The sequence below is a fragment of the Rhamphochromis sp. 'chilingali' genome (genome assembly GCF_963969265.1).
Source record: "Rhamphochromis sp. 'chilingali' genome assembly, chromosome: 2".
Classification (NCBI taxonomy): domain Eukaryota; kingdom Metazoa; phylum Chordata; class Actinopteri; order Cichliformes; family Cichlidae; genus Rhamphochromis; species Rhamphochromis sp. 'chilingali'.
The window spans coordinates 55,378,415-55,493,656 of record NC_137930.1 but is presented as its reverse complement, the minus strand read 5'-3'; the positions used below and the strand labels follow the sequence as shown (position 1 = coordinate 55,493,656).

The following is a 115,242-nucleotide window of genomic DNA, read 5'->3' as shown; positions in this document are numbered from 1 at the left end:
ATGTAACACCTTAGAACTGAAACAGGGTATTTCTTTTTCACTTCACTATATGGTTGGATAGTCAGTTTGTTTTTTCTTGTAATTTAGGTATTTGTTTTTCAAAGTGAAAGGTAAGAGTGAAGCTTTATGTACTTATGACTCTGTGGATGTGGGCTGGGAGACATTATGTCCTGGTGAATGTGAATAAGACTGTGAATAAGACTAGAGATAGAGAAAGAACAGCTTTATGCCAGGATGTTGATGTGACCTGGATGTCCACATTGACTAAATGTTATTGTTATTATAATTATTTCATTATGATTTCAACTGCTGTAACAAAAAAAAAAAAAAAATCCCAAATATGGGATAAAGCATTTCTCACCATCACCTGGTTTTGAGGTCTGCAGACTGGATTAAAGCCACCTTTGTGTTTGGAGCTTTCTGGATTTGTCTATCTGGCACAGATTCACAAGGGAAAAATACAGTAACAAGGATCGATAGCACAATAAATGAAACCTTAAAAACAAACAATGAAAGCATTAAGAGCTTTGATGCAGATGGCTTTTATTCACATTATTTTACTCAGTTAGTTTGGTCAGTTTATTTTTGCCAAAGCAGAAAAATGTATTGATTCATTTGGTCGCATGAAACATGCAAAAAGCAGTAACCAGAACTACTAATTAAAAAAAACTCACACATTGCAGGCACACACGCGTGAGTATTCACAGAAATTTGCAAGTACACACAATGAAGACACATAATACTGTTTTCACTCTGAGATAAATAACTTCATCTAAACTCGGGGACTTTGACAGATATCACAGTGAATAAATTAAGTCACAGTTTTAACAGCAGTTAGTGGGAAGACTTGTAAGTGTTAGCTGTATGTTGTTTGGTTTCAGATCTGGAGTCAGGCGTGCTGAGACCACAAGAACCGATCGCACCGCTCGAGCATCGTCTGGATCATGGCCCTGAAAAATAAAATACTTTTTAATAGTTTTTTTCATGACAAAGAAATCTTTAACCTGAGCTGACTTTTAAAAAGCAAAGCCTGTATTTTAATCCAGTGGACAGAGCAATGTGAACGTGTGTCAATGTGCATCACAGCTTAAAAATAGGATGGGAGACATTTCAGTCTCCTTCATTTACCCAACTTACAGTTTGCTCAGACGAAATCTGATCAATGTTAATAAATATAAAATATAAAAATATAAATATAAAATGTATATTTTATAAACGTATCTGATTTCTGCTGCATTACAAACGTCTTATAGAACATGTAAAAAGAACAAAATGATATATGCAAAATATAATAATGTTCCATTAAAAGTAAACAGCCCAGCGAGTGAGCTGTCTTGATGGAGGATTGTGCTCTCAGAGTGCCTCTGGTTTAATGACCGTACAAACAAATTTGACATGAAATGTAGTCAGTATAGGGTCAGTTTGTTTGCAGCCTCCTGTTGAGCTGTGAACTACATTTAGTCCCATTTGGGAATCTTAGTCACACAAGATTCTGCTTTGTGTTAAGTACAAAAAAATAACAAACTAACAACTAACTTAAGTTCAGTGCGTGTAAAAGTGCAAACTACAACAATTACCACTACTAATTCGCTCGACTACGTGTTTTAATGAACAAGGAAATAAATCAGTGTCAGCAGTTTGTTATGCAAACATCCAAACATGTTGCAGGTTTGTTTCTGTGAACGTTACTTCCTCACATCAGCCAGGAACTGCAGGAGATCTAACAATACATGAATAGTCTATCCTGTTGTTTTGAGATTCTAAACATTTGATAGCCTGACCCACCTTTGCCTCTTCTCAGCGACTCTCAGCACCTCACAGACCAGTTTGGAGTGGGGTGAAAGGACCAGTTGAACACCACAGTCCTCCAGGATGGTCAGAGCTTGGTCAGGCCCAACAGTCCTAGCCAGCATGAGAGTCAGGCTCTCCGGGCTGATCTTTCCTCTGCAGTCTGCTGAGCCATTGGACCAGTCGCTCCCGTTCGCACCTGCGACCTGCTCAGAGTTGACCGTGCTGCTGCACTGCTGAGACAGCTGGATCAAGAGCTTCCACTCGTCCACGGTCTGGGGCCTAACACCTGGCAAATAAAGAAGAGAAGGAACACACGTTAGTGCTTTTTTAGGTTTACAAACGTGGCCATTTTAAGGTCTCAATAATAACTAAATGAACCAGCCAAGTAACAGGATACAGTTCCAAGGAATTGGTCCGCGCAAGTGTTAAAGGCATTCCTGAATTTCTTCATTCAGACAACCTGTGAAGTCAAACATTTCCAAGGCTGCCCTCTGTCCTCCACCACAGCATTAAATAAAAGGAGAATGCTGCAGCGAGGGAGCTGACAGGGAATAGAAGGAGAGAACATATTTCTCCCGCATTGGCTTATCTTTATTGGCTCCCTGTTAAACTCTAAATCAAATTAAAAATTCTTCTCCTCACATCCAAGCTCTGAATAATCAGGCACTATCTTATCTTAAAGACCTTATAGTACCGCATAACCCCAACAGAGTACTTTGCTCTCAGACTACGGGCTTACTTCTGGCTCTCAGGATATTTAACAGTAGAATGGGAGTGCTTGCTCATAGGGGGTTGTTTTCTCTCTATTATCGTAGGGTCTTTACCTTACATTATAAATCTCTTGAGGTCAACGTTGTGGTGATTTGAAACCAAGTGAAATGAATCGACTTGAGTTACTCAGTTTAAATGAGTCGGTCAGTAAAGTCTGTATTTCATAACTCCTGCTCCACAGTTGGAGTTTAAGAAGATTATCGAGACCATCTTTATTACATGGTAATGATTAATTTAGATGTATTACCTGCTCATTGCACAAGAACAGCTGATCACAGGTTTTGCATTTACTTTAACTGTCCTCACTCTTACTTACTTATTAATGGATAGTTAGACGTACTGTATCTTTGTATTTCTTGTAATGAGTTTAAAGATGCAGCACTGTTCTTGTATTAAAAAAAGCAACCCCTGACGTGTTTACTGTAATTAAATCTCATCATCCAGTGAAGATTTCCCAAATTTAATTGTTCTTATCTGAGAGACGGTGGTTTAAAGACTTCGTCTTACCATCAGATTCATCCAGCAGGGTGATGTCATCCAGCTGACAGATGGCGATGAAAGCCTCTGTGCGAAGTTGGAGCTCATTGCAGAGGTAGAGGTAGCCCGTCCAGTACCTTCACACACACGTTACACAAAGGGTTATACCACATACATCCTGTTTTTTTTTTTTTTAAGGTAGGCAACTAATTACTAATTATACCCGTGACTTCGACAAGTCTGTAACATCTTCTGCTTTGAGGAAAAGTCTGCAGGAATGTGAATCAGCAGCGACAGAAGGCGTCCATAGCCCCAAGCGAAACAATGTGAATGCCACCTGCAGCAGGAAACACATGAAGTTAGTGATATTTATTATTGTTCCTCGTTCTCACTTCAGTATCTTACTTAAATAGATTCCAGTAGAAACGGCTATGTTTGGATCTATCCAGCTATGGTTCGTTTTCATCATGTTCAGCTAATCTACTGGGCCTTACAGGTTAAATAATAGCACTTATAAAAAAAAACAAACAAACATATTATCTGCTTTAGTGACTAAAATTAGTCTGAAAGTTTTTAGTCACTTTAGTCACGTCTACACTGTTACCTTTATTAGTGAGACACATTCTAAAATGTTCTCCTGTAATTTTTTGTTTGTTTTCTATCATTTTTATGGAGTCTTAAAGAAACGTAATTTCTTAATTTCTTTAAGATGTCGTGAGGAGTAGCTCTCCAGGTTTCGTCATACATTAAAAACTCCACTTTGGATGTTGGCTGCCTTTTGTTCTGTTCTCTATGAAGAGGACCGCACACTGCTTGAGTAATGTTGAGATCTGGGGAGGCCAATCCATAACTGATAGTGTAAATTTGTGTGTTTTCTATCCAGGTGCTTTTATTGCATTAACCGTGTGTTTGAAAAATGAAACTGTGGCCAATAAGACGTTACAGATTTTACAGAAAAAAAATCATATTTCCATCAATCTTGACAAGATCCCTCAACATCTACATCTGAAATGCAGACCCAAATTATGACAAGACCTACAGAAAGCTAAAGAACTATTGTTCAAGAGCATTTAAAAAAAATACAAGAAAGTCTGGCTTTTTGGAAGCAAAATAAAAAGAAATGAGGGGTGGCTCAAGACTTTTGCACAGCATTACAGTATGTTGAACTACTTTAAGATCAAAATACAAATAAACTGGTGACCAACTTAATCAATTTAAAAAAAGCCCATTATTATTACTTTGTATAATATTAGAAATATTTTGAGGGTTTGTGCACAAAATATTTTAGATTACAGAAACAGTAACTGTCAAAATGAGAGAAAACTCACACACAACCTTCCATTATCTTTGTGGCATCATTGAGCCAGTTCCTGTATCATAATGGCACATGGAAATGTAAGGCTGGGCTCATAAACAATCTCACTCTGCCAGTTGAAGGATAAAGACAAAAATGTGCTAACTTACCTTGGCTGTCCATCAGGGGTCAGGGTATCACAGCACTGTGGGGCATCATGGGTAAGTGCCAGCTCCAGCCAATCCTGTCTCAGCGATTCTGGATCAAGGAGGGACTGCAAAAATGACAGCCTCAAAAAAGAAGAAGAAATAAGTGTGAAATTCTGCTTCTACAACATGAGCTTGGTGTTTTATTTAATTGAACAAAAAGGTTCAGCTGAAGACATACCTGTGCTCCTCAGTTTGTGATTGTACCAGATTATCCAGATATGCCAGGAAATGGCTTTTTTTTGCCATGGTCATTACATCAGCAGGAGTTATGGTAGGATAGAACTGGGAAAAGGAGCGTACAGCAGCCTCACCGTGCTTCTCATACAGTCTGGAAAATAACATAGCAAACTTATCTCACAAGGTCTAACACCACTTTTCTATTTCTATAGTTTAAAATCACAAATCAAATCAAAATCAAATCACTTTTACTGTCACATCACACAATACAAGACTTTGCATTTCATTTTGAAGGTCAAACATTAAAGAAGGGACCTTTAAATATGTGATTTATCAAAAAAGGATGCCGACCTGTGAAAGTGAGCGAGGAGATGAGCTGGACTCCAGGGCTGCAGCTCTCTCAGACTTCTCAAAGATTTCTGCAAATCACCTCTCTGAAAAACTTCCACCACCTTGCTAGACTGGGTGAGCTCTACAGATACAAGCATGATATTTGACGAAGATGAAACCACCAAGAATCAATGAGCAATATATGTATATCATTATTTTATCAAAGTTCTGACTAGTTTTTAGTCTTTTGTTATATATAGGATTATTGCAGAGCACATGCATTTAATTTCCTAACCAAAATTAAACATATTCACCTTTATTTTCTGCATATTTTTCTTCTATTTGAATGTTTTAATTTTTAAAATTGTCTGTTTGTCGATTTGTGAACTCTGAAAACACACATACATGTAAGTTTTCAAGGATAATTGTCTGACCTAGCATTGCCTCAGTGAAGGAGCTCATTATCTCGGGCTGCTCCTGATGGCACAGCAGACACATTCTTCTCACGCGCTCTTGGTCCAGCAGAAAAAAGTAGCGCCTCAGGAAAACTGTGCACCCCAGCTCTTGTTCATTCTGGTTTCTGAAGCAGCTCAGTTCTGTGTACAGTGTGGCCAGCTCACAGAGATGAGCCAGCAGATCTGATGGTATGGGTTTAGGGGGCACCACACGGACTGGCTCAGCAGGACTCCCATTTGAAGCACCGTTTTTCGTTGAGTCTAACTTTAGCTGGTCCTCACGCTGTCCCTCTTCTTCCTCAGGCTTAGGCGTTTCGTTCTTCTCTGTTACATCTGTTGGTTCTTCTGATGAAGAGGTAGGATACTCTCGTTGATCTGAGCAGGTGCTTAAATAATCCGTATCCCATCTCTCCTCTCCTGCTCCATCCATAGTGGAATCACCTGCAGCAGCAGACTTGAGCGCCACAGACCCAAGTATTCGCTCCAGAACCGGCAACCACTCCAGCAGAGCTTCTCTCAGGGAGGCTGGGTCTAGTAGCACCAAAGGATCTTGTATCTGGGAGCTGATGTCGGAAATATTTGTAACTGTTTAATAGAAGACATTACTGGATCTTGCATTGGGGAAATTGACAAAATGCAGTACTTACATAGCTTGCTCTGTTGCTGACTGAAGTTCCTGCATTTCAGCCTCAGCGTTAGATATTTCATCACCAACCCTGTGACACGTACATGTCAAAGTAAAAAAGAAAACAGTCTGGATTTATTTCTTTTCTATGGCTACTATTGAAACAACACACATTGCTCTAAGCACTCTAAAACAGGGTCGCAACAGCACTTACTCATTCTCCATTTCCTCGGAGTACAAATTTGTGGTGGCTGATATTTCAGTCGGTCCGCCCTCTCTGAATTCAGGTCTCTGCCAGAGCTCAGAGTTCATCTGGAGAGTGTTGATCTTCTCTGTTGTCTTCTTAACAAAACTAGAAACACTGATGACAAGAAGGTGAACAATAAATACGTTTTGTTGCACCATTTAGCAAAACAACAAGAGGAAGAGAAAGCAGTACAAATACAAAGGTGAAATGACTCAGAAGGATGAAAAATGCGAGACCTTAAAATTAAACACACCACATGTGCCTCAGTATGAATAATAAAACACAGATGTGGGTCTTCAGCGGAAAGGGGAAGTAAGGCATATGAATGCACAGCTGCACTTGAGTGAAAGTTTCAATTCTCAGAAGAAGAAAGTGTTAAAATATAGCTCAAAGCCGCATGAGCTGCAGCGAGAGGCACGTTTGTAGTTAAAGCTTCTTTGTTTCATTCACCTGTCTTTAACGGCCTGCAGCGCGATGCGGGGGGGTTTGGGACGGAACGAGAGCGGGAGGTGAAACTGCAGGCCTTGGTCAGATCGTTCGGCCTCCGTGCGCTCACTGGTCTGCGGATCTGAGTAGAGGTGGGGGCGAGATTCGGAGGAAAAACACAGATGGATGGAGTACCAAAGAGATGAGAGAGACAGTGGACATAATGCAAGCAGATGGAGCAAACGTGGCAGACACTAATGAAGAGAGAACACAAATCAAATGCTGCACGATACAAAAAAAATTAACCCAAAACAGTGATGTATGTGAGTGATACGATGGAAAAAGATAAGAAACTTGGTATTAACAGTGGGACAAAGTGAAGATTAAATTTGTAAAGCAGGTCAATAATCACAGTGATTGCTCAGCACTCACAGCAAATCCAACAATGCAGCAGCAGAGAAATATTTTTTATCAAATGATTTTATTTTATTTTTAAACGCAAGTCAGAAACTGTAATAGAAAAAAAACAGTTGGTTATTAAAAACATGTATGATCATTACAACAGAGAGGCAAAGAGTCAAATTATTAGCAGTTGGGTTACACAGATCCTGTGGAACGCTCCCATATCCAATTAGTTAGGTTATTCACAGGTTTTTTTTCTCCCTCTTTCTTGGTTTTTAGTAGAGTGTTAAACTGAAAATAATTTTACTCTCTCTTAACGCTGAAATTAGAAGGGGTAGAAAATGAATTTGATCCTGAGACATAAATCAAATATATAAAAAAGAGAGAGAAAACACAAAGAGATGGAATCAGGACAAGAGTCAAAGAATGAAAGAAAGAAGAAAAGTAAGTTAGATTTCCGCTTTGCTGTGATCTCAGTTTCAGTATTAGTTTAATCTGTTCTGATCATTTTTAAAAAGAGTTACATCGACTTAAGTCTGCTCTCTACAGAAAAATGCTGTGTCTGCTAATATTTACTAAATTCTGGCTGCGGTTGTCAACTTTTCATCTCTGAGAATTTTCAGTTTTTGCAGATTATACTAAATATGAAGGTTATACAATGGAAAAAGTGTTATTTTATCACCAGTATTAGAAGGCTCTTTGTAACTCTGTATGCATCACTTAAGACTGTCTCTTACCGTGATCGACCTGATCCTCATCCTGCACAAAGCTGAATTCTTTGAGTCGCTCCTCCTCTGACACAGAGTGATTAAGCAGCGAGCTCGTCTCCTCATCTGACTGGCTTCCTCTGCGGCTGATCACTCGATAGATTCCACAGTCCAGGACGTTGAAACTCTCCTTAAAAACCGCGTATCTAATATCACTGCACTTCATTCATTACATAGAATAACTGTGAGCCACTGAAGAACTAAAGAAACACATTAGTTCTTACATGTGAGGAGATACTGCTCCTCCGGCTGCTGGAGGCTGAGTCAAGAGGCTCCAGCTTTGTGATGACCTCTTCCAGCTGCCCGATCAGCTCTAGATGTGTGCTGGAACTGAGCTGAGACTTCAGGTGCTCGAGGCGGTCAATGGGAATTGATTTCCTGGCCTGAATTAAATAAAAAATAATTCCTACTAAGATCTTGATAAACAAAGTAAAAAAAAATGCAAAAACACCATTAACAAGTACTTAAACTTTAATCTGCAGCATACAAACATCTGAAAGTTGTCAAGAAAACTGACTAAAGCATCGTCGCCACTGACATTTTTATTTTAGAGGTGTGGACCAGAAGTCGAACGACTGCCTTTCTAGTTTAAAAGTCTGAATTACATTTCCACACAGTAGTATGTAGTATATATATATATCTAACGTAGAAGGAACATGATGGAAAATAGCATTTGATAAACTTAAAATTCAATTTGATTCAATTAAATAGCACCAAATGACAAAAAGAGTTGTATCAGTGCATCACATGCAGCCCCACAGAAGTCTGAGCCAACAGAAGCACAGCTTAAGGTTTACCTGACCTCCCGGGCTTTAGGACTGTTTGACACAAGTGTAAGCAAAGGCCTATCAAGGCCTCTTCTTGTTGAAGTTGTTGATGGTAAGATGGAAGTGTTGTTATTATTAATAAAGTAATTAATTAAGTTTCTTTTGCTTTTATAGCTGAGAACAGTTTCTTTAAATATCACTGAGCCCTGCTGTGTTTGATGTTGATGATGCAGATTAATCATTACGTTTTCTTATGAAAACTTAACAGTAAACACAAGGACTCTCTCTCCGTTTTTCTCTTCCTTCTATCAATCCCTCCATGTTTGGGTCACGAGGGCAGCAGTCTAAGCAGAAACACCCTGACTTCCCTCTCCCTGCCACCTGCTCCAGGTTGTCCCAAGTAAACCAAATGTCCCTTAACTAACCCTACTTCCAGCTGCTCTTTTTTATTAGCACCTGCTCAACTCGACTGTACCTTTAGAGTATTAGGTGATCGTACTGGTACTAGGGACATTTTTAGCACCTTCTTGGACGGGGTTTCAAGCAAACTGAATCAAGCCAAAAATGTAACACGAACAGAACCCATGCCACTGATTGGCCTGGGACCGACATGAATGAATGAGTCATGAGAGCGACTCCTTCACAAGAATCAAACCTGACATTTTTCAGACGAAGCAAGAGGGAAATGGTAACACAACGCCCACCACGTTCTCTGTGACAACAAATCAGAAACCAAGCAGCAGGTATACCATCACCTCCATCTCCTCGATTGTTGCATTGTGTCACAAACACGATGTCACCCACATTGAGCTGGTACTTCATTGTAATGGAAAATGACTGAAACTGAATAGAATCTAGCCAAGATGAACTTAGTGGAGCCAACGAGACGCTAATACAAAGCAGCTTTAGTATGGGAGTGGTAGCAATCTTACCCTGCTGGTAGTGATTGCGTGTTGGAACATACAGCAGACAGCAGCAGCCAGAGGCCAGGACTCCCTGCGCAGCAGGCGCTCAACACATCGCTCTGCAGATATCAAGGAGAGGTGGGACAGACGCCCGCTTCCATGGAGACAGAAGAGCTCACTGCGATAAACCGCCACGTCAAGCAAATCTACAAAAAACAGACAACAGACAGAATAATTTACACTCGATTATATCAGAGCAACAAAGCTCTGTGTGATCATCGTTAACCTTCATGATTTTTCTCTATCGAGATTAAAAATAAACATGATGTTACTGCAGTAAAATAATAAAATGGTTACATTTTAAGGGAAAATTGTTTGTGTTCATGAAGTAAAAGGTTGGTGGTATTCTGGGAACAAAAGAAGGCAGAAACACACCTTTAACTTCAGTCCACAAAAGTAGCTGTCCATTCTGAGGTGTGAAGATATAAATGGCAGAATCAGTCCAGGTCAGCAGGTTTTGGTCCCTATACACAAAAACAAAGTGTATAGTTAGTCAAGTGACAGGCTGATCTGCATATGGATTTTTTTAAACAATTTGACATGTCAGATAAAATGAAAATATCTCAAATATTGTAACATGACATGAAAAATTATGCTTATTACCCCAAATAAAGCAGCTTAGGGAAGGCGATAGACTGTGGAGTCTTCTGCACTGGATTGTAATTTGGCTCATTTCTGCGTCAGAGGAAGAAAATTTAGATCAGAAGTCTGGCTTTTAAAATAAACAGGGTCCTAAGCAGGAGCACACAATACCTAAAGGTGATGAGAGGCAGTGGAGGACACGCCAGAAGCTGTTTGAACTGATGGGTGCTCAGAACCTCGCCATTAAAACTGGCCTCCCATATTCGAGACCCCGGCCGGGCACAGTACAGCAGTGGGGGCTGACCCATTAATAATCCCCTATTCTGAGGGAAAAAGCAAGCTCCAAACTCCCCGTCACGCTCCTTATTACCAACACGCCAGAACTTCTCCCTGAAGAGACACACAGAAGCCAAAAATCACATAACAACCGTGAAAAGTCCCCCATACACCACGGAATACAGTTTTTATAAACATGAGGAAAAAATAAAATAAATATTGATTTTATAATATACTATACAGGAAGCCCCACGTGGCCAGGCTTTATTTGTGTTGGAGATAACGGGCATTACAACAGGGATCATTGTTTGTTTGTTTGTTAATTTATTTCAATCACGTAAACAATATACAGATACATTTAGCAAAGAAGAGAAGAGAGAAAAAAATACTGTACAAAATAAAGTTAATACATTTCAATACGGCTTCTGTTCTCATTCGGCTTTCTTTGTTATTTCTACTTCAGGCTCTGCGTGCTAACGTGAAATAGTGTTTCGACGCGTTATTTGACTCTTCCTCTGCAGAAATGAACAAACTTGGTGCCGCAAAATGCAGAAGTGATTTTACCAGTAAGCGCACTGTTGGTGCTGCCATTTATTCCTAATGTAACAGCTGCTCATTCAATCACTGAAACAATGTGGGGCACATCACTCACACTGCTGTAACTTTACAGTTGGGCTTCCTTTGGCGCTACAGGTAAACTACCGCTCAGGGTGGCTGTTTAAAGTGTATTCTTTTTGTAGAGTATAACAATTATAGGATCCTGTTAATGATGATACTGAATGATACTGTTAATCAGAATGTGTCACTGATGATTTCAAACTGAAACTCACAGCATAGCACACTGGACATATAAAGTGCTTTGGACCATATTTTCAGCATAAGTTACTATGGCGATCTAGCCAAGTTAAAAGTGAGGCACCTTTGACACTGAAAACTCGCCAACGTATTAATCCTGCTTGTAGCACTGCTTTTGTGCACAGAAGAATCTGTTGTAGTTCATGTTTAATAAAAATACAAACTTAATATTTTAAGAATAAGAGAAGAATCTGTGATAAAAACTAATATGTCCATGATAATGGACCCAACATATTACTACTGGACCATTAATGACAACATTTACCTAAATGGAAGCATGAGTGCGAGCGCTCTGTGAGTTTCTCCCGAAAAAGAGAATATGAAAGACACAAACGGATGGAGCAAAGGTGGTACTCACTTCTCTGTGTCGCAGAGATAGCAGCGGGTGAGGGAAGACACAAGCAGTCGTCCATCTTGGTACCCAAGCTGAACCACTTTAGAGTCCACAGTGGTGACAGTCTGGACAGGGAATATAACAAACGCTGACCCCTAAAGACAAAAAAAAATAAATACATATATCATAGGGAAGGATGAATTTTAAATATAATAATAAATGTAGCATGCAGACGCAGCATTGCTCTTGTCTGCCAGAATAAAAAAAACTGAGAAAGAAAAAAAGTACAGTCAGAAAACTAATCACCATAAGAGCTAGCAGCTCTTATAGTTGCATGTTTAACCACTGAACTAGTACCTACTTTTAATTAGTGCCAAGCTTTCAATGTTAATCAGCAGTCACTACCTTTCCCATTTTGGAGGATCCTGCACGGAGAAAGGACACCTTGCCTCCAGAGTCGCCGACAAAAACTTTCAGCGCGCTTGTATCCCAGCAGAGTGCAGTAACTGTCTGACCTCTGTGCTCCCAGGACACGCTGACTCTCTCTGGACGACCCCGCCGCTCCAACTGCAGCTCCCACACCACCACCAGACCCTGACTGGATGTGTATCACACATAGTGAACAATATGGGAACCACAGCCAAACACAGAGATGAAGCAGGAAAGAAAAAGCCTGCAACTTGTTTAAAAGTACTTTTTGTAGTTACCCACAAAAGAATCTAACTACAACTTTAACCAACAGGGGGCAGCATTCTACAAGTGGGTGTGTTAACACACATTTTAAACCAAGGTGGTACGAAACATTTTATTTACTTTCTTGAATAAACGCTAACCTTGTTGCAACTGCAATAAAGTCTTCATCGTGAGGGCAGCATGCCACCTGAGCGATGGATCCCTCCTGGGAGAAACACGCACATTGAGTGATGGGTCAGTGGACAAATGCAAAGAAAACAAACACCGCATTACTGTTTATGTTTAACTCTATCACTCATTAACAGAAGAGCAGCACAGGCTCACAGTCACTTATTACCTTGTGAGTGAGGATGAGCCGTTGTTTCCAGCCCTCCCTCTGAATCAGGTGCACCCCACCTGCTGATGTTCCTAATGCGAGCCACTTCCTCGACACTGCCAAACAGGTACACTACAGCACAGTGTAACACAGAATTAATGTCAAGCATAATTGTATTCTTGCTTTTCTAATTTTCTTCCACTACAGCTGAAAGAAATTAAATCCATATTGTATATTTTTTAATACGTCCTACTAACTTTAAAGCCAGGATTATCAAAGTGCGGTTCATGTGGCAATGGTGGCGCCCATTAGTAACCCTTTATGTGGCCTGAAGGTAGTTTATTTCAGATCACTAATGGTTAAAATATAAACACCACCAAAACAACAAATACCAAAATAAACAAGATTCTTGACACATTACATCCACTAATTTGTTTTTGTTTCAAGTCCTTCTTTAAAGATATTTAGGAATATGAGGTGCCTACTTGAATATAAATAGAAAACTGGCTAGAATTACTACCTTTAGCCTGCCGGAGTCCAAACGCAGAGCAGAGAGAAGTGGATCGAGGCAGTCGAACTCTGCCAGGACATAATTGTGGTTCTCTGGAACAACTGGTATCGGAGGCATCTTCACTGGTGCTCCAACACAGCTGAAGGACAAAGAGTGAGTCAGATAAGTATGAAAGAAAATAGGAGAGAGTTCATACCATGGCCCTCGGCCGTGTGGCTTCACATGACTTTCAGCAGCGTACCTACCCTCTTTAATTGACCAGTCATGACTCCACTCTACATTACCGCCAGCCTGAAAAGAACCCCCTCTTTAAAACAGTTAGTTTGGTGCACAGAGCACTTTTTAAATGATTTTATTATAATTCAGATAAAATACTGAAGCTTTTAGTTATTACCCAATATATAAGCAAACTTCAACATTAGGGTGTTTTTTGGAGTTAAAAATATGTTTATCTTTAACATTTTTTGTTATTAAAGCCTTTTATTCTGGAGATCTTTTGACAGGACAGCATGAAGGTGAGAAGGGACTGAAGGGACTGAAAATGTAGAACTGGCTACATTATCAGAACTCGGTGCTGCACAGTGATGATTTGCACTTAATTAACTGACGAATTTAAGGATAAAAGCCGTGAGGAGGATGTTGATTTTTTTCTTGCTGGATACATTCAGCCCTAGCTGCTGTTCAAAATGATTCATCTTTCATTTAGTGTTGGATGTTAGCCGTTTCAAAGTGGTGTTAAATTGTGTAGATTCAAGAGTTGAAGTTAGAAGTTAAAGTTTTGCAATAAATACGTTAGCATTAGTTGCAGAAAAATGAGCTGCTACTGTGAATAGTTGACCCAAAGGCTGCAGTCACTGGCTACACCAGACACCAGTTTTCATTACTGCTCTATACTATACTGTAAATCAGAGCAACAGGGCCTCACAATTGATGGCCTCGTATAAAATTTGCAATTAGGCTCTGAGGTCATTAAACACCACTGGTGCTCTGCCTGAAATAATAAATATTACAAACAATAATTAATACATAATAATAATAATTCAGTAATAAAATGTAATCTCTCTGATCCTCATTATTCTTAATGAAAACACTGTGACGCTGAAATCATTTAACTTACACAGTGAGCATTTTTTGGCCACTTTCCTTTCTTGCTAAACTTTATTAATAGCACTGCTCCAGTCTTACTGAACAAATGCTATACTGTCCCTCTCACTTACTGACACTGTGCAGCAGCTGTGCTGCTTTCCGTCTGCATTAAGTGTTTAAGCTCATATTTATGTAATATTATAGCTCCATCTTCCTTTGCCAGTGAAACCATCTTTGTTACCGTTCACACGCTGCCAACACCACCCCTTTCATATTAACGTGCTTGTAACTACATTATATGCCCAGTTTTTTCCCCCATAATTCTGTTTTATAAAAATTTTCAAAGAGAAGGCACAAACTGCTAAACTGGTGAATGCCATTACTGAAGCAATGAGACAAAACCCTACATTTGCACTTGGTTCACTGTATGAAGCAGAATATAAAAAGTAATCCATGTACCAAGTACTCACGTAGTGTCCAAATTTTTCTATATTCACAACCTCCGAGATCAGAACTTTCCACATTTACACAGGGAAATACAATTTTTTTCCATCTCCGACCTAATTCACCATCTATACCAACTTTAAAACACATCAGTGCTATTAAATAAATAAATATATACCATAAAAAAGTAATTATTTTTCCACACCTTTATTGTATGTTAAAATAAACTTGCTTTTATCTTGTGAATAAAATAAATAGGCAAAAATAAGCCCGATTATAGTAAACCAAAAATAAATAGTGATGACATTTTATTTATTCCATAGTTTTTTTGTAAGATGCAAGTACCAAAACACTCTGGGCATGAAACACATTCTCCGTCTGAAATACGTCAGAATCGAGTCAGATTCTGATGCGTCAAAAATTTCTCTGGTTGTAGACTGTCGCATGGGTAGACTAAAACCCAGTTCATGTTGGTGTAGCTGTATCCAACTGTGGGACTGACAAACCTCAAATGTCACCAGAGCAGTAACAATATACAGGAAAAACAGGAACAAAGATAGCGCGTTTATTAACCATTTCAGTATTATGAACAGGCAGTAGTCTCGTCACCTATGTTTGTTCATTGCAGTTGCTGCAGAGGATTCACGCATGTCGCGATCATAATTTAAAATCGAAAGCGTTTTCTCTTTTGGCCCAAAACAATGCGAAACGTGACAACGCGCACAGACACACAATAATATCCACTTAAAGATTAAAATATTCGCAGTGTTTACTTCCTCGTTAGTGGGCAATGGGTCCTGAAAAGCAGCGCCCACCGTCACGAGTTAATCTAACACCAGTTAATCTGAAACACCGGTCCAAAAATCACTGAAGCTAAAATTTGCGTCAAAACACACCGGAACCACGGGGAAATATTTAAAAGTGTAACACTTATTTCAAACATTTCACTGTCACCGTTTATTACAGTTAACACAAATCTAACCAGCCCGCTCCTCCCACTTTATTTTCAATAACAACTTAGCAAGAATGCTAGCTTAAACGCTGTCATGTCCATTCACCTCCAGCTTCATATATTAAACTCACCAGATATACCGAGCAACTCTCCCGGCTGTAACACCACACTTACAAGGCTTTCTTACATCCCAGATTTATTGCGTCTTTGCTCCGCTGTGCTGGAGAAAGTCGGTCAGCAGACCCGTGACAGTCTCACTCACTCAGCTGATGAGGGCACTTCCTGAAAGCAGCGCGTGGGCTTCCTCCGAGTTACAGATCAACTGAAATTGAAAGCGTCTGCATTTATTACCCAAATCAGTTGCGCATTTAGAAAGGCTACACATATACTCTGGATACTGCAGCAAATAATCCCTCTGAGGTAAAGATGAAACAACTCATCACATTATTAGAAAAAAAAAAACAAAGCAAAACAAGCTGCAGTGTGGAGATTTAAATGAAATAACTAAGCCTACACAAGCAGTATGATGAACAAAAGCTTTATGCCTCACTTTATTTCAGAGTTACATTTCTGTCTTCAGTGCAGACGTTACAAATCAGTGACAGTGTGATTTGAGCCACACGTACTAATGCACTCGTGTGTGAAATGTCTTTACAGTATTGCTATATTCACGTCCCCTCTTGATTAAGATTTTCCGGACAACTGTTCCAACAAATCTATCCAGAGTTCAGAAGGGTGTCTTGCACATCAATGCACATTTCGTTCTGTTCTGTGCACTGATGAAACACATTGGCAGTCCTCCACTTGCATCTCACACTGTTGTCCTGAGAGCCGTTTTTGTAGTTTTATTCATTTCCATCTGCATTTTGGTCATGTTAAACCCTTTTAAAAGTCCTGTTTTAACCATTACAGGCACCAATCTCTCAAACACCAGGAAAAGACAAAGAAAAGAGAAAGAAACTAATTACAGTTTTCTGTGACTGAAATGCAGTTAGTCTTTGTTGAACATTTGGGGTTGTAGCAGCATCCCTCTATATCCTCCTCATTAAGCCCTTGTGAACTGTGTTCCATTAGGCTTTAGTCTGTGGTCTGCTCACAGCAGTTCGGAGGACCTTCACAAGTCATTTGTCCGACCACTTTACTGTCTTTCTTGGCTTCTCTTTGAAAAACTGTCAGAGCTCAGGTTTTCCTCATCATCCGACGAGTTTGCCAGACCTGGAACTTGCTATAGGCAGTCTGCAGCATTTCCTCCAAGTGCCCTGTGAGCTGTGGGAACACCAAAGAGACTTTAGCGCTACATCTACGAGGTGAAAGAAAGTCTGTGCAACACTGTCGATGGCTCAAAAACTTACATTTGTACTCAAATACTGACGCTGAATTTTCTCCTTGAAAGGATGAAGCTTAGTCATTTGAAATCTCTCGAGGTTCGACTTCATTTTAATCACCTGCAAGAAAAAATAAAACATGAAACACAGAAATTTAAAAAACAAACAAAGACTAAGTTAATGGTGTGCAGACATGGATAGAAGTCAACTAATTCACATAAGTTTCAGCTTTACGGTGGCAAGCATGTCTACTAGTTTTCATAGCAAATACCTAGTTAAGTATAGTTATTGTTTTACTTAGTTTACCTATGAGTTTGCAGGACATTTCTTAAATGCTGGGATTAGTTACGCTGGTGGGATGAGTCACAGATGTCACAATATTGTCAAAGTGAGAAAAAGGGCCAAGTCAGCAAACTGTTAAAAACAGTTGTCTTTTTTATTTATTTTACCAAGATTTTACATGGGATTTTATAGCTTCAGTTTTAATGTATTAGTGATAATTTCAGTTAAGAGTCAAATTCATTTACACAGGTCTTTTTAACCTGAAATAACAGTGCAATTAGGAAAGCTGCTACTAAGATGTGTCAAAAAACTTAAAGACAAAAGCCTTTCTCTTCCACTTTAATTTCAAAACTCAAGAAAGTCTTGAGCCACCCCTCATTTTGATATATTTTGCTGACCTTTCGGTCTAAGAAGCTTAGACAGAAAGCGAGCAGACTTTTCATTTTGTGAAAATGAAAACTTAAAGAAATCCAGCCACTTTCTTTCCAAGCTCCATAGAGTACCATGACCTGGATGACTGAGAACCTACACAGACATATTACTGACCTACGAAATCAGCAGGCATAAAAAAAGAGCCAATTTTTTTGTAATTTTTCACATTTTGTTACTAGCAGCCTGACACCCCCCCACATGCAAAAACCACACAATTTCTCCTCATTCTTTAGTTCACTCTATGAAAAATGGCAAAGATAACATATTTTAGTATTTTTGCAATACTGTTCGGAAAACATCTGCTTTATTTTACAGCATGATAATGATCCCAAACACAATATCCTTCAAGAAGCCAGAAGAAATATTTCTAAAGGGCTACTTAGAGAAATTACATAAAAGCTTGCCTAAGAGAGTTCAGGCTGCGTTGAAGAATAAAGGTGGTCATACCAAATATAAACTTTCGCTTTTGTTAGAATTGTACAAACAGTTTTTTCCTTATATACTGTACACACAGCACCTATTTCCCATTGTCCTAGAAATAAATTTTATATATATATATATATATATATATATATATATATATATATATATATATATATATATATATATATATATATATATATATATATATATATATATATATATATATATATATATAAAAAGATTGGCACAAGACTTTTGCACAGTACTTATGTTAATGTTCACTCAATATTAATGCTAATTAATTAATTGCTCCCAAAACTACATGGAGGCAGAAATATACATTAAATACAAAGATGATTTTCTTGTGTAGTCAAATATATGGGTCACAGGGATAATGGAAACAAAATGAATGTCAGTCACCTTCTCCTCCAAAAACAGTGTATTTACAGGAAAACAGGACCAGAAGTGTCTCAATAGCTCTCCAGCAGCTACATAAAGATGCTTCAACTCTCCCTGAACCTCGGTCGGTACCATTTCTGGAAGGAAAAAAGACAAACCTTAATTATTCTCAAAGCTGTTAGGTAAAATATGTTTCAATACAAGACAACCGATCGTTTTCGTGGTGGAAATTAAACACATTTAAGGATAGAAAAATACTGGCAGCTGCCAGTGCTACCCCCTCAGCCTCCTAGCAGATACACCTAACATATGAATATCAAAATCCTAGGTGGCTTCCTTTTTGAGTTATCGCATTAACAAGATTTCCAGAAACTTCTACCTGTGACGTTGAGGTCATTGAGATTTAAACTGTCCAAGATTTTTATTAAATGCACCTATGATATGAATTGGAAAATCCTACGTTGCCTTGTTCACAAGTTGTCCACATCGCTCGCCCCGGGTGACAACTCTACTTGATCAGCCCACATCTCAGCTGACATCGTTCATATTGCTCAATCGTTTATAGCTTGCCAACAGTCAGCAACAATGCTTTTACCAAATCTGTAGTACACACTTACGATTTATGGCTTGCTGTGCACCTCCCTGCATGAGGACGCCACCTGGAGAAAGTGCTGCAATGGCAGAAGTAGCTGCTGTGCTGGACAACACCTACAAAAAGCGTGACTGTAGTTAAAATCTGTCATGCTCATAATTTGATAAAGCTGTAACAGTAAGCAGATTAAGTAATTACAGTGATATCAACAGTAAAATTAAATGTAGAGGATCTGAAATTGAATTTTTTTTTAGCTCTGAGAGGTTTGATTATCCATCCATTTTCTTCCGCTTATCCGGGGCTGGGTCACAGGGGCAGTAGCCCAAGCGGAGAAGCCCAGACCTCCCTCTCCCCAGCCACCTCCTCCAGCTTATCCGGGGGAACACCAAGGCGTTCCAGGCCAGCCAAGAGATATAATCTCTCCAGCGTGTCCTGGGTCTGCCCCGGGGCCTACTCCTGGTGGGACATGCCCAGAAAACCTTGCCCAGGAGGGGCCCAGGAGGCATCTTTGTCAGATGCCCGAACCACCTTAACTGGCTCCTTTCGATGTGGAGCAGCAGCGGCTCTACTCTGAGCCCCTCCCGAATGGCAACTTCTCACCCTATCTCTAAGGTAGAGGCCAGCCACCCTTCGGAGGAAGCCAATTTCCACCTATGTTTTCCTGATCTCGCTCTTTCGGTCACTACCTGAATTATTAGATTATTTCTAACAATTTAAATACTCAAGTACGATAATCTAAATCTTTTTTTTTCTACCAAAGAATAAATTAATTCCAAAATTGTCTCATCCGTTAATCAGAATCAGAATACTTCAATAATCCCTAATAAGGAAATGATGTGGATTACAGTTGCTCCAAGACAATAAGATAAGATAAGATAAGATAAGATAAGATAAGATAAGATAAGATAAGATAAGATAAGATAAGATAACCTTTATTAGTCCCACACGTGGGAAATTTGTTTTGTCACAGTAACAGTGGCAGACTGAACTAATTAAATATTGCAATACATTACAAAGTTTACAATATATAAGAAAGCTCTGATAATCACCATTTGAAAGTGAAAATATCAACATCATCTACTTATTGCAGGCTGGGACAATGAAATGTCTCCCAATCCGCTGACAGGGGCAACACTGAATATAAGCTTCAGTATGTGAAATGTCCCATCTCTGAGGGAAGAGTCATAAAAAATGGATGTCTGCCAAGGTTTTCCTAGTAAATGACAGGGCTGCTTTGTGATGGGTTTAAGCACTCAACTTCCTGGCTTATAGTTCCATTTAAATGGACTTGTTTACAACATTAACTATGTGTTTAAAAGCCTTTCTGCCTTGACTTTCTGACACAAAGTACTGGAGGCTTACATTCTAAACATGTGCCTGGAGCGACACTGAATTCTAAGCTGAAAGAACAACAACATCACAGGGATATCAGACTCTTTGTTGGGCACCTCCCTAACACGTGTTCTCCTGAACTTTACCTGAAAATTAGTTGCTAAACTTCACAGCTGTGCACGAATGACTCCAAAGATCAGTTGAATCACAACAGAGGCTCATCAATAGCACGCATGCATCTAATTGTAGTCTGAATGAGTATGTGAATGCAGGTTAAGATCTGATGACATCATCTTTAGCCAAATGCTAAAGTAACAGAAACACAAAGTCTGAGCTCTAACCTGAGTGAGGCTGGGTTTGTAACTAGCCATCTCATGACGGATGTAGTTGACAGAGTTGATGATATCTTGGCTAGTTGTATACTGCTGGGATTGAAGTGGCACAGGTCCATGAGCATACCTTATAAAAAGAGAAGTGAGACACATTGGATAGTCTGACTAAAAACGAGGCAGTTTTGTTAGCCTAAAACATGAATCAGTGCTGCAAAATAGAAGAGCAGCCCCTTGTGCTATAGCAACAGTAAGCTGTAGCAAAAACATTTGACCTTGTATTACATCACATCTATTATGAAACACTGCAAGTGAGAACTTTGTACAAAAGAAGTAAGGATCAGCAACAACAAACCCTCTTCTCAAATTTTGCTTGGCTGATTTTTGTCTGTAGAGTTCTACAAACTATCCCGGCTATACAAACTTTTCTAAACCTGACAGCTAATCAGCACCTAATGCAGTGCTTCTGTGAGCTGCGAGCCAATGCAGGGAAAAACATGGCATGAAACTAAGATTAATAGATATAATTTCTGTTGGGAAAATAAACTAGCATTATATGTGGATGTGATCTTTTTTGGCTTCTGATGTGAAGAGTTTGTGTTCAATTTATTTAACTCATGTAAACAATATACAGAAGTCGCAGGTAAGAACTACTGAGCTAATAATTGTTTAGTCAAAAGATACAGCCAGGCAATGATGCAATCAAAAACCACCGGACTTTCCAAAACTTCCGTCTTTGTTCTGTCAACTTCCTCATCTGCAAAAATCTCTCAATAAACTACATTTCAAAACACAAACACAGCTTACTGAACAATTTCATAAACTGCAAAATTCTTGGAAAATAAAGACAGCTAAATTACATCAGCTGTTTGTATGTTAACCTAGATGTTTTTAAATTTTAGGTAAAAACAAAACAATAAACTAAACGGTAAATGGACTGGTTCTCATATAGCACTTTTCTACTCTACCTGAGGACTCAAAGCACTTTATTCAACCTGCCTCACTCACCCATTCACTTTATTCTTTCATTTATTGCTTTTTCTATGTGCTTTCTATCTAACATTCACACACAACTTGAGAGCAACTTGGGGTTCATATCTTGCCCAAACTAACTCCATCTTGGCTCTTCGTATGGTGTTTTAGTATCTTGGCATGCAGACTTCAGTAGCAAGAGATCAAACCACCAGCCTTCCGATTAGCAGATGAGCTGCTCTATCTCCTGAGCTACAGGCAGCCCATAAGTTGTGTATGTTTTAAATTTATTAACTAACGATAATTTAGAATCACTTTACACTTGTTAACTGATGATATTATTAGATTAAAAAAGCATGGAGTCACCCAGAAAGAATTTAATAATATATGAAAATAAGTGGACATGTGGTACCTGTCAGACTTCTTCAGGTTTAATGGGACTGTTTTTGGTCTGTTTTCCCTTTGCAGATCCTCAAATTCTATGGCTTCCTGTAGTTTAACCTAAGAAAGTTTGTCCACAGAACAGAGTCAGTGAAGCTGCTACACAGAGAGCAATACTGTAAAAAAGCAAAGCCATTGTACCTTCTTAACAGGAGGTTGAAAGAAGTCAGAATCCCTCGAGTTTCCATCTGTACTGCTCGTCTCACTGGCTTGGTCAGACGCCAACTCCCTTCAAAAACAGGAGATTTTCAGGAAAATGATAAAAGATGCTGAAAAGCTTGCACTCAGGTTTAAGTGTGACTTCTTTACCCTCTCCTTGAGCCTGCTGCCAGGACCATGGCACTGTGATGGTTGAACCGCTTTATAATGGCAGAGTTGCTGCTGTCCTTCACCGACTTGTTTGCATTGGAAGTTGAGGGCTGTGTTGTGCAAATTCCATAACCCTGTGTCACAAAAAACAGGTTTTGATAAGTAAAGGAAGGTAAACGATTAAAGAGTTATCACAAATGACTGAGGATGGCTAATCATCTCACCTCATCTAATGTTTTATCCTCCAACGACTGGAGGTCAACCAAAGGATTCTTTACTCCTTGAGTCACGAGAGTCTTTAACCCTGCATGGATTGAATGTTAAAACTTTACATTAATGGCTTCTTACGTGTGGTGGCAGTCCTAGAAAGGAGTCAGATTGCCTACCCTTCTCATCCTGCTTTGCACACTCTGAGAAGATATCCTGTGTCCCTGTGTTGATGCGGTCTCTGTGAAAATAATGGGACTGGAAAAAGCGGGTCCAGAACTCCTTTTCTGTCAGGTTATGAGGCACATTTTCACTATACTTCTGCTTCACTGCAAGTAAAATGCAAAGTCAAAAAATTAATTTCTAAATGTCATGAGGGACACCAGCTGCACATTTAATAGACTGAGGAAAAACATCGAAGCCTCTATGCAGTTTTCTCACTGACTTTGCTTCAGTGAGAAAATTGTAGTTTTGCTTCCTTTCTGATTGATTTCATGCCAGTTATTAAAATCATTAATCTCATATCCCGATACAAGACATTTATCGTCCCAACAACGATATACATCACAAAAACTTTTACATTTTCTGTAAATTCTTTGAATCTCGAGTAACACGAATTGCGTGAAGTATTTCCAGCTGGGCGTCGTGTACCTGGAGTCGAGTGTTTTGACCGACGCATGGTTTATCTTGAGCACTCTCTCCATATTCTTTTATGTGACTCTTAAGTAGGTGGTAAAAGACGTTTGCCGTGTTTGAGTCTGAGGTGGGGACCGGTTTCCTGCATAATTTGCATAGTACAGTCCATGTCAGACTTTTCATAACAATGTCCGTGCTTCAGAGGTAGCCCCTCGTTTAGAAATAAGGTCCTTGATTTGTTTTGACTGGTCTTTCTGTTTGTCATCATTTCAGTTTATTATGAAAAATCACAACAGGATCTTCAGCTTTATTGTGAAAGGTTTATGTGGAAAATAAACAAGCGGACGGCGGAGCCACACGCTGAGTTTACTGTCATTTTTGCTAACGACAACGCGTAAAAACAGTCGCTTGTCCATCCGTAGTGTAGTTATTTTAAATATTAGAGTAAGAGAGAACTTATTAATATAGTCAGTGACCATCAAAACCATGAAAAAAATATTGCCGTAAACTTTTTATTTTGCGACACCATGAAACAAAGAACAGCGTAATATAAAACGATAGACGTTTTCATATCGTCATCTGATAAATATTGTAATATCGAACAGCCCTAAAAATCATTGTTGCAGGCTTTGACTGAAATAAAAACCTGAGCTTGTAATAACCACTTCCTGGGATTTTTAAGGGCTTAAGAGTTGGAGATAACATAATTCTTTACCTGCAGGATATGTTCTGAAGATGGATTCAATAATGTCAGCTGTCAGGTTATATCTCAAGCCATTGCAACCATCAGTTTGAGGTCTAATGTCTGCCTGTGGAGCATAAAAGTGAGGTCTGTTAAACTTTAGCTGTAGGTAAGAGCTTCAGATTAGAAAATGTGACATAATTATGTCAGACTTCATGGACTCACCAAAAAGGCTCCAGATATACCAACTTCCTGTTTGTTGTTATACGGTGAGGGGTCTGTGTTGTTAATGCCTCCTAACCGGTTGGCCCAGAATTCCTCAGCACTGATCACTTGGCTCACCACAAGGTCTTTATATAGCTGGAAAAGCACCGGATCTTCTTGAAGCATCCTGCAGGAGAAAATACAAAAATAAAAGAGTAAAAGTGTGTTGACACATAAAAATGTAAAGGAGCTGGGAGCATCTTTATTTGCTTTACTGTTTCTCAGTCAGCTCATTAACTAAGATAGATACAAATTGACAATTCGATCTTTGACTCAAGAAGTGCCAGATCTGTGTACTATTATGCAGACATTCATTTTGTTAACTTTTATTGGACTACAAAGTCAATTTGGTTTTAGAGTTTTTGTTAATTGTATTTATTTTATTAATTTTAGCCATATCTTGTAAGATCAGATGTAGAATGAAGTGTTTTTAATCACAATATTCCCACACACCATTTAATAATAATAATAATAATAATAATAATAATAATAATAATAATAATAATAATGGATTGGATTTATATAGCGCTTTTCAAGGCACCCAAAGCGCTTTACAATACCACTATTCATTCACTCTCACATTCATACACCGGTGGAGGCAGCTACAGTTGTAGCCACAGCTGCCCTGGGGCAGACTGACAGAAGCGAGGCTTCTATCGCGCCATCGGCCCCTCTGGCCAACACCAGTAGGCAAGTAGGGTAAAGTGTCTTGCCCAAGGACACAACGACCAGGACAGAGAGCCCAGGGATCGAACCGGCGACCTTCCGGTTACAGATGCGATTCCCAACCCCCTGAGCCACGGTTACACTACTCCTGCAGCATTTTAGGATCCTTTAACCTAGAAATGCTGCTGGTCCAGCTTTGGTTGAAAATTGTGTCTCTGTGTTTTAGTCTAGATGGGCAGAAAAGACACTTTTGGAAATGCTGATGCTGGCACCCTCATTTGTTTACTGGTTTAATCTCATCAGCCACAAAATTTAAACAGAAACATAACAGCTTCCTAATCAGCTTAAATGTGTGTGTATGGATAATGCTCCTAGATGCATTTTCCTTTTGTGGCAACTCCTATTCTGTTGTCTACTACCATGACCACTTTATACTCAGTTTGTTCTTTGAGTAACAGTTTCACTTCATCATTGACTCCCCATAGTATTTTTCCACAAAATTGCCCTCTGCTTCCTGTTTACATTAGTTCATGCATGCCCACAGTGCAAATGTAACTGGCCACTCATGTGAAATCTGCCAGCTGATTATATTTTTATTATTGAAAAGAGCAGGTAAATAATGAGATTATCATTATGTTTCCCCTCTCTTGTTTTTACCAGCCTTTATTTATACATATTTATAAATTCCAACTCCACTAAAAATGCATCTCAGACGTAATGTCTCTTATTACTAAAGTCAAATGTAAGTCAAATATAAGACAATGTAAACAAACAAATAAAAAAAAAATCGAATTAAACTGAACTCAGGGCTCTAGACTAACTTCTTGCCATGGGCGCACCGGTGTGCCTAACTCAAATTTTTCAACCGCATCGCTTAACACCGCAGTTTTACATGTGCACTTTTTTGGGGGGGAATTGCAGTCCATACAGACAATATTCATTTCTAAATTATTAACTAACAATCTTGTACTTAAAGTGCTTTGTCAATATTGTAGAAAATGTTAAACTTAATCATCATCTCGGCCTCCTCTGACGACCTGTTTGCTGTTGCATGCTGCTGAAAGGCAGTGGGGAGAGGGGACACTTGGGCAGTGCATTTATTGCAGCATATAATGTGTTTTCTGGATACACTGTGCTTTTTCAGCATTCAAATATTGATGGCACCGTGTCAGAGCACTGGCTATGAATTTCAGATGGATCAGGCCTTAACTTAACAAAAAAGTTATCAATAGTTCTTTTCATCTTTTCTCATTACCCACAGCTACATCCACTTCTGTCGGGCCTAGGCTGCTCACTAGGGCTGGGTATCATCACTGATTTCTATAATTCATTTGATTCAGGTTCTCAAAGTCCTGATTTGATTCAATTTAGCCCCAGACAGTCAGAAATATTACAATTCTGATCATTTATCAGTATTGATACATGTGAGACTTCATCAGAATTTTGAACATCACAGCAGATGCCTTTGTGTGAAAGTAACTGAGAATAAAACACAGAAAAACTTGAAGGAGATTTTTCTGGCCTGGCTTTTTATAGCAGATAACCTTAAAAATATAATTTTTTCATTTAAGTGGAAAAAAGAAAAAGAAAAGAAAAAGACAGTGGCCGACAGCACTGTAAACAACGGTAGACTGGTGGGTAATAAGCGAAAGAATAATGCAGAAAACAGAGATTTGAGAAACTGTTCTTGAAGTACAGAGAGAGAGAGAGAGAGAGAGAGAGAGAGAGAGAGAGAGCTGTGCATGAAGTGTGATTTTTATCGTGGTGGAAGCAAAACAGCAAAAGTCAGAGGGAATTCATGATGACATTGATCAAATGTGAAGCGCAGTTTGCTGCTTCCTTTGCTGCTGGCTCGCTGAATTTTAGTTGGAGAGAGACAAAACCTGCAGCTCAGAATCAGCGCAAAAAGACGTAAACACAGCGCGGACCCGACGCATCAGAATCGCTGAGCTCCGACAGCGTGTCCGTCTGCGGGCTGTCGGGTGAGAAAGCCGAGAAAGACAAAGCTGATTCTGATGCGTCGGGTCCGCTCTGTGTTTACGTCTTTGTGTGGAATCCGTGTACCTGCTCTCATTTGCTGTTTGGTGGTTGTTGAAATAGTTTTGTGAGCTTTAATCTGAGAATCTGTCGTTTCTGGCAAAACACAGTTATATTTAAAAGTCAATTCAGGATTTAATGAATCGATATCGCTTTATTCAAGCTACTCACCTCCCTCTTCCAACTGCACTTTCAACTGCCAATCAGTGACGTCCCGCCCCTGACTATTTCTGATTGCTTTAGTCCACGATAGGGGCATAATGTGTGTCTGTTGTTGGCCACACAGAGAGTTGCAGAGATTTTTTTTTTTTGTTACGCGAACAGTGCGACCAAATTTTTTTTTTTAGTTGCACCACTGAAATATTTGGTTGCATTTGCTACCAAATTGGTCGCACTCTAGAGCCCTGGAACTGATGTCATTCTTTATATACAAATGTGTATATAAATAATAATGAGTATATTTCCACACAGGTCTGCAGGACAAGCATTTGTAATTTGTACTTTATTTGCAGAATATTTGTAAAATGGGAAATCCTGTGGCAGAGCCAAAAGGATTATCATGATACTAAATAAATATTAACAACTTTCAAGCATGCACACAGATGGACTCTGAGAACTCAATAGGAGTTTATAGAGAACTCAAAGATGTGGAAAGCCACACCAATCCGATAAACAGAAGTAAAAGTTTAAAAGAATCTGTACTACCACTGTTATGTATTTTGACTCAGAGAACTGATCAGGCTCTATTTGTGAATATGCAGCAGCAGCAGCAGCAGGCATTGCACTGCATTTCAGGTATTGCTAGTCATGGCTGAATGACTACGTTTCCAGATAACAAACAAAACCAGGTTTTTCCACTTCTACTGGGGGACTGCGGTCCATTCAGGTTTGAAAGCTCTGAGATCCAACTTCTCAGAAAAAACAAATGCAGCTGGGAATCTACACCCCAGTTCACACAATTTGAAAATGAAGGCCCCCATTTAAACATCCAAAAATTGAATTACAAACACGACCACCACATATTACTGCAGGCAGGCTAGTACAGACTGTGATTACTTCTGCTAAAACATTACCCTTGATACATGTATTTACGTTAAAAATGTACCTGTTTTTCTCCTCCAGCTCCTTGTTGGCTTTCTTCTTGAACTTAGGCAGCAGCTGCTGCAGCAGTTCCTTGGCAGCCTCTCGGTCTTTGAGTGCAGTGCTCTCGTTGGCAAAGTGGAATGTGGTGCTCTCGCCAGTGTGAAGGACAAGCTGGAGCTGGACTTTGGCTTTCCCATCAGGGCTGATCTTCTGACCTGTACAGAGCAGAAACAGCAGCTTGAGCAATTTTTGTAGAGATGAGCATTTCTGTGTCTCGATTTGTAGTTTAACGGCATCTAGTACTCACAGCGGATATCTGCATACAAGTGGCTGACTGTGAAGCGGTCTTTGCCTTCTGGACCCCAGGCTATACGTTCAGCCATCAGATAGAGAGTGCCATCCTGCTTCTTCTGGCGGACCTTTTTCACCACCAACAGAACCTCCTCTGATAGCGATGTCATGGCTCAAGCAACTAACTGAGAAAACAGATAAACTGCTGCTGATTATAGTAGTAACTACGCATTAATGTAATCACGCACTATAAAATGGAGAATAGCAACAAATATGGGTTAGTGGGATGAAAAAATAATAACTGTAGCTCAAATAAAAGCGAACAGTTTATTTCTCAGTTTATTCAAGAACCTCAAATAAGCTGCAAGCAATAATAATTTAAACTCCCTCCACTGTAGTGCCATAACTGTAAGTTCTACTTCTTAGGAAGTCTCTCCTATATAACCTTAATGGCACTTAAACATATGCAAAGTCGACGTGGTGTTGACTGTTTTATTATATCTACTCAGCTAAGCTGCCTAACGTTAGCTAACAGTGAAGAAGAAAAAAGCTTCAGGGTGAAGTCGGGAGAAAACTTACTTTACCTCAAAATAAATCAATACTGCAACGAACGCCTTGCTTCCCCTCAACACATAATCTTGACACGCTTTATTCTTCAGTATAAAAACTGCAGAATGAGTTACACTGGCGATTTTTTCACGACTCTGGCAACGAGCGACTCGACTTCAGCGCCGACATGACTGCCGAGCGGTGTGTTACACTATAAAGGTTCCGGTGGGATGAGGCGAAGAAGACCATCGTTCCACCAAAGCCAGAAGTGAAAGGTACGATTTCTATTTAACGTGCATTTTAACCAAATTAACAGATATGTTACCAGTAATTACGATGCTGTTAAGGAGGATATTAAACACGATTAAAACATTCATTTGAGATTTTAGTCAATATTGATCTGACAGCATCGCACACTTGCTGCAGATTTGTTCATCCACTTCCGAAAGGTGCTCTATTGACCTGAGATCTGGTGAGGCCATTGAATACAGTGAACTAATTGTCATGTTCACGAAACCAGTTTGAGATGTTTTGAGATTTGTGGCACACGTATCTTGCTGGAAACAATATTTTTTGAAGATGGGTACACTGTGGTTATAAAGAGATGAACGTGGTCAACAGCAATACTCGGGGAGACTGTGGCAATTAAATGATGCTCATTAGGTACAGGCCCAGAGTTTAACAAGAAAATATACGCACCATCATAGCACCTGCAGCCTGAACTGTCAGTTTCTGTTTCTGACCCTAACATCTGAGTGTTCCAGCAGAAATCAAGGCTCATCAAACCAGGCAATGTTTTTCCATTCCTCTGTTGTCTAGTTTTAGTCAGTCTGCATGAATTGTAGCTGAGTTTCTGAGTGGTACTCATTGTGGTCCTGCTGTAGCTCATTGCGTTCAAAGTTTGATATCTTGTGCATTCAGAGATCCTCTTCTGAATACCTTGGTTGCAGTGTGCGGTTATTTGAGTTAATGGTGCATTCCTATCAGTTGGAAGTAGTCTGGCTAGTCTTTTCTGACTTTACAAGACAATAAGATAAAAGATAAGATAAGATAAGATTTAAGATAAGATAGAACTTTATTAATCCCTCGTGTGGGTTCCTCTGGCAAATTCGGTTTCCAAATAGCACAGCACCAACAGAAGTTACAGAATGTGAGCAGAATACCATATATACACATATATAAATACAGAGACATATATAAATAAAGAGTATACAAAAGGGATAAATAGAATAAATAGGAATAAGAATACAAGGGAATTGCACATTTCAAGTATTGAAGTCTATTGCGCCGTTGGTTATTAACAAAAAGTATTGGACAGTGAAAAGGCACTACAGCTTAGTTGTTCCCCCCTCCTTTGTCCTCCTGCTTCCCCTCCCTTTCCCCTCCAGAGAGGAGTTAAACAGTTTGATGGCGTGTGGGACAAAGGAGTTTTTAAGTCTGTTGGTTCTTGTCTTTGGGAGAAGCAACCTGTCACTGAACAGACTCCTCTGGTTGTTTATGGCCGTGTGCAGAGGATGCCCAGCATTGTCCATAATGTCCAGCAGTTTTTTAGTGTCCTTTTCTCTGCCACTGTCACCATAGTGTCCAGATTCATGCCGACCACAGAGCCAGCCTTCCTGATCAGTTTTTCCAGCCTGGATGAGCCTGGATGAGTCCTTCTCACTATTACCACTCACTGTGGCACCATCCTCTGTAAACTGTAAAGATGGCGGGAAAATCCCAGTAGATCACCAGTTTCTGAAATACTGAGACCAGTCTGGTTGCCATCCATGCCATGTTCAAAGTGACTTAAATCAACTTTCTTCCTCATTCTGGAATTCTGTTGAGTAATGACATTCAGCAGGTCATCTTGGTCATACATCTACATACAGTGAGTTGCTGCCATGACATTTGTGTTATATAGAGTCTAAAAGTGTTAGTATTTTAGAAAAAACCCCCCGAATAAAAACAACCTTTTAATACCTCTTTCTAATTTTCTTAATGCTCATAATATTATAAAAATAGATTCCATGCTCTTACTTTCCTGGCTGTTTCAAATTTTTAAACAAAGTTTGCTTTGGCCAAATAATCTCAGCTGCTTCACTAATAGCTTTACCCTCCTTATTGCTTTATAGGTTATTAACATCACATTTTCATATGTATTACCTATACCCAGTTGCATATATAGCAATTCCAATTTTTCTTTGTTTTATAGTGCCACCATCTCCAAACCATACATCATAGCAAGTCTCACTACAGCTTTGAAACCCTTCCCTTTCAATCGTGCTGCAATCCTTCTGTCACCAATCAAGCCTTAACACTTGTCTCCACCCACGCCACCCTGTCTACCCTCTGTCAGAGTTAATCTGAATCTAATGTGAATTCTGGATGAGGTTTTTATTCTAGCTACTCAAAATCTGTGCTGCAAGTGCATTTGACTCTTTGCCAACAAATTGGCTTATACGTTTGGGTTTATTACAAATGACAATTGCAGAAAGATATTTTAGAGTTGAAAGGTTTTGCACCCAATAGCTGTTTCAAGTAGCATCACATCAAATAATCCAAATTCAATACATGTAATATTAATGATGGTATATTTTCAAATACCATGCAATTATTGCTACAAATGAGGAATGACCACACAGAAAATGGATATAAAACCAAAACAAGAACACATGATCATGATCAAAGCTGAATTTTATTGAAATAGAAAGTAGTTGAAAATATTAGATATTTGACAAAGATATTTTAGACATTCTTTTAACTCTTTTGCTAATAATAAAATTGAATGTTACATAATTGTGTTGTTAGAAATAATGTTCAACTATAATTTAAAATTCAAGTTATTGGTTTTCCCATTCTTATATGGAACTCTTTTCCCAATTCAAAGAACCATGACTGAATTACTGCGATTTCAGTTAAATCTGAATTTCTAAATTTATGTGGAAGCTGAAACGGCACATTATAAAGTTTGTAAGGGAATGACTTCTGGAGAGATGAAAGGACACACCCACCACAGAAATATATCATTTTCTCCCACCTCCAAAAGAGTACATGCAAATGTTTGGAGAGGGACTGTAAGTTAGAAAGAGACAACTTAAGAAGATGCAAGTTTCAGACTAAAACATCTCTGCTGTTTAAGAGGTTTAGCATCGAGTTTTGTTTTTAGTCTTCTGATATTAAGTTTATATTGTTTAGATAGGTTTTAGGAAGAAATAATTGACATATATATTTGTCAGATTTTCTAGTCCAGTTTTCCATCTTTCTTTTCACAATCTTTACAATCATGCTCTTTGCATTCAGCAGCTTTGCAGCCACACTGGTCAACTGAAATGTACTTGTACATTTTTGTGGTGTTATTGGCGCACTTTATCTGCACTTCCTTCTCGCTGGTCTTCATTTCTTGACAGCAGGTGCATGAATGCATCATGCTATTGGCCTTTGCCGAATACCTGTAAATAAAGATAGTTTCAAAAACAAACAACTGTTTAATAAGAAATTATCATAAAAAACAGCACATGCAGTTTAGCATGAATGAGTAAATAGTTTGTTTCTGCATATTTTCATGAATCTCACATTGAGGAGGATGCTCCACAGGATCCCTCACATGATGTGAGTTCCACTTTCTCAACTGATTTGCAGTCATTTATGTACAGATAGGTGGTGTTGGTGTGGATTTTACAGGGGGAAGGAGGCAGACCTGTGAATGACAGAAAATCACTTGAATGACCGGATTGGTAATTATCATGTTCTGTTTGTTGTTCATGTTTAATAATTTGATCGTCACCTAAAAAAGCTCTTAAGTCTAGAAGCCTTTGTGAATGAAAACATGCTGCTGAAATGATTTGTTTGTGGTTTGCCTGACAGGAAATTTATAAGCATTGGCTTTCTTTCTTGGGGTACCAGAAGAAAATATTTGAGATTTAACAGTTATAAATGATTTATGAAGGCATATATTAATATGAAATTACATTTTCAAAAATATATAGTAATACTGTGTAATGTGATTTTTTTTTTAATACTTACAAATTTTGCAGCAACCACTTGCATCTGTTTGCTCAGTTCCCTGCAAAACAGGGAGTTTGTACTGTAAACATTAGCAATTTACACAACTTACTTGTATAAAAAACTGTTGGAAGACCCAATAGCAGGTTGATTCTGTTTAATTAAAAAATTTGGCTTTGCAGTTATTTTAATTTAATGATGCATATTTTTATTTGGATGTAGTTTACATTGACTGTTTTTGGCTTCTGTGCATTTTAAATACATTTAAATCAAAATTACAATTTTAGGAATTGTATTTTATAATTATAAAACAAAATCAAAGAAAGAAAGAAAGAAACTAACTAATCTTTCAAATGTTCTTTTTTGAGTGTCAATATTTGGCTGTAAGAAACAAAACCTCTGCTTTTAAAGGATTGTACTCACTGGAATGCAGTTGTTGGGATCAAATGGAGGACATGTTGTCTTTTGTACAGAAACTACAAATTCATTGTTCACTTGCTTGCAGTCATACTTGGTACACTGATCCTTTGACCAAGTTTGAGAAGGCTGTGAAGAACAGTAGTCAGTTATTAAAAATATATTTTTTTCATATCACAACTCATTAAGTGTTTCAATTATGTTGTACCAACCTTAATAATTACTGGAGAAGAAACGTCTGGGACATTCACAACACAGCTTGTCCTTATACATTTTCCACAACATGATCCAGGCACATCCGTATATTCATAGCCCTATTTTTTTAAAAAAAAATACAACATTTAATATTGTTTGAAACTTCACCCAGTTAAATCTACATATAGCATGATTAGTAGGCAGCAGTTACAAAATACTTAATAATCATCCTGCAAGTGGCATTTAGCAGATTGTGGTAGCTATTAGATCTGTGATACTCAAATAGTAAAATATTAGAGCAATATTATTTTCCAGAAATATTCTCATTGCTACTTAAGAAGGTTGAGTAGAAGGTTTGCTGAATTGGTAAAAACTATATTTATCAGATATTTAACAAATATTTTATAGATAGACATGTAAAGTCAGAGCATATCACATCAACATAACTATGTGAATAGCTAGCTGTAAAGTGAACAAATGAAAACCCTTTTAAAGATTGATTTCACAAATCAGCAACAGCATTTAGGGCAGCACTTTCCAATATTTAGATCAGGTCTTCAAACATATCAATAATAATACACTACATAAATTACATAAATCTTCACCTGTTTTAAAAACACACTCATCTTAGATTTCAAAAAATAAAGTATGTGAGTAAATGAGCCTGGATGTAAAATGTGAGGTCATTTAAAAACCTTATTTACATATAATTTTAGTGGTTCACATTCAGAATGAATGAAAATACAAAAATTTTCATCAAAAAGTACCTTGTCACAATTTTTTAAACACTGTATTTCAGTACACTTGTAGCTGTTCAGCTCCATTTTGGAATTCTTGGTTTCAGTGCAGAGGCATTGCTCACATAGGCTTTTGTGGAAATTATCACCAGGCTGTGTGTGAAAATAAAAAGTAATGTTTTAACAGTTTTAATAGTAACACATAATATAAATATTGCCTTTAAAGAAACCCTCCAAAATACATATAAATAAATATAAATATTCACTATAATTTTTCCTTACCTTGTACTCGGTATTATTAAAGACACAAACATCTTTGGGCACTAAATAAGACAGTGTTCACAAAAATAATTAGATTAAAGTTTAAGACTTTTCACACACTGAATAAACAACACCTATAAGTTGCACTAACCACAGCTGTAAACAGGGCAGCATTTATCCTTTGGGGTGTTAACCTTCAATTCAAATCCCACGTCACAATGTGGTTGCAATGGACACGTGTTCGTGTTACATTCTGTTGGTGGAAATAGTTCCAGCATTAGTGGATATAAAACAAAACAAACCAGTAAAATCCAGAATGAATTAGAGTATTTTACAGCAGGTGTTTCTGGAAAACATATATTTTAAAAAAATGGAAATAGATCCAGAACATCAATGATATTTAGCAGTAGCTCATCTGGCTCAAAATCAGTTGCAACTCACAGGTTTTTTCCTAAAAAAACCCCCAACCTTAACCTTGAGCAAAATTAGTCTTATAGACCAAATTGATCATTGTGTGCAAGTTTCAATTCCTCTTTAGGAGGAGCATTGTGATTTGTGGATGGACAGACAGACAGATGAAGGTCCTTCAACTAGATGAGCTAAAAATATCATATTTAAAGGGCATATTCCTGGGCACCAGTTTAGCTCAGTGAGTGAGCAGCTGCCCCCCCCCCCCCCCCCCCCCAAAAAAAAAAAAATCCTTTTCTAAACCCAGTTAATCTAAGGAGCTGATTATTGCTGTTGTTAAATGATGTTAAACTGTGCCCTAAAATATTATTTTAATTTTTTATTTTGAAGAACTGTTCATATTTGCTTTGATTCATGCAGAAGAGGATACGTGATATCCAAAACAACTTACCACATGTCGGTGTCACACAGCAGTCCACTGTTTTGTTCACCAGCACCTCACCTTCGGTGCACTTTACTGGATTTTGAGTAGCGCATTTTACATTTTTACAAACCACACTAAAAGTGTTCTTATCGCAAACACATTCCTGACAACCAATCTTCCAGGTTTCACCAAGCTATATGGGTGATGAAAAAGAATTATTTACACAACATCAACAAATACACTGTGAATAATTGAAAATGTATATGTAGAATATCATAGTATTTACCTCTTTAGGTTTGCCATCAGGTCCAGCGCAACCTTAAATCATAAAAACAAGCAGCTCACATGTATACTTACAAAGATTCACATTAGATTTTTCTTTAATATGCAACAGAAAATATGCTTACAAGAGGAGACGCAGACATCAGAGGTTGAACTGAACAAAGTCATTCCCGCTGGGCAGAAGCACCCCTCTCCAAAAGAATTGCAGTTCTTGTTTTGGGGACCTTCTGCATTACATTGCTGAGAGAACTGTTCATTGTATCTAAATAAGAAGTCAGTTAAGAGGTATCATTACTTCAGAAATAGAACAAGAATTTATAATTATATGTCAGTGTAGTACTTTTGTACTGGAGTAGGAGTAGCATCACTTAGTCCCCTTTGGTTCAGGCTGAAATCTGTTACTACAAATAATGACCTGAAATGTCACTAAAACTGATGCATGTTTTTCATCTCATACCACTTTGCATTCAACTTTCAGTTAGTTCAAGACTGATTGTATTTATCCTCCCCAGGGGATGATGTAATCTGTTCTGTTTGTTTCTCTGTCTGTCTGTTTGTTAGCTGTCCAGCATTCAGTTTTTAAGATACGTTTACATTTTGTGTGACGGTAGATACCAATAACAGATTTAATTTGGGTAAAAAAATCCAGTCAATGTGACATCAAATGTGAAAATCAGTAAAAACTTTATATTCTCCACATTTGTTATGGATAATCTTCAAATTTTCCAACAACAAACTAGGCTTTTGGAGACATGAGTACCTAGGTTAGCTGAGCATTTGAGGACATTTTAATATAAAAAAGATGTAAAACATCAAAGTTTTAGTATAGGCCTCACTCGCTGTGGGGAATTGCACTCTTTGAGTGCTCTTATCACACCTGTAACTGTACTTTGTGTTTAGTGTTACTTGGGTGCAGTTATGATAATGTAGTGATTACCTTGCATTGCAAGTTTGAACAACAGTTGGCCCACAAGGCTTGTAGACTTTATTGTCTGGGCATTTATATTCTACAAGAAACAAATATGTATTTAAGATGAAAATGGGTAGAAAACATCTAAAACATTATGATAAAAAAAAAAAAACTAAGAAAAAAAGCTCTGTCTTACCACACACTCCTTTAGTAGCTTTCCTCCAGTCTACACAGATAGATGCCTCAGCACACATCAAGTTGTATGCCTCAATACTGCTGCATCCCATTTTAACAGTTGTGTGGCAAACATCAAATTTACAGGCTTCATAAAATGGTTTTACATTTATTACTTTGCGGCATTCCTTGAATACCCTTAAAACACAATGTCAAATAAAGAAGATTACTCCAGTGGTCTCACTGATGGAACTAACATGTGTTTATTTTTTAAATTCGTACTTGCTGTTTAGGATTTCACAAGGTGAGCTGTTGTCGCATTTTGGAGGTGGAGTTGGAGGTGGAGGTAGAGGTGGAGGCCCATTGCAGTATGGCGTATTGTTGACAGATACACGCCAATCATATGCCATGTCAGAGCATGATGGAGAAATCTGACCATTTTTCAGTCTGCAGTCATTTTTTGTGTTATTGTCACAGGTACCTTGTGAAAAGAAATGTTAACATTATACAGATTACAGCCAAACACAGGGACAAACTGACTATCAGCCTGTATATGAGCCTGGCATTCTTTACTAAGCGATACAGTAGCCCATGTTTTAATCATATGGGCTACAAACAGCACCGTCACAAGTTCAATAAAACTGCAACTGTTAATGCAGAAGAGAATGTTATATCAATCACAGATCGTGAAGGAAAATTTGACTTGTAAATATAGGTTTTTAATTAGAACATAGACTTATTTCTAGCATTATTTACTACCATATTATGCTCATTTAACTTTCACAATCAATACTTTAAGACATTCAACTATTAGCTTACCACACTGTCCCTCTGTGTTGCCATAGAAAAGAGTCATTGGTACATCTACGCTGAATAAAAGACCTTTGAACATCACAACTGCTTCAATTTCTGGGATTGTTAACCGCATCTCAATTCCTTGATTTGTGATGGTCATGTCATTATTTGTAAACATAGTAGTGACAAGACCACCGTTGACAGATACCTAAGGAATTTTAGCATTAATTACTATTAGTGAAATATCTCAATGGTGCTGCATAATATTTGAATATATTATAATGTCAGTACTTTTACGACACTTTGTCTAAGTGATACCCACCTTGTTCACAGTCTTTGCTCCTCTCTCCTGTCTCTCCTGTGTGAGAATAACTGTATAGTTTTTGTAATACACAATAAGGGATTTAGGACAGGTCACAGTTCCAGTGGGATTACAGTTTTCATTTTCAATATCAACTTTAAAATTGTGTCGAGGTGTGATCTCTTTAACCAGGACATAAGTGCAATTTTTTTGGAAGCTGTAGTATTGTCCATCAAATGTCACATAATGAGGATCTCCCCAGCCACCACAAACACCTGCAAATATTAGATTGAGATTGCATCAAAACAAAAAATAATTTTTTAATTTATTTACATGTTTAGCAGCTTTGATATGTGGAATTTTAAAAGGGTTTTACTGAAACTTACATTTGCATTCATAGTGGAAACAACAGCCATTTTCATCATAAACTTTAACTGGTGTTTGCCTATTCTCACAAACAATATCTTTTACATTACATTGCACATGTGTTGTAATGTGTTGACCATTTTGACATGTTTCTGTGGTGCAGTTGTTTGAATGCCAGGTTTCACCATTCTGATGAGAGAAAAACAGTGCTTTTAGCAATGAATTACACATGAGTTACATTATATTTTAGCCTAAAAGAGGCATACACACTGATACACACTATAAATCACGTTGGATGTATTAAATTTAACACTTATCTGTATGTCCACAAATGTTGCAGAGACTGTTTACAAAATTAATTTGCTGTAAACTTTCAGTAAGAACTTTCAGTAACACAGAGAAATGCAACCACAGTGGAATTGCTAGCAAAGCTGTTACATTGCATAAAATTATAAATTTGACCTTGTTTCATATTTCAGCCTAAATAACTTAGTAAAGACAGCAGTGGATTTTTTTCTTCACCAACATATTTTAATTCAAATACCTTTCTAGGTGGATTGAGAAAGAAGCAGTCTTGGTTACATGTCTGGGAACGGATTTCAGTACCACATGATGAATTGCAATATGCAGTGTAACACCAGCCTTTTCCATCAGTCCAATTGTACATGACATTACCTATGTGACAATAAGAACTGAGTTAGAGCTAAATAACTAATAATGGATTATAAAATGTACAGTTGTTAACATTGTGAGTTGGCCACACTGGCAACAGAGTTGATTATTAGATTTTCCTGTGGCCACTTCAAGTTTCTGCAAAAAAAGTTAATTATTCCTCAATGGACGTGGATAAAAAAAACTATCTTTTTAAACACTTTATGAAAAAAAGTTTTATAAAAAGGAAAGGCAAAATAAGAAATTAAAGTTTAATAACTAAATAATTATTGCATGGACAACAACGAGGAAAGAAGCACAAAACTTACCAGCATAAAATGAATGATCCTGGTATTTACACAGACATTGAGGATTTGTTTTTGGTGTTGTTGTTGTTGTTGTTGTTACCACCACTGAATTTGTAATTATTTTAGGGGTTGTTGTGGAGAATTGTTCTGTGGTTGTTGTTGTGGGAGGTGTTCCTGTGGTTGTTGTTGTGGGAGGTGAACCTGTTGTGGTTGTTGTGGGAGGTGAAAATGTAGTTGTTGTTGTGGGAGGTGTTCCGGTGGTTGTTGTTGTGGGAGGTGTTCCTGTTGTGGTTGTTGTTGACGGTGTTCCAGTTGTGGTTGTTGTGGGAGGTGTCCCTGTTGTTGTTGTTGTTGTGGGAAGTGATCCTGTGGTTGTTGTTGTGGAAGGTGAAAATGTGGTGGTTGTTGTGGGAGGTGTTCCTGTGGTTGTTGTTGTTGTGGGTGGTGTTCCAGTGGTTGTTGTTGTGGGAGGTGTTCCTGTTGTGGTTGTTGTTGGCGGTGTTCCAGTTGTGGTTGTTGTGGGCGGTGTTCCAGTTGTGGTTGTTGTGGGAGGTGTTCCTGTGGTTGTTGTTGTGGGAGGCGAGCCTGTAGTTGTTGTTGTAGATACAGTGGTTGTTGTGGTAGGCTCACAAGTATAACGGCAACATAAAGCTCGTATTTCATAGTCATTACATTTTGGAGGAAAACCTTGGTCTTTGTTATGACAGATAAGTCCATCTTGTTGGTCACATACTAAAGTTTGACCTAAGTCTTCCAGCGACATATCTGGGAAATCTTTAGCTCTGCATTGTATCTTCAGCGGTTTTTTGCACACACTCAGGTCCAGATCAGTAATGTTAGCGATGGATTCATAATCTCCACCATCTGGAGTACTAGTGGGATAATTCTTATTACTCCAGGATGACCATGTACACTCGTAGTCATTGCAAGGTGTTGTAGTGGTTGTTTCTGTGGTTGTTGTTGTGGGAGGTGTTCCTGTGGTTGTTGTTGTGGGAGGTGAAAATGTAGTTGTTGTTGTGGGAGGTGTTCCTGTTGTGGTTGTTGTGGGCGTTGTTCCAGTGGTTGTTGTTGTGGGACGTGTTCTTGTGGTGGTTGTTGTGGGAGGTGTCCCTGTTGTTGTTGTTGTGGGAGGCGATCCTGTGGTTGTTGTTGTGGGAGGTGAAAATGTGGTGGTTGTTGTGGGAGGTGTTCCTGTGGTTGTTGTTGTGGGAGGTGTTCCTGTTGTGGTTGTTGTTGGCGGTGTTCCAGTTGTGGTTGTTGTGGGAGGTGTTACTGTCGTTGTTGTTGTTGTGGGCGGTGTAAATGTAGTTGTTGTTGTGGGTGGTGTTCCAGTGGTTGTTGTTGTGGGCGATGAAATTGTAGTTGTTGTTGTGGGAGGTGAAAATGTGGTGGTTGTTGTGGGAGGTGTTCCTGTGGTTGTTGTTGTGGGCGGTGAAATTGTACTTGTTGTTGTGGGAGGTGAAAATGTGGTGGTTGTTGTGGGAGGTGTTCCTGTGGTTGTTGTTGTTGTGGGCGGTGTTCCAGTGGTTGTTGTTGTGGGCGGTGAAATTGTACTTGTTGTTGTGGGATGTGTTCCTGTTGTGGTTGTTGTGGGCGGTGTTCCAGTTGTGGTTGTTGTGGGAGGTGTTCCTGTCGTTGTTGTTGTTGTGGGAGGTGAAAATGTAGTTGTTGTTGTGGGCGGTGTTCCTGTGGTTATTGTTGTGGGAGGCGAGCCTGTAGTTGTTGTTGTAGATACAGTGGTTGTTGTGGTAGGCTCACAAGTATAACGGCAACATAAAGCTCGTATTTCATAGTCATTACATTTTGGAGGAAAACCTTGGTCTTTGTTATGACAGATAAGTCCATCTTGTTGGTCACATACTAAAGTTTGACCTAAGTCTTCCAGCGACATATCTGGGAAATCTTTAGCTCTGCATTGTATCTTCAGCGGTTTTTTGCACACACTCAGGTCCAGATCAGTAATGTTAGCGATGGATTCATAATCTCCACCATCTGGAGTACTAGTGGGATAATTCTTATTACTCCAGGATGACCATGTACACTCGTAGTCATTGCAAGGTGTTGTAGTGGTTGTTTCTGTGGTTGTTGTTGTGGGAGGTGTTCCTGTGGTTGTTGTTGTGGGAGGTGAAAATGTAGTTGTTGTTGTGGGAGGTGTTTCTGTTGTGGTTGTTGTGGGCGTTGTTCCAGTGGTTGTTGTTGTGGGAGGTGTTCTTGTGGTGGTTGTTGTGGGAGGCGTCCCTGTTGTTGTTGTTGTGGGAGGCGATCCTGTGGTTGTTGTTGTGGGAGGTGAAAATGTGGTGGTTGTTGTGGGAGGTGTTCCCGTTGTGGTTGTTGTTGACGGTGTTCCAGTTGTGGTTGTTGTGGGAGGTGTCCCTGTTGTTGTTGTTGTTGTGGGCGGTGTTCCTGTGGTTGTTGTTGTTGTGGGCGGTGTTCCAGTGGTTGTTGTTGTGGGAGGTGAAAATGTGGTTGTTGTTGGCGGTGTTCCAGTTGTTGTTGTTGTTTCTGTGGTTGTTGTTGTGGGAGGTGAAAATGTAGTTGTTGTTGTGGGCGGTGTTCCTGTGGTGGGTGTGGTTGTGGGTGGTGTTCCTGTGGTGGTTGTTGTTGTGGGCGGTGAAATTGTAGTTGTTGTTGTGGGAGGTGAAAATGTAGTTGTTGTTGTGGGAGGTGTTCCTGTTGTCGTTGTTGTGGGCGGTGTTCCAGTTGTGGTTGTTGTGGGAGGTGTTCTTGTCGTTGTTGTTGTGGGAGGTGAAAATGTAGTTGTTGTTGTTGGAGGTGAAAATGTAGTTGTTGTTGTGGGTGGTGTTCCTGTGGTTGTTGTTGTGGGAGGCGAGCCTGTAGTTGTTGTTGTAGATACAGTGGTTGTTGTGGTAGGCTCACAAGTATAACGGCAACATAAAGCTCGTATTTCATAGTCATTACATTTTGGAGGAAAACCTTGGTCTTTGTTATGACAGATAAGTCCATCTTGTTGGTCACATACTAAAGTTTGACCTAAGTCTTCGAGCGACATATCTGGGAAATCTTTAGCTCTGCATTGTATCTTCAGCGGTTTTTTGCACACACTCAGGTCCAGATCAGTAATGTTAGCGATGGATTCATAATCTCCACCATCTGGAGTACTAGTGGGATAATTCTTATTACTCCAGGATGACCATGTACACTCGTAGTCATTGCAAGGTGTTGTAGTGGTTGTTTCTGTGGTTGTTGTTGTGGGAGGTGTTCCTGTGGTTGTTGTTGTGGGAGGTGAAAATGTAGTTGTTGTTGTGGGAGGTGTTTCTGTTGTGGTTGTTGTGGGCGTTGTTCCAGTGGTTGTTGTTGTGGGAGGTGTTCTTGTGGTGGTTGTTGTGGGAGGCGTCCCTGTTGTTGTTGTTGTGGGAGGCGATCCTGTGGTTGTTGTTGTGGGAGGTGAAAATGTGGTGGTTGTTGTGGGAGGTGTTCCTGTGGTTGTTGTTGTGGGAGGTGTTCCCGTTGTGGTTGTTGTTGACGGTGTTCCAGTTGTGGTTGTTGTGGGAGGTGTCCCTGTTGTTGTTGTTGTTGTGGGAAGTGATCCTGTGGTTGTTGTTGTGGAAGGTGAAAATGTGGTGGTTGTTGTGGGAGGTGTTCCTGTGGTTGTTGTTGTTGTGGGTGGTGTTCCAGTGGTTGTTGTTGTGGGAGGTGTTCCTGTTGTGGTTGTTGTTGGCGGTGTTCCAGTTGTGGTTGTTGTGGGCGGTGTTCCAGTTGTGGTTGTTGTGGGAGGTGTTCCTGTGGTTGTTGTTGTGGGAGGCGAGCCTGTAGTTGTTGTTGTAGATACAGTGGTTGTTGTGGTAGGCTCACAAGTATAACGGCAACATAAAGCTCGTATTTCATAGTCATTACATTTTGGAGGAAAACCTTGGTCTTTGTTATGACAGATAAGTCCATCTTGTTGGTCACATACTAAAGTTTGACCTAAGTCTTCCAGCGACATATCTGGGAAATCTTTAGCTCTGCATTGTATCTTCAGCGGTTTTTTGCACACACTCAGGTCCAGATCAGTAATGTTAGCGATGGATTCATAATCTCCACCATCTGGAGTACTAGTGGGATAATTCTTATTACTCCAGGATGACCATGTACACTCGTAGTCATTGCAAGGTGTTGTAGTGGTTGTTTCTGTGGTTGTTGTTGTGGGAGGTGTTCCTGTGGTTGTTGTTGTGGGAGGTGAAAATGTAGTTGTTGTTGTGGGAGGTGTTCCTGTTGTGGTTGTTGTGGGCGTTGTTCCAGTGGTTGTTGTTGTGGGACGTGTTCTTGTGGTGGTTGTTGTGGGAGGTGTCCCTGTTGTTGTTGTTGTGGGAGGCGATCCTGTGGTTGTTGTTGTGGGAGGTGAAAATGTGGTGGTTGTTGTGGGAGGTGTTCCTGTGGTTGTTGTTGTGGGAGGTGTTCCTGTTGTGGTTGTTGTTGGCGGTGTTCCAGTTGTGGTTGTTGTGGGAGGTGTTACTGTCGTTGTTGTTGTTGTGGGCGGTGTAAATGTAGTTGTTGTTGTGGGTGGTGTTCCAGTGGTTGTTGTTGTGGGCGATGAAATTGTAGTTGTTGTTGTGGGAGGTGAAAATGTGGTGGTTGTTGTGGGAGGTGTTCCTGTGGTTGTTGTTGTGGGCGGTGAAATTGTACTTGTTGTTGTGGGAGGTGAAAATGTGGTGGTTGTTGTGGGAGGTGTTCCTGTGGTTGTTGTTGTTGTGGGCGGTGTTCCAGTGGTTGTTGTTGTGGGCGGTGAAATTGTACTTGTTGTTGTGGGATGTGTTCCTGTTGTGGTTGTTGTGGGCGGTGTTCCAGTTGTGGTTGTTGTGGGAGGTGTTCCTGTCGTTGTTGTTGTTGTGGGAGGTGAAAATGTAGTTGTTGTTGTGGGCGGTGTTCCTGTGGTTGTTGTTGTGGGAGGCGAGCCTGTAGTTGTTGTTGTAGATACAGTGGTTGTTGTGGTAGGCTCACAAGTATAACGGCAACATAAAGCTCGTATTTCATAGTCATTACATTTTGGAGGAAAACCTTGGTCTTTGTTATGACAGATAAGTCCATCTTGTTGGTCACATACTAAAGTTTGACCTAAGTCTTCCAGCGACATATCTGGGAAATCTTTAGCTCTGCATTGTATCTTCAGCGGTTTTTTGCACACACTCAGGTCCAGATCAGTAATGTTAGCGATGGATTCATAATCTCCACCATCTGGAGTACTAGTGGGATAATTCTTATTACTCCAGGATGACCATGTACACTCGTAGTCATTGCAAGGTGTTGTAGTGGTTGTTTCTGTGGTTGTTGTTGTGGGAGGTGTTCCTGTGGTTGTTGTTGTGGAAGGTGAAAATGTAGTTGTTGTTGTGGGAGGTGTTTCTGTTGTGGTTGTTGTGGGCGTTGTTCCAGTGGTTGTTGTTGTGGGAGGTGTTCTTGTGGTGGTTGTTGTGGGAGGCGTCCCTGTTGTTGTTGTTGTGGGAGGCGATCCTGTGGTTGTTGTTGTGGGAGGTGAAAATGTGGTGGTTGTTGTGGGAGGTGTTCCCGTTGTGGTTGTTGTTGACGGTGTTCCAGTTGTGGTTGTTGTGGGAGGTGTCCCTGTTGTTGTTGTTGTTGTGGGAAGTGATCCTGTGGTTGTTGTTGTGGGAGGTGAAAATGTGGTGGTTGTTGTGGGAGGTGTTCCTGTGGTTGTTGTTGTTGTGGGTGGTGTTCCAGTGGTTGTTGTTGTGGGAGGTGTTCCTGTTGTGGTTGTTGTTGGCGGTGTTCCAGTTGTGGTTGTTGTGGGCGGTGTTCCAGTTGTGGTTGTTGTGGGAGGTGTTCCTGTGGTTGTTGTTGTGGGAGGCGAGCCTGTAGTTGTTGTTGTGGATACAGTGGTTGTTGTGGTAGGCTCACAAGTATAACGGCAACATAAAGCTCGTATTTCATAGTCATTACATTTTGGAGGAAAACCTTGGTCTTTGTTATGACAGATAAGTCCATCTTGTTGGTCACATACTAAAGTTTGACCTAAGTCTTCCAGCGACATATCTGGGAAATCTTTAGCTCTGCATTGTATCTTCAGCGGTTTTTTGCACACACTCAGGTCCAGATCAGTAATGTTAGCGATGGATTCATAATCTCCACCATCTGGAGTACTACTGGGATAATTCTTATTACTCCAGGATGACCATGTACACTCGTAGTCATTGCAAGGTGTTGTAGTGGTTGTTTCTGTGGTTGTTGTTGTGGGAGGTGTTCCTGTGGTTGTTGTTGTGGGAGGTGAAAATGTAGTTGTTGTTGTGGGAGGTGTTCCTGTTGTGGTTGTTGTGGGCGTTGTTCCAGTGGTGGTTGTTGTGGGAGGTGTTCCTGTGGTTGTTGTTGTTGTGGGCGGTGTTCCAGTGGTTGTTGTTGTGGGAGGTGAAAATGTGGTTGTTGTTGGCGGTGTTCCAGTTGTTGTTGTTGTGGGCGGTGTTCCAGTGGTTGTTGTTGTGGGCGGTGAAATTGTAGTTGTTGTTGTGGGAGATGAAAATGTAGTTGTTGTTGTCGGCGGTGTTCCAGTGGTTGTTGTTGTGGGAGGTGAAAATGTGGTTGTTGTTGGCGGTGTTCCAGTTGTTGTTGTTGTGGGCGGTGTTCCAGTGGTTGTTGTTGTGGGCGGTGAAATTGTAGTTGTTTTTGTGGGAGGTGAAAATGTGGTGGTTGTTGTGGGAAGTGTTCCTGTGGTTGTTGTTGTGGGAGGTGTTCCTGTGGTTGTTGTTGTTTTGGGCGGTGTTCCAGTGGTTGTTGTTGTGGGCGGTGAAATTGTACTTGTTGTTGTGGAAGGTGTTCCTGTTGTGGTTGTTGTGGGCGGTGTTCCAGTTGTGGTTGTTGTGAGAGGTGTTCCTGTCGTTGTTGTTGTGGGAGGTGAAAATGTAGTTGTTGTTGTTGGAGGTGAAAATGTAGTTGTTGTGGGCAGTGTTCCTGTGGTTGTTGTTGTGGGAGGCGAGCCTGTAGTTGTTGTTGTGGATACAGTGGTTGTTGTGGTTGGCTCACAAGTATAACGGCAACATAAAGCTCGTATTTCATAGTCATTACATTTTGGAGGAAAACCTTGGTCTTTGTTATGACAGATAAGTCCATCTTGTTGGTCACATACTAAAGTTTGACCCAAGTCTTCGAGCGACATATCTGGGAAATCTTTAGCTCTGCATTGTATCTTCAGCGGTTTTTTGCACACACTCAGGTCCAGATCAGTAATGTTAGCGATGGATTCATAATCTCCACCATCTGGAGTACTACTGGGATAATTCTTATTACTCCAGGATGACCATGTACACTCGTAGTCATTGCAAGGTGTTGTAGTGGTTGTTTCTGTGGTTGTTGTTGTGGGAGGTGAAAATGTAGTTGTTGTTGTGGGAGATGTTCCTGTTGTGGTTGTTGTGGGCGGTGTTCTAGTTGTGGTTGTTGTGGGAGGTGTTCCTGTCGTTGTTGTTGTGGGAGGTGAAAATGTAGTTGTTGTTGTTGGAGGTGAAAATGTAGTTGTTGTTGTGGGCGGTGTTCCTGTGGTTGTTGTTGTGGGAGGCGAGCCTGTAGTTGTTGTTGTGGACACAGTGGTTGTTGTGGTAGGCTCACAAGTATAACGGCAACATAAAGCTCGTATTTCATAGTCATTACATTTTGGAGGAAAACCTTGGTCTTTGTTATGACAGATAAGTCCATCTTGTTGGTCACATACTAAAGTTTGACCTAAGTCTTCGAGCGACATATCTGGGAAATCTTTAGCTCTGCATTGTATCTTCAGCGGTTTTGTGCACACACTCAGGTCCAGATCAGTAATGTTAGCGATGGATTCATAATCTCCACCATCTGGAGTACTACTGGGATAATTCTTATTACTCCAGGGTGACCATGTACACTCGTAGTCATTGCAAGGTGTTGTAGTGGTTGTTTCTGTGGTTGTTGTTGTGGGAGGTGTTCCTGTGGTTGTTGTTGTGGGAGGTGAAAATGTAGTTGTTGTGGTGGGAGGTGTTCCTGTTGTGGTTGTTGTGGGCGTTGTTCCAGTGGTTGTTGTTGTTGGAGGTGTTCTTGTGGTGGTTGTTGTGGGAGGTGTCCCTGTTGTTGTTGTTGTGGGAGGCGATCCTGTGGTTGTTGTTGTGGGAGGTGAAAATGTGGTGGTTGTTGTGTGAGGTGTTCCTGTGGTTGTTGTTGTTGTGGGCGGTGTTCCAGTGGTTGCTGTTGTGGGAGTTGTTCCTGTTGTGGTTGTTGTGGGCGGTGAAATTGTAGTTGTTGTTGTGGGAGGTGAAAATGTGGTGGTTGTTGTGGGAGGTGTTCCTGCGGTTGTTGTTGTTGTGGGAGGTGTTCCAGTGGTTGTTGTTGTGGGCGGTGAAATTGTACTTGTTGTTGTGGGCGGTGTTCCAGTTGTGGTTGTTGTGGGAGGTGTTCTTGTCGTTGTTGTTGTGGGAGGTGAAAATGTAGTTGTTGTTGTTGGAGGTGAAAATGTAGTTGTTGTTGTGGGCGGTGTTCCTGTGGTTGTTGTTGTGGGAGGTGAGCCTGTAGTTGTTGTTGTGGATACAGTGGTTGTTGTGGTAGGCTCACAAGTATAATGGCAACATAAAGCTCGTATTTCATAGTCATTACATTTTGGAGGAAAACCTTGGTCTTTGTTATGACAGATAAGTCCATCTTGTTGGTCACATACTAAAGTTTGACCTAAGTCTTCTAGCGACATATCTGGGAAATCTTTAGCTCTGCATTGTATCTTCAGTGGTTTTGTGCACACACTCAGGTCCAGATCAGTAATGTTAGCGATGGATTCATAATCTCCACCATCTGGAGTACTAGTGGGATAATTCTTATTACTCCAGGATGACCATGTACACTCGTAGTCATTGCAAGGTGTTGTAGTGGTTGTTTCTGTGGTTGTTGTTGTGGGAGGTGAAAATGTAGTTGTTGTTGTGGGAGATGTTCCTGTTGTGGTTGTTGTGGGCGGTGTTCCAGTTGTGGTTGTTGTGGGAGGTGTTCCTGTCATTGTTGTTGTGGGAGGTGAAAATGTAGTTGTTGTTGTTGGAGGTGAAAATGTAGTTGTTGTTGTGGGCGGTGTTCCTGTGGTTGTTGTTGTGGGAGGCGAGCCTGTAGTTGTTGTTGTGGATACAGTGGTTGTTGTGGTAGGCTCACAAGTATAACGGCAACATAAAGCTCGTATTTCATAGTCATTACATTTTGGAGGAAAACCTTGGTCTTTGTTATGACAGATAAGTCCATCTTGTTGGTCACATACTAAAGTTTGACCTAAGTCTTCCAGCGACATATCTGGGAAATCTTTAGCTCTGCATTGTATCTTCAGCGGTTTTTTGCACACACTCAGGTCCAGATCAGTAATGTTAGCGATGGATTCATAATCTCCACCATCTGGAGTACTAGTGGGATAATTCTTATTACTCCAGGATGACCATGTACACTCGTAGTCATTGCAAGGTGTTGTAGTGGTTGTTTCTGTGGTTGTTGTTGTGGGAGGTGTTCCTGTGGTTGTTGTTGTGGGAGGTGAAAATGTAGTTGTTGTTGTGGGAGGTGTTCCTGTTGTGGTTGTTGTGGGCGTTGTTCCAGTGGTTGTTGTTGTGGGACGTGTTCCTGTGGTGGTTGTTGTGGGAGGCGATCCTGTCGTTGTTGTTGTAGGCGGTGAAATTGTAGTTGTTGTTGTGGGAGGTGAAAATGTAGTTGTTGTTGTGGGAGGTGTTCCTGTTGTGGTTGTTATGGGTGTTGTTCCACATATATCAACACATTTCATGGTTTCTTCTTCCAAATAAGGCCTTTCAGGTGGGCAAGTTGGATAGCAGCCTTAAGAATTGAGAAATCACTGTAAATTTTCAAACCTCACACAAAATAGGTGCATGCATGAAATCTAGCCTAACTATTTTGAACAACTCTGAGAAGTGGAAATAAAACAATAGGTAACGCCACAGTACAAAGTATTATGCTTTTCACAGTGGATTCCCATGCTGTGACTGCTCTGAACACAATTAAAAAAAAAAATCCTTATTCTTTCTTCCTTACTCTCTGAATTGCATGCTGGGAGTGTGGTAGTGGAGCATGTGGTGAGTCTCACTGAGAGATTGAGGACTTGCTTCTAACTTTACTTTTCTACCTGTTGTGTGTGTTTGTGTGTGTGTGTGTTTTACTGGGTATTATATTTAGAATTGATTGTTTGCTTAGAGTTTAAGTGAGTGTTACTGATTTTCTTTTGAGTGTGCAATACCAGTGTTTCGGCCAGTTGGCGTACAAGTTGCCGAAATGGACTTCACTAAACTTATGAGATAACATGGTTTTAAGATCGAGGAGTGTAGTCTGGTGTTGGGTGAAATTTTGGGCCAAAGCAGCATTAAATCTGCTGCTCAGACAAATAGCGCAGTGGTGATCTTTGTTGACAGTATGGAGAAGGCAAAATGTAATTTAAAAGTGTAAATTGGTGAATTATATTTTTTTTGTCAGTTTCTCCTTTAAGCATGCCAGCTAAGTCCATATTGCAACATTCCTCTGTTTATCAGCAATAAATCTCTGGTGAAAGAATTGTCTCTGCATGGAAAAATTATCTCAGATCAGAAAGCTGTCATCAAGTTTCAAATCAGCGCTGTGAAAGCATGTTGTTTCACACGGGCAACAGGTTCTTATGAGTATTAATAAAAGGGATGAGGACCTTAATCTAGTGTTTAGGGTGCGAGTGGATCTTTGTGGATTTGGTAATAATATCCATGCAACTTTGGGAGCTTTCGTGTGTTTTAGTTGTGGTAAAGTTGGACATTTAGTTTGAGTGTGTCCTGGAAAAAACTCAAAGTCAAACAGTGATGTATACACAGGACAATCAGGAGAATAACACAAGTGTAGTAAAAGCAGAGTTAACAGAAGCCTCAAGAAAGGAAAATGACTACAAATGGAACCGTGGATACAGAAGCCAGTCAAACGCTGATAAAAGATTCCTTTAAAGTTTCTGTCAAAAAGAAATTAATAGAGAGTATAGTTAGCTCTCAAATTGAAAATGAAGTCACAGATAAAATAGAGATGGAAAGCTCAGGAAACAATCTGGCAGAACATAATAGCAGAGATGGGCAGTAAGTAGTTACTGTAATCCGATTACTTTTTTCAAGTAACGAGTTAAGTAAGGGATTACTATTGCAAAAACGGTAATTAGATTACCGTTACTTTCGCGTAGGAACGCTGCGTTACTGCATTACTAAAACCGTGATTTTTTTTGCGAGAATGTCTCATGACAGTGACGTAAGCGAGTGTGACGTTCTTGACAACAGCTGTCTGCAGATCAACAGTGGATAATATATCGAGTGCGGGAGAGAGTATGAGCGTGTAGCGTTTAAAGCGTGGAAGTACTGACCTTACTTTAAGTTTGATTCCATAAAAAGTGACAAAAACATTAGTGTCCGTTGTGCGTGGGAAGAAAACTTCTTTTTACAGCGAAAATAACCCCCTAAACTTCCAAGCAAGCATACGACGTAATGGGAAACTCACAGAGAAACTCGCGGATTCTTCCACTGACCACCGCGGCACACCTGCACCAGGGTAAACCTCCGCCTACCCTACTCCTGCTTTACAGGTGAAAATAGAGCAAAAGGACCGCTGAGTCTTTGATTTTATTTATTTTCTGCTGTGTTTTACTTGCATCTATTTGAAAGACTGAGTGTAAACACACACAAAAAAAATATTTTATGTGCTGGAATGTGCAGAAAATAGGTTTAAATATTAAACAAATTTCTTTCAGCCAGAGAATGGTGCATATAATAAAATTTTTGCTTGATGCATAAAGTTAAAAGATTAAAACTAATAAACTCGGCAGCTCGTGTGCTGACGAAGACCAGAGGGCGGGCCCACATTACACCGGTTTTAGAATCGCTGCATTGGCTCCCCGTGTGTTTCAGGATCGATTTTAAAGTTCTTTTATTGGTTTTTAAATGTCTTAATGGTCTTGGGCCTTCTTATCTCTCAGATCTGCTTTTACCATATGAACCCTCGCAGACCCTGAGGTCCTCTGGTACTGGCCTTTTGATTGTCCCTAAAGTCAGGACACATACTCACGGAGAGGCAGCTTTTCAGTGGTATGGTCCTCGTCTGTGGAACAGCCTGCCGGAGGAGCTCAGGGCCGCAGAGAACGTACATGTTTTTAAGAACAGGCTCAAGACCCACCTTTTTAATTTAGCTTTCACCTAACGTTTATTTATTTTATGCTTATTTATTCTATCCTGTTATTTTATTATTAATTTAGGCTCTACCTAATATTTATTGATTTTATTCTTATTCATTTTTTTAATCTTCTTACTCTATTTATATTTATATTGTATCCCTTTCTTATTTATTTGATCATTTTACTCTGTATATAGCCTATTGTGTTATATCTCCAGTGTTTCCTCGGAGGGGGCTCTCTGCACCGGGGCTGTGATCGACCGTGGCTGCTGGGTCTCTGGGGGTCCTCTCAGCCTGGCTGGGGGGCTCCTTTGCCTCCCTCCTGCTGTGTGCCCAGCCTGGAGGCTGCGGTCTGTGACCGGCTCCCGGTGCAGACGGCTCCCTGTTATAGTGTTTCCTCACTTGGCTCATGTGAACCCAGCCCAATTTTTACTCTTTAAGTGTGCGCGTGTGTGTGTGTGTGTGTGGGGGGGGATATGTGTGTATTCACATCATTTATGCTAATGAGAGTGCGGGGAGTGAATTGGAGGGTGGCGTGGGCTGCTTTTAACTATGTGAAGCACTTTGTGCTACATTTTTTGTATGAAAAGTGCTTTATAAATAAAGATTCATTGAAAACAAGTTTTAAAAAGGGACCTTTCCATTTGATTACATTCTGTATGATGGATTATGTAGAAAAAGTAGAATTGGGCTGAAAGATCTATCACTTTATCACCTATTCAGGTTGTAAATCGTGAAACTGAAGTAACTAAGTAACTAAGTAATTAATTACTTTTGAAAATAAGTAATCAGTAAAGTAATGGGATTACTTTTTTGGGAAGTAATCAGTAATTAGTTACTGATTACTTTTTTCAAGTAACTTGACCAACACTGCATAATAGTGATATAGACTAAGAGGATGAAGATAAAGAGGAAGGCTGGACTGCAGATAGTCTGGCCAGTTCAACCATTAAATCTGTAAATGGTGTGCAAAATGTTAAATATTTTCATTTAAACAGAGCTAGTGATGGAATGGCACTCCTTAATTTTTTTTTTTTACCAGATTCCAATTAATTTCATCAGGTGATAAAGGGCAGATTAATAGTGGTGAAGGCAAAGTATGAGTGTTTTAAAATTGTATTTTTTGAATATGTATGCTCTGAATACAGGGCCAGAGAGAATTTTTTATTTTTATTTTTTTACAGAAGCTTGAAGATATCTTATGCAACTGCCAGCCAGATGAGTTTCTTTATTTGGCTGGAGAGTTTAGCTGTATAGAAAATAATCAGTTGGACAGGAATCATTTAGAACCTCATTTGTGCACTTAAACATTTCTAAAGTGTTTGACAGAAGCACAGTCTTTAGTTGATGTAGGGAAGGATATGTACAATCAAGAAAGACAATATACATGGGCCAGGAGTAGAGAACATTTTTGTCTGCAGCTAGATTAGACAGCTATTTTTTTTTCTGGAGAGTGTATACATGTAGAAAATATGATTTTATGTCTTTAATGCAGTGATGGGATTGGAGAAAAACTGAAATCAAAGAATTTTGTCAACAGTATACTGTCAATGTCTCTTCGGCCAAATATATGAGAGAACTGGAGATTGACATAGTGGAGCTACAGGTGTCTGCAGATTTCACAGGAGCTCAAGGTTGGTTTGAGAACCTCAAGTCTCTCCCTGATGGACATACAAGTTTTTCTTTTCATTGGAAAACCCCCCAAAAGGACAGATCAAGTTCATGCATGGTTTGAAATCATCTGCTGGAGATCTTATAACAGCAGATAGTGACATCATTGAAGCACAGTGGATCTTTACTCAGATCTTTATAGCTTTTAAAAGACTTTTAATAACTTCTGGACTAGTCAATCCAGAGTTTCTGAGGAGTTCAACAAGGAGCTGGGGGAGCCTCTAACATTAAAAGAAGTTTATACTGCTTTACAAAGTATGCCAGTAAGGCACAATAAAGCTTTTTGGTCTGACCTTTGTGATGATATCATGGAGGTTGTTGAGAAGGGCTTCGCTGAAGTTTTTTTTGCCTCAGAGCTACACGAGAGCTGTTCTAACATTCTTACCAAAGAAAGGTGATCTCCACTATATTAAGGACTGGTGGCCTGTCTCTTTATTGTGCACTGATTATAATGTGCACTGTCAAAAGTGCTGGCAAACAGACCAAAGAAGGTGATGAATCATGTTGTCCACTGAACACAAACCTACGGCGTGCCAGGCAGGTCTATTGTTGATAATGTGTCACTAGTCAAAGATATTTTGGAGGTCTCAAGCTCATTGTGATGTCATATTGTTGGGGTCCCAAAACTTCCAGGTGGTTTGAAATGGAAAAGAGGATGTTTGAAGTATCTGGGTGTGTAACTGGGACATGAAGACACACTAAACAAGAATTGAGGGGAAGTTAGGGAAGTGGAGATGGTTGTTACCGCAGATGTCATATAAAGGTAGGGTGCCTATTATAAATATATTATAAACTAAGTTTGTTTTTTATTGTGGCATAGATTAACTTGTTTAGAGCCCACTTCCTTATTATTAAATAAATTCAGTCTTTGATGATCAAGTTTTTTTGGGATAACTGACATTGGATATCCCAGGCTGTGCTTTTTTTGCACAAAGAAAAAGGTGGACAAGGACTAGTTCACCTAGAGAGCAGAACTGCAGCTTTCAGAATGCAGATAATTCAGAAATACCTGATGGGAAGGGAAGAACATGTTTTCAGGAAACCAGTAACTAGTGCTTTGTAAGAGGAATGGGATAGTTGGGAATGGATAATTTTATGAAATTGTAATTTGATCTCATCTTCTTATTAAATGCCAATGTTTTATAACAGCCTTTTTCAAGCTTGGACCATTTTCAAATGGTCATTTTACTGGTTAAATATTAAAGCTGAATTTCTGTTTTATTCATTGGTGGATCATTTGACAGATTTTTTCTCTCAGTTGTGTTTTAATAATGTGGTCTGTTCTTTTGTCGATGGTCAATATTATTTCAACCATGTGTTTTTTGACTGCTTTTTTATTTTGTTAAAAAAAAACTTGTGATGTCCTCGTATTTATTTATTAAGAAATAAATGTGTGGTTAAAATCCCATCGTTCTTTCTTTCAATTCAGTTAAATTCTATTTAATTTCAACAGTTGCCTCGAGGTGTTTTAATTTGAAAAGTATTGTAAAGTAAAGACTGTACAATAATAGGTCAATAATAATATCATGATGTCAGTGAGAGCAGCAGCCCCCGTCACCAGTTTCTGAAGTATTTTGTCAGTAAATTAGCTAAAAGGTAGATATAGGACACCAATACAGCTGGTTTCAAACAGTCGTTGAACATGGGGGCACATTTACACTACATTATCTACTTTACTTAGAAGGAGGAGACATGGTCAGTGATGCCTGGCTGTATAATTATGAACCTACAAATGCATGTACTTTCCTTTTCTTACAATGCATACCTTCTAATGCGGGAAGTTGATTGTAGCATATTCCAGAGGGATTTCTGCATGTCTTCATGCATGATCTTCCACAAGGCTTATAGTGCCATTCACACTGTCCATCAGGGTTGTAATAATCACAGAATACAGCTAATAAAACAAAAGTAATAAATCATAAATAACAATGAACTCGATTTTACATTAAACCTTATTTGTAAACTTAGCTCATGCTGACAGTTATTATTATACTTTGCATTTTATATGTATCTTGTCACAGAAAAATAAAAAAAAACGCTCACGGCAGATGGTGGGAGTTCTCCATTTCACGCACACTCCTGCCTCATTACAGGCTGCTGCATAAGCTGCTACAGCTGAACAGAAACATTCACAATCTCCTCCTGAATTACAGGCACACGTGTCTCTCACACAGGCATCAAAATATTGTTGGGGATCCACCTTTTTGGAATAAGTAATTGTAAATGTAAGTAAAGAGTGACTTTGGTCCATTATAGCCTAAACGTTTACTTACATTCATAAACACTTACCTTTGAATAGCAGGCCTCAAATACTGCACTCTTGATAATGCTGCAGTGCTTCACTGCCCATGCCTGTCTGTGTGAGTACAGTGTACATGCATCCTTTGGAGTTTGTGCACTTGAGCAGCTAGGTGACACTTGCCAGCTGTTTCCGAATATAAGGGGATCAACCACAACTTCTTTATTTCTGGTAGTGAAATCATTCTTGATATTTCCATCAAAATTTCCACACAGACCGCAGACTTTGCCCTAAGAAAAGAACAAGTTTGTTTATATCTCTCTATCTCTCTCTCTATCTATATATGTGTATGTGTGTATGTGTGTGTGTGCTCACAGACCTTGAATGTAGATCTGAGTTTTATCATGAGGGTTGTCTTTTTATCCCAAATGACAATAAGGCCATTCTTCGCTTCAATGACGAGATATAAACCCAAAGTGTGGACTTGATAGGGTATTTCTTCCCCACTGTTTTTTTTAAAAACTTTGATATGTTCATCTGAGAGACGAATTTCACTGTTCTGTTAAAAACAAAACATGCTAATTGGGAATTGTGAAAAACGATGTGACCATTTAGGAACATTAATACGTATGGATTTGCAACAATTGTAGACCAGATTACAGTACCCAGCAAAAGGTTAATATTTAATTTTTTGCCATGCTTAATTTTCAAAAATAGAACAGGGCTCATGTTGAAACACACAGTCCAACTCACTATATTAACGACAACACTGTGTACCCTGTTTCTTTTTCAAAAAACCCATTTTCTCATATAGTGATAATAATAATGAGGTAATAGCATAGCATAGCATAGCATCTTTATTTATGACGCACTTTACATCCAACAATGTTGACCAAAGTACTACAAATATAAAACAGAGAGGAAACAGTTTAAATTACATATAAAATATCTTAAAATTAAAAATAATATAATTAATAAGAAACATATTAAGAGACATCAACAAGTCCTGCTATGCTAAAAGCCAAGGTAAATAAATATGTTTTAAGACATGATTTAAAAACAGATAAGGAAGGTGCCTGTAATGCATAATTATTAATTATTAAGGTATCTATCTTTTTAAAAAAAACAACTTGTAAATGCAATTTCTGTTCATATTTACATACCCCTAAATAGAGCGTGATGTCAAAGGAGCAGACGCTTTCAGCATTTTCGCAGGGGATGCTCTCAGTCAGTACCTGAAAGGTGCCGTTCTCACCTCCACAGGAATCCTGCAGGATTCTCATGTCAGTATCACAGGACTGATTTTAACAGGTCATAAAGATTAAACGTAAGTGCAGACTGTACCTGGGTGAAGATGTAGCTACAGCCTCCACTAAAGGCAAATCTTGATTCATCAAAAGTGATGTAATTCCCTGCTCCATAAATGGTACAGGTTCCACCACAGTCTTGACCTGTACATTCCCATATGCTGCTTTTGCATGTGCTTAGATTTGAAAAGGGAAGTTAAATCTTGTTAAATAACTATTCCCAAAGCCCCCCCCCCCCCCCCCCCCCAAAAAAGTTTCAGTGATGTGAAAAACATGCTTGGGGACACCAGAGTTTGAGTATTATTTAGTGTGTTTTTAAAATATACTCTTTATTTAAACAGAGTTGATGGATGAGTAAATAACAGGAAATTGTTAGAAAAAACCCCAAGAAGAACAAAAAAAGCCCTCACCATGTATTGCAGTCTACTTTAACAGATTGTCCATGTTTATAGTATTGTCCATTATATGGGCAGGGGCAGTCCTCCTGCTTTACACAGCCTCCATTATTATCTGATAGCAGGCCATCAGGACATACACATCCTGAGATACAATCTGTGCTGATCTGTTCAGGATAACAGAGACATATTTCATCAATATGCTTAATAACTGATTATGCTGTTGTAATGTCCATGTGTGGCAGTTATGAATCAGCTTCTCAGTCTTACACATTGTTTGTTCAGTGTCTGGCAGCTTTTTTGGCACTCAGATCCCTTTTCTCCCGGCTTTGCATTTGAGCAGTTGAGGAAAACCATTGGGCTTGTGCATGCTGAGAACAATGACAGTGTCTTTAAAGGGACACAACTGTATGGTTGTATTTACTTATACTTTGCTTTTCAGTAGAAATAACCATTTAATGAACAGTAATTAAGTACTTTGTACCTACTTTGAATCACTTGTTTTCCTGAACAGGTTAATTCTCCACCATAGCAAGAGCTGAAACATAAATGAAGATAGGCAAGACAAAGAAAAGAGATGCATTGTATCAGTTCAATGAAATAACAAGGTATCAGTTGCAGCTGTGTGTATTCAGGTTAAACATTCCTGGGACAACTTCACTTGGTGATACTTGGGCATGTCACAAGCTGAACCACATCAGTGAAGCAATAAAGTTCTTTGATATAATGAAACTTGAATTTGCCAGAATCTTAACTTCTTTGCACATTTGCATAGGCCCTGAGAGTTAAGTGAGTCCACTTGCTGAATGAAATGAGTTATTTGTTTTGTAACAGGGTTAAAAAACAAAGAAGCCAAACACGCATGCCCTGCCCCTGCCTAAAAATAGCTATCAAGTAAAACTACCAAAGTGAAAGCAATTTCTCTTTCATTTCATCTCAAACAATGTTCTTTTTTAACTTTTCTTATTTATTTGCACTCGTCCTTTAAATTACTGCCATCTTTTGTTGACAAGTGTGTCTAGCATGCTTGTTTTGATTCACATTGGACTGTGTGGCATGTCTCCATTTTCTGAGTGTGTCCATGTCCACTTCACAGTGGCTTCAGTTTGTTACTTAATGTATAATTTGCCAATAATACAGTTTTATTTTACATCTCACAATAATATCAATAATTATCAAGCTGGACTATTTGACAAGAATATTTGAAATGGTGCACAATGGTGTTTTTAGGACCCCCAAGGCTAACTACTGTAAAGCAAAAAACGTAATTTTATTTATTGTATTTAATTGACTTTGCTTCACCCTATCAAAACCCACACATTTGCATTGCTATGGCCCAATGTCAACTTGAAACGATGTTACATCCAACTGGATTCAATGGTTACTAGCAATGTTCCTTCTAAGAGTGTGTGTAATCGCACACTGCTGGCACGGTCTCCGCACACAGAAAATCTGTGTTGCGCACCAAAAAAATCTAACCTGAATTGGAATTAAAACAATTTATTCTGTTTTGTAGTGTGAGTCAGTAAGTGGCTGCTCCAGCCAATGATGTGAGCAAAAACAAAACTAACCCCGCCCCATCCTTTCCTATTGGTGGACAAATGTACCATGTTGACCAATCTAAAAATGTTGGCAGCATGACATTTAGATGTTTAGGAAGGGGGGAAGTTTTAGGAGTGACGGCGGGGTTTGGAGATGTGAGAGATTTACGATGTTTCGTGTGTTTGGAGTCTGAAGTTAATGTGTTGTGTAGTTAGTGTGTAGTGTAGTCACTAGTTTTGTTGTGTGTGTCAGAACAATGAGGCGACTGCTGAATGTTGCAGGTGTTACAGGAGTGATACATCTCCTGTTGCCAGGTCTGCAGGCTTGTGATGTTCACCTTTATCTCATAGTGGACAAAAATTATTTTTTGGAGTGGCACAAATACTTTGTGTGGCATCAAATTTGATGCAGAACAGTTGATTGTTCTGTAAGTAGTTTGAAATGTTTTTTTTTTTTTTTTAAACGCCTTGGCTGCATTTTTAGGTAAATAGCTGCAAAAAATTTAGTTGTTTGCAAAACTCATTTTTTTGAAGAACTATATAATTAATTGCCCAACATTGGTCATCATATACTGTATTTTACAGACAGAGAGTTACAAGACTCTCTCCCAGACCACAGACTCATACTCATAATACAGTCAGAGCTTTATTTAAAAAATAATAATAAAAAATTGTGTTTTCAAAATTGGAGTTCAAGTTATTTTTACTTCCAATAGTGTTAACATACTACACAGGTCTTGAACAAGATTTATTTTTTAAATTTTCATTGTAAGTGGATTAAAGCAGTTAATTAAAAGTAGTCCAACATAAATGTAAATGCTGTAATTTGATTATTTTAATAAACCATGTAACTTGGATGGATTCAATGATGTGCACACGTCTAATGTTGCTTATGGTGGTCCAAGGGACCGCTCAGAGAGTTTGTGTGTTTGCTCAGACACATAAAAAATTAGAAGGAACATTGGTTACTAGTACCTGGTTTCAGAGTATCAAATATCTTGCCCCATGAAAAATGGACATGGGAAAAAAGTTCCAGACAAAAAATAGAAATGTAACAAGTTTACAGTTTTTGTCTCATATATTGGCCACAATTTCACTCCACTTTAGGCAGACTTTTGTAGGGCAAAGTACAACCAATCAATCGCATACTCTTCTACAAGTATAAAGGCACCAAAAAAACATCTTGGCAAGCACAAGTGCAGTACTTCACAGCATACTAAATTATTGGTGTTTTCTCTTCCCTTGTTCTTATCTACTTTATGTTAACCATCAAACATCATCAAAACACAAAATAAATAAATAACTAAATTAATGAATTAATAAAAATACAGAATATATGGAAAAACATACCAAGTCTGTCCATTACTGAGTGTAGTAACCTGCCCGGGATGCACCACTGTGTCTCCAGCGTAACAGGAACATTGTGAGGGTAACACACACTCGTTCTTCTCATTTAGATAAGTTCCTTCAGCACAGCCACAGCCATCAAGCTCAGTAAAATCAACCCCACATGTTAAATCTGACTGACTAAGAGAGCGACAGGTGCGACCACAGCTTGTCATTTTGTAGTCATACACAAAAGTAGGTGGGCAGTCATTTGTGTATTTCTCTGTTGGAAGAAAAAAGGACCCTTTACAGTTTAAACAGAGACAGATATGATTTATTGTAGTAGATAATTTCATTTAAACTTACGGCATGTGTTGTTCCTCCATCCAGTCAATAATACACCTTCAATAGCACATGCATGAACATAGGCGGACAAAGCAGCACACAAGCAATCCTCACTTTTTTCACAGGCACAGGTGTCATAAATACAATTCTGCGAAGAGAAACAGCAAAAAGCTTAATCATCAGTTAAAGCTAATAAATAATTAAAATAAAAACATACACTTGATTACAAAAAAGAAGAAATCCCTGCTTACAAGTTGATACTCTACTGGGTGTACCACAGGATGGCACGGTGAAAAAACACCTTTTGGGTCTGACAGCTGGGAGCACCAGTGTTTGGCATATTCCTCTACAGAAAGAAACAGGTTTACTTAAAAAGTGATAAGCCATCAACAAAACATAGAGCATGATGACTGTGACCTACCCTTTTCTGTACTCAAACTACAGGGGTCCCCGAGTATATTTGTCACGTCAGGGCAGTTTGGCTTGGTTTTCCATGTGTTGGCAAATGTCCAAGCTGTTTTTTCAATTATACCGGAGGTTGTTTTGAAGTCCTGTGATCCATCGTTATCAAAATCTCCACACAGACCTGGATAAAGATGATCATGGTGTAACATAACAATCTTCACACTTTAAACTTAATCCCAAAACCAATCAAAATCCAAACCCACCGACGAGTTTTCCTTTATTAGATACACTGGCTTTGATGTAGACCTGCATAACAGGTGTGAGCTGAATCTCAACATCAAGCCCGTAGGTGGTTTGCATTACAAGAAAGAATGTAGATGGGTGGAAAATTGTGATATCATCTGTAAAGGGAAATATATTTTATACGTATATATTTTCAAATTAAATGATGAGACTCATTTAAATGTTGAGATTTCATTCACTAAAAGATAAACAAGTGCTCACCCAAAAAGAGAGGAAGCTGAGTGAGCAGTGTGTGGTAAAAGACTCGCCCACTGGCATCAATTTTAACAATCTATAGGACAAAGTATATTACTATATCAGAAAAGCCATCTGAACCATTGGAAAACAAAATAAACTGGATAAAAATATACACATATTTTACCACATGATCTGACAGTAGTAGAGTGATTGAAGCCAGACAAGTTGATTTATCAGATTTTTCACATTTAGCCAAGTCGCCTTGAAGGCTGAAAGTCCCTTTGATTTCCTAAAATTGAAAAGTCAAAAATGCACTTACACATGTAGTTTACATGTATAATACATGTTTGTGAATAATAACAATAAAAATAATATAAAAAACAAAAGAAAGTTATTTTCTGTTTCACCTCACCTTTGTCAGAACATAAGAACACTCTCCGTGAAACATATACGTTTTATCGTCATAGGTGGTGATGTGAGAGCCACCCAGGATGGAACAAACACCAGGGCAGTCTTTAAGATTACAGATCCACTCACCATTTTTGCAGGTGCTGTTAAACAGAGGTCCGTCAGTTCATCTTCATAAACCAGTGTGAATATAGATATGAAGTTATAAATGATACAGTTACCAGCTCTTGCATGGCCCGGAGTAGGATTGCCCCGGTTGGTATATTTCTTCATTATGCGGGCAGCTGCAGTTGTCAACAGTGATGCACCCAGTATGTGTGACATCATCCAACACAGTCCCTTTGGAAACAGATAGTTTTATGATAATACACAAAATCACCATTAGGTCTGATGGGTATGTCATCGGCACATTTTGAGGCCCCAAATGTTCCTATTTTTTAACATAGATGTCCTCACTTTCCTCACTTTCCCAATGGGCTAAAAAGACCTAAGAAGAAATTTTCTTAGATTTCACTGTGGTAAACGTTGCAACCCAGGATGGCAACATTTGATCAAATATTATCCAATTTAGCTTCACAAATACACTATAGAGTGTCAAAAGGAAAAATAATACATTTAAAGAATAAAAGTGATAACCTAAGAATTATAATAGTGAATACATACTAGCCCCAATTTAAAAAAAAAAGAAAGAATATTATCCTCTAGAAGCTACAAAACTTACCAAATGGACAGAAACATCCATCAACACAGTGTTCACTACACACTTGGTTTGTGCCCTGGTTTTTGCAAGTGTCCATGCAGGGATTACCACATTCCTTATACTCCAGGTTGAAGGGGCATGATTTTCCTTTTAAGCACACAAAAGTTAGAATTAAAACTAATAAACAAGTAATTGTGATGTTAGCAGTGGCAGTCCTAGCCTGTTTGGCGCCTTGGGCGAACACTTCTTGTCCATTTCCATTGGTTTTAATTTTGTACTCCAGTATGAACACCCATCCCTCAACCCAAGGATCACCACAACATGATCTAACACACCTACACCTTAGTTCACAGATTCACTTTGTCTAGGGTGCATTTATGAGATTTCAGAAATTTTTAAATTGTTATTGATCCCTTTACCTCTAGTCCTAAAGTGTAGATTTATTTTCTTACTCTTCTTATATTTATTGTTTGTTTACTTGCACTGCTGTAACTGGAGCCTCGTCGTCTCGTCTCTCTATATACTGGACTGTATGTAGTGGAGATGGCAATAAAGTTTACTTTGACTTCAGCAGCAAGCAGGCGCACCGAGGGCTCTCGCGCTCACTTTTTGTGTATAGAATTTCGAAAAAACATCGGTGCAAATTATAAGTCTGTATCATAATGTCTGGTGTTTTCGTGTTTGTTGGTTTGTTTTTATTTTGTTTTATTTTGCGAGTTGGTTATTAGATGCTGCTCCAGCCGGTCACAGAATCACCCGCCCTCCCCTCTCTGCACAGCAAGCAGCAGGAAGGGCGCCCTTTCTCCCAGCAAATGGGCAATAGAAAACCAATCGGTGCCTATGCCATTCCCAATAAGCGCTGGCTGACGTCAGGGCAGCATGAGTACGAGCATTTTTTTTTTTTTTGCCGGTGCCCGTGATGCCGCCCCCCACCACGATGCGGCCCCGGGCAACCGCCCGTATCGCCCGTATCTGAAACCGCTACTGGATGTTAGTACAGTGAAAACAACAAATCCCCTTGTTTATGTTCTTACCACAGAAATCTGGGTTCTTCCACTGCCCTGGTGTCCCGCCTGCATGAGCACACTGACGGGAGTACTCTGACATGGTCGCACACACACAAGACGTATCATTGCTGACACAGGAGCACAGATCTTCCTTACAGGCGTCAATGAAGGACTCGGTTTCAATCAGGCCTTGACAACTGTCAAATGCACTTTCAGTCTTCAGTTTCTGGCAGAGATCTTCCTGTTGGTCAAAGATTATTATGCATTTAATATCATGCATTTAAATATATGTAAGATACTTCCAAGCAAAAATAATTTGACATACCGGAACTTCACATGACTCTTTAGCTTTAAAGGACGTGGTCTCACAATTGTCAGACAGACCACTGATTTTCCACTTGTCCCCATATTCTTCAATACAGTAAGAAGCCCCTGTATCTAATAGGAAATTATGTTTTAGCAAGTGTGATCACTGAATTGGATTGTAGTCTTCTTTAAGCTTTAGGATTTAGTTCTTACCTGAATTTGTGAACTCATTATTCAGTTCATTGAAGTCACCACACAGACCACAAGTTTGATTTCTGAATTTTGCATCCAGTTCAACCTTAAAACCATTTCAAAAATTAGATATGAATTAAATGCAGAAATAAAGATGAAATCTATAATTACTATTTGAATAATACAGTGCAGTGAGGAATACTCTGGTAAAGCTGCTTTTTACCTGTGCTAAAGGTAATATTAATTAAAAAACTCAACATTTCTGTAGCAATACACGACACACACAGTGTGTTTAAATCATATAGCACACTTTGGTAGTTATTTGTTCACTATAATATACAGTTTATTTACTATAATCTGCAGTATATGAGATTTATTTGTATCAAGCACAAAATCCACTTAGCTTTCTTTAGTAATTATAATCAGCATAATTTATTTATTATAGATTACTTCAGAAACATTAGTGGCGTCGAACACAGTAGGTAAAAAGCATACCCAGAGGGAGTCTTCTTGATTCCACATTAAGACCAATCCCAGCTTTGCCTGAACTTTAACATAGGATGCAATGCTTTCTACTGAAATGCCACCCCGACTGAAGGGTATTTTAGCACTATAAGGAATAAAAAAAATAATCATCATAGTTAGATTAAATATTAATCGTCTATTAAACCAGTGCATCAGCTGTCAATGAAAAATCACATTTGTAAGACAGACTCACGGTTCATTGTTGATTTTGATGAATCCATTGCCTAATTCCACAACTTCACCATCCAGTTTCATTGTGACTTTCTTTATGGTGGTAACCATATCGGACTCCTGTCGTTGGAGCTCAATGTTGAAACTGTTGTAGTCTGCCTTACACTGGGATGCAAAGATGTAGCTGCAAGTGGATGGAAGCCTGAACAAATTCCCATCAAATGTCTTAAAGTGGTAGTTTCCCCATGTGCTGCAGAACTGGTTGTTGTGAGATGGGCTCACTACTATTTTGAAAGAAAATAAGTCATTACACTAGTGTAATGGTTAATCATTTATTTATTCATTGCGTTATTTTGTCTCTGAAAAAAAAATTACCTGTAATTACTGGAATTTTTCCAGTGTCCTGAACCGTGACTTAAAAAGAAGAAAAAGAAGATAAAAGTTATAACACCTACATATCGTCATTATGTCAGAAGACAAATATGACTTGTACTTGAGTTCTGTTCATCTTAATGTAACACAAAACAGAAGGAAAAAAAAGCTGAAATAATTAAAGTTTCATCTTCACACAGTCATGGATACCACTCTCTTTGTGTTACAATAGACTACATACCAATGGTGGCTGCTGATAGGCCAAGGCAAAGGCTGAGCCATGGTATCACCCATTCTAGCTGCATGCTGGCTGACCTCATGGCTTTGAGCAATCCCTGTCCAGAGAGAGGGAAAGGTGCACCAACTGATACCTCACCGAAAGGGCCGCGTAATATAGTTCATTTGATGTTTGCAGTTTAGGAGGAGCAGAAGATGCATCCTGGGTGTTCACCTTTTTGTCTACATTAAAATCACACCCATGAAGTGTCTTATAACAACATTTCATCTTCATCTGTTTGAGTCATGATATATTTTGTCACTCCCTCTCTCATGCTCCATACCTCAGTTTTAATGGTAATCTTGGACAAACATCAACATTATAAAGAAAAATATTTTAAACTGAATTGTCATACAGTTTGTTTGTTTTTATTATGGAACACTTTCAGGACAGATTTTCATGAGAACGACACATTGTCAAACAAGGATTGCATGCTTTTCTCACGTCATTGTCAGAAAGACCAGCCCAGAGAATTTAAACTGTGGGTTGGCCTCTGTATCTTTCATTGACATAAGTAAATTTGCTGATGTAAAATACATCTATGAATCACTGAATCATACTTTGAGTAAACATTTGTCAAAGATGTGTAGATATGAAAGGGTTTACACACTAAGACAGTCTGCTTTGTCTTACCAGGTAACTTTATTCACATTTAAGTTAAGATTTAACTACATGATGGGATGTATATGTAATCAGCATAAGTAGCTTTGGATTAACATACAGCAAATGCTCAAAAAGTGAGATGATGAGACTGATGTAATTCTGAGGCTTTGCCAATATTTTTACATTGCCAAATATCATCAGTTATCATGATAACGGCACTATTTTCTGTGTAGTTTGCTCAACAAGTGTAACATTTGGTTTAATGTCTCACAGCCCCAAGAAGATAGATTCTACTAACTTTAGGTACATTTTAACTTCCCCAGATGTAACTATAACAATTTAATGGTACTGTTTTAAAACAGTCTCATTAGGACTCAACTTTGTGCAAGTAATTAAATTTTAGCTTGCTGACACATTAAACTAAGATAGTGAACTTCAAATAATCTGTATTATACCTTTGAAACAAGATGGAGTTAACATAACCACTATGCACTAGCATGTAAGTTGTGCTCTTTGTGTATGCTCATGCTCATGTCAGTTAGGCATTTACAGTGTTTCTGTGAAGCAGAAAAATAAACCTCACATAGAAACTTCAGAAATAGTTATAGTTTTAAATTAGTCAGTTAGTTTTTTTTACACGTTGTTTTGAGTGTAATAAAAATGTTGAGATAGAACCTTTGGTATAGCAAAAAGGAATTGCTTTTAATAGTTATAAATATAAAGATAAAACCTAATTAATACAGAAAATACAATTACCTAGCAGTGTGTGTATATAAAATAGAATCTTCTCGATAGATGCAATGTTTCTAGTAAAGATATCTAAACAATGATACTAGCACTTCTGTCTTAACAGGCAAACGAAGGAACCTCAATGATGAAAACATGGGGGACTGAAAAGTGGAAGTGCCCTTAAGTCCACATTCTATTTAATGGCCAGTAAGGGGGCAATAACTGTGGCTGAAAAATGATTGTAGGTTTTAGAAACAGTTATTGGAAAATGGCTCTCAGCCCTGGCTCCTATAGAAACATTCCAAATGTGTTTATGGGTTTGGTCATTTATTTTGGGTCATATTGAATATTGCGGGTAAATTATAGTGATATTTAAGGTATCAAAAAGTTAAGGTTATTCAAGTATTCTCTTAATTTTGTTACACAGTCGTTTGCATGTGTATTGTGTGTGTGTGTGTGTGTGTATATATATATATATATATATATATAAAAAACACCCAGCACGCCCCTGCGGGCGGTTTATCCTTCAAGCTCGGGTCCTCTACCAGAGGCCTGGGAGCTTGAGGGTCCTGCGCAGTATCTTAGCTGTTCCCAGGACTGCGCTCTTCTGGACAGAGATCTCCGATGTTGTTCCCGGGATCTGCTGGAGCCACTCGCCTAGCTTGGGAGTCACCGCACCTAGTGCTCCGATTACCACGGGGACCACCGTTACCTTCACCCTCCACATCCTCTCGAGCTCGTCTCTGAGCCCTTGGTATTTCTCCAGCTTCTCGTGTTCCTTCTTCCTGATATTGCTGTCATTCGGAACCGCTACATCGATCACTACGGCCGTCTTCTTCTGTTTGTCTACCACCACTATGTCCGGTTGGTTAGCCACCACCATTTTGTCCGTCTGTATCTGGAAGTCCCACAGGATCTTAGCTCGGTCATTCTCCACCACCCTTGGGGGCATCTCCCATTTTGACCTCGGGACTTCCAGGTTATACTCGGCACAGATGTTCCTGTACACTATGCCGGCCACTTGGTTATGGCGTTCCACGTATGCCTTGCCTGCTAGCATCTTGCACCCTGCTGTTATGTGCTGGATTGTCTCTGGGGCATCTTTACACAGCCTGCACCTGGGGTCTTGCCTGGTGTGATAGACCCCAGCCTCTATGGATCTTGTGCTCAGAGCTTGTTCTTGTGCTGCCATGATTAGTGCCTCTGTGCTGTCTTTCAGTCCAGCTTTGTCCAGCCACTGGTAGGATTTCTGGATATCAGCCACCTCCTCTATCTGCCGGTGGTACATACCGTGCAGGGGCCTGTCCTTCCATGATGGTTCCTCGTCTCCCTCCTCTTTCTTGGGTTTCTGCTGCCTGAGGTATTCACTGAGCACTCGGTCAGTTGGGGCCATCTTCCCAATGTATTCTTGGATGTTCGTTGTCTCATCCTGGACTGTGGTGCTGACACTCACCAGTCCCCGGCCCCCTTCCTTCCGCTTAGCGTACAGCCTCAGGGTGCTGGATTTGGGGTGAAACCCTCCATGCATGGTAAGGAGCTTTCTTGTCTTTATGTCAGTGGCTTCTATCTCCTCCTTTGGCCAGCCTATTACCCCAGCAGGGTACCTGATCACGGGCAGGGCGTACGTGTTGATGGCCCGGATCTTGTTCTTACCATTCAGCTGACTCCTCAGGACTTGCCTGACCCTCTGCAGGTACTTGGTGGTTGCAGCTTTTCTAGCGGCCTCTTCATGGTTCCCATTCGCCTGCGGGATCCCCAAGTACTTGTAACTGTCCTCTATGTCTGCAATGTTGCCTTCTGGTAGTTCAATCCCCTCAGTTCTGACTACCTTCCCTCTCTTTGTTACCATCCGACTACACTTCTCCAGTCCGAACGACATTCCAATGTCATTGCTGTATAGCCTGGTAGTGTGGTAGATCCCGCACTTGATGGTGACTTGTGCTATGGGCTTGGAGTTGGCCTCTAGTGTTTTACGCCACATCCCCATTGAGTTCCTGATGAAGGCTCTTAGGGTCCCATTGATCTTGTACAATTCTAGGCATTCCAGTATCCAGCTGTGGGGCATTGAGTCATAGGCCTTCTTGTAATCAATCCAGGCAGTGCACAGGTTGGTCAGTCTGGTCTTGCAGTCTCGGCTGATTGTTCTGTCTACCAGTAGCTGGTGTTTTGCGCCTCTGGTATTCTTGCCAATTCCTTTCTGTGTCCCGCTCATGTATTGACCCATGTTCATCTTAGCCGATATGATGCCTGACAGGAGCTTCCATGTAGTACTGAGGCAGGTTATTGGTCGGTAGTTGGAGGGGACCGGTCCCTTCTTGGGGTCCTTGGGGATCAGGACCGTCCGGCCTTCAGTTAGCCATTCCGGGTGTCTCTCGTTAACTAGCAGCTGGTTCATTTGTGTTGCCAGATGCTCGTGGAGTGCAGTCAGCTTCTTCAGCCAGTAGGCGTGAACCATGTCGGGCCCTGGTGCTGTCCAACTCTTCATACTAGAGACCCTTTCTTGGATATCTGCCACTGTGATGGTTACTGGACCCTGTTCAGGGAGGTCGCTGTGGTCAGCCCTCAGATCCTCTAGCCACTGAGCATTGCATCCTTCTCCCATATGCTCTTCCAGTATTGCTCCGTCTCCAGCCTTGGTGGTGCTGTTCTCTTATTGTTCCCTTGCCACTGAGAGTTGGTTTATTCTCCTGCCTTCTATCTCTCTGGTGTACCTCCTCAAGCGGCTGGCCAAGGCTGTGAGTCTTTGCTTGGCAGTTTCCAAGGCCTCAGGTATGGACAGCTTGCTGTATTTCTTAGGCACCTTATTTGTCGCACCTTTCTGCAACTCCGTTAGTTGGCTAACCTCCCTCCGTGCTACTTTGATCTTGCCCTCTAGCCTCCTTCTCCATGGAGGGTACTGCTCCTTGTCGCTGTTCAACTTGTAGCCAAGCATCTCACTGATCACTGTTGCCGTACTGTAGATCAGCTTGTTAGTGTCGGTAATCGTGGTTGTAGGTATTGCCCGTAGTGCTGCATTAACATCATCTAGCAGACCTTCTGAGGGTACTTCACGTAATCTTGGTAACCGGCTACGGGGGATCGAGGTTTCATGATCCTATTTTTCAGGTCAGTTCCTCTCGCACTCAACGATCCTTCTCCTATCGCACTTGGGGCTATGTACCCAATCTCGGGTGGGGGTGATGATATCTCCCCCCTGACCTGGCGTCCTGACTCCTCCTTGCCGTACCTCCTTGTACCTCGTCAATCTCTAGCTGTGAGAGCAGTCCCTTCTTTCGAATGTTGGAACACTGAGCTACTAGTTGTTTCGCCGTCATTGTGGATGTTGGGTATCGAAGAATCCATAGGTCCCTCATCCTATTCATGTAGCCCCTTCCGCCGGGGTTACTTGCGTAGTAGCATTCCAACAACGCCCTGTTTTCGTCTCTTGCCCACCGATGCCTTCTTGTTCCAGTAGCCCACTTTTCGTCAGGGTGCCCTGGTTCCTCAACACCTGACGCGGACCTTGTTGATCCGGGCGACGTCCGAGCCGGCATGCCTTCATATTTATCTGTCTCGCTCATGTCTGCGGTAGGCTTGCTTAGCATAGGGGGTCTAGCCTTAGGACCCTTACTGGATACAGACGCCCCAGGCAGGAATCTGTTCCAAAGGCGTGTAGTCTAACCACTACGCTATCCAGCTGCTATGTATGTATATGTATGTATGTATGTATATATATGTATGTGTATATATATATATATATATATATATGTATGTATGTATATATATGTATGTATGTATATATATGTATGTATATATATGTATGTGTGTGTGTATATATATATATATATATATATATATATATATATATATATATACACACACACACAATACACAATACACATGCAAACGACTGTGTAACAAAATTAAGAGAATACTTGAATAACCTTAACTTTTTGATACCTTAAATATTTGAATATTGAATTTTTTTTTTTTGGTTTGCTTTTTGTAATACAAAGCAATATACTTCTCCATGTTGAAAATATTACAGGGTAATTTGTTCTCTTTGCAGTAGCATATTTAAAGGAAACCATGCAAAACTGGGAGATAGATAAATAAAGGACTGTTTTATCATTAAACTTGGCAAAAACAATTCCAATTTCTGTCATACATGGTTAAGTGGCATATACAAGACACTGAAAACAATGACACATGAACTGAGTTGCATCCTTTTTATTGAATCAATGTTCATAAATGCTCTCCTTATATTGGCATTTATTTTGTAGACATTTAATGATTGCTTTAATAATATGGGAGGAAACGTGTTCCTCATACACAGACTGGCTTATCACAGCAGTGTGAAGCTTCGCTTCCTGCGAATATGTTGTCCAGCAGCTGCGGTGCATTCTGTGTTGGTACAACCACACTCCTCCACATACATGTATGTGTAGGGGACCGTGTCTCCATTTGGGCAGACCAGGTCTACAGTGCGATTGCTGAAGCATGTCTCCTTACAGCAGGAACAAGAATGCTGCATGACTGCTGCTTCTTTAGAGTACCTGAATACAGAAGAGGATGGGTTTAATCAATACTGAAACTATATAATAGTATTTTTTAAAACGTTTCAGAGGAAATTATTTTTAAGATTATCCTTACATGGTATAAGTGTTGCAGGATCCTTCGCAATATGGCATATCTACCTCCTGGGCAGACGTACAGTTGTTGTGTGTAATATTGGTTTTCATGGACATGAACTTGCATGCCTTCTCCTTCTCTGCGCCTTTTCAAAAAAGATGCACAGTTAGCCTATTTTAATTTAAGTATCTTAACCTAAAACAAACTCAAATGTTATACTCACAAATTTTACAACAGCCGTTTGCTGCAGTTTGAATTGTCCCCTAAGAAGGAAAATATACAACAACGACTAAATACAAGAAAATATACAGCAACAAAAGTTGTTCAACTTCTGTTCACACAGATGAATGCAAACAAGATGAATAATGAGAAAATGGATACTTACAGGCTGACAGCTGCTCTCATTGAATACTGGGCAGACTGTGTGTGAAGTGCTTGTTGTTAAAATCTCACCATTCTTAACACAGGTATACTCATCACACCTATTCTCAGTTGGTGACCAGGTTTCTCCTTGCTGAAGATAATTGAGAGAGATATATATGTACACACACATATTTATTTAAACATAAATAAACATAAGCATGTGGCCTTGCAGCCAACTTACAGACAAGAGTTGCTTGGATCCGTTAATATTGACAACACAGTGTGTCTGCACACACTTCCCGCAGCACTCATCTGAATCAGTTTTTACATATTCATATCCCTGAAAGACAAAGAGAGGGGGCACATTTTGGTTGCCAAGTGCAATATAACAAAGCTACATCTACACTACACTGATATTGTTTAAACTGGGTGTTTCTTACCATGTCACACGTTTTGTTACATTCCTGATCCTTACAGCTTATTACAGTAGAATTTTGTTCAGCCTCACAGGTACACTCCTGACATACAGACCCAGGAACTGAAGAACCAGGCTAGCAGATAAACAGAAAATAGCCGTACAGAATTATGTGCAGTAGAAATCCTTAAAGGTAAAAAAGGTGGCCAATCATTTGCTTCTTATTTACCTGGTATTCAGTCTCATTCCGAACACAAACCTTTTTAGGTTCTAGGAAAAAGTAAAAAATGACTAAAGATAAGTGAAAGTGCTAATTTTGTCATTAGGTTATGCATCAATTTAAACTGCAGTCTTTAGTTTACCGCATCTAAGTTCTGGACAGCATTTTCCCTTAGGAATACTGACAACTGGCTTTTTTCCAATTGAACAGGTCACATCTATGTCTGGGCAACCGCCAGGTTTACACTCTGTGGAGATGATAAAACATTTATTCAGAGTCAAGAATTAACATGAGCTAACAGTCATCTAAACACATTAAACACACGATTGCCTTGATGCTACAAGTCTTACGGCAAACAGGGGTAGAACAGCAGGGATCTGATGGATCAGTTTGGTTGATGAGGACAAATCCATCATCAGAGCATTCTGTTATGTTTGGTTTTGGGCACTCCTTAGGCTTGCAAGTCACAGTCTTTGTGGATTCTTCACAGGTGCACTTCTGGCATTTGAGCTCAAATCTTTCATTGAACTGAAAGTCATATAGAAAGTAATATATAATACTGTGGTTTCATTTGATATGTCACATTTGTCTCTTGCAGCTAAGTAAAGGTTAGGATTTTAACTGAACATGAAATTAAGACTTTGCTCACCTCACGAGAATTACCCTCAGGATCAAGACATCCTGTTGAAACAAAATTATTTAATCTTAATTGTAATTAATTCCAAACATAATCATTCATTCACTGCTTGCAGTAAAGCGATTTCTTATATTACAAGTCACTTAGAATTTCCTCCACACGTATAGATCCACACATATAGATCACAAGCATCACAATGTGTATTCACTGAAATGATTCAACTCGGGCAATTATACCAAACTTACCACATGTTTTCACACATATGTTGGACTGTCTGCTGAAAAGTTTCATTCCATCAGGACAAAAACAGCCCTCAGCAGTAAAGTTCATGGTAGGTTCGTAAGAACTAAAATATTCAGACAGTGAGAAAAAGCATTAGCCCTTTTGACTATAATGGATTTTCAAGGCAAATAACACAAACTGTTTCCCATTGCTGGGAGGACCAAAACAAAAAACAAAAAAAAACACATGGCAGGGCTCCAGTTTGATCTATTAGTTGCACCAGAAAAAATGTGACCAACAATCAGGCATTTCTAAATCTGGTAAATCTTAACACTAGAATTTCACCAGCTTAAAAAAAATAGAATAAATAACTCATACTGTGACCCCTCCCAGTTGTACCGGAACTGAACATGTGCAAGTGGCATCTGCATGTTTGATATTTATGTGTTTCAACATCCCAAGTTTATTTCTTACATTTGTTCTTGTTGGTCATTAGCTGATATTTTACATTTCTGTGTAATGTCTTTAAAGTTGTCCGATCCTTCATGATAGTTAACAGGTCTGACAGCAGTTTAGGATAGCCTATCGGGTGTTTTTCTCTCTGCATTTGTTTTTCACTGCAAGTGTAAAGTATTTACTAAAATATTTATACACTAAATTGCAACACTGTTTGTGAAACCTCACTGTCACAGCAACTATGGAATTTGTACACCTTTGAAAATCTATAAATACAATATAGAGGCATGAGCAGTTTTACTGGTTGATTTGAGCCCCACATAATAAAGATTCTTCTTTTTGTTTATTGTCCTTCAGTCATGTTAACCATCTCTAGACCCAACAGTCTTAGCTAATTATAGGCCAATCTCCAACCTTTCTTTCATATCAAAAAACCTTGAGAGAGTAGTTGTCAAACAGCTAACAGATCATTTGCAGAGGAATGGCTTATTTGAAGAGTTTCAGTCAGGTTTCAGAGCTCATCACAGCACAGAAACAGCTTTAGTGAAGGTTACAAATGATCTTCTTATGGCCTCTGACAGTGGACTCATCTCTGTGCTTGTCCTGCTAGCTTAGTGCAGCGTTTGATACTGTTGACCATAATATCCTATTAGAGCGATTAGAACATGCTGTAGGTATTACAAGTACTGCGCTGCAGTGGTTTGTATCATATCTATCTAATAGATTCCAATTTGTACATTTAAATGGAGAGTCCTCTTCACACACTAAGGTCAATTATGGTGTTCCACAGGGCTCAGTGCTAGGACCAATTCGGTTAACATTATACATGCTTCCCTTAGGCAGTAACATTAGAAAACACAGCATACATTTTCACTGCTATGCAGATGACACCCAACTCTGTCCATGAAGCCAGATAACACACACCAATTAGTTAAACTGCAGGAATGTCTTAAAGACATAAAGACCTGGATGGCCGCTAACTTTCTGCTTCTTAATTCGGATAAAACTGAGGTTATTTTACTCGGAGCTGAAAATCTTAGAAATATGGTATCTAACCAGATTCTTACTCTGGGCGGCATTACCTTGGTCTCCAGTAACGCTGTGAGGAACCTTGGAGTCATTTTTGACCAGGACATGTCCTTCAACGCACATATTAAACAGATATGTAAGACTGCTTTCTTCCATTTGCGCAAAATCTCTAAAGTTAGAAATAACCCGTCTCAGATTGACGCTGAAAAACTAGTTCAAGCATTTATTACTTCCAGGCTGGACTACTGCAAAAAGTAGAATGGGAGGGAGAGCCTTCAGTATTCAGTCCCCTCTTCTGTGGAACCAGCTTCCAGTTTGGATTCAGGAGACAGACACTATCTCTACTTTCAAGATTAGGCTTAAAAGTTTCCTTTTTGCTAAAGCATATAGTTAGGGCTGGACCAGGTGACCCTGAATCCTCCCTTAGTTGTGCTGCAATAGACGTAGGCTGCCGGGGATTCCCATGATGCATTGAGTTTTTTCTTTCCAGTCACCTTTCTCACTCAGTATGTGTTAATAGACCTCTCTGCATTGAACTATATCTGTTATTAACCTCTGTCTCTCTTCCACAGCATGTCTATTATCCTGTCTTCCTTCTCTCACCCCAACCGGTCGCAGCAGATGGCCGCCCCTCCCTGAGCCTGGTTATGCTGGAGGTTTCTTCCTGTTAAAAGGGAGTTTTTCCTTCCCACTGTCGCCAAAGTGCTTGCTCATAGGGGGTCATATGATTGTTGGGTTTTTCTCTGTACCTATGAAGCGCCTTGAGGCAACTTTTGTTGTGATTTGGCGCTATATAAATAAAATTGAACTGAATTGAATTGAATGTTGTAATACAAATATGTTTACATCTGCATCTTACATTCATGTAACCTCACTGTGTGTAGCATAACATTATTTGAAATGGCATCACAGTGTTTATTATCCTCTGATTAAGAGCAGCGTTGCTCAAAATGTGACATACCTTTTTGCTTCCTTTTGCTAGCTTCTGCCCATTTTTGTGTGGATCTGCCTGTAGTTTCTTAGTTAGTTTAGGTAATATAAAAAGGCAAAAAAAAAAGGTCTGACGACTCAGTGAATAATAAATGTCATGTTGAAGACCATGACACAAGAAAAAAAAGGAATCAGTGATAGCAGTAACCTAAAAGCGTTGCATCATTCAAACACATTAGTGTGTCAATCCCACTATGAGAAGACTAAATTCAACCTGGAAAGCTGTTCCCAATCTAATGTACCCTGTATTTTTAAACTAAGGGGTCTTTAACAAATGTATAAAATGCATAAATAAATACATATATTTAGTGGCAGAGTGTTGTTTCTGCTTAACTGCAAGAGGAGACGTGAAGCAGAGTGATTTAGGGAGCAGTGTCAGGTCGGATTTGACTGGCACAAATTTACTAATCATGCCAGTCTTTGTAGTTGACTTATGAGGAAATAACTTGTTAGGTGGCTGCTAGGAAGCACGATGATATACGATGATGACATATCATGCATAATTAATGCCTTCATTTAATATCTATAAATTAAATTTTACTTTTTGTCCCTTCCACAATTTCCTACTTACTGTGTCAAATGTTTAACTGCTCCTCAACCTCCTTTAATAATGACAATACTTGTAATAAGTGTAGCTAGACAGGCCCCTGAAAGTAGTTTAACCACTATTAGCTTTCCCCCAACAGATTGTCCAGAGCAGTTGCGAAAACAGGACAACCCATTTACGTTTCAAATCGTTTTACCTCACTTGGAAACAAACCTTTTGACAAACAGAAGACAGAGATACCTTGAAACCATAGTCTATTGTCTTCCAGGGGCCAAACTGAAGAAACGCTGAAACTACGGATAAACACTGATTTTGTAAAATGATAATTCATGGCAACATTCATGTTTACATTTACAATTATGGATCATATAGCAGTGGGAATATATTTCATTATTGCAGATGTATTTCTGAAGGAGTTGTAAAGCATATAGCATATAATTCCTCCACTTCTTCAGTGCCATGTGCCAACCCAGTGCAAAGCAGCTACCTAAATTCCTCTCACAGAGGCCCATTATCTTGTTAGTGATGTTATGTCTTCACTGTATATGATAGCTTTGGGAGAATTTCGTTCTCCACGAGCTTCACCTACACCCCCCCGCCGCTACTGCTCGCCTGCTCACTTCAACGGAGGACGTGCCGTCCGAACCGCCGGACGAGGGATTACCCGGCCTGTCGGAGCCGTCTCCAAGAAAGAAGCGACGTTTGCGCCGTCGGCGTGGCACCCCACAGCCGGATGTCGAGACATGTAAACAATCGGCTGTGGTGAGTGAAAGGGACACTTTTTCTGCTGCGTCAGACTCTGTGACTGTGTTTTCTGGAGCTATTGTTTGTGTGTCTTCTGAAGATAACAATAATTTTTCTGTCTCACCCATGGCCACTGCTTCAAAGACTGTTTCTCTTGAGCCTACGCTCTGTGTTAATGACTGTTTCCATTCTGTTTCCAAGCCTGGTATTATGAATTTAGACAATGAAAATGTTTGGGACCCTTTTTCACCTGCACTGATTCATTCAGGGGAAGTTGTAAACCTCACCAAAACAGTTTTTCCTGATCATGTTCTCCCATCCACACTTTCACCACAGTTTAACGTTGGGTCTGCAATTCAGTTAACGGTTCAATCAGCAGCTGCGCTGCCCTCAGTTCAGTCAGCAGCCGTGCTGCCCTCCGTTCAGTCAGCAGCCACGCTGCCCTCCGTTCAGTCAGCAGCCGCGCTGCCCTCCGTTCAGTCAGCCACTCCACCACTCATTATGACTCCACTACAATCGTCTCCGCTACCTGTAGGTCAGTCTGTAGCCGCTTCGCTGCCTATTGCTCTGTCGCCACCAGTTCAGCTGTCTGCCCGCTCATTTACTCAGCCACCATCCTCACTGTCTCATTCAAAGCAGGGAACACACTTCACCACAATATCTGCTGGTTCTCTTAAGCTGGCCATGTCAGAGACAGTTGCTCCCTCTAGGGCCTCCCCAGAGACTGGGTGTCAGTCACCAGCTAACTCTGGACCCCTAGAGGTCAAGACGCCAGCGCCAGCAGCCTCACCGGAGAACTCACCAGAACAGTCTCAGCTCTCAGCACCCCCTGAGAGTTCAAGTGAGTTCACCCGTCTGCCTCCGTCCTCTGCTGAGTGTATTGGGGAACACTTTCAGCCCTCTGAGGACTGCATCCCACTGTTGCTGCCTGAGTCTAGCCACTGTGCTGCTCAGTCCCAGCCAGTGTGCACACTGGCGGAGGTCTCCGTACCTGCTGCTTCAGTGTCTGTTTCCACCGGAGGGCCAGAGGAGCCCGTCCAGTCTCAAGCCATGTTAGCTGGGGTTTCGGGAGAACCCAGCCAGCCTCAAGTGTCGTCAGCTGGGGGTTCGGGAGAACCCAGCCAGCCTCAAGTGTCGTCTGCTGGAGGGCCCGAGTCGCTCGTCCAGCCTCAAGTGTCGTCTGCTGGAGGGCCCGAGTCACCCGTCCAGCCTCAAGTGTCGTCTGCTGGTGGGTCCGAGTCGCCCGTCAAGCCTCAAGTGTCGTCTGCTGGTGGGTCCGAGTCGCCCGTCCAGCTTCAAGCCAAGTCAGCTGGTGGGTCCGAGGAGCCCGTCCAGCACCACGCCTCATTTGCTGGGGGTCCTGGAGTACCCAGCAAGCACATCCTCACGTCTGCTGACGGTCCGGGGAAGTTTGTTCAGCCACCACCTGCTGAATCATCCCCTGTGACTTCTACACCGTTGCCTGCATCCACATCACCTCCTGCAGCATCACCGCCTGCAGGTGTCCGGCTGCCTTCAGGTTCCGCAGCCGTCCCGCTGCCGTCAGGTTCCGCAGCCGTCCCGCTGCCGTCAGGTCCAGCTTCGCCTTCGTCTTCGTCTGGTCCAGCTCCGCCTCCGCCTGATCCAGCTTCAGCTCCGCCTTCGTCTGGTCCTGCCTCGTCTGGTCCTGCCTCGTCTGGTCCTGCCTCGTCTGGTCCTGCGGTTGCAACACCGCCGTCAGAGCCCGCTCGGCCTATTCTGCCTCACCTCTGGCGATTTTTTTTCCAGGCCTCTAAGTTGGCTTCATGGCCATTGTGGACGGCCTCCGGAAAGAGTTCGTCGCCGCCGCTGGCATCGCAGCCGACCTCCAGACCTGCTCAGTGGCCACCACTGCCTTCCAAGTGGTCGGCCTCCCGATTGGTTTTGCCTGCGCCGTGGCCGTGTGCACGGTCGGCCTCCAGAACTGTTTGCCCGTCGCCGCCGTTGCCATGTGCACGGTCGGCCCCCTGAACTTTTCATGGACTCTTGTTGAGCTCTGATTTGGTTTTGTTTTTGATCTGTTTTCCTGTGTTCTTGGACTGTTTTCTTGTGTGTTTGGACTCTTGTGCTCCTTGTTTTTTGTTTCGGACCCTCCTTCCTGGACCCCCTCCGCCCGCCTTGGTCTGGTGCTCTTTTTTTTTGTTTTGGGCTGTCGGGACACAGCCCTTGGAGGGTCGGTACTGTCACGGTTCTGGGTCAGTTTGACCCAGTATTTTGAGTTGTCATGTTTTTGCAGGTTTAGTTTAGTTCCATGTGTCATTTTCTGTCTGTCTCTCTATGTCGAGTCTGCGTCTTAGTGTGATGGTTTCTTGTTCCTGTTTTATTGTGAAGGTCTGCTTCTCATGTGAGTGTGTTCAGTTTTACCTCTGTCTCGTCTTGTTGATTATTCCCAGCTGTGTCCACCACCTGTGTGTAATTCCCCTGTGTTTCTCTGTGTATTTAAGTCGTGTCCTCTGTCATTGTAGTTGCTGGTCCGTCTGTGTATTCACCATGTTTCATCCGTGTGTTCCCTGCTGTCTACCATCGTCTGCCTCTGCTCGCCCTCCATGTTCATGTTCTGGTTTCTGCACTGTAGTTCAGTTGTTTTCCAGTATAGTTTCATTTGTCTTCGTTTGCCATTTTTCCTTTGCCATTTATTCAATAAACCACCTTCACACCTTCACGACTGCCTGCGCTTGGATCCTCCTTCATTTCTTCCACACGGCTCTTCTCACTCGCCGTGACACATACATCCATCTCTGCATCATCTATCGTATTGCAAATAACCCTCTGTTGCGGCTTACCTCTTGAGCCACAACCACCCTCAAGTACTTGATGTAATCCCTGGTTGCTCCAATCTCTATGCCAAATTATCCTTAATCAAAATACTTAACTGAAGTTGCCTATGGTGTGTTTATCAGAGTGTGTGTGAATGTTAGAAAAGAAAACACTTAGATGCAGAAAAGGAATGTGTGTTTGAATGAGTCATATTTACTTGAGTACTGAGTGCAAGTGTTTTTGATTATTTTATCTGAGCTGAGGACTAAATCTGTTTAAAAAGTCAGAATTCTGATAGGAACTCTGAGTAAGGCCCAAGTTGATGATGGGTTTTAATCTGTAACACTGTAAGGAAACTTGGAGTCACTTTGACCAGGAAATGTGTAGAACTACTTTATTGTCCTCGAACCATTCTTTAGATTTGCTGCAGCAGGAATAGTCTGCTTGTTGGCTTTGCATTATACCACAAGTGTCTCTTGCTTACTGAACTGTTTTCACTCTCTCTGTGTTTATATACCACTCTGCATTTAATCATAGTTTTTATTAATCTCTGACTCTCGTCCACAGCACATCTTTTGTCCTGTCTCCCTCTCTTCACCCCCTAGCTGAATGAGGCAAATGTTGTTTTGCCATAAGCCAGCAAAACTACAGAGGGTCTTCTCTGTATAATATTAGGGTCGTTACCTTAAAATTTAAAGTGCCTTGAGGCAAATATTTTTTTTAGATTTTGTGCTATGTAAATTGAATTGACTATGACCCTACGAGCCATTGGAAACTAATACAAATGCTTACATAAACTTTATAAGAATTATTTTAGAGCTGTGCATTTTCCAAAGTCTTAGATGTTTTATTTATTTTTAAAGCATTTCCTCTAATAAAAACATTCAGGAGTCACTCTGAAATTTGTTTCAGTTTTCAAGATTAAGGATATTTTTCTAATTTGTTGCTTGACACTTTACACACATGCCTTTTCCATTACAACTTACTTGTCTTCACAGGTTGGCTGATCTGCAGGACCACAAGGCTGATAAACTTGGTGTGATGGGCAGTGACTGGCTGTTTGTGAAATATAAAAACAAATCTTTTTTAAATATACATCCTGTTAAACCAATTTGTTAAATAACATGTACTGTAGACTGTTTTATCTCCTAAATACTATAGGATAACAAAAAAATTCCTCAAACAAGCCAATGAAATTACAATTAAATATCGCAAGCTTTCTTACCACACCACTTTTCTGTTTTAGTGTGGTTCCTCCAGTAAACACAAACTCCAGCACGAGTACAGGCTGCTGCATAAGTTTGCAAACTTGTGCACAGCACTTCTGTTTTGTTAACATTGCTGCTATCAAAAATGCAACCCTTGTAGAAATTATATGGCGATATAATAGGATGGCACTTTGCAAAGAGACTGTAAAAAAGAAAAGAAAAATATTGTGTTTTAAATGCAAACGGAATGGAGATAATCTGGCAGAATAGATTGGATAATGTCTACCTGCTATTAAGCAGCTCACAAACGCCTGTTTTGTATAGAGGTGGTGGTTCTTGTGCACTTGTAGATTTTGTAGGCGGTACAGTGCAATTGCCTTGGCCAATATCTTTTGCAGTCCAGTTGTCAGCCATCGCTGCAAAACTTTCAGCAAGCTGACCTCCAGGCAATATGCAGTCATCACTCGGGTTATTGTTACATGTTCCTGACAGTAATTATAATACAATTAATATAGAGGTTTACCTCAAACCAAGGGCTACTCGAGAGAGAGAGAGTTCTTACCACAATGACCCTTGGTATTATTGCCGAAGTTTTTATATGGAAGATTAACACTGAAGCCAGTTCCTCCAAATGTAATGACCACTTCTAGTGAAGGGATCTCCAAAACCAAGTCAAATCCTGAATTCATGACTGTAACACCATTTTGTGAATAGGGCAGCTTCAGACGTACTCCATTTTTCAGTGCCTATATCAGAAACCAGTGCCATGAAAAAAAAGGTTGAATACTCAAAATTAACAATGAGTGCTTCTATTTGTTGTTCTCTTATCTTTGAATGACTTTAGGCAAATATGAATACTGTATACAAATACTGTATAACTGCCGGTGCAAGAAAGATCAAAGCAACAATAGAGAATCACTGGTCCTTGCTTTACCTCCAAATTTGATCTTCCAGTAAGGTTATGATTTGTCAAATTGAAAATTTGCGATCCATTTAAAATAATTATAGATCGAAGACGGGAAACATCTTCAGTGGAATCAAACACATTATCAATGTAAATCCTTAAGTGATGCCTTGGATTAATTTCTTGCATTAAAACATAAGTGCAGTTTCCTTGATAATTGTAATAGAAGCCATCAAATGTAATGTAATGATGATTGCCCCATCCTTTGCATTCACCTGGAAAAAGAGGGCAAAAAATTAAAATATGAAATTGATTAAAAAAACAAAACAAACATATGTCATTAAAAAAACAAAAAAACAAAACAAAAGCACTAACCAAATTTACAAAAAAAGACTCACAATCACAAGCGTAATGTTGACAGCACTGGAACTTGTCATATAGAAGAACTGGTTTCTTTCCATTGCTGCAAGTTATGTTTTCAATGGGTGAACAGTGATGAGGAAGTATTTGAAATGTGTTGTTGTCAAGGGATATGGCCTTAGTGCAGTTGCAAAAAGGATGAAACTCTTGTCCCTGGTACAAATTGGGGGGGGGGGGGGGGGGGTATGTTGAGAAAACACGATTGCAAAACCAGAGAAAGTACATGGCTGTAAAATTATAAAATAAGGTTCAATCATACCTTTGTAACATGAGTGGTAGAATGCATGGTGGATTTTGGTGTTCCAGTTATAATCCTAGTATGATTTGTTGGAGAAGTTGAAATTGTAGTTGGTGTTTCAGTTGTGTTTGTAGAATGAATTGGTGTTGTTGATGTAGGAGTAGTAGTTGGTGTTTCAGTTGTAGTTATAGAATAGGGTGGTGTTGTTGTAGTAAAACCTGTTGTTGTAGTAGGTGTTCCAGGTGTAGTTGTAGAATGAGTCGGTGTTGTTGTAGTAGAACCTGTTGTTGTAGTCTGAGTTGTAGTTGTAGAATGAGTTGGTGTTGTAGTCGGTGTTCCACTTGTAGTTGTAGAATGAGTTGGTGTTGTAGTCGGTGTTCCAGTTGTGGTTGTAGAATGAGTTGGTGTTGTAGTCGGTGTTCCAGTTGTGGTTGTAGAATGAGTTGGTGTTGTTGTAGTCGGGGTTATAGTTGTAGAATGAGTTGGTGTTGTAGTCGGTGTTCCACTTGTAGTTGTAGAATGAGTTGGTGTTGTAGTCTGTGTTCCAGTTATGGTTGTAGAATGAGTTGGTGTTATTGTAGTCGTTGTTGTAGTTGTAGAATGAGTTGGTGTTGTAGTCGGTGTTCCACTTGTAGTTGTAGAATGAGTTGGTGTTGTAGTCGGTGTTCCAGTTGTGGTTGTAGAATGAGTTGGTGTTGTAGTTGGTGTTCCAGTTGTGGTTGTAGAATGAGTTGGTGTTGTAGTCGGTGTTCCAGTTGTGGTTGTAGAATGAGTTGGTGTTGTAGTCGGTGTTCCAGTTGTGGTTGTAGAATGAGTTGGTGTTGTAGTTGGTGTTCCAGTTGTGGTTGTAGAATGAGTTGGTGTTGTAGTCGGTGTTCCAGTTGTGGTTGTAGAATGAGTTGGTGTTGTAGTCGGTGTTCCAGTTGTGGTTGTAGAATGAGTTGGTGTTGTTGTAGTAAAACCTGTTGTTGTAGTCGGTGTTCCACTTGTAGTTGTAGAATGAGTTGGTGTTGTAGTCGGTATTCCAGTTGTGGTTGTAGAATGAGTTGGTGTTGTAGTCGGTGTTCCAGTTGTGGCTGTAGAATGAGTTGGTGTTGTTGTAGTAAAACCTGTTGTTGTAGCTGTTGTTGTAGTTGTAGAATGAGTTGGTGTTGTAGTCGGTGTTCCACTTGTAGTTGTAGAATGTGTTGGTGTTGTAGTCGGTGTTCCAGTTGTGGTTGTAGAATGAGTTGGTGTTGTAGTTGGTGTTCCAGTTGTGGTTGTAGAATGAGTTGGTGTTGTTGTAGTAAAACCTGTTGTTGTAGTCGTTGTTGTAGTTGTAGAATGAGTTGGTGTTGTAGTCGGTGTTCCAGTTGTGGTTGTAGAATGAGTTGGTGTTGTAGTTGGTGTTCCAGTTGTGGTTGTAGAATGAGTTGGTGTTGTTGTAGTAAAACCTGTTGTTGTAGTCCAGCTTGTAGTTGTAGAATGAGTTGGTGTAGTAGTCGGTGTTCCAGTTGTGGTTGTAGAATGAGTTGGTGTTGTAGTCGGTGTTCCACTTGTAGTTGTAGAATGAGTTGGTGTTGTAGTTGGTGTTCCAGTTGTGGTTGTAGAATGAGTTGGTGTTGTAGTTGGTGTTCCAGTTGTGGTTGTAGAATGAGTTGGTGTTGTTGTAGTAAAACCTGTTGTTGTAGTCGGTGTTCCACTTGTAGTTGTAGAATGAGTTGGTGTTGTAGTAAAACCTGTTGTTGTAGTCCAGCTTGTAGTTGTAGAATGAGTTGGTGTAGTAGTCGGTGTTCCAGTTGTGGTTGTAGAATGAGTTGGTGTTGTAGTCGGTGTTCCAGTTGTGGTTGTAGAATGAGTTGGTGTTGTTGTAGTAAAACCTGTTGTTGTAGTTGTAGAATGAGTTGGTGTTGTAGTCGGTGTTCCACTTGTAGTTGTAGAATGAGTTGGTGTTGTTGTAGTAAAACCTGTTGTTGTAGTCCAGCTTGTAGTTGTAGAATGAGTTGGTGTTGTAGTTGGTGTTCCAGTTGTTGTTGTAGAATGAGTTGGTGTTGTTGTAGTCGTTGTTGTAGTTGTAGAATGAGTTGGTGTTGTAGTCGGTCTTCCACTTGTAGTTGTAGAATGAGTTGGTGTTGTAGTGAGTGTTCCAGTTGTAGTTGTAGAATGAGTTGGTGTTGTTGTAGTAAAACCTGTTGTTGTAGTCGTTGTTGTAGTTGTAGAATGAGTTGGTGTTGTAGTCGGTGTTCCAGTTGTTGTTGTAGAATGAGTTGGTGTTGTAGTCGGTGTTCCAGTTGTGGTTGTAGAATGAGTTGGTGTTGTAGTCGGTGTTCCAGTTGTGGTTGTAGAATGAGTTGGTGTTGTTGTAGTCCAGCTTGTAGTTGTAGAATGAGTTGGTGTTGTTGTAGTAAAACCTGTTGTTGTAGTCCAGCTTGTAGTTGTAGAATGAGTTGGTGTTGTAGTCGGTGTTCCACTTGTTCTTGTAGAATGAGTTGTTGTTGTTGTAGTCGTTGTTGTAGTTGTAGAATGAGTTGGTGTTGTAGTCGGTGTTCCAGTTGTGGTTGTAGAATGAGTTGGTGTTGTAGTCGGTGTTCCAGTTGTGGTTGTAGAATGAGTTGGTGTTGTAGTCGGTGTTCCAGTTGTGGTTGTAGAATGAGTTGGTGTTGTTGTAGTATAACCTGTTGTTGTAGCTGTTGTTGTAGTTATAGAATGAGTTGGTGTTGTAGTCGGTGTTCCACTTGTAGTTGTAGAATGAGTTGGTGTTGTAGTCGGTGTTCCAGTTGTAGTTGTAGAATGAGTTGGTGTTGTTGTAGTAAAACCTGTTGTTGTAGTCGTTGTTGTAGTTGTAGAATGAGTTGGTGTTGTAGTCGGTGTTCCACTTGTAGTTGTAGAATGAGTTGGTGTTGTAGTCGGTGTTCCACTTGTAGTTGTAGAATGAGTTGGTGTTGTTGTACTAAAACCTGTTGTTGTAGTCCAGCTTGTAGTTGTAGAATGAGTTGGTGTTGTAGTCGGTGTTCCACTTGTTCTTGTAGAATGAGTTGTTGTTGTTGTAGTCGTTGTTGTAGTTGTAGAATGAGTTGGTGTTGTAGTCGGTGTTCCAGTTGTGGTTGTAGAATGAGTTGGTGTTGTAGTTGGTGTTCCAGTTGTGGTTGTAGAATGAGTTGGTGTTGTTGTAGTAAAACCTGTTGTTGTAGTCGTTGTTGTAGTTGTAGAATGAGTTGGTGTTGTAGTCGGTGTTCCACTTGTAGTTGTAGAATGAGTTGGTGTTGTAGTCGGTGTTCCACTTGTAGTTGTAGAATGAGTTGGTGTTGTTGTAGTAAAACCTGTTGTTGTAGTCCAGCTTGTAGTTGTAGATTGAGTTGGTGTTGTAGTCGGTGTTCCAGTTGTTGTTGTAGAATGAGTTGGTGTTGTTGTAGTCATTGTTGTAGTTGTAGAATGAGTTGGTGTTGTAGTCGGTGTTCCACTTGTAGTTGTAGAATGAGTTGGTGTTGTAGTCGGTGTTCCACTTGTAGTTGTAGAATGAGTTGGTGTTGTAGTCGGTGTTCCAGTTGTGGTTGTAGAATGAGTTGGTGTTGTTGTAGTAAAACCTGTTGTTGTAATCGTTGTTGTAGTTGTAGAATGAGTTGGTGTTGTAGTCGGTGTTCCACTTGTAGTTGTAGAATGAGTTGGTGTTGTAGTCGGTGTTCCGCTTGTAGTTGTAGAATGAGTTGGTGTTGTAGTCGGTGTTCCAGTTGTGGTTGTAGAATGAGTTGGTGTTGTAGTCGGTGTTCCAGTTGTGGTTGTAGAATGAGTTGGTGTTGTTGTAGTAAAACCTGTTGTTGTAGTTGTTGTTGTAGTTGTAGAATGAGTTGGTGTTGTAGACGGTGTTCCACTTGTAGTTGTAGAATGAGTTGGTGTTGTAGTCGGTGTTCCAGTTGTGGTTGTAGAATGAGTTGGTGTTGTTGTAGTAAAAGCTGTTGTTGTAGTTGTTGTTGTAGTTGTAGAATGAGTTGGTGTTGTAGTCGGTGTTCCACTTGTAGTTGTAGAATGAGTTGGTGTTGTTGTAGTAAAACCTGTTGTTGTAGTCCAGCTTGTAGTTGTAGAATGAGTTGGTGTTGTAGTCGGTGTTCCACTTGTTCTTGTAGAATGAGTTGTTGTTGTTGTAGTCGTTGTTGTAGTTGTAGAATGAGTTGGTGTTGTAGTCGGTGTTCCAGTTGTGGTTGTAGAATGAGTTGGTGTTGTAGTTGGTGTTCCAGTTGTGGTTGTAGAATGAGTTGGTGTTGTTGTAGTAAAACCTGTTGTTGTAGTCGTTGTTGTAGTTGTAGAATGAGTTGGTGTTGTAGTCGGTGTTCCACTTGTAGTTGTAGAATGAGTTGGTGTTGTAGTCGGTGTTCCACTTGTAGTTGTAGAATGAGTTGGTGTTGTTGTAGTAAAACCTGTTGTTGTAGTCCAGCTTGTAGTTGTAGATTGAGTTGGTGTTGTAGTCGGTGTTCCAGTTGTTGTTGTAGAATGAGTTGGTGTTGTTGTAGTCATTGTTGTAGTTGTAGAATGAGTTGGTGTTGTAGTCGGTGTTCCACTTGTAGTTGTAGAATGAGTTGGTGTTGTAGTCGGTGTTCCACTTGTGGTTGTAGAATGAGTTGGTGTTGTAGTCGGTGTTCCAGTTGTGGTTGTAGAATGAGTTGGTGTTGTTGTAGTAAAACCTGTTGTTGTAATCGTTGTTGTAGTTGTAGAATGAGTTGGTGTTGTAGTCGGTGTTCCACTTGTAGTTGTAGAATGAGTTGGTGTTGTAGTCGGTGTTCCGCTTGTAGTTGTAGAATGAGTTGGTGTTGTAGTCGGTGTTCCAGTTGTGGTTGTAGAATGAGTTGGTGTTGTAGTCGGTGTTCCAGTTGTGGTTGTAGAATGAGTTGGTGTTGTTGTAGTAAAACCTGTTGTTGTAGTTGTTGTTGTAGTTGTAGAATGAGTTGGTGTTGTAGACGGTGTTCCACTTGTAGTTGTAGAATGAGTTGGTGTTGTAGTCGGTGTTCCAGTTGTGGTTGTAGAATGAGTTGGTGTTGTTGTAGTAAAAGCTGTTGTTGTAGTTGTTGTTGTAGTTGTAGAATGAGTTGGTGTTGTAGTCGGTGTTCCACTTGTAGTTGTAGAATGAGTTGGTGTTGTAGTCGGTGTTCCACTTGTAGTTGTAGAATGAGTTGGTGTTGTTGTAGTAAAACCTGTTGTTGTAGTCCAGCTTGTAGTTGTAGAATGAGTTGGTGTTGTAGTCGGTGTTCCAGTTGTGGTTGTAGAATGAGTTGGTGTTGTAGTTGGTGTTCCAGTTGTGGTTGTAGAATGAGTTGGTGTTGTTGTAGTAAAACCTGTTGTTGTAGTCGTTGTTGTAGTTGTAGAATGAGTTGGTGTTGTAGTCGGTGTTCCACTTGTAGTTGTAGAATGAGTTGGTGTTGTTGTAGTAAAACCTGTTGTTGTAGTCCAGCTTGTAGTTGTAGATTGAGTTGGTGTTGTAGTCGGTGTTCCAGTTGTTGTTGTAGAATGAGTTGGTGTTGTTGTAGTCATTGTTGTAGTTGTAGAATGAGTTGGTGTTGTAGTCGGTGTTCCACTTGTAGTTGTAGAATGAGTTGGTGTTGTAGTCGGTGTTCCAGTTGTGGTTGTAGAATGAGTTGGTGTTGTAGTCGGTGTTCCACTTGTAGTTGTAGAATGAGTTGGTGTTGTTGTAGTAAAACCTGTTGTTGTAGTCCAGCTTGTAGTTGTAGATTGAGTTGGTGTTGTAGTCGGTGTTCCAGTTGTTGTTGTAGAATGAGTTGGTGTTGTTGTAGTCGGTGTTCCAGTTGTTGTTGTAGAATGAGTTGGTGTTGTTGTAGTCATTGTTGTAGTTGTAGAATGAGTTGGTGTTGTAGTCGGTGTTCCACTTGTAGTTGTAGAATGAGTTGGTGTTGTAGTCGGTGTTCCAGTTGTGGTTGTAGAATGAGTTGGTGTTGTAGTTGGTGTTCCAGTTGTGGTTGTAGAATGAGTTGGTGTTGTTGTAGTAAAACCTGTTGTTGTAGTCGTAGTTGTAGTTGTAGAATGAGTTGGTGTTGTAGTCGGTGTTCCACTTGTAGTTGTAGAATGAGTTGGTGTTGTAGTCGGTGTTCCAGTTGTGGTTGTAGAATGAGTTGGTGTTGTAGTCGGTGTTCCAGTTGTGGTTGTAGAATGAGTTGGTGTTGTTGTAGTATAACCTGTTGTTGTAGCTGTTGTTGTAGTTATAGAATGAGTTGGTGTTGTAGTCGGTGTTCCACTTGTAGTTGTAGAATGAGTTGGTGTTGTAGTCGGTGTTCCAGTTGTAGTTGTAGAATGAGTTGGTGTTGTTGTAGTAAAACCTGTTGTTGTAGTCGTTGTTGTAGTTGTAGAATGAGTTGGTGTTGTAGTCGGTGTTCCACTTGTAGTTGTAGAATGAGTTGGTGTTGTAGTCGGTGTTCCACTTGTAGTTGTAGAATGAGTTGGTGTTGTTGTAGTAAAACCTGTTGTTGTAGTCCAGCTTTTAGTTGTAGAATGAGTTGGTGTTGTAGTCGGTGTTCCACTTGTTCTTGTAGAATGAGTTGTTGTTGTTGTAGTCGTTGTTGTAGTTGTAGAATGAGTTGGTGTTGTAGTCGGTGTTCCAGTTGTGGTTGTAGAATGAGTTGGTGTTGTAGTCGGTGTTCCAGTTGTGGTTGTAGAATGAGTTGGTGTTGTTGTAGTAAAACCTGTTGTTGTAGTCGTTGTTGTAGTTGTAGAATGAGTTGGTGTCGTAGTCGGTGTTCCACTTGTAGTTGTAGAATGAGTTGGTGTTGTAGTCGGTGTTCCACTTGTAGTTGTAGAATGAGTTGGTGTTGTTGTAGTAAAACCTGTTGTTGTAGTCCAGCTTGTAGTTGTAGATTGAGTTGGTGTTGTAGTCGGTGTTCCAGTTGTTGTTGTAGAATGAGTTGGTGTTGTTGTAGTCATTGTTGTAGTTGTAGAATGAGTTGGTGTTGTAGTCGGTGTTCCACTTGTAGTTGTAGAATGAGTTGGTGTTGTAGTCGGTGTTCCACTTGTAGTTGTAGAATGAGTTGGTGTTGTAGTCGGTGTTCCAGTTGTGGTTGTAGAATGAGTTGGTGTTGTTGTAGTAAAACCTGTTGTTGTAATCGTTGTTGTAGTTGTAGAATGAGTTGGTGTTGTAGTCAGTGTTCCAGTTGTGGTTGTAGAATGAGTTGGTGTTGTTGTAGTAAAAGCTGTTGTTGTAGTTGTTGTTGTAGTTGTAGAATGAGTTGGTGTTGTAGTCGGTGTTCCACTTGTAGTTGTAGAATGAGTTGGTGTTGTAGTCGGTGTTCCACTTGTAGTTGTAGAATGAGTTGATGTTGTTGTAGTAAAACCTGTTGTTGTAGTCCAGCTTGTAGTTGTAGAATGAGTTGGTGTTGTAGTCGGTGTTCCAGTTGTTGTTGTAGAATGAGTTGGTGTTGTTGTAGTCGTTGTTGTAGTTGTAGAATGAGTTGGTGTTGTAGTCGGTGTTCCAGTTGTGGTTGTAGAATGAGTTGGTGTTGTTGTAGTAAAACCTGTTGTTGTAGTCGTTGTTGTAGTTGTAGATTGAGTTGGTGTTGTAGTCGGTGTTCCACTTGTAGTTGTAGAATGAGTTGGTGTTGTAGTCGGTGTTCCACTTGTAGTTGTAGAATGAGTTGGTGTTGTAGTCGGTGTTCCAGTTGTTGTTGTAGAATGAGTTGGTGTTGTTGTAGTAAAACCTGTTCTTGTAGTCCAGCTTGTAGTTGTAGATTGAGTTGGTGTTGTAGTCGGTGTTCCAGTTGTTGTTGTAGAATGAGTTGGTGTTGTTGTAGTCGTTGTTGTAGTTGTAGAATGAGTTGGTGTTGTAGTCGGTGTTCCACTTGTAGTTGTAGAATGAGTTGATGTTGTAGTCGGTGTTCCAGTTGTTGTTGTAGAATGAGTTGGTGTTGTTGTAGTAAAACCTGTTGTTGTAGTCCAGCTTGTAGTTGTAGAATGAGTTGGTGTTGTAGTCGGTGTTCCAGTTGTTGTTGTAGAATGAGTTGGTGTTGTTGTAGTCGTTGTTGTAGTTGTAGAATGAGTTGGTGTTGTAGTCGGTGTTCCAGTTGTGGTTGTAGAATGAGTTGGTGTTGTAGTTGGTGTTCCAGTTGCGGTTGTAGAATGAGTTGGTGTTGTTGTAGTAAAACCTGTTGTTGTAGTTGTAGAATGAGTTGGTGTTGTAGTCAGTGTTCCACTTGTAGTTGTAGAATGAGTTGGTGTTGTAGTCGGTGTTCCACTTGTAGTTGTAGAATGAGTTGGTGTTGTTGTAGTTAAACCTGTTGTTGTAGTCCAGCTTGTAGTTGTAGAATGAGTTGGTGTTGTAGTCGGTGTTCCACTTGTTGTTGTAGAATGAGTTGGTGTTGTAGTCGGTGTTCCACTTGTAGTTGTAGAATGAGTTGGTGTTGTTGTAGTAAAACCTGTTGTTGTAGTCCAGCTTGTAGTTGTAGAATGAGTTGGTGTTGTAGTCGGTATTCTAGTTGTAGTTGTTGAGGTTGTTTCACAATGAGTTACACATCTTTGTATGTCCTCATTAAAATACGGCGTGTCTTCTCCACACTCAGGGTAACAACCTGCATTAATGAAAAACAAAAACATTGTGAAGTTACAGCAATTTCATATACTGATTTCGTTTCCTTGTTTTAATTAAAAAGTTCTTGAAATGTAGGACAGTGGTCCAACTAGTGTCACGGTTTCTTAAATAAATGAGTGAAGTGGGGATTGTCTACCTTTTATGTCTTCAGTTCTCACCTTTAACACATTGGAATATATACATATATGCTTACCTTCAAGTTGGTGTATATGAAGGGAGTTCATATCATTAGGACAAATTCCTTCTGGATTGTCACAGGTCTTGAGGCAGTGATTGGAGTTGTTATGAGTGTTGATGGGACACATTTTATAGTGCCATGTGCATTCACCTGGTTTATTGTAGTAATCACAAAATACAGCTAGAAAGAAAAAAAACCAACAGAAATGTGTGTAAATGAAAAATCAAGCTTAAGCCTATTTACTAGATGCTAGTTTTCAATAAATCAAATTAAAATAGAAGACCTGATGTACATTTTTAAAAAATGTTAATTAAGTATGAATCTTATGACCTTATCACCTCTTAAAAATTGTCAGTGTCATATTTTACAAAAAACCACATACACACAGACACACGCCTTTGGAACTTCAGGTCAGAGGTTCCACTCCTGACCAGGGTATATGAATCTGGTAAGGGTCCCTAGCCCTTCCTGTCGTATTCAGGTCGAATCTGACCAATTTAGAAATTTAAAAACTCATAAATATTGTGTTTTATATCTGATTGTCTCAAGGTCTTATAACATCCTCCGCGCTATGCACTTGAACATTTAAAAGTGATGAGGACCTGTTTTGTTGAATTTTGAGTGTTTTAGTCAACTATGTTACATCTGTGGTGTTCCATAGAAAATGAATGGCACAGTATGTACCACCGGCAGATAGAGGAACTGGCTGACATCCAGAAATCCTTCCAGTAACAGGACAAAGCTGGACTGAAAAACATGGGAACAAACTCTAAGTATAAGATCCAGAGAGGGAGGGGTCAACCGCACCAGGCAAGACTCCAGGTGCAGGCTGTGTAAAGATGTCGCTGACACAATCTGGCACTTAACAGGAGGATACTAGCAGGCAGGGGATACATAGAATGTTATAACCAAGTGGCTGGCATAGTATACAGGAACATCTGTGCAGAGTATGGAAGTCCCAAGTTTAAAATGCAGATACAGACAGAAACTGGTGATGGTTAACCAACCCAATGTTGTAATGTGCTAGTGGTTAATCGGAGCACTCAGTGCAGTGATCAGCAAGCTAGGCAAATGGCTCCAGCAGATCCCAGGAACAACATCTGAGATGTCTGTCCAGAAGAGCGCAGTGCTAGGAACAGCTAATATATATACACAGGACCCTAGAGCACCACCTGCAAGACTTTGGGTGCAATGTGTGTTAGGCAGGGCTCAACTCAATGGATGGCTTGGGCACTGGAACCAGTCTCCTGGAGAGGGGCTGGACTCAGTCTGGTGTTGCCCTGAGTGTTAGAGGCGGAGGTGGCTTGCTGAAAGTACGTTGGGGTTTCTCCCGGTGGACGAGAGGGTTTGTTTCCTGTGCCTTCAGGTCGGAGAATGGGTCCTGACTGTTGTCTGTGCTTTTGACTGACGGTTCAGAGTACCCAGTCTTCTTGGAGTCTCTGGGCAGGGTGCTTGAGGGTGCTCCACCTTGGGACTTTGTTGTCCTACTGTGAGACTTCAGTGCTCATGTGGGCAATGCAAGTGAGACCTGAAGGGGCTTGATTGGGAGGAACGACCTCCTGGATCTGATCCCGAGCGGTGTTTTGTTGTTGGACTTCTGTGGAAATCACAATTTGTCCATAACACACATGTTCGAACATAAGAGTGTCCATAAGTGCACGCGGCACCAGGACACCCTAGGCCAGGGGTGGGCAAACTTTTTGATTCGTGGGCCACATTGAGTTCTAACATTTGACAAAGGGGCCGGAACCGGAGCAGATAGATGGCATGCTTTGAAAACATCACCTCATTGGGGGAAAAATACACATCTTGGGATATGGAGAAAACATGTGCTTTAATTTCCAATGAAAATGAAGAAAAGCATTACAATAAAATCTCTGACTTCGAAATGAGTCTTTAAAGACTGAAAATCAAATAAATGAACATTTTATTTTAAAGCACTGAAAGTTCTGTTATCCTTCAGGATATCACATCACTCTCCTCCTGACTCTTTTTTTTTTTCCCCCCAAAAACGGTAGGAGATGCAGATGTACTTGTCCTGTTCCTTTTATTCAATTTGTTTACCCGGTGCCAAAAGTCAACAACGACCAGTGCAAGAACAAAACAGTTGCAGCAAGTCAGTCTGTGAAGCGTTATATTTGATCTGCGCTCACTGTTCATTTTAACAACGTGCGTATCACGGAGACACACACATTTTAATGGGAGCAGTGTTGTTGGTCTCCTTTTTTAGCCAGCGCATCAAAGTCTGGAGTTAGTTTTGTTGTGGCGATTCTCAGGATGGATCTGAGGTGTAGGTCTGTTAACTTGGATCTGTGGCTGGCTTTGTTGATGTTCATGACGCTGAATGTAAAGCCAACATCATCTGCGCTTTTCGCCTTAGATTTGGAAACGCGGCATCATTGAGTGAAGCATAGAAGTCATTTAGTTTCAGAGAGCTGAACTTCTCTTTTAAGGCAGGGTCGATGAGTTCGAGCTGAAGCTCCTCTGGAGCTGTTTCGGGGTCTTGTAACAGAGGAAAGGCCAGTGACTTGTCAATTTTATCGAAATCCAAAAACCGACGGCAGAATTCTCCGTGCAGTGCATCCAGTGACTCACTGTATTTCTTTACTTTTGCTCCGGCCTCTTTCAGCATGGCTAGTGTAGGAAAATGAGTGAATGACTTGTTCAAAATCTGCCTGGAGAATAAAGCCAGCTTGGATTTGAAGGCTTTCACGTTTGTGTGCATGTCATGCACAAACTGCTCCTTCCCCTGCAGTTTCACGTTGAGCTCATTCAAGTGTGAAAATACGTCCGTAGCAAACGCAAAGTCACACATCCAGCTCTTGTTGCTCAGCTCAGGAAATTCCTCAGTCTTCCCCTGCTGCTCCAAAAACCACGCCAATCTCCTCTTTGAGCTCCCACATTCGTTGAAACACTTTGCCCAAACTCAACCAGCGGACACGGGAGTGATAAAGCAGGTCCTGGTGATCCGCATCAGTTTCCTCCAGGAATGCAATGAACTGACGGTGCTGAAGTCCCCCTGCGCGTATGAAGTTGACAAGTTTCACCACAGGATTCACAACATGATTCAGCTGTAACACCGATTTACATAGAGATTCCTGGTGGAGGATGCAGTGGAGGAAAATGACATCCTGGTCAGGGTTTTCATCTTTGACTTTATTCTGGATTCTCCTCAGCAGGCCAACGTTTTTTCCCGTTAAATTCGGAGATCCATCTGTGGTGACGTTAACAAGCTTACTCCAGGGAAGCTTCATATTTTCGATGGCTGCAGACACCCGTTCAAACAAGTCCTCTCCCCGTGTTTGTCCTTTCAGAGACTCCATTGTCAAAAACTCCTCCGTTATTTCAAAGGTTTCGTTGATTCCTCGGATAAAAATAAGGAGCTGAGTAGTGTCTTTGACATCGTTGCTTTCATCCAGTGCTAAAGAATAAAAAGTGAATGACTTTTTGTTTAATATGCTGGTGATATCTTCATCTATTAGTTTGGCAAGTCACTGTCCACCGTGATAAACTGATTTTCTCAAATTTGTCTTTGGTCTCCGGGCACAAAATACCTCCTGTCTCTACCATACATTCTTTTAAAAACTCGCCCTCTGACAGTGGTTTGCTGGCCTTTGCTATTTTGAATGAAAGCATAAAACTGGCCTTGGTACTTGACTCTTGAATGGCAGTTTGACGGTGAAAAAAACTTTGCTGAGCCTTCAAATTAGCTGCCAACTTCTCAGCAGCAGCTTCCCGTTCTTTTGTTGAGAGCTTGCTAGCATAATTAGCGTGCTTTGTGGCAAAGTGACGGCTAATATTATACTCTTTAAAAACCGCCACAGTTTCTTGGCATATCAAGCAAACAGCAGATGATCGATATTCAGTGAAAAAATATTTAGCTGTCCACTCCTTTTTGAACACTCGACATTCTCTGTCCACTTTCATTTTCTTGGGTCCGCTCATCTTCATAGAGGGGCGGTGGGTCACAGGGTAAAGTGCAAACGTGGAGTAATAGGCCTACGCTTCACCTCAAAAAAGGCAATATATCTAGAGTGCGCCATCTAGTGAGGAAACATCAGAATTGCAGGGGAAATAAAACATTAACAAGGTTAATTTATTAATTTTTTTTCAAGTTTGGCGGGCCGGATCAAAATGTTTAACGGGCCGCATGTGGCCCCCGGGCCGTAGTTTGCCCATGCCTGCCCTAGGCCGTAGGTCGATGATCAACTTTGTAATTGTATCACCAGGCCTGTGGCCATATGTTCTGGACACTCAGGTAAAGAGAGGGGCTGAGCTGTCAACTGATCACCACCTGGTGGTGAGTTGGATCAGGTGGTCGGGGAGGATGCTGGACAAAACTGGTGCACCTAAACAGATATAGTAAGGGTGTGCTGGGAACACCTGGCAGAGGCCCCGGACCACAAGATCTTCAACGCACACCTCCGGCAGAGCTTCGACAGCATTGCGAGGGAGACTGGGGACATTGAGTGTAAATGGACCGTGTTGAGCACCTCCATTGCCAAAGCCACTGGACCGAGCTGCAGCTACAAGGTGGTTGGTGCCTGCTGTGGTGATAACTTCCGAACCAAATGGTGAACACCAGAGGTGAAGGGAGCCACCAGACTGAAGTCCTATTGGGCTTGGTTAACCTTGTGGGACTTTGGAGGCAGCTGATAGGTACCATCAGGCTAAGTGGATGTGGCTCAGGCAGTGGATGAAGCAAAAACTCAGGTGTGTTGGAGGATTTTGGAGAGGCCATGGAAAAAGACTTTTGGACTGCTTCGAAGAGGTTCCACATCAAAAGTGGCCAGTTGAGGTAGTTTGGACATCTGATAAGGATGCCTCCTTGGTGAGGTGTTCTGGACATGCCTCACTGGGAGGAGGATCCAGGACAGACCAAGGACACGCTGGGGAGATGTTATCTCTCTGCTGGCCTGGGAACACCTTGATGTCCCTCCTGACAAGCTGGAAGAGGTGGCTGGGGAGAGGGAGGCCTGTGCTTCTGTGCTTAGGCTGCTGCGCCTGTGACACGGCCTCAGATAAGTGGAAGATGATGGATGGATGGCTGGCTGGCTGGCTGGATGGTTTGTGTGTGTGTTTTCCCATAGTCTATTGCAGGGGTGCCCAATCCCAGTCCTCGAGAGCAACTGTCCTGCAGCTTTTAGATGCATCCTTGTTCCGACACAGCTGAATCAAATGAATGGCTTGTTATCAGACCTTTTCCAAACTTGATGGCATGCTGAAGAGGTAATCAAACATTTGATTCAGCTGTGTTGGAGTAGGGATGCATCTAAAAGCTGCAGGACAGTAGCTCTCGAGGACTGTGATCTTGTGTTATATAAATAAATTGAATTGAATTGGAACTGAGAATGAGACAGTATATCAAGTAATTAACAAGTGTGAAAATAATCAAGATAATTTAACAAACAGGAAGTCAAGGCAAGACACCAGCAAAAACTATTAAAATAACAGAAAAATAATAAAAGACACCTACTAAGCACAGAGACAAGAAAACTCATGCTCAACATAGATAAGGACACGGGGGAGGCAGGAATAATACATTTAGCCACAAATCAAAAATACAATAATTATAAAACTGAAATGTGTCACAAGAATAATTAACCCAAAGCAAGAATCTCAGATTTTAAGTTTAAGATTAAAAAATAGACAAAAAGCAAAACTTTGTACTCTAAAGCAGCAATACAGTCTAAATAGGAACATTCAGCAGGTAGTGCTGTCAGCGTTAATCTTGTTAAAATGATGTTAAAGCCATGACCGCATTAACGCTGCAAGCAATGTTCCCTCTAAGCTGTGCGCGTGCGCAATTGCGCACTGCTGGCACGGTCTCTGCGCACCAAAAATCTGCGTTGCGCACAAAAACAATCAAACCTGAAATGAAATGAAAATTAAAACTTTAACAATTCTGTTTTACAATTTTAGTCGGTAAGCGACTGGCTGCTCCCGAATGGGATTAGAACGATGCCACTTTATCCCAAAGCGGCGTGGCTGACCAGGAGTGAAGCCACGTTAATGACAACGTGTACAACCATTGGAGAATTGAGCAGGACAGACGGAATAATTGACTGAAAAAGTGTGGACTATACCACAGGCCACGTAAAACTAGAGTTATGATAAAAAAAAATATGCAATGCTTTCTTTTTTTCCTGAATACTATCGTTGTCTATATTTACTGTGGGAAGAAATGGTGCAAACTGTGTTTTATAAGGAAAACGCTCAAAAACACTCTCCGCCTGTGAGGAAAAACAACACCCCCCCCCCGTCCCCCGCCCTTTCCCATGTCGACCAATCAAAACATGGCATTTAGTTGTTAAGAAACGGGAGGAAGTTTTAGGAGTGACGGTGGTGTTTTGAGATGTGAGAGATTTGCGAAGTTTAGCGCAAATCTTGTGTAGTTAGTGTGTAATGTAGTCAGTAGTTTTGTTGTGTGTCAGAACAATGAGGCATCTACTGAATGTTACAGGTGTTATAGGAGTGATACATCTTCTTTTGTCAGGCCTGCAGGTATCAGGCTGTTGTTCTCCTCTATCTCATAGTGGACAGAAATTATTTTTTGTAGTGGCACAAATAATTTTTGTGGCATCAGATTTGATGCGGAACAGCTGATTGTTCTGTAAATAGTTTGAAATGTTTATTTAAAAAAACGCCTTGGCTGCATTTTTAGGTAAAACTCAGTAACATTTTTGAATAAGTAACTATGTAATTAATTGCCCAACATTGGTCATCATATACTGTATTTTGCAGACAGAGTTACAGGACTCTCTCCCAGACCACAGACTCATACTCATAATACAAGTCAGAGCTTTATTTAAGAAAATAGAAGAAGAAAGTTTTTACTTCCAATAGTGTTAACGTGCTACACAGGTCATGAACAAGATTTTTTTTTAATTTTCATTGTAAGTGGGCTAAAGCAGTTAAATAAAAGTAGTCTAACATAAATGTAAATGCTGTGATTTGATAATTTTAATAAACCATGTAACGTGGATGGATTAGATGCTGGCGTGACCACAGTCCACACATCTACTGTTTCTCACAGTGGTCCAAGGGATCACTCAGGGAACTAACTTAACGAGCTAACTGAGCTAACACGGTGACGCTGTGCAGCCTCATGCATGTTAGCATTAACGGAGTACTTGCCGTGTTAATGCAGTTATGGCGTTAATGTCAATTTAACAACATTAACGCTGACAGCACTATCAGCAATATTAAACAAGAAGCCAAACCTGAAGAACATACCTATGGCATGACGACAACAGTGCCTTTGTTCTATTTTTTTTCCTTTTATATCTAACGTATAACCGATGACTTAACATTTTTTTAAATTTAAATTTACACATGTAAAGAGCTCAGCTCAGTTCTACTGTATATTAGAACCTGCTTGATTCCCAGTAATAAAACAAGTAGTAAATACTTGTTTTTTTTATATACAATTTTTATTCGTTTATCAAGAATAGCATAAAACAACACAACCAAACAGAGAAGAAGAAAGAAAAAAAAAAACACCACCCCAAAATATCCCACATCCACACAGACACAAAAAAACATATTTTCACTCAATTACCCACAGATATAGAAAGAGAAAAAGATAAACTCCAAAAATGAATTGTCCTTTACACTTGCTTCCTATTTAACTGAGAACATCTTAATCGCAACCACCCCCCCTCAACAGTTGGGACAAATCATTTGGCAAATAAGAAGGCAAAGGGGACCAAACATTGAGAAAGAGACCCTCATTTCCTCCTAAAATAGCAGCAGTTCTTTCGTGAGGAATAACTTTAAATAATTCTCTGTACCACAACGTCACAGAGGGAGGTTTATCCTTAACCCAATTAATGAGAATACATTTCCTAGCTACCAGCAATAGTTTGTGACATAATTTGCGCTGCAAGTGATTCAATGTTAATTCTTTTGAGGGTAGGCCAAGAAGAAAGTACCCGGGGTCCCTTTGAATCAGGTTGTTAAAAATATTACTTAGTTCTTGAGATATGAAGCTCCAAAATCTTTTGATTAATTTACATTCCCAAAAGTAATGAAAAAAAGTGCCAGTTTCTTTTTGACATTTACTACAAAGATGGGAAATATGAGGTGCAATCTTATGCAAGACATTAGGAGCTATATAAAGGCGATGTATGATTTTGTATTGGGTTCTGTCTTTTCGCTTAATAAGAAATGTCTCAATATCATCATATATAACTATTTCTGAAGACTGTGGAATTCTAGAATGAACGAAGTTACGAACCTGGAGAAAGCCAAAAAAGTGGTCTCTAGGAATATTCAAATTTGACTGCAATTGCTCAAAGTTCATCAGTGTGTTGTTTTGATACAAATCGCCAATTACCCTTAATCCCTTTTTGTGCCACTTATCGAACATGCTACAAGACATTCCTGGAACAAAATCTTTGTTTCTCAGTAAAGGAGTCAAGAATGAAGTGCAATCTTCTCTACCCAACCTTTTACGCATTTCCCCCCAGACCCTTATTGTATTATAAATGATTGGGTTATTCTTAATCCCCATTTTTAATATTGTTTTTTTTTGTCACAGACAGCTAAGCTCCAAAGGGAATAAGGTAAAGTGGACCAAGAGTCTAGGTGAGAGTGAGAATTTAGATAAGCATGTAGCCACTCCCATAAGATACAGCTATGACATGCCCAATTATAAAAAATTTAATTTGGTAAGCCTAAGCCTCCCCTATCTATAGGCAATTGTAGAGTTCCAATCCTTAATTTAGGTTTCTTGCCACACCAGATAAATTTTGAAAAGGCTTTTTCTATATCACAAGAAACTTTCTGAGTGATCAATAAAGGTAGCATTTGTAGGGGATATAATAAATACTCATTTTGATTAAGTTCACACGCCCCATAAGAGAAAGCGGCAGTTTTTGCCATCTATCTAAATCTTTTTTAATTTTTATTATAACGGGTGATAAGTTCAGTTTCCATAAATCTTTAAGAACTGGTGGAATGTTTAGCCCAAGGTATGTAAAGCCGCTGGGGGACCATTGAAAGGGATTAGAGATATCTGGCAAAGAGTTAATCTGATCACCCAGCGGCATAACTTCTGATTTCCCAAAATTAATTCTGTAACCAGAGAATGAGCTGAACTCATGTATGGTAGACATAATAGCTGGTATTGATTGTTCTGGTTTTGATAAGAACAGCAGAATATCGTCAGCGTACAATGCTATCTTATGATTTGTTCCACCCACTGTTATACCATGCACATCTTGGTGCTGGCGAATAGCCTCAGCTAGAGGTTCAAGTGCTAATGCAAAGAGGAGAGGGGACAGGGGACAGCCTTGCCTCGTAGCTCTTTGCAATGGAAACGCTGATGATTGTACACCATTAGTTATGACACAAGCTTCTGGAAATTTGTAGATAGTTTTAATCCATGCAATAAAACCCTCAACTAAGCCAAATCTCTCTAATACATTAAATAGATATGTCCACTCGATTCTGTCAAATGCCTTTTTGGCATCTAAAGATATAACATAGGCTTTATGATTTGTCTGATTCGAGTATTGTATAATATTTAATAGTCGTCTAATATTTGTAGATGAGAAACGATTTTGGATAAAGCCTGTTTGATCAGGGTTTATGAGCAGTGGGAGAATGCCCTCAAGCCTCCTTACTAATAGCTTGGAGAGTAATTTAGCATCGACATTGATGAGACTGATCGGTCTGTATGATTCACACCTATCTGGAGATTTATTTTTCTTTAGAATTAACAAAATATTAGCCTGTCTGAGTGTTGGGGGCAATTGGTCATTCTTAAAAACATATCAGTCAATGGTCCTACAAGAAGGTGACTTAGTTTTTTATAAAACTCTGGGCAGAAACCATCAGGCCCTGGTGCTTTTCCTCCTTTAAGGGAGTTAATAGCAAGGCACACTTCCTCCTCTGTCACAGGGTTATTTAACTCTTTTCTGTGACTTTCTGATAACGATACAACAGGCACCTTCTCTAGAAATTCCCGCATCTTCCCATCTGTATTACTACACTCTGATGAGTATAAGTGTATATAAAACTGCTTCATAATTCGATTAATATCCATTGTTTTATAATGCTTAACATGTTTATTATCAAACAGTGATTGTATAACGTTTGTATCTGTCCTGCCTTTTGCTATTTTTGCTAAGAGACGGCCAGGTTTATTCCCAGATTCATATAATTTATGCTTAGCAAAGAAAATTGCTGCCTTTGCTCTTTTAGTCAGTAATTGATTTAAAGCTGAGCGGGCTGCTTCTAACTTCTTAAGTATAGTTTTGGACCTGGAGATTTTAAACTGCACTTCTAGTTTTTGTATTATGTGCTCTAAATCGAGTTGTTCTTTTGACGCCTTTTTCTGCGCTATAGTGTATGAGATAATACTACCCCTAAGATAGGCTTTAGCAGTTTCCCACAATAAAGATGGGCTTACATCTTCCGTTTTATTAGTGGTCATAAAAACATTCCACTCTTTAGTGATATATTCAATAAATAAGGGGTTACTCAATAAATGAGGATTCATCCTCCATCGGCGGGAATTTGGCTCAAAATAAGGTGGGTGAATATTTATACTTACTACTGAATGATCAGATAATGGACAAGACCTTATTGAACACTCTTCCATCCTATCCAACACCGTCTTGGATTACAGGAGCAACTCTATTCTTGAGAAGCTCTGATGGGGGCAAGAAAAAAAAGTAAAGTCCCTATCTGTGGGTACTCGCCAGGAATCAAAAATTTCTAGATCAGAACAGAACTCTTTCAATCTAATGCTTCTTAGCGACAATTCACTCCCTGGTGGAGATTTATCAACCCTAGGATCAGGAACACAATTAAAATCACCTCCCAACACCAAATATGGGGAAGCTATGGCTGAAACATGGGTTAAGAGATTGGGAAAAAAAGAGACATCTTCTGAATTTGGACCATAAACACATCCTATAGAAACAGATTCTCTAAATAAGAAACCAGATATAAGAATGTAGCGTCCTTCCTTATCTTTTATGACTTTTTCTATGGTTAGTGGCAACTTGCTATGGATAAGGATGGCTACTCCTCTGCTTTTTGTGTTATATGATGAGTAAAAAACTTGGCCAACCCAATTTCTTTTTAGTTTTGAGTGTTCCAAATCATTTAAATGAGTTTCTGAAAGTACGGCAATTTGTGTTTTTTCCTTTTTCAAGAATGAAAGAAGTTTTTGTCTTTTAACAACATTATTCAGCCCTTTAACATTTAAAGAAATTATTTTAAGGTCAGTCATATCAGCTCAATCTCTTTTGTTATAGTTTCTTTTCCCCCTCTATTATAACATGATGTGTGGGAAACCATTTCTCGGAGTGCGCTACTGCAATTAAGCAAACGGATGTTTCCATAGAAGGAAATGCGGGTAATTTTAGATACATTATATAGACAAAAACATGAAAAAAATAAAATAAAAATAAATAAACAACAGAAACAATAACCACGCATATTAATGATAAAAAAAAGGAAAAAAAACAACCCCTAAAATCCCCCTTTCCTCCCCCCACAAAAACGATCCTACGATCCATCAAAAAAGAAAACTTGGTCTCGTGAAACCGAGCAAAAGTCACTGACAGAGAGGCAAAAAGGAAAAGAAAAAGACACAAAACTTCCTCTCCAAACTCCCGCATGCCACCGAGAGAACCAGCCAACCTCATTTATATTTCTGAGTTAAACATGTTTTACTTTATAAAGTTTGTAAGAAAAAACAAATAAGAAGGGACGGGACAGTTAAATCATTCCTTAATAAGTGTACAACTTCCAGTTCCAATATACCTTAACATGGACTGGGTATCCTTAAATTAAGAGTATGTCTAACATTTAAGTGCCGTAATAGAACTAATCATATTCAATCAATTGCTGTCGGTGTTCAATTTAACTCAAATTGTTCAAAAAAGCAAGAGCATCTTCAGATTTACGGAAGGAGTAATTGTTCCCTCCGTGAGAAAAGTTAAGTGTAGCAGGATAGCGCATATAAAAGCGCATATTTTTCTGGATAAGTTTTTGGCACACTCCGTTAAACGCACGTCGCATCTCTTTTACTCCTGTTGCCAAATCTTGTCGAATATGAATGATCTGTCCATCATAAGTCAGGGGGCCATTATCTTTAGCTGCAGTGAGGATCCTAATCTTGTCTACCGGATTATGCACCTTAATAAGCATTGCACGAGGGTGATTAGGTCTTGATAATCCAATGGACCGATGGGCTCTGTCGATTTTGATTTTCCCCTGTGTAGTTTGAATACTCAACAATTTGAATACTCAACAAAAATACTTGTTAATTAAAATTTAATCAAGTATATAAAAAGCTGAAATGTCATTTTATTTTGTGAGTGAAGAATAACTACTTACGACAGATCTCTGGAGTTCTCCATGCAACACAAACACCGGCCTCAGCACAAGCCTGAGCATAAGCTGCAACCGCTGTGCAGAAACATTCACAGTCTCCTCCTTTGTCACAGGTACACGCATCTTTCACACAGTTTTCATAAAATGGAAGGTGGTCTACCTATTTAATCACGAAAAATGTATTAAAAATATGTGACAATATGTATGATAAAATTAGCCATAGAACTCATTTGGACAAATTACAAACATATTACCTTATAGTGGCATTCGTTAAATGTCTCTTTTATGATATGACACATAATTTTTGCCCAGTTTTCTCTGGGTGCTGATGTACAAGCTTCAAGATCAGCTGTCTGATCTGGGAAATTGCTGTACAGTTTCCAGCTGTTTGCAAACTCTAGTGGTTTGCTCACTACCAGCTGACCCTGGGTAGTGAAGTCATTCTTCGCATTACCATCAAAATTTCCACACAGGCCACACACCTCCCCCTGGAGAAACAAGAGAAGTTCATTGCTTTTTTTTTTATAACACATGACATGTGTTCCATAAAGTACGGTGGCCCCTAGAGACAAAGCATGTACAAACTCCAAAACACTTGCAAACTCCAAAACACATGCAAACTCCAAAACACTTGCAAACTCCAAAACACTTGCAAACTCCAAAACACTTGCAAACTCCAAAACACATGCAAACTCCAAAACACTTGCAAACTCCAAAACACTTGCAAACTCCAAAACACTTGCAAACTCCAAAACACTTGCAAACTCCAAAACACATGCAAACTCCAAAACACAACAGAAGTGCTCCAGGACGCTAGGGGCAGTGTTGAGCTTTTGTTACCTAGTAACTACACAAGCCAGGAAGTACCAATGTCCGGATTTGGGCTGTATCCCAATTCAGGGTCTGCAGCCTTAAAGGCCGCATTTTAAGGCAGATTACGTCACAGCGACACGACGAAGGCTGTTCCAATTCAAAGGCTGCTCGAAATGCGGCCCTCAAATGCGTCCCTGAATTTTAAGGATGGGTCGGTGTCCCCTTCATGGCCCAACATATCCCAGATTTCATAGAGCGGCGGTTGTGTGGATAATTTTGCCGAAAAAAAACGACGGAAGCGGAGCCGCCGAAGAGTAAACTTTCAGAAGTAAGTACTGAATATTATGTCACTTATTTATGCACAAATGTTTTTATAATGAAGAACATTAAAACATTACTGTTGGCCACATGTCGGGAAAGTTATGTGACATTAGCGATGGTTTTAAAGCCTTTACTTCAAAATATACGCCGTTCAATAGTTGACTTTAATCTTACAGAGAATGTGATGATTTTATGGATAATTAAAGTCAGTCATATATCCACAAACACGACAAGCTGAAAGTCAGTGATACTGCTCGGTTTGCAGTCCTGAATATCACAGCACAAGCAGGATTCACTGCACTGTTAATGTTAGCTATGTTATATTGCTGCCTCTGTTTGGTGGTGTCGAGCCAAACGGACTTTAACGTGTGTTTGAACGAGCTGACGCTTCACTCGTTAAGCTGAAAGAAAGATGCTTTAATCACAGGAGTCACACATGTGTTCACTGTACCATCTGGGAACTCTCCTTGTTTCGTAATAACACAAACACTAAATCCTCCTTCTTTTGTGCTGTTTTGTAGCAGTGTATACACCTGAGACTGTCACCTGTCTGTCTGTCCTGCACTCTCTCTCTTTTTCTTTCTCTCTGATTGTGTAATAAAAGTATGAACATTAATTTATAAGTTACACTTGTGTTTGAATCCTGCAGCTTATCACACATTTGATTTCCATGTGTGACAACTGCAAGTGTCCAGAGTGAGGACAGACTGAGGGACCCACTTGCAGTAACAAGTTTAATATTCAGAAACCTAAAGTATGTATCAGCAGCAGAATGGACCTAAAAATAAATGTTTGTTCCAGTTCTATGAAGCTTTGAGTATTTTGGATTAGTAGTACTGCTGTGTTTGTTGCATCATATTACTGTAATTGTTTATATGCTTTATATATTTTAAGGTAAGTTGATCTATAGTGTTACATCATATTCTATAAGGATGTTATGTGTTTGTATACTTTCTGCCCAGTTTGACCCATTTAGCAGAAGTCAGCCTGTTTAAGGCTCTGATATCTATTCTGTATGACTTAAAGCAGTTATGACATGGTCTGATTTTCTCACCCAATAAAGGAATGATTCATATATCAGTCTACTCTTCATTTTATCAGAAACAGTTATCACAGCTTGTACATTTTCTTTTTATAAATATATGTAAGCAATGAGCCAAATTTAGTAATGCCAACATACTGAAGGAACAACATCCATCCATCCATCTTCATCCGCTTTATCCGGGGCCGGGTCGCGGGGGCAGCAGCCTAAGCAAAGAGGCCCAGACCTCCCTCTCCCCAGCCACCTCCTCCAGCTTATCCGGGGGGATACCAAGGCGTTCCCAGGCCAGCCGAGAGATATAATCTCTCCAGCGTGTCCTGGGTCTGCCCCGGGGCCTCCTCCCGGTGGGACATGCCTGGAACACCTCACCCAGGAGGCGCCCAGGGGGCATCCTTGTCAGATGCCCGAACCACCTCAGCTGGCTCCTTTCGATGTGGAGCAGCAGCTGCTCTACTCTGAGCCCCTCCCGGATGGCCGAACTTCTCACCCTATCTCTAAGGGAGAGGCCAGCCACCCTTCGGAGGAAGCTCATTTCTGCCGCTTGTATCCGCGATCTCGTTCTTTCGGTCACTACCCACAGCTCGTGGCCATAGGTGAGGGTAGGGACGTAGATCGACCGGTAAATTGAGAGCTTCGCTTTTACACTCAGCTCCCTCTTCACCACAACGGACCGGTGCAGCGTCCGCATTACTGCAGCTGCAGCCCCAATCCGTCTGTCGATCTCCAGCTCCCTTCTCCCATCACTCGAGAACAAGACCCCGAGATACTTGAACTCCTCCACTTGGGGCAGGAACTCATCCCCGACCCGGAGTGGGCACTCCACCCTTTTCCAGCTGAGAACCATGGCCTCAGATTTGGAGGTGCTGATCCTCATTCCCGCTGCTTCACACTCGGCTGCGAACCGTTCCAGTGCGAGCTGGAGGCCCTCACCCGATGAAGGAACAACATTTGTCTCTTATATATGATACACCTATATATACACTGTCAAAGATACTTGTCTTTGAGTGAAGATTTAAGGTGATAAGACATATAAATAACTGCAACTTGAATCTGTACTGAGGCTCAGTATTTGACACAGAGTTCATGTTCACTGCTGTAATAGCTAATAATGATTAATATAATAACTATAATATTGGCCATATTATATTTACATTACCAAAGTGATATGACTTTAGTCTCATGAACAACATTAGCTAATTGTTATTTACTAACTAATCTTAAATGACTGTTCAGTACGGAAATGAAGCCCAAAAACCATGTTTTACTCTCCTGTGGTCTCAGCCTCAGATACTTCTCAAATCACACAAAGCTCTTGTAGAAACAAACAAACAAATGAACAAAATATGTTCTCCTTCATTTCTGTCGAACAAAGTTGTATGACACGTTTCCAGCGGTTAGTATCATGGTTGCTAGGCAACCTGGGAAGCAACAGAGACTAGACCGTCCCATACAGACAAACTTGCTGTTTATTTTGCAAATCGAGCTCAACACTGCCCCTAGCGTCCTGGAGTTTGCAAGTGTTTTGGAGTTTGCAAGTGTTTTGGAGTTTGCAAGTGTTTTGGAGTTTGCAAGTGTTTTGGAGTTTGCATGTGTTTTGGAGTTTGCATGTGTTTTGGAGTTTGCAAGTGTTTTGGAGTTTGTACATGTTTTGGAGTTTGCATGTGTTTTGGAGTTTGCAAGTGTTTTGGAGTTTGTACATGTTTTGGAGTTTGCAAGTGTTTTGGAGTTTGCAAGTGTTTTGGAGTTTGCAAGTGTTTTGGAGTTTGCATGTGCTTTGGAGTTTGCAAGTGTTTTGGAGTTTGTACGTGCTTTGTCTCTAGGGGCCACCGTAATAAAGTATGTGTTCTGACTTTCACATAAAAAACAAGATGTGTATTTAAAGATAAAGGTTTATTTGACTCTTTCAGGAAGGGCCTGACAAAACGGGAAAAGGGATTTCATTCTCACAAATATGCACTTGTAAATTGTGGCTGGGGTGTGGTCTTTGGCCTGCTGCAGCGGAGAAAGCAGACACACAGTCAATTTATGTACCTGTGCACCTATTCTCCTTGCCTCCGCGCAGCCCCAAGAGCTCACTGTGACGCTTTCTCCGCTGCAGCAGGCCAAAGAACTCCTGCTGCCATAGAAATGTTTTCAAATATTACATTACATACATAGAATAATTCATTTTTAAACTGTCACTTACAGAGTACTGTGGTTCCAGTCGGATTTTAACTGTTGCTTTATGATCCGATATAACTGTTAGACCAATGTCAAATTCAACGACCAGATAGAAACCAAGCTTCCTTTTGGTGTACTGAATCTCAGTACCATTTGGAGAAATGACGTCCCCTTCATTTTCAGAATCAAAATCAGAATAAGAATACTTTCTTAATCCCTAAATAAAATATGTGGTTACAGTTGCTCCAAGAAAGTAAGTGCAGCAACAGACTAAACTATATTAAATAATTCATTATATTACAAAGTAACAAAATATAAGAAATAGCTCCAACATATAAAAATAGCAATTATAAACATCCAGAAATCAAACAGATTCAATATATAGGGTTGACACTGTTTAACTTTAACTGTTTAACTGTTTGCTGTTTTCACTGTAAAAATGTGCAAAAGGGTGTATTTTTTGCATTTTGTTTTTTTTTACTGTGCAATTTGAGTTGTACAGGTAGATAGTCACAGGTAGGAATGATTTACCTTTTAAAAGTGTGATTTCCTTTTCCTATAATGGAAAGTAAAGGGAGATTTCTTTCAATGTCATGTAAGATTGCAGTTAAAAATATTTTCCTCTACTTGCCGGTAGCTACATGGCCTTACCCCCAGGTGGATCCTGATCTTTCTGAAGCATATGGGGTTTGGAAGTTCACAAATCTCACTTTCTATGATAACAGTGAAGTTGTTCTCCTGTGTTTTATTACCACATGTGTTCTTAAAAGAGACAAGCATTAGCATGTTTATTTTATACAAACAGAGACTGCTGATCAAATCAAAATTCAGGTTGTCCTGTACTATTCAAAATCAAGTGTTAAATCTCTTTAAATATTGTAAAGTTAATTGCTTATTTGACAGCTGATGTTACTAAAAAAATATATTACTTATGCAAATGCACCTTGTGAACAAATAGAACAAATATGATAAGACTCTGTTACCACTAAAGAACTCTGAGTAATCACAATAAAATGAGCATACAATTATTTTTGATAAAAAGGCATGTATTACCTTGACTACAGTGTAAGACATCTGTCCATGAAAGCCATATGAGTTCTCATCAAATGTAATATAGTGACCACTTCCATAAATAATACATGTTCCTGGACATTTCTTGTCTGTGCAATCCCATTTTCCACTTTTGCAGGTGCTAAATGTTTCAGAAAGGATTGAAATTAAATACATTTTTGTAATAAGACTAAAACTAATATAATATATTATCAGTTTCAGTGATGCTATGTCAATCAATCAATCAATCAATCAATCAATCAATCAATCAATCAATCAATCAATCAATCAATCAATCAATCAATCAATCATACCAGGTGTTGCATTTCTTAGAGATTTTTTCTCCACTGGAATAAAGTTTCTTTCCATGCTGACATGGGCATTGGTTTTCTTTTACACAGGAACCTTTACCATCATCGACGAGGCCTCTGGGACAGAGACAGCCAGATTTACACTCAGTGGCATCCTGGAAGGATAGAAAGAAAAATACAAAAAATAGAAAAATAGATGATTGGTAAAACCAACATGACATTGATAACACAAAGGCAGACTTTGTATCTACATTTTGAAAAAGTTAGTAGACCTAAAATGTAGGTCTTGATCAGCAAAAACAGCTTACGCATTCATTGTCCGGATTTGAACAGGTTCGAGCACACTGCACTCCAACATCTCTTTTGTCTGCAGTGGAGCAGTTGAAGTATTCTTTTGGAGAAGTGCATGCTGTAACAGAAGCAGGAACTACTTTAATATTCTGTAAATTAACTACAAATCAGTTTTATAGTAGAAAAAGAATATCATTAATAACTGACTTGAAGAGCCAGCTGCCAAAGGATCACAATGAAGAACTCCATCAGTGCATACGCTAGAAAAACACAATGCAACACAAAAGGACTTTAAATTATAGTTTGTACCAATATTGCTTGCATTATATTGCTTGCATTATAGTCATGGTTAATCATTAGTTTAATTTGTAGTCCTTAAATAACTCACCAGTAGTCATTGTTGATGTTAATGGTCTTTCCTGGTTCAATGGTTTCATCATTATGATAACAGGGACACTTTGCTTTGGGGACACAGATGTCATTGTCATCTAGGTAGTGATTTTCAGCACAGGAACAGCCGCCCACAGGCAAGAAGTCAGAGGTGCAGCTCTGCATCTTTGAGCTCAGCGATCTGCAAGTCAGCTGACATCTCTGATGTATGTAAGAGAAGGTCTGAGATGCTGGGCAGTTCTTGGTGCGTTTGTCTGTTTTATAGAAAATATGATAGTCATTACATCATAGTTTTGGACTAACTAATGAAAGAGAAAATGTCCATAAAACGTCATTACTGAGCTGTTTCACTTACTGCACACATCCTTTCTCCAGCCTATCAAGAACACTCCCTTTGATGCACAAGCTCTTGCAAAGGAGGAGAAGACAGCACACAGGCAGTCCTCGCTCTTCTCACAGTTACAGCTAGCATAAATACATCGCTGCAGAACACAGTGAATATTTTTATGGTATTACAGTCCTATTGAATTTAGTTAAAGACAAACAGAGAGGTTTTTTTGTACCTTGTAGTAAGTCTCAGCATCCACCACGGAATGGCACTGTGCAAAGGTACTATTTGGCTGTCGTAGCAAGGGGCACCAGTTCTTGGCAAACTTTTCTACAAGTAGATTATCAGTTTTGAAGATTTTTGAATTTATTGTATTTCTTGTGTGATTAGATACATATATCACAGAAAATCTGTCTTGAGCAGTAAAAAAATCAAAGGAATAATGCTTGATGATAATAGTTAACAACTTACCATTTTCCGTCCTAAGAGAACAAGGGTCATCAAGTCGTCCATGTCCATCTTTGCATGAATAGTCAGTTTTCCAAGAATTACTAAAAGTTCCTTCTTCTCCCTCCACCATCCCCTGACGAGTCCTCATGTCATCAGACTGCATCATGTTGTAATTCCCACATAAACCTAAAGATTGCAGGAAGTCGAGTACGTACAAAGGCTCTAAAAATATTGCCTCGAACAGTTTTGAGCATATTGAAAGTATTTGTAATTCTTCTTTTTTATTTTTAACCAAAATTTTTAATTACACTATGATGGCTGATGATGGTGAGAAAAAAATACAACACAGAAATAATCACAATTACTGTTACCTTCAAGACCAGTGGTATATTGATATTTTAATATATACATATTAACTGATAGTTGTACTTCTGATTATGGTTAATGGCTAATATAAAACCCACCACGCGTCTTTTCTCTGTAGCTCTGCTCCAGACTGACATAGACTTGCATCAGAGGCACATGCTGGATCTGAATTTGTAAACCAAAACTTGTCTGGAGCATGATGTGAAAGGATGAAGCATGGAATATACTGATATCTCCTGTGAGTCAACAGAAAAATAAAAATCAGAAGATCATATTTGGGATAAAATGATCAACTACAATCTTAGTTTCTGATATACCTGAGTTATAAGGCAAAGTGACCTTCTGTCCATTCTTCTGCACTCTGCCTTCAGAGGTGAAAATTATGGCCTGAATAAAAAAAAAATGCTATTAGAGTGTGGCTCAGTGTAAATTATTATAATTACTGTAGTTTACACTCACGTTGTTTTTGTCTCTGTTCAAATGAATTTTCAAGGTCTTGAGACAAGAGTCGTATTGTTGACGTGAACATTGTGTCAAATGGACCAGAATGGTAAAATTTGGACTCACATAATCCTGAAATACACATAGAGCATTTTGAGTACAGCCTATATAAAATGCCACCTTAATATCAGAAGATTGCATATCTTTAACAGTTGGAGGCGTTGACTCATTCACCTTGCTGTTCACTTTAGCCAGAGTGTAGTCACAGTCTCCATGGAAGGTGAAGTCTTTACCATCAAAGGTGGTTATGTATGAACCCTGTTCAACTGAACATGTAGCATGCATTTGAAGGCTCTCACAAGACCATTTACCTGCAATGCATGTACTGAAAACACAAAGACTTTAAGGAAAAAGCACACACTAATGAATTGAAAATAATACTTTTTGAAAAACATGAAATGTGAAACATACCAATTTTCTCCCCGCTCCTGGTAAACCTCATTGGACTTGTAGACTTTGTCATGTTTGCATGGACACTCAGAAAGAGGAATACAACTTCCCGTGGAAATATCATCAAGCACAGTTTCTAATAAAGACGTGACATGATTTTAGACCGTATATATTACTGGTACTTAAACATTTAGGCATGATGAGTACAAAGAAACAGCACCAACCAGGAGGACAGAAGCAGCCGTCTATATTGTGATCTTCACAAACTATACTCGTGTCTGGGAATCTGCAGGTATTGATGCAAGGAGACCCATACTCATCATATACCATCGTGGGTGGACAATGTTTAGCTGCGAAGATTAGAATATATAGACAAACAGATGGGAATTACAAGAGGGACCTGTTTGTATCATGTCAGAAACGGATGGACTATATAATAACACTCAGACCAGATTTTTATTTCGCTAATCTTATCTAATCTTTTCTTCTTCTTTCTTTCATATTTATGTTCTTTCTGTTAAAAATAGAAGAAAAATAGATATGTAGGCAGATATCTTTAACAAATTATTGAAGTTAATGCACATTATACTGTACAGTGATTGCTGAATGTCAATAAAAACGAAATTAAAAAAAGAATACGTAGAATACATGGATGAGATTTATTACTATTTATTGTACCACTGAATTAATAATCTTTTTTCTTCTTAATTCACTTTACATGTAAGTAATTAATTTTAAGAAAAAGTGTCCGAACATCAAACCACATGAACAACACTGGCCAACATTACCAACAATCTTTTCAGAATCTCAGACTATGAACTGCAAGATATTTGTAGTGCATCTGACACTAATAAAGAGTGGAGTATGTCAGTGTTACTAAGGGAATGCCAGATTTCTTTTAGATTATTACCAGCTAGATTTCAGTTTCCTGATGAGTTCAATCACTCTTCTGTGCATAAAATACTCAGTATTGTTACAGACACATTTCAGTCTACGTATGCGTCCTACATTGCCATTGTTAAATTTGGTAGTAAGAAAACCAATTGCTCTCAAAATGCAAGTTTAATAATTTAATTTTGCAGGGAAATGTAACTCTTTATGTCCAAGAGTCAACCTCATGAGAAAGAAATAAAAATGACAACATAAAACCTTACCACACAACTTCGGAGTCCTCCAGTTGGGAGGTTGTCCTCCAGCATGAGAGCACTGTCGAGAGAACTCAGAGAGTGTGCTGCAGACACAGGAGCCATTTAAATTGCTACAGTGACACATATCCTTCACACAAGCCTGAATGTAAGGCTCAGGGTGAATCAGAGGAATGCAGGAGCTCCAGGATTCATTTTTAAAGAGGTCTTTGCAGAAGATTTCCTTAAAGGGACAAAAAAGAGGCATTGTTAATATGTGTAAAAGGATTTATGCAAATACACATCACCACATATCTATTTTTAAAGCTAGCTGGATAACAAAAACTCACAAACTCCTTGCATGAATCCATCATATTCTCAGTCTTCCCTGATGTCTGTACCGCTTCAGTGAGGTCCTCACAATTAATTGGACTAGCGGTTTTCCATCCATTGCCAAACGTAATGGGGCTGATTTGTTGACCTGTATCTGATGACATTAATCGTTACATTCTAACTCTTGCATACTACCGATGAAACACATTAATATGAAATGAGTATACACCTCTATCGCGGAGGTCTGAATTGCCATTGAAATCTCCACAAAGTCCACAAATGCGATTAGCATATTCATCATCAATTTCCACCTGAAAAATGCAGAAATAGGTTTATTTATTGTTGTTCATTAAACAGTGAGATGATTGAACCACTGATTAATCAAAGGAAAAACCTTATTGTTACTTCTTGGTAAATGGTAAATGGCCTGTATTTGTATAGCGCTTTACTTAGTCCCTAAGGACCCCAAAACGCTTTACGCGTTCAGTCATCCACCCATTCACACACACATACTTCTTCTTAAAAAAACCCCAAAACAAGACCCTCCCCCCAACACACACGCACACATGCTAGCACGCACATAGGCGCGCACACACAAACAAAGTTACATTTGATACTGTCATAATGTCACCTACAGCTGGAATCTTATACTGAAAGTGATGAGATAGTGTACACCAAAGAGCATTTTATCTTACAGTCTACACAATACTTGTGGCGTTTACTCTTGCTTCACCCACATCCACTGCTTTCTTAGTACTTACAGTTGTGTTTGTACTCATTTCTCCATTCAAATATTCTGCTTATTCAGCCCTTCAGTATGCTTTTATCCCCTTTGTAGTTATTGTAAATCTACTTCCAGCACAATACAATGTAGACTTTGTGTTTCTCAAAGATCTTTTAAAAGTTACTCTGTAACCAATGCCTGGCATTTCTCAAGTGTAAAGCAATTCCGATCGACTTAAGACTTTTTGCAACAACCATCAGAAATATGGTTGTGACCTGGAAAAAAACTGTCTTGAGTTACTCTAAGTTTCAGCAGTGTTCATAAACAAATGATGTCTAAGTTATTACCATGACTGCATCATCATTGTACCACATGACAGTGATGCCAACTTGGGAGTAAAGCTTTAAGTAAAACTCAGTTTTTTCCAACCGTACCCCGGCCTGGAAGTATGGAAGTTGAATACTTGGGAGAAAAACAAAAACAATATGACACAAAGTATAGTACAGTTGTTTTCATTTCAAATTTTGAGGACCAAAAGAAATGTTGTTTGACTTGGCATTGTTTTGTTTTGTTTTGCTTTTTACCTCTGCTCATCCAGAGTGACCAAATCCTTGCTGATGTTGTATAAATAACTATTAATTTTCACAACCACAAAACGTATTGTAGCGTTTCCAGGATTCTCCTTCCTCTTTATGTCCATTGAGAACGTCTGGGAATTCTGAGACTCATCGCACGTTTTGACCAGCTTGTACTCACACATACCGGGAAACTGGTACACATCACCATCAAACGTCTTGAAGTGCTCACGGCCCCATGTGCTACATGTTCTCTTGTAAACTGGGGAGCCAAAAAAAAAAGAAAGAAGACATTTACCAAAATTTATTTCCATGCCCATAAATAAACACAACAGAAAATTACAGTTACTGGTCTATCTTATTACAGACACTTTTCCAGTGTCCTGACCTTTGCATAAAGCTATAACAATTAACCGTTAATGAACATTAAAAGATTCCTGTACATTATGCACATTACACGAATATCTGTACAAGCAGTTGCACCCTTATGAATCTGATCTTACCCAACTCGGCTTGGATATCAATAACAATGGAAACAGAACAAGCAAGGAAACACAACCACACAACTTTCCACTTCATTGTCGCCGCTGTGGGCTCGCAGTTAAAAAGGAAGCTGACAGTGAGACAGTGGCCAGTGGCCCTTTATATAGAGATTGCTTATTTGTTTTGCTCCAACCCTCTATGAGCACTTAAATAGTTTTTTTCCTGATGGGGAAAACATGGTTAGACTCATTTGCTATTGTCCGTATCTCTGAGCAAACATGCAGTGGTATGAGGCCTTTCCAGAGAATTTGGCTGCTTTCATGTATGATAATATATCTGTTTACACTGTGTCCATCATCTTTATGCTTTCTTTCCAACAGTAATTGCTTTTCAAATGTAATAAAATGTGAA

At 39.9% G+C, this 115,242-nt stretch overlaps 5 protein-coding genes across 7 annotated transcripts; all 5 read right to left on the bottom strand.

Annotated features, from left to right (window-relative positions):
- Window positions 1-531: 531 nt before the first annotated feature.
- hps5 (HPS5 biogenesis of lysosomal organelles complex 2 subunit 2) lies at window positions 532-16,029 on the bottom strand. Its single transcript, XM_080874260.1, has 23 exons — window positions 15,884-16,029; window positions 13,280-13,409; window positions 12,781-12,891; window positions 12,584-12,648; window positions 12,156-12,348; window positions 11,775-11,905; window positions 10,457-10,675; window positions 10,307-10,378; window positions 10,079-10,167; window positions 9,671-9,849; window positions 8,196-8,354; window positions 7,942-8,101; window positions 6,827-6,944; window positions 6,344-6,490; window positions 6,152-6,220; window positions 5,484-6,067; window positions 5,071-5,191; window positions 4,721-4,870; window positions 4,504-4,623; window positions 3,263-3,376; window positions 3,070-3,176; window positions 1,786-2,077; window positions 532-950 (listed from the first exon to the last, which is right to left on the bottom strand). The coding sequence occupies exons 2-23, from the start codon at window positions 13,385-13,387 to the stop codon at window positions 890-892; spliced, it is 3,369 nt and encodes a 1,122-aa protein (XP_080730386.1). The 5' UTR covers window positions 13,388-13,409; window positions 15,884-16,029; the 3' UTR covers window positions 532-889.
- A 245-nt stretch (window positions 16,030-16,274) lies between these two features.
- gtf2h1 (general transcription factor IIH, polypeptide 1) lies at window positions 16,275-29,201 on the bottom strand. Of its 3 annotated transcripts, none has more exons than XM_080874263.1 (15): window positions 29,034-29,201; window positions 28,471-28,656; window positions 28,186-28,378; window positions 24,339-24,504; window positions 24,147-24,240; window positions 22,975-23,124; window positions 22,813-22,892; window positions 22,589-22,722; window positions 22,421-22,508; window positions 22,251-22,339; window positions 20,879-20,996; window positions 19,231-19,321; window positions 18,635-18,750; window positions 17,105-17,197; window positions 16,275-17,018 (listed from the first exon to the last, which is right to left on the bottom strand). In XM_080874263.1, exons 2-15 carry the CDS (start codon window positions 28,622-28,624, stop codon window positions 16,932-16,934), a joined length of 1,653 nt encoding a protein of 550 aa, XP_080730389.1. In that variant the 5' UTR covers window positions 28,625-28,656; window positions 29,034-29,201; the 3' UTR covers window positions 16,275-16,931. The 3 variants fall into 3 exon arrangements, with proteins under 3 accessions (XP_080730389.1, XP_080730388.1, XP_080730387.1); XM_080874262.1 differs by having other exon boundaries at window positions 29,039-29,201; XM_080874261.1 differs by having other exon boundaries at window positions 28,471-28,639; window positions 29,039-29,201.
- Window positions 29,202-32,226: 3,025 nt separating this feature from the next.
- On the bottom strand, window positions 32,227-65,007 carry LOC308384585 (mucin-5B-like; the record flags this gene model as incomplete). The annotated part of the gene is made up of 29 exons (XM_080863123.1): window positions 32,227-32,434; window positions 32,559-32,682; window positions 35,837-35,973; window positions 36,649-36,718; window positions 36,818-36,993; window positions 37,078-37,276; window positions 37,615-37,798; window positions 37,913-38,166; window positions 38,278-38,446; window positions 38,496-38,508; window positions 41,766-41,839; window positions 46,160-46,416; window positions 48,907-48,963; window positions 54,749-54,877; window positions 55,027-55,183; window positions 55,273-55,512; window positions 55,602-55,728; window positions 56,940-57,091; window positions 57,195-57,295; window positions 59,832-60,074; window positions 60,158-60,284; window positions 60,388-60,482; window positions 60,558-60,722; window positions 60,805-60,942; window positions 61,046-61,115; window positions 61,434-61,572; window positions 61,651-61,768; window positions 63,164-63,229; window positions 64,944-65,007. The coding sequence occupies 29 exons, from the start codon at window positions 65,005-65,007 to the stop codon at window positions 32,227-32,229; spliced, it is 4,053 nt and encodes a 1,350-aa protein (XP_080719249.1).
- Window positions 65,008-70,635: 5,628 nt separating this feature from the next.
- Window positions 70,636-114,927, bottom strand: LOC308384578 (mucin-2-like; the record flags this gene model as incomplete). The annotated part of the gene is made up of 45 exons (XM_080863114.1): window positions 70,636-70,846; window positions 70,944-71,067; window positions 71,146-71,185; window positions 71,308-71,436; window positions 71,527-71,625; window positions 71,726-71,836; window positions 71,930-71,970; window positions 72,063-72,167; window positions 72,271-72,448; window positions 72,570-72,601; window positions 72,803-72,903; window positions 80,307-80,376; window positions 80,546-80,730; window positions 80,815-81,013; window positions 81,091-81,274; window positions 81,463-81,707; window positions 81,831-81,996; window positions 82,112-82,308; window positions 89,959-90,168; window positions 90,841-91,005; window positions 103,183-103,339; window positions 103,434-103,667; window positions 107,541-107,686; window positions 108,047-108,071; window positions 108,167-108,277; window positions 108,569-108,707; window positions 108,880-109,031; window positions 109,185-109,285; window positions 109,375-109,427; window positions 109,556-109,811; window positions 109,913-110,039; window positions 110,121-110,215; window positions 110,357-110,521; window positions 110,800-110,937; window positions 111,019-111,088; window positions 111,161-111,274; window positions 111,377-111,527; window positions 111,614-111,728; window positions 111,817-111,942; window positions 112,747-112,960; window positions 113,067-113,197; window positions 113,279-113,360; window positions 114,121-114,235; window positions 114,358-114,610; window positions 114,852-114,927. 45 exons carry the CDS (start codon window positions 114,925-114,927, stop codon window positions 70,636-70,638), a joined length of 6,138 nt encoding a protein of 2,045 aa, XP_080719240.1.
- Window positions 82,709-88,855, bottom strand: LOC308392197 (uncharacterized protein; the record flags this gene model as incomplete). The annotated part of the gene is made up of 2 exons (XM_080875127.1): window positions 82,709-84,480; window positions 88,249-88,855. Coding segments are annotated over 2 exons (2,379 nt in total), but the record flags the coding sequence as incomplete, so codon positions are not given.
- Window positions 114,928-115,242: the final 315 nt, after the last annotated feature.

Excerpts from the sequence above, each read along its gene's own strand:
- gtf2h1 (XM_080874263.1), bottom strand. The coding sequence starts at position 28,624 with ATGACATCGCTATCAGAGGAGGTTCTGTTGGTGGTGAAAAAGGTCCGC. Across the intron at positions 24,505-28,185 it reads GAGCTGGAGGAGAAAAACAG|GATGCTTCAAGAAGATCCGG; the intron begins GTACATTTTTAA and ends TTTCTCCTGCAG. Across the intron at positions 19,322-20,878 it reads ACAAACCCAGCCTCACTCAG|GTGTTGTCCAGCACAGCAGC; the intron begins GTTAGAGCTCAG and ends CGCTTTTTGTAG.
- hps5 (XM_080874260.1), bottom strand. The coding sequence starts at position 13,387 with ATGCCTCCGATACCAGTTGTTCCAGAGAACCACAATTATGTCCTGGCA. Across the intron at positions 6,221-6,343 it reads TCCGAGGAAATGGAGAATGA|GGTTGGTGATGAAATATCTA; the intron begins GTAAGTGCTGTT and ends TACGTGTCACAG. Across the intron at positions 5,192-5,483 it reads CTTCACTGAGGCAATGCTAG|AGCTCACCCAGTCTAGCAAG; the intron begins GTCAGACAATTA and ends TTGTATCTGTAG.